This window comes from Mustela erminea, chromosome 1 (genome assembly GCF_009829155.1).
Source record: "Mustela erminea isolate mMusErm1 chromosome 1, mMusErm1.Pri, whole genome shotgun sequence".
NCBI lineage: Eukaryota > Metazoa > Chordata > Mammalia > Carnivora > Mustelidae > Mustela > Mustela erminea.
In genome coordinates, this window is record NC_045614.1 from 177,134,206 (window position 1) to 177,278,384 (window position 144,179).

At 34.3% G+C, this 144,179-nt stretch overlaps 1 non-coding gene across 1 annotated transcript; it reads right to left on the minus strand.

The window, feature by feature from the left end:
* Window positions 1-141,405: 141,405 nt before the first annotated feature.
* LOC116581299 lies at window positions 141,406-141,512 on the minus strand. Its single transcript, XR_004281993.1, has one exon. It is a non-coding gene; the product is annotated as a U6 spliceosomal RNA (small nuclear RNA).
* Between the last annotated feature and the right edge of the window lie 2,667 nt (window positions 141,513-144,179).

Consider the following 144,179-nt stretch of genomic DNA (forward strand, 5'->3'; position numbering starts at 1 on the left):
CTAAGTGTCCTTGCCATCCTAAACTGGGTCACCCTGTCATGTGAAAGACTTTCTCACTCCACTTAATCTCTAACCTCTATATACCAAGCTGCCCCCATCCCCCACATGGACCCACATGTTTCACTCTGCTTGGAGCTTGTTTCCTTGCATTGTACATTGTTGCCATTTGCAAATATCTTTCTCAGCTTTCTCTGGTTCTAACATAGGAATCTGGAACCTTGTATTTCCCTCTAACACAGCATGGTCAGTTACCTTGTATGGCTTCACCTAAGATCTTTAGGATTGAGTTATTCTTGATTGGATGATAGCAATATATCAATGTAAATTTTCAGATTTTGACAGTTATATTGTGGTTATATAAAATAATGTTCTTATTTATTGGAAATAAATACTAAACTGTTTGAGGATGATAGGAATCATCTTTGTGACTTGACCACAAATGATTTAAGGAAATTGAGAAAAAAAAGATGAGGCATTTACTATATTAGATAATAAGCAATATTTCATTGTTTCCAATATTTAAATATTATGATAGCTTTGCAGAAAGAAAATGAATAAAATTCTTTAATTTCCAGAGTCTTTTTGCCTAGCATTTAATTCTGTGCAACTTCAAGATTCATATCTGTAAAAAACTCAGTATTTTAGACCTCACAGACTGCCTGTTTTTTCTCTCCAACCTCATAAACCACTAAAATAGTTCTTTGTCTCCTCCTCAGCAGTAATCACCTAACTGGGTAAAATCTGAATTTCCAAACTCTAATGTTGTATACTCGAACAAATTCAAACTACAACTTTCTTGTATTTAATGCAATCATAGGTAACCAGCTACAAAGTTCTAGCTCATCTTTTTGCAGGGCTCTCCTTTCCAGAATTTTGGTCCCCTGGTCCATGCTGCTTTATCACTTTTAAATGTCTCTAAACAAATAACTTTTGTGGAGAAGTTTTGGCTTTTTAGTTTCTTTTAGTGGGAATGACATCTTACTTTAGTTAGTCCATTCAACCTAAAAGTAGAAGTCCCATTTTCCGTAAGTTTGAACTCATTTCACCCACTAAAACTTGACTTCTTAAAGTTTGCAACACAACACTGTTTTATACATCATGATATAAATTAACGGTCTACAACATCCTATATTTCAGATAGATGGAAAGTTTTATAAAAGTAAAAGATATCACACTTCAAACTTTATTTATGATGTGATACTGAGCTATCTTTTTTGGGGGGGAGGGGTCAATCTAGGTACGACTCACATTAAATACACATGTTAAGCATAAAATAGAAATGTTAGTGCACATATGTACATCTTACTGGCATAGGGTTTTGTTCATTTGTTTGTTTGTTTTTAAGATTTTATTTATTTGTCAGAGAAAGAGAGAACAATAGCAGGGACGGGGTCAGAGGGAGAGGGAGTAATAGGCTGTTCACTGAACGTGGAGCCTGATGCGGGACTGGATCCCAGGACCCTAGAATCATGACCTGAGCTGAAAGCAGACACTTAACTGATGAACCACCCAGGTATGCTTGACATAGTTTTAAAAGCAGTGCTTTTTATTTAATTTTTTTAAAAATTGATTTATATAATTACTATATCTCAGTTTGGTTTATCTTTTGCCTAGGCTTACCAGTTTTGGCAAAAATAAGTAAAAATAAATAAATGTAGTATATGCAGTCAAATTGAAATTTCAGATTGAAAAAAGAACCATTTCTTAAAGTATATGTATGTCTATGAAATAGTTGAGACATACTTAAATTTTAAAAGTTTATTTTGTTTAACTGAAACAAACTTAACTGAGTGTCCTACATTTCACTTGGCAAATCTACCCCCTCTTGAAGGCCAGAAATATATGTTGGTCAGTGGAAATAAGTTTTGTAAAGACAAAGTGTATCTCCTAGTCAACTTATATAGAAATAGAAAAAGTCAGAAAAAGTGGATAGTTAATAAGCCTGAATAATAGAGATGTATGAGGAGAACAAAAATGACACTGTGAAGAACATAGTAAGACAGGATCACTAACTTGTCAGGAAAACCCTAGGAGAAAAAAAAAAAAGCTTTGTGTATCTAATAAAACACACAAGTGTTATATTGGTATCTAATGCTGAGTCCTACCTCATTCTAGGGCTGTGTAAATATGCTTTAGTAAACAGGAACAAGGTTCCCAATCACAATCTAATTTGATGCTCATAGAGGCAAGTAAATGAGAACATAGACTAGGGTGAGGATGAATGGGCGGATATAAAAGCAATTTCTGGAAGGTTGTAGTATGTTAATTACCTGAAGTACGGTGAACTTAGTTGATGGACACTTTAACTGATTTGTTTTTATTAGCTATGCTAAATTATAAGGTTGTGGTTTCCTTTAGTCTGTTAAATAAAGGCATTTTGCATCAAACAATTTTGTACTGGAAGTAAATTTAAGCCGATCCATAATCAGTTTCTCTTTATGTTGCCAAAGTTTGCAAGAGAAGATATTAAAGCCAAAATTCATGAAACATTCTGATTTTGAACTCTTTTCTTGGGCATATTGTTAAGGATTTTTTTTCCCCCTATGTTCTTAAGAACTTATAATTTCTTAATCACTTTACCCCCTTTATAGCTGTTTTTTAAAATTCATTTATTTTATGCACTTTTGGATTCCCTATATTTTCTAATTGTTTTCCTCACTATTATAGTTCTAAATCCCAACATGCCCCAACACATCAAGAAGTGAATGTTTCTTCCTACTTCCTGAGAAAATACACAGGTATGAAATTTCCATCTTCTTCTCTACACTTGAAAATATGTATGCAATAAAATCCTTTTCACTCTCTCATACTTTCAAGCTCGGCATAATTTACACGAGGGGCAAATGAATGTAGGACAGCTATAAAGGCACAAAGTATAAGGTGTAATATTTAATAAACACATTTTTGGTAGTTTATATGGCATGCTTACCTATACATTATTATATTGTCACAAGAAAGTGTAATATTTGATATTATATTCAGATAAGAAATTATCACAATCACAGTGACTTGTCTAAACTCATACAGAAGAAATTAAAATTGAATTTAGGGAATTTCAAAAACCTAGGTCCACTCAGACATCCCTGAACACACTAAGTATAGATTCTATAGTCAGAATGCTAGATTTGGCCAGATTGAAATCTGAGTCTTTTACAACCTATTAGAGGAGAGTTGTTGTTTACATAAAGAGCATAAAGAATAAAGAATACTGTAGGAACAAACTCTTAGTCTACCTATATTAAGTTATATTAAGCAACTGTGCAAAGATAGGGCTAGTCATTCATTCAAAAATTATTTACTCATCAAACAACCATGATTAAGCATATAAAATATGTAATGTACCTGAAGAGAATACATACTTACCTCTTGAGAGAGTATTGGGATGAGAGAGTAAAGGAAATTACTCTGAAAGATACTTCTATAGCCTTGACAACCTTCTGTCACGTCAAGAACCTATCCACACCTGGGGGGGAAAAAAAAGCCCCCAATTAATAATATTAGGAAAAGATTACACCTATGCCTAAAGCTTTAACATACAAATATGGAGTCAAACTAATAATTTAATGTGCTTAAGATGAAGAGCTAGATTCTTTCACTTTCAGGACTTGGTACTTGCTATTCCTTCTGCCTGGAATTCTTCTTCCTTAGATACCTATGTAGTTCTTTCTTCCCTTCATCTTTTCCAGGGCAGAGCCCTAACATCACTCTGCTAAAATTATAGCTATTACCCCCATAGTTCTTTTATAATCTCCCTTTCCTATAACACTCATTGCTATCTTGGACACTGCATATTTACAATTTTTTTAATTGTTTATTTATTTTAGAGAGAGCACGTGCACATGAGTGTATGGGGGGAGAGGCTGAGGGGAGAATCTTCAAGCAGACGCCCTGCTGAGTTCTGAGCCTAACACAGAGCTCCATCCCAAGCCCCTGAGATCATAACCTGAGCAGAAACCAAGAGTCAACCCCCTAACCAACTGAGCCATCCAGGTAACCCTACATATTTACTATTTTTATTGTCATTTGTATTGTTATTTTTTACTATCTGTCTCTAGCATAAAAGTTCCATCTGTAATTGGCTCTTTTTTATCCACTGGCATTTTATCAGCACCTTGAAAAGTAGCTCCTCAATAAAGATTTAAGTGAATGAATGCTTTAGAATAGAGGTGAGATTTAGAAGACTTACAAAAATAATTCAAAAGAAATTTAAAGAAAATTATGATATTCTGTTTAAAATTCTCCCCCGAAAGAGATTTACAAGTAGTCAATCTCAAAAACTGTTTTGAATGATAACAGCAACCAAGTCTTACTTGCATCCTATTCACACCATTGATGAAGAAGGGCTTCCTGCCTTGGGGTTATAGGGTGACCAAACACACAATACCTAACACTGGAAAGGTGAGATTGATACGGGTTTATTAGTCATATATTCTCCCAACCCAGGGGAAGGTAACACTGGCTACCACTCAGGCAACCCAGAAGTTATACTTGGGAACCAATAAAACTAGGCACTATGGGAGGCAAGCTTTGTAGCACCAAGAGAGTGAGGTTTTCCCTGGTCCCAGGAAGATGAGATTGGTTTGTTTGAATAATTCCATGGGCTGTCAGAAAACTGAAACTCATTCCTCAGGGTTAAGTAGGAACTCTGCCTTGTCTCTTTGTTAACAAGGGCTCTTTGGCCATAGGAATTCATCCATGGGAGAAGAGTGGGAATGAGAACTTGTGGTTAGGACACTCAAGGTCCTGCCAATTTTACCAGATACCAAGACAGCATGTGTTACTGGCCTTACATTTAGGTTCTGCACCTCAAGCCAATAAAATAAGATTCTTATGTCTTTGCAATATTGTGTGTTTATCTCAAGGAAGGAGAAGTTCAGGGGTAGGATAGGAAAGTACAGTGTAGTACCCCCTGTTGGGCTGTTGTCAACAATGGGTACTTGATCACGTCAAGTTGACTGTCATTAACTCAGACTTCAAGATGAAGGTCAAAGGAAAGCAAAACTTGCCAACTAAAATTAAAAAAAAAAAAAACTGCATCTTTTCTTATAGAGAAAAAAATGTTATTTCATCTACAGAAAAAAAGGCAGGTTGTCCTCAGACTAATTTTTAAGACTAATAAAGAAATGCCTGCCTCTCTGCCTACTTGTGATCTCTCTCTGTCAAAAAAAAAAAATTTAGGGGCGCCTGGGTGGCTCAGTGGGTTAAGCCGCTGCCTTCGGCTCAGGTCATGATCTCAGGGTCCTGGGATCGAGTCCCATATCGGGCTCTCTGCTCAGCAGGGAGCCTGCTTCCTCCTCTCTCTCTCTCTCTGCCTGCCTCTCTGCCTACTTGTGATCTCTCTCTGTCAAATTAAAAAAAAAAAAAAAAGACTAATAAAGAAATGACTACTGAGTTTTCAGAGTTGAAAAAATAAGCCTCACCCACAAATTTTAAAAACCAAAGATTTTTCTTTGTTTTTGGTGAGAAAAATGGAAAATAATTATATTTATAATTCTAGAAAATATAGCATCTCTTTTATATTTCCAAAATAAGTGTTTAAGAATAGTATTCTGATGAAATAGATATTAATCAAAATAAGCAACTGAAGAATGTGGAAAATGATTTATTTGATGAAAGATGCTGAATGAAATGAGTTAGACATAGAATAATGTCCATGATTACAAAACAATGTAAAAAGTTATATAAAAGATTTTAATACTCACCGCTAAATTACTTGGCAAAGAAAAAAAGAAAACTAAATTTGCTAAATTAGGCATTTTACTTAGGACACAGTCAATATACATATGTAAAATCTTAATTATATTTGATTACTTTAAGCAGGTTTAAAAGGGTATATATTTTATATTTAAAAGGGTATAGGGACGCCTGGGTGGCTCAGTGGGTTAAGCTGCTGCCTTCGGCTCAGGTCATGATTCCAGGGTCCTGGGATCGAGTCCCACATCGGGCTCTCTGCTCAGCAGGGGGCCTGCTTCCCTTCCTCTCTCTCTGCCTGCCTCTCTGCCTACTTGTGATTTCTCTCTGTCAAATAAATAAATAAAATCTTTAAAAAAAAAAATAAATAAAAAAAAAAAATAAAAGGGTATATATGTATATATATTAAATATATATTTATATAGATATATATTTATATATTCAATAAGTAAATTAAAATGTAAAATATGTGTATTTATATTTATATATTTAATATTTTAAATTTATAGATATATTCTATTATTCACCATTATATAAGGTCATTTATATGTATGCAAAATATGAACTTACAGAGATAATACACAGTGATATTCCTGAAATAAGTACACCTCAATATTAATATCTACATCTGTTGACATAAAATTATGTGTCATTTTATGTTTATCATTATAATTTTCTGTACTACCTGCATACCTTTCAATAGGAAACTTATTTTTAATTTCACAAAAGCAGAACAATAACTTTATTTGCATTTTTTAAGAATTCCTCTAAATATTTTTTAAAAACATATCTTTTCCTTCATCTGCTCCTTTAATTTTTGTTCAAGTCCCTTCTGTTTGAATTCTTAAATCTGTTGGGGAGAGGGCTCACTTATCATGCCCTTGTAGAAATGGTCTTGGTATAAGATCAATATTATTCTCTTCATTATTCCTCTACTTTTTTGATTGTTGGGTCCCAGAGGAGAAGCACTCCCCATCTCTACTTGCCCCAGTCCACAAAATATATGTAACCCCAAATTTTAAAATCTGTTCTTAAGAGTTCAAGAGTTGTTGTTATTACCTAACGGCAGCTGAAGGGGACTTGGGATAATGGAACATTAAGAATAGAAAGTCTTTCCGGGTAAGAACAGCTGATTCAGGATCTCTAGGGAATAGCTACTTTTCCAAATGCTCTTTTCCGCTTCTCATGTTTGCTTGCATGACTTGGTGCTTAGCTCAGAGATGCCTATTTTAATGAAATGTGTTATTTTCACAGTTTGTACATGGTGAGAAGTGCTTCTCGCCATGTGAACTTCACCACATTGCTGTGCTTGGAAGGTTTAAAAATAAAATTTTTAAGATAAATAAGCATTCTCTCAAATATTCTTGAAATTCTTGCTCTTTTCAATCTTCATTTTTAATAAAAAAAGCACTATAGCCATAACAAGACTGACATATACTAAAGTCCATATTCTGTTTCAGCCAATAATTAATTTACTTACTGCCATATGATCCCTTTTATACACAGTATACATAAACTTCCTTTGGAATTCTTTCTTTTAAAAAAAAAAGATTTTATTTATTTATTTGACAGACAGAGATCACAAGTAGGCAGAGAGGCAGGCCGAGAGATAGGAGGAAGCGACTCCCTGCTGAGAAGAGAGCCCAATGAGGGGGGCTCCATCCCAGGACCCTGAGGTCATGCCCCAAGACGAAGGCAGAGGCTTTAACCCACTGAGCCACCCAGGTGCCCCTGGAATTATTTCTTTATAACGTATTAGTTGTCATCATAATAATTAGTAAAACACATCAATTCAGTTCAGGTTAGATGGCTGAAGTACCTGTGTAAAGCAGCCAAAAGCAGCCGGGCAGAAAAGAAAAGAAAGACAGTAGGCTTTCAAATGCAAAATGTAGGATTTTTTTGAAAAACTGGTTACTCTATTTCTAATCTTTATTGACGTCAGTTGTTAGTCACCACAGGACAATTCTGAAGGTGAATTATGAGACACTTCAGTCCTCTAATTCTCCTGGTAACTTCCAAAAACTCAGAGCTCGCATTTCCCCAAGAAATGCTGATATTGATCTACTTTCCACAATTTAATAAGAGTAAAAGTCAGAATTACTGGCAAGGAGAAGATAAGGTGGGCTATCTCATCAAAGCGACCTTTCACCACATTCAGATATTCTTCTCCATTTGAAAGGTCAAAAACAATTATACCCAGGTGCCTGGTGGCTCAGTTGCTTGAATGACTGCCTTCAGATCAAGTCATGATCCTGAAGTCCTGGAATCGAGTTCCCCATCAGGCTCGCTGCTCAGCGGGGAGCCTGCTTCTCCCTTTGGCCTTTCTCCTCTCATGCTCTCTCTCTTTCATTCTCTATCTCTTTCTCAAATAAATAAGTAAAAATAAAATCTTTTTAAAAATAATAATTATGCCCATAATCCCTTATTATCCAGCCAATACCCTTTTGTCCATAGGGCTTGAAATGCCCACCCACAAAGTCAATAAGCAAGATGAAATCTACCAAATGTCACATCCTCCTTACTTATCTCTGTAGATATGAAAATGAAAACCTCTCTGCCCATTCCTTGCTTCTGAACTCTCAGTCCCACGTGTCCAATTCATTAACTTAGCTCATTAGTCTTTGCCCAGTCATTAGTCTTCCCTCAGTTATTTCCTGGAATGTCAGTTCCTCAAGTGCTATATTTCTCAAAATCATTTCTGAATTTCCCCGTTGCATCTATTCTTTAAATAAAACATGTTTCCCCCTCTCTGAATATACTATTTCTTGTAGTCCTTTTAGTTAGAACATGTTTTTTTCTACCATGCCATATATCTTAAATTTGAGAACAAGAATGGCATTCTCCTTACTCTTCACTGTTGTGTCTAGATCATTATTTCTTGTGTCTTTGGAATTCACAACATTTAGCTGGGTACCTGCTCTATACTTCCTCTCAGTGCTCCTCAACGACAGTCTCAAGCATTATCCCCTTGGTTACAGACCATATGAAGCAGCCCAAGCACTTAAATTTCACTCCTTTACTCTCTAAGATACTTCAATACTCTGTATATCTCACTTTATTCCTTAAGATCCTAACATATTCAACTCCAAAGAATTTTCCTTTATTTTACAATACTGTAGTTACACTGTGTATGTTTTCATTATCATAAAGTGAACTATCTTTAAACCACTAACTCAAACTTCCTACTATAACATTTTCCCCAAATCAATAAGTCAAATCTATTGATTTTGCAAATATTGCTGTGTGACTTTCAGAAAATAATTTAAGTCCTGTATGTCTTCGTTCCCTCATCTGTTAGATGAATATAGTAATACTACTTTTCTGATAGAGTTGATATAAGGAATAAATTAATTCATGCACATATAATGCTTAAATTATTCCTGGAACATAGCAAATGTGCAATAAATATTAACAATCACTGTTATCAGTGTTATGATACCTTTCTAATATTCATTCTTATTCTTTCTGTTCTTCATTTATTTCATAATCATGATCATCAAATGGGCACTCTATACCACCCAGAACACCTTTCCCCCCAACTTGGTAACTATGCTTTTCCAATAGGACAAAGTCGATTTCATTCTATTACAATATTCCTCAAATCTCTGGCTCCCCTCTCACTTTCAAATGGTGTGTCTGAAGAAAAGAGAAGGTATCTTTCTGCTGTCAAATTTATAACTCAACCATAGTTGTGAGTATACAAATTGTTTTCCCACCATTTCTTCATTTGTTTACTAATTTCACCTTATTTTTCATTATTTCCATTATTCCATATTAGGGACTTCATCTCTTTGGCGACTATGTCTTCTCAATCTTTCCCCTTCTTACAGAATCATATCCATATTCATTCAGACAAACCCTAGTACAGAGACAGCCAAGGACCTTAAAGGACCAAGAGATTGTTTTCTAATTGTGATGAAGCCAGATGCAGGATAGGAAGAGATGGAACTCAACACAAACTCAAGAAAACATGCGAAGGTGTTACATTTAACTGTATGAACTCTCTGCTGCCTATAAAACATACTTGCGGGGCAAATCCAGCCTGTAAGAGGCCAACTTATTCTTATAACTCCCACAATAAAAACCAAACAGGAATACGATAGAGATGTCCATTTGTATATCTCACATTATCTCTATAAAAACAGAACACTTAAAATCTATGTCTCCAAAATGTTTTGGGGTTTTTTTTACTGACACTGCACTGCTGTTAATGTGTGTCTTATTTTGATATGCCCTAGATTTACTCATTTTAGTCATCAAAACCATTACTTGTTAATTTATTCAAGCCATAAGCATGGGAATCATACTTTACCCATTCTTTCCACTTAATTACCACATCTAACTCAAAAACATTCTAGTGGATTCTACCTTAAAAAATATATCTTACCCTTGTTTTCCCCAAAAGCTTTTGCACAGCAAAGGAAACAGTTAACAAAATCAAAAGACAACTGACAGAATGGGAGAAGATATTTGCAAACGACATATCAGATAAAGGACTAGTGTCCAGAATCTATAAAGAACTTAGCAAACTCAACACCCAAAGAACAAATAATCCAGTCAAGAAATGGGCAGAGGACATGAACAGACATTTCTGCAAAGAAGACATCCAGATGGCCAACAGACACATGAAGAAGTGCTCCATATCACTCGGCATCAGGGAAATACAAATCAAAACCACAATGAGATATCACCTCACACCAGTCAGAATGGCTAAAATCAACAAGTCAGGAAATGACAGATGCTGGCGAGGATGTGGAGAAAGGGGAACCTTCCTACACTGTTGGTGGGAATGCAAGCTGGTGCAGCCACTCTGGAAAACAGCATGGAGGTTCCTCAAAATGTTGAAAATAGAACTGCCCTATGACCCAGCAATTGCACTACTGGGTATTTACCCTAAAGATACAAACGTAGTGATCCAAAGGGGCACATGCACCCGAATGTTTACAGCAGCAATGTCCACAATAGCCAAACTATGGAAAGAACCTAGATGTCCATCAACAGATGAATGGATAAAGAAGAGGTGGTATATATACACAATGAAATACTATGCAGCCATCAAAAGAAATGAAATCTTGCCATTTGCGACAACATGGATGGAACTAGAGCGTATCATGCTTAGCGAAATAAGTCAAGCAGAGAAAGACAACTATCATATGATCTCCCTGATATGAGGAAGTGGTGATGCAACGTGGGGGCTTAAGTGGGTAGAAGAAGAATCAATGAAACAAGATGGGATTGGGAGGGAGACAAACCATAAGTGACTCTTAATCTCACAAAACAAACTGAGGGTTGCTGGGGGGAGGGGGGTTGGGAGAAGGGGGTGGTATTATGGACATTGGGGAGGGTATGTGCTTTGGTGAGTGCTGTGAAGTGTGTAAACCTGTTGATTCACAGACCTGTACCCCTGGGGATAAAAATATATGTTTATAAAAAATAAAAAATTTAAATATATATATATATATATCTTACTAGATCAATTTCTGGCATGACAAGTGTGAGGATCTCCACTGATCTGTTCCCATTGAAACTAGTGAAACTTTTAAAAAACCAATGGTTTGAGGCCCCTGAGAATGGTCCCAAGGATTAAAAGCCAATAAAGAAATATCTACTCAAGAACACCTTTAAACACTGCTACTAAAAGTGAGAGTCTATGATTTTGGACCAAGACCACTTCCTCCTTTCTTCTTCCTCCCTCTCATCTCAACAATGTGCAAACTCCACTCCAGACTTGCACAGCCAAGAACACAATGATCTATCTTTTCCCAGATATTAGAAGGATTTTTCCCCCCCTTGGGAGCAGTAAGATGTCAGTGTTTCTCATCCAGGCTCCAGCTGGATGCTGGCACTGAGTCTCAAATGTGGCCATAAAACAAACTTCAATAAGTTTAGAAAACTAGAATATAAAGTGTGATTTCACTTACACATGGAATCTAAGAAACAGAACAAATGAATGAACAACAACAACAAAAGCAGAAATAATAAAGATGGAGAACAAACTGGTGATTACCAGAGAGGAAGAGAGGGAATTCATGGGCAAAATACGTGAAAGAGGTACAAGCTTCTAAGTATTTTTAAAACAGGGGAGGGGTAAAGTAAAAAAGAAAGAAAAGATAACCTACCAATTTGAGAAAATACTTGAAAAAAATAGTGTCCAGTAATGGTTGCATATATCTATAAATATACTAAAAACAAATTGTACATTTTAGATTGCCAAAATATAAGGTATATAAATTGTATCTCAATAAATTTGCTAAAAATATATGTTAAATATGTCTACATTTCTACAATCCATGCCACTATCCTATCTATCTTAGTTAAAACTATAATATCCCCATAGTATCTTAATTTACTTATATTTTGGCTATCCCAATAATCTTTCTACACAGCAGAGTGCATTTTAAATAAATGTTAATTAAATCACATCAGATCAATGCTTAAAACATTTCAATGGCTCCCAGTTACAACTGGAAAGGAATAAAGTTTTCATAAAATAACTATTAGGGCCATTTGTGATCTGATCTACCTAACTTTCCAATATCATATCAAGCCATTCTTCCATTTTGCTCTTTATGTTGGAGATGGCCTTCTAAATATTTGATGATGGGACACTCTCTTCTCCTCCACCATTTCTCCTCTTCCTGGATGCCTGCTTGTCTATGTTAGCTTTATTCCAGTTTCCCAGATAGGGCTCATCTGATCAGGGACGCCTGGGTGGCTCAGTTGGTTAAGCAGCTGCCTTTGGCTCAGGTCATGGTCCCGGTGTCCTGGGATCGAGTCCCACATCGGGCTCCTTGCTTGGCGGGGAACCTGCTTCTCCCTCTGCCTCTGCCTGCCGTTCTGTCTGCCTGTGCTTGCTCTCTCTCCCTCTCTCTCTGACAAATAAATAAATTAAAAAAAAAAAAAAAGGGCTCACCTGATCACACAATTTTAATTAGTTTCTCATTTTATATCCTTTGTAATAAATAGAAAAGTAACCTACTTTGTAGGCTTTTTAAATATTTAATATTACTTACGTTTAATATTAAATGTCTATCCCATTAATTGATAGAAACAGCTTATTCAGAATGTATTCCCATAGTCTCAATGAAGCGGGGTGCAGAAGAGGGAGGAGAAAGAAAAGAAAGGGAAAAGAATAAAAAGAGAAGGAAAGGGGCGCCTGGGTGGCTCAGTGGGTTAAGTCACTGCCTTCAGCTCAAGTCCTGATCTCAGGGTCCTCGGATCGAGTCCCACATCAGGCTCTCTTCTCAGCAGGGAGCCTGCTTCCTCCTCTCTCTCTCTGCCTGCCTATCTGCCTACTTGTGATCTCTCTCTCTCTGTCAATAAATAAATAAAATCTTTTAAAAAAAAGAGAGAGAGAGAAGGAAAAAAAGAAATAACTGGATAAAATACTGATTCATAGACCTAGGTAAAGGAGGTAATATAAATACATTGTACTATAATTTTTTTCACAAGTCAGATGATTTTAAAATAAAGAGTGGGAGAACTGAATTCCTGCTCTCAAAACCCCAAGACTATAAACTCTGATAGAAAGGAACAAAGTTCATTTTAAACAAAGTTACTAGAATAACGTCTGACTTTTAATAGGCCTTTAAAATAGTTGCTTAATAAATGAATGTGCATTGCTCAAATTCTATTTTTTATGGATTGATGTAAGTCAATTTCCCTCAGAACGTAGAATGAGGTGATTTTGCTCCTCGTAATTGAAGGTATGTTTCCTCAAATCAACCAATATGCCAAATTTGACTTCTTGACCTCATTTTGCCTTATCAACCAAGGGGTTTAAAATGAAATGCAATCATGAAATCAGAGTCTGTATTAACTTAAGTTCATGAACAAATATTTTCTTATTACTTACCTTACTTTATATGTATATATCACTATTATTTTGATTTTATGCTCATATAAGGAGATGCGACTATGGAAGTGCTATTCCAGTGGTTCATGTTGTAAAACAAACTACCTAAAAACTCAATGCCTGATAACAACCACTCTATTTAGCTCAAAATTTTGTAGCTCAAGAGTGGGCAAAGAAGTTCTCACTTGTGTTCCCTCAGAGGGTGGTAGTCTGTTGTAAATGGCTTTGCAGTCTGAAGGTTTGCTTTGATTGGACTTTCAAGATGATTTATTCTCAAATGGCTTATTAATCAGAGTGTCTATATGTGGTCTCCAATATCTTAAAATATTCTTCTTCTTACACCATAGTTTAATATCTCCACATGCAGCTTTTTTTTTTTTTTTTTACTAAAGATTTTATTTATTTATTTGACAGGCAGAGATCACAAGTAGGCAGAGAGGCAGGCAGAGAGAGAGGAAGGGAAGCAGGCTTCCCGCTGAGCAGAGAGCCAGATGCAGGGCTCCATCCCAGGACCCTGGGATCATGACCTGAGCTGAAGGCAGAGGCTTTAACCCACTGAGCCACCCAGGTGCCCCCAGATGAAGCTTTTTAAGAGACTCCTAATAGTTACTTACCTTTTAGAACTGATTCTGGAGAAGAGTCATTTAAGACTGTATTCCTACAACTTGAGTATTAAACTTAGTAGTAAACTATCTACTTCCTTCCCTAAGTCAGTTGGAAGAGGACATGGTGGTCAATCCTCTCAGCCTCAGCACTACACTCTAGACTTCTTGTCAGAGACTGTTTGGCTCAGAGCTAGCCATGGCCTTCCCTTTCAAGTCCAAAGCCACGCTCCAGTCATCACATTGAGGGTATTCTTTAAGACACCTCTACCGGAATTCTCAGCCTCCTTCCAACTTCCCCAGTAATCTTTACTACAGAGTGTCTTGAATAGTTGCCATGGACTTAACATCAACAAGAATTTAAAAATGTATTTTCTCTGGTAGAAATACAGAAAAAGATTGCAGGGGTAAAGACACTGAGGAAATTTTAAAATCAGAGTTGCTCTCATTGTTATTAGTCATCTCAGCAGCTCCCCAGAATGCTCCATTTGTGTTTAGGAAAAAAGTGACTAGGAAGAGGAGGGAGGTGGGAGGTTTTTTGGAATTTCATCTCAACCAGGTATTGGGGTATTTCATAGGTTCTTTTCAAGGAACGTTTCTGCTTCTAATGTTTTAAAATTGCTAACATATATAATATTCCAATTAATTCATTTTTTCATGTAACATTGGTGTTACTTATCCAGAAGTAAATAACCCTGAGGAAGAAGTTCGCATTTCATTACTCTTTTGATCCTGTTTAGAGATTTTAATGCTTAGTTGTGCATCTTGTGTTGCAAAGAGAAATGCTGTAGAGATACATTGTTTGGCTAAGTCATTTAACCCAGTATTTCAGGTTGGCATTTTGCACAGATAATACTTTAAAGCTGATATTTCACAAAAATCTCTTTAAAAAAAAAAAAGATGTCCTCTCCATTATATACTTTTCATAAAGGTTAAGTGCACAGTGTTTCACTTTTAAGGTGATTCTTGAATTGATAACAAAGTCACTCCCTTGTTTTAGAGATGTCAGCCATAATACATGGTTCATTAAAAAATGACCCATGGTCTTCCTTGCTCTTAAAGCCTGCCTTTTGGCATTTGAAGTAGAAATCTATGCTTGACTCCCTCATCTGAAAAATTTATTGTAATTGACTTTTCCGTGTAAAAATTAAACAGTATAATTCATCTCTTTGCACCCAACCCAAATTGAATTTTGTGTTACAATTAAGTCAATCACTGGTCAAAATTTAGATATTCATTCTTCTAAATGTCTACCTTTGACCAGCCACAAAAGATAATTCAATGCAGAATGTAATAACCCATTCATCTCCCATAATGTGCATATATGTATGTTGGCTAATTGTTTATACTTCAGATGATATTAGAATATAAGTAATGGCTTATTACATAAGATATAATCAAATTAAATATTATGGAATTATGTAAGTAGTATGTAGATTTACTGTGAAGCTTCCTGTTCTTAAATAATTGAGTAGATGTCTCAAATTATACAGAAAATTCAAGCACACACACACACACACATACACACACACACCCCAGGGTTTAAATAAATGACTTTGAGAACTTTGGAGCTCAATCTTAATATGTAAACAACACATTAAGAGCTTTTCAATAACTCCAGCCCTGTGACAGATTAGGTCTCCTTTAAGTTCTGAAAATGAATGCAAATGAAATGCATTTACTAAAGCAAATTGATAGTAAAGCTTTCTTTTCTTTCTCTGTGCCTGACAATAATGATAAAAAAAAAATCTCTCTTTTGAACACTGCATCTATGTGCTTATGATGTGTGATTTTAATATCGCTGTTTTTCTCTTTTGATCACAGATTGATCCAATTGTGATCATTTGGATTTATGCAACTATGAAACAAGGGTAGATAACAGAAGTGATTCTTTACAACTTTCTCATTACTTAGTGAATGTAAACATTGGTTAGTTTAACATTCTTAAAGTATAGTTTTTAATTAGTGAAAATATCAATGCAAACTATATCTCCCTACCTGTGAGCATAAGAAACTAAGACGTCTAGCAAATAATTCCTTTACAATTGTTAATTCTTCCCAATCCTTGTGTAATCTTCCTCTGTCCAAAATAGTTGCCACTGAAAATGATCTCCCATTTCTCCACATCAGGAATTATAGGGCGTTTCTGAGCAAAACTGATAAAAACTCTTCCCTAAAATATTTTTTAAAATGTTGACTGACAACAAATAAATGTCTTTATTTTATCTTATTTATTTATTTATTTACTTATCGGTAACCAGAGCTCTTATTTAAAAACAAACAGACAGGGGTGCCTGGGTGGCTCAGTGGGTTAAAGCCTCTGCCTTCAGCTCAGGTCATGATTCCAGGGTCCTGGGATCGAGTCCCGCTTCAAGACCCACTTTGAGCCCCGCATTGGGCTCTCTACTCAGCAGGGACCCTGCTTCCCCTTCTCTCTCTGCCTGCCTCTCTGCCTACTTGTGATCTCTGTCTGTCAAAAAATAAATAAAATATTAAAAAAAAATAAAAATAAAAACCAAACAGACAAAGTATGTTTTGCACAATGTAGACAGCTCTATTCTCTTTTGGTTTTTGTCCTAGAGCCATATCCTCCCCTACTCAGGACTGCAACGCTTCTCTCCAAACTGGAGTAAGCACACGCTGCAGGATAATGGACTCGGGACTTTGTTCTTTCTCAAGCAGCATTTGCATGGTTAAATGTAATCCTGAAAAAGTGAAGGTAAAAAATATAGTATGCTTCATCTTTGAGAATATTGGAAGACTTTCCATTTAATAAACTATCACATGCAGGAAGGAGAATATTAGTGTTGGTTTCACGTATACGTTTCAAATGGGCAACATACAATGGGAATAATCTTTCAATTATCAACCACAGTGAGCTCCATGAAGAACCCTGACTGTTTGTTTGGCTGAGTTTGAAGCAGTTCGGAGAACCTTTCCTAACCAAACAGCTGGAATTTTATTGCTTTTTCACTTTTCTTAAATGAATTTCACACCAAGTCTCATCTCATCCTAGTAGCCACAGTGAGATTTTACATTTTTTTTCCCCTTCAGGCAAGCCTAGAAATATTAAAATTGTAAATTTTAATAAAGTTGAAATGTGACAGCTATGTAATTACTCAATTTTGTCCTATCTTTTCACAAACTCCTTGATGGCAATATGCAATAAAATATGATCAATATTTTATAAGAAATAAATTCCAGAACAATGACTCCAAAAGAACATTGAGCAGCCAACATTCTTCCTCAGCATAAAGGCTCATGTTTGAAATAAATATATTTATAAAAAAATTATAATTTTTTTTAATTTTTTTTGAAAGATTTTATTTATTTATTTGACAGAGAGAGATCACAAGTAGGCAGAGAGGCAGGCAGAGAGAGAGAGGAGGAAGCAGGCTCCCTGCTGAGCAGAGAGCCTGATGTGGGACTCGATCCCAGGACCCTGAGATCATGACCTGAGCCGAAGGCAGTGGCTTAACCCACTGAGCCACCCAGGCACCCAAAAATTATAATTTTTTTTAAAAACTATCTAGAAAATGTAGTAAATCACCACAGAAAAACCTGTTCAGAATCAAATAAGTCACGAAATCTTCTCTGCCTAGATGTTGTAGTTCTTGCAACAGAATGAAACTCAGAGACAATCTTCTGGATAAGACAAACTAGATTAATGTATCATTTTCATAAAAATAATACGTCCTTAAAAACTGAGGTGGGGGCACCTGGGTGGCTGAGTGGGTTAAAGCCTCTGCTTTCAGCTCAGGTCATGATCCCAGGATCCTGGAATTGAGCCCCACATCGGACTCTCTGCTCGACAGTGAGCCTGCTTCCCTTCCTCTCTCCCTCTGCCTGCCTCTCTGCCTACTTGTGATCTCTGTCTGTCAAATAAATTACAAATAAAACTGAAAAAAAAATTGAGGCAATTCCCTAGATATTTTGAATTATTAGATCTTGGTCAAACATCTGCACATGTAACCAAAATTTTGGTATCCTAATTGTGCTATAATGACAAAAATTCTAGACCAGGAGCTAGAAAAGCAGGATTCTGCCTCCAGCTGATGCAAACATGGAAAGTGGGGCTCGATTTCTTATGCTTATTAGAAATCATTTTTAACTTTCTGTTAAATTATGTATTTACATATCATTTACATAAGTATAGCCAGAGGAATGAAACAAGGCTTCTAAATGCACATTTATTTTGGTGAGCTATTGCTTTTGTGTGCAGATACTTATCGACACAGAACTAATTCCTATTACTTACTATTCTTTGTACACAAAATGAACAAGAACCAGTACACCAATTACAGGTTCTAAAAATCATATGCTAATATAATTTTCTAATTTTATTTACTTCTAGGACTGAATCTGGTAATATCAAATGTAATAAATGAAATATTTTTACCATAGCCAACTAAAAACATGATTCCCACCATATACTAGTTATCTAATATCTATCCCAAGTCAATTTTCTGAAATCATCAGAGTTGAAAAAATAAATGATTGAAGTATACAATGCACATTTCAATGTTATAGTAACAAAAAAGATTTACTCTTCTTCTTTTTTTTTTTTTTAAAGATTTTATTTATTTATTTGACAGACAGAGATCACAGGTAGGCAGAGAGGCAGGCAGAGAGAGAGGAGGAAGCAGGCTCCCTGCGGAGCAGAGAGCCCAATGTGGGGCTCGATTCCAGGACCCTGGGATCACGACCTGAGCCGAAGGCAGAGGCTTTAACCCACTGAGCCATCCAGGCGCCCCAGATTTACTCTTCTTATTCGGAATGGTTAAAATGATTATTTTTTCCATATCATGAAATAATGTATAGGCCTTAAATAATATTTTTGAAGGGTATTTACTGGTTAGGAAATGTTGACAGTACGTTATTAAGGAGATAAAGAATACACACTTTATAGATGCTTACACTAATCTGGTATTTGTGTGTAGTGAACACACTGGACTTAGTATGATAATTTTTTTGTGGTGTTCCTAAATGTTCGACTGTTTTTGTATGGTGCTTCACCTTAGAAGTTAGCTGGGCAATAAGGAATTAGGTTGGAACAAAGTAGAGCAAAGAATCTAGTTATTAGAAGGAAAGACGAGAAGGGAGAAATACGAAGCAGGGATCCTAGCAGGATGTAATAAAGGAGAAACCGATCTGTTTCTGCAACTTATGAACAATTCCTTAGGCAAATCAGCAAAGCTAAAGAAGAATAAAATAAAAACTATATATTCTAGATTTACTCAGTTTGGGGGCTCAGATAACATTGGTTACGTATTATTCAAAAGGTGACCCCTTTTGAAGGTGGGAAGCCTGGACTCATGCACGTTGCATGAAAATCATGGAGTAATTTTGACACCAGACTAGCTCAAAAGCAAAATGCTTGAAACACATTATTTTATCTAGCATCTCAGTCTAGTAATCTAATTTATGAAAGCTAGAATGTTACATTATTTTATTTCAGAGCCTCCATTTATTTTCTACTGGCTAAATGACAAGGCTTTTTGTCCCTAAATAATGACAAATAACTATAGAGCTTCAGTTTTTTCCTTGATTTTACTGGTTATTTCTGTGTTAAAAAGAAAAAAAAAAAGGTTAACAGTAACCATTCAAATAGACACGATCTAATCCTGACCTACATGTGAAGTATTTAAAGCAAGTTAATATGAAAATATTTGTGACGCCCAGTTTTACTTTGTTTATTTTTAAGATTTGTTTAATTTAGAGAAGTGAGAGAGAGCATGTGGGGTCAGGGGTGGTGACAGGGGGTGAGGGCGAATCTCAGGCAGACTCCCCACTGAGCATCGAGCCAGCAGTGGGGCTTGATCCTACCACCCTGAGATGATGACCTGTGCCAAAATCAAGAGTTGGAGGCTCAGCTGTGTGAGCCACCAAAGCATTCCCATGATGCCCAGTTTTAAAGGCTAACACATCTCAGTGAGTTTGCCATGGACTGGGGCATATGCTTCCAACCACTAAGTCTAGAACCTTACAATTTCTTTCATCTAGTGGTGATCAGATTCTAGAGAATGTGTTTCTGCTACTGAAAATCAAAATGAAATTGATAGCAAATTTATTCATAAACCTGGGTCAGAATCAGTTAGGAACTTACACCGTTCTTCCTGTGAGCTCCATTCAGGAAGTAAATTCATATGCCAGCGGATTGCTTGAAACATACAAAAATGAAGCAAACATATCTGCAGATTTCCAATCACGATTTTAAACACAAAACAAAAGAAAAACACTGTAATAGTCATTTGTCATTAGGAAAACTTAGCATTGAATTTTGCTGCATAAAGAATAAACCATTCTCATTCTTTTATTTTAATGGAATCTATGAGCTTCCAATCTTCATAATTCAATGATTAAAAATTATAACATCATTAAATTTATTTCCTAATTTCTTTTATCCCTATTTTTGCATGCATTACCTGTCCTATTTTTAATCAACATTCTTCAGAATTTCTTGAATAAACTTTAAGCACCTTGTGTTAATTTCAATTAGATTCAATTTTCTCCTGCCTGACCTACTGCATTCACCTTTAACTCTTTTCAGATCCCATTCAGGGGTCCTCTTGCCTTTCAATAGTTACAGCATTTTCCTCCCACTTCTTTGTTTCTTGACCTTATAATATTCTGAACTTAGAACGAAGTATATGGGTAATTTGTTAACAAGTTAGAGATCTTGAATACAGTTGTATTTATTTTGTAAAGCACATTTATTGATTTATAGGCAGGAAACAGGAAAGTTCAGGCAAAATAATTTTTGTTCCCCTCTTATGTCTTTGTGAGACATATTCATGCTAAAATATTAATATCAATGCCATCGTCTGACTCCATTTTTTTTTGGTATTTAACAGGTGATGGCTTTCAAGCCCCACCTTTCCTTTCTCTTTGCACTGATCTGAAAGTTTGTGTTCCCCAAAATTCACATTTTTCACATGCTGAAATTTTTAAACACAAAGGTGACAATATTAGGAAGTGGCACCATTAGGAGGTGCTTAAATCATGAGAGTGGAGCCCTCACGGCTGGGATTAGTGCTTTATAAAAGAAATCCACTGACTAACCTACCTCCTTCCACAAAACTGGCAGACCCAGGAGAAGACGCTGCCTGTGAACCAGGAAAGCAGGCACTCGCTGTGGGTATTCTTATCTCAAACTTCCAGACTTCAGAACTGTGAGAAATACATTTCTGTTGTTTTTAAGCCACCTAGTCTGTGATACTTTGTGATGGCAGCTCAAACAAACTAAGATATCCTTTGCCTTTTATCTGGGCAAGACTGTTAAGAAACCCCTTGAGCTCCTCTTTTGCCTCTGAAAGGAAATTTAAACCTCAGAAAACCTGGCTCCCTAGTGGGAACTTCTCCCAGATGTACCATGTAGCCAGACTTGCTCTCTGGCTCACTCAAACCAGCCTGGAACTACCTGCGTTGGGGCCATCTCTCCCCAGGTTTCCCTTGGAGGAGTAATTATCTTGCTGTTGAAGTATCTCCAGACTCAACATTCAACTTGTTTTTTGGAAGGGGCTCTATCTACCTCCATGGGTGCCTTGAAAATACTTAAATAGCTATGCCATTTCCTTGTGTTTAGGTGGCAGTGCTGTGCTAATTACAGAAGTAGAAAGTACTAAGTACCTGGAAAAATAGGAGTCTTTCTAGCAAGGTCACAGAGGAAGTACTATGAATTCACCTAAATAAATCAGAGCTCATTGTCCAGTTTTCCTGTCATTTTAGTACTTCAGATATAAACCTAAGAGAATGGCAACAAACATATATTTGGTGTGAACTTTTGAAGTGAACCAAGAGAGGCATATAGATACACTGTTCTTGGTGAACAAATCCACATTTAGATTTGTGATAGTTATCATATGGATGAGCTACATATTATTTCACCTACTACCTGTGTTCTAGAAAAAAAAAGCCCTGTAAGTGGATTCAAATAAATCTATAACTGAACTACCAAAGGAGTTCAAATAATTGATAAGGTAGATCACTATAAGAAATTATCAAAGTTTCCAAAAGTTATGGAAGAAGATAATTTATCAGATAGCTAAAAGCCTAAAATACTTCCCAATTTTGGACACAAAGTTACATATCTACATAGTTTTATATGAGAATTTATTAAAATCAGATCCATAGAGTAATATTCTTTCTATTTTTATTGCGATTAGATGTATAAATCTGTGTAAATCATAGAAATCTTTTATACGTTATTTTCTTCATTTAAAATGTATTAAAATTTAGGGGCACCTGAGTGGCTCAGTTGGTTAAGCATTTGCCCTCCACTCAAGCCATGATCCCAGGGTTCTGGGATCAAGCCCTGTATCAGGCTTCCTGCTCAGTTGCGAGTCTACTTCTCCCTCTTTCTCTGCTCTTCCCCTGTTTCTGCCTGTACTCTCTCAAATAAATAAATAAAAATCTTAAAAAAAAAACTATTTTAGAGTATACTGAAGTTTATAAGACAGTTTTATATAGAAAATAAAATAATATAGTAGTATTTCCTGACTTGTCATGTAAAGATCTAGATAATAATTCTTACCTATTTCCCTCTTCCATATTGACTAAAAAGATTCTTTTTGAATAAACTTGTAAATGGATTTTGATCTACTTTTTATTTCCCACTTAAAACTACATCTGGATTATTGACTTTTATATCAAAATTTATTTCAAAGATTTTACTTTATAATAATTAATATAGCTTTTAAAAGGTGATGCTTGAATTGATGGACAGTGTAATTCTGTGATGGATTTTGATAACTCATTGGCTGTATCTGGAACAGGTTTGTGTATTGATTCTAGATCCATATTTACACATGTAAAAAAAAATCACATTATACATTCATTAAGAGTCTTAAGACAAAATACACACCTATCAAAGAATACATATTTTTAACAAAGAGAGAAAAAAAATAGAGTCAATAGGATAAATGTTATAATTACCTATCTTTATTTTTTCAATCTAATTCTTTCTTGCCTTACCAAACATTTAGTTTATTTTCCAAAACCTTTGAGAACTTTGACTCTCTTATAGGACTTCAAACTAACAGTAAGAACAACAAAAAAGTTTACTCTATTAGCCTTTCAATATCTATATCAGATTAAAAACAAAAAAAAATTCAAGACCAAGCTGTAAGGGTTTCTGAATTTTAGACCTGCATCTGGTATTAACTAGTTTTATTACTACTAAGAAGCCTCAGATTGTCCTCACTTGCATAAAGGATGCTAGACTAGATTTTCATCTAGAAACTCACACATCTTTAAAATTCTATGCTTAGATTCTCCATTATTTCTCCTCTACTCATGCATGTCAGATTATAATCTTTCTCTAAGTGGTAGAAGGAATAGAAAATATATGCAGAATTTTTTTTTTCTGTTAAATTTTTCACTTTGTCTAAACAAAGACAAGTTTTAATCTTTGGAGAAAATGTCATCTTTCCTCTCATTCATGAATTGATCACTTTAGTTGAAACTTGATGTAGTCTAAATCCTCATATACAATATGTATTTGCTTTATTAATAATTAGCAACAGCTTTTAATGGAAATATTATTCAAGTTTAAACTTATAAATCATTTACATGTAATACAATATGTAGTGTGATATAAATTAAGGAGTATTGTGTTAAGAAATTTTCAAAGAGCATTTTTTACAGTTGGTGTCACCATATCTCACTGAGTTTCTTCTCATTAATTATATGTGAGACAAAAGAATGTAATTCATAAAAGTGATTAAGATAGTTCCATACTCTTAGGAAGAAGGTAAATATGTTTTGTCTGATCGCTTTTTTTTGTTTATTTTTCAACTCTACAGCAGATATTGGGTAAGTCAAAGTAATAGTTTTGTTGTTTAGAACACTGAGGCCCTTTAGAAGAGCCCACTGGTTTTCCAAAGCGGTGTTAAAAAACAAAGCTTTATGTTTAGAGAATTGAAAAAGACAAACTTAATATGCAAGTTCGAATCTTTGAAAATTAAGAAAGGCTGGAGATCCTGAAAGTGATGAGGACCTGAAAATGAGTGCTACTGGGAGATGACACCTTAAAGGGGAAGATGGATCATTTGATATGGCTATAGAGTTTCCATGAGATTCCATGTGGTTGAGCTTTGCAGTACTGGAGTAGAGATGATCACCTTAAAAATACAAAACAAATCAAAATATTTTGTTTTGTTTTGTTTTTTAAAAGTTTTGTTTTGTTTTGTTTTGTTTATTTTTTTAAAGATTTTATTTATTTATTTGAAAGAGAGAGAGAATCAGAGAAAGAGAGAGCATGAGAGGAGAGAAATCAGAGGGAGAAGCAGATTCCCCGCTGAGCAGGCAGCCTGATGCGGGACTGTATCCTGGGACTCCAGGATCATGACCTGATCTGAAGGCAGTTGCTTAATTAGCTGAGCCACCCAGATGGCTTAATTAGCTGGTGTCCCAGATGACTACGTTTAAATGGATCATGTAGAGGGGTGCCTGGGTGGCTCAGTGGGTTAACCCTCTGCCTTCAGCTCAGGTCATGATCTCAGGGTCCTGGGATCAAGCCCCGCATCGGGCTCTCTGCTCAGCAGGGAGTCTTCTTCCTCCTCTCTCTCTGCCTGCCTCTCTGCCTTCTTGTGATCTCTGTCTGTCAAATAAATAAATAAAATCTTTAAATGGATCATGTAGATCAGTACAAAGAGGAACCACAATTATAATACTACAAATTTAAGAGTAGATTTTCCACCATTTTCCTGGAGCTACATAAACCTCTGGTTCTGATATTTTAAAATGGATAGAGACAGAGATCCTGAAAACAAAAGAAATATTAGATTATTGCCAATATTGTTAAGAAGTTCAAGCTGAGTTTAAAATAATTTTTTAATAATTTAGAATAAGTTAAAATGATTTTTACAATGTGGCATTTATTGATATCAGTTACCATGTAGTAATTCATAGATTTTACACACACACACACACACATATGCGCAAAACATCACTTTCTCTGTGCCAGGCAATGTAATAAGCATGAAGGATCTACCATTCAAGAGGACAGAAAAGGCTCTGTATTCATGAAACTATTCCACTGAGATAGATGGAGAAAGTAAAATATAAACTAACCTCAGATAGTTACAAATGCTATGAGAAAAAAATTAAGTCCTTTGACAAGTCATTCTTCAGGCAAGATGAACAGGCCCACAGAAGAGATGCCGTGTAATCTGACCGGAGTGATGAAAAAGAGTCAGCTATTGGGATATCCAGTGACAATTAAGGAAGAGAAACAAGTGAATAAGATCTGAGTGGGATCATGTCCACATTTGAAAAATTCAACATATGCTAAAATGTCCCCAGGAATATTATCTTCTGTAAGATTTCTCCTTTATTATAACATGCCTTAGGTTTCCTGGATGGGTATAAATGATTATAGACTTTTCATATGCAATCATAGCACCTCCCACCCCATTTTTGGCTTGGTAGAGAGGGGCATATTTCCTTAGGATTCTCTAGTAGCTTAAATCTGCAGGAGTTCATAGGGAATGAGAAAGAAGGTTGCATTCTAGAAAATATCGATAAAAATTGTTGTCACTCATAAGAGTGATTAGGTTGTAATGATATATCTATATATATACATACACACATATATATAGTGCTAAAAATTGACATGACAAATCTTTTCAAAATATAGTTATGTTTAGCAATATACAAAATTTAATAGTACCATTAAACTTACTAAAATTCTTAACAATAACAAAACAAAAAACTTCGACCCATCAAACAAATTCCTTCCCATTACATAGAATGTAAGGCACAGGAAAAAAGAATAAAAATCACCATGAATCATAACTTGTTTGAATAGAGGCAATAGAGCAAGAGGTATCAACGTTTTATTAATTATCAAAGTATGTTGTTCTGTAATGCTGAAATCATTGTTCTACTCTTATTTTGGATATTTAACCACTTTTTTTCAGGAAACAAAGGACAAATGTTTACCAATGTCCCTTGGACATCCATCTTTATGCATTCTTCTCATTTAACTTCTCCAGATCTATTTATATTAACATAGCTGAAACATTACCTTTACATACAACTAAGAACACTAAAGAATATACTATGATCCCTGTTTGTGAACACCGTCCTCTGATTCACGTATCCCTGTCTCCTCCAGTGCTGGGTCTTGGAATTACTAGATAAATCAGGGTGATTCCTCTAACATTATTAAAACTGATGTTTTAAAATTCTAAAAGAATTTGTGAATTTGCCAGAGGTCCAATCTCAAGTATGCAACCCTGTGAATTACATGTTATTTTATTTTTAATTTACCACTTTAATCATTTTTAAGCACATTATTCAGTAATGTTAAATGCATTCGAATTGTTGCACAGCCAGTCTCCAGAACATTTTCAACTTGTGAAATTAAAAATCTATATTCATTAAGCAACTTCTTCCCCCAGCCCCTGGCAACTAAGATTCTCTATGAATCTTAGTCTCTCTGAATCTGACTATTCTACGAACTCTATATAAGTGGAATCATACAGTACATGTCTTTTTGTGACTGGTGTATTTCAGTTAGCATAATGTTCTGAAGGTTCATACATGCTGTAGCATGATTCAGATTTTTTTTTAAGGTTGAATAATATTTCATTGTACTATACACTGCATTTCACTTATCTATTCATTCATTGATGGACACTTGTGTGGCCCCACCCTTGGCTTATTGTGAGTAATGCTGCTAAAAAAATGGGCATACTCCTATCTCTTCAAGACCCTGCTTTCAATTCTTTTGGGTATAAACCCCAAAATAAAATTATTATGTCAGATGATAATTCTATTTTTATTTTATTTTATTTATTTTATTTTATTGAAAGAGAGAGAGAGAATGGAAGGGGGGAGGATTAGAGAGAGAAGGAGAGGGAAAATCTTAAGCAAGCTCCATGCCCAGCCCAGAGCCTGTTTCAGGGCTCGATCTCATGATGCTGAGATCATGACCTGATTTGAAATCAAGAGTGGAATGTTTAACCAACTGAGCTACACATATACCCCAAGAATTCTATTTTTAACTTTTTGAGGAACCATCACATTGTTTTGCATAGCAGTTTTCCCATGTTTTATCCCCACCAACCATGCCCAAGAGTGCCAATTTTTATACATTTTTGAAAAAAATTTTATTTCTGTTGTTATTTTATGCTAAAGGGTATGAGGTGATATCTCATTGTGGTTTTGATTTGGATTTCACTAATGTTTAGTGATGTTGAGTATCTCTTCCTGTACTTAGTCATCAAGTACTTAGTACTTGTATATCTTGTTTGGAGAAATGACTATTCAAGACCTATGCACTTTTTTTTTTTTTTTAAATGGGGAACTTTTGTGTTGCTGACTTCTAGAAATTATTTATATACTGTAGAAGTTAATCCTATACCAACTTATTAAAAAAAAAAAAAAAAAAAAAAAAAAAACTTCCAACAAACAGAAATCCAGGACCAGACAACGTCACTGGCAAATTCTACCAAACATTAATTAATACCTTTTCTTCTGAAACTATTCTAAAAATAAGAGAAGAAAAAAAACTGTGAAATTAATTCTATGAGGCCAATACCACACTGATACCTAAACCAGATAAAGATACCACACACACAAAAAAGATAAATATAGGCCAATATCTCTGATAAACATAGATTAAAAAAATCCCCAGAAAAAATACTTGCAAACCAAATCCAACATTTAGAGGAACTATTTAAAGGAACTATTTAAAGGAACTATTTACCATGATCAAGTGTGATTTATTTCTGGGTTGCAAGGGTGATCAATATGATACATCAAATCAATGAGAGGATAAAAACCATATGCTCATTTCAATAAATACAGAAAAAGCATTTCACAAAGTAAGATACCCATTCATGATAAAAGGCAGTCAGACAATGGAAAGAAGTAACATGCATCCAAACTGGTAAGGAAGAAATAAAAATTACACTATTTGCACATGACATGATGCTACTATATACATAAAACCTGAACTACTCCACCAAAAAAACCTATTAGAAACGTTTAGGCTTTTAATGCATTTTTTTCCTTTGTCATAGTTGGCAGGATTTTTGATGCATTTTTAATTAATTTTTGTATATAATGTAAGGTAAGGGTCCAACTTCATTTTTTTGAAGTAGATATCCAGTTTTCCCAGCACCATTTTTGAAAAGTTGTTTTTCTCCATTGAATGGTCTTGACACCCTTTTTAAAAATCACTTGACCATAAATGCAAGTGAAACTCTTTACATATATATTATATTTTGGTCTTAGGTATTTTGTATTAGCCTGCTTAATGTGTTCAAGTAATGCCAAAATATAAGTAATGAAAAGTGAGACCTTTAACTTTTAAAAATAATAGGCAAATCTGAACATCTTAAAGTAATACTTTTTTCCCACAACACATTGACCAGTGTTTTTGAAACTTAAAACCAATGCCCTGTTTTACAGACTAATTGAAAGACTGAATCCATTTGAAAATGAAATAAAAATATTAGCAGTATTTTGGAAGTTATTTACTTAAGTGCCCAAAGAAATATTGCCTTTATAAAATATGATTGGTTGGGGTAACTAAATAAAAAGAAAACAATTATATTATTTTCCATGTCTCAATCGCAGATGGTTGTGATACACTACTAGGGCGTCCTGGGAATCCAGACGATGGCCGTCTCAGCTATCTGCTGTGTATCAGCACCTGTCTTTACTACCACTAGCCAAGTACAAGTTTACTCACCCCATCTTTCAGAAAAGCATTATCCCTGCCCCACTCCAGCATATTTGTAAATTATCTGACACCCCTCATCTAATGCACAAATACACTAATGATAAAGTGAGAGTCCACATGTTGGAGTTGATAGACTCTGAGTCAGCTGCCCAGGTTCAAGAGGCAGTGCTTTGAGATGAAACCCCAGTTAACAGCAGAGAGGAAGGTCCCATATGGCATCCATCTAAAGGAAATGTTAAAACTACAAATTCAAGAAATAAATAAGCCCTGTGTTGGGGGATTACATGATCACTGGTTATCCCTCAAGCTGGACCCAGGCAATCTGAAGGTTCCTCATGCCTTCCCTTGTTCTTGCATTGTGCATTCTACTTGCCTTCTCTGCTCCCAGAAGCTCCCTAAAGATGCAGACTTGTGATAGTAATGTGGTGATGAGACTATCTGGACAATATATAGGACTGAACCCAGTTAAGGCCTCTATGTAAACTTTTGAAATTAGCAGGTGGATATGGAGATCTATTTGTCTTGTGTCCACTTAAGACTAGTCCTGTAAGTAATTTCCTTTCCTTATTAAAAACTGCCCCCTATCACTCTGGAGTGGTCTGCCTCTTCCTTCAGTCTCTCCCTGCTGGTGTCAGACTGCACCCAGGAAGCTCCCAAGGTTGTGAAGCAACACCCTGGTGCCCCATACCAAAAAGAAAAATGTAAGAAACAAACTTACCCAGGGCATCGGACAGGGTTTGGGTATGCCTAGGATCTTAGTTATACTTGTGAAGTAAACCGAGAATGATTAACAGACTGGAAAATAGTTTAGGAAAGTGAAAATTGAGGAGAGAGAGAGAGAGAGAATATGAGAATAAGAAATGGAAGATATACTTTCCTTCGCTTGTAGTAAGAATTATACCATACACACACACACACACGCACACACATGTACACACACACTTAAATAAGTGATAAGAAAAACTTAAAGCAGCAAAGAACTAAATAACATGGTGAGAAAAAAGTGATCATTTTAGGTAGGGTGATGCATAGGAAAAGCCTCACTGTGGCAATAATATTTGACCTAAGACCTGAAAGAGGTGATGTATCCAGCCATGTGCTTAGCTGTGTACTGGAGATGAGCATTCCAGGTAAAGAAAATGGCAAAGGGCAAAACCTCTGAGGCAGGAACAGGTCTTGTTTCACCTAGGAAGAGGTGTGAAGACCAGTGTGGCTGGAAGGAAGGAGCAAGGTGCAGAATAGATGAGTTTGGAGAGCTAATGGACTCCCAATCATAGAAAGTCTCTTGGAATATTTATCCTTGAGTAATGTAGGACACCATTGTTGTTTCTGAGTTGAAAAATAGGATAATAAAGGACCTGAAGTGTGTTACTCAAGCTGCACTGTTGAGAATAGGCTTAATGGCCCCATAGTCCACGTTAAGCATGGCTCACTGTGCAGTTACAATGTCATTGTCATTTTCAGAAACAGAGTCAAGTTTCACTAAAGTAATTTATTATACGAGACAGAGAGAATATGAAAGAGTGTGTCTGCAATCATCTTCACAGATTTGACAAAGGAAGTCAGTCCAATATGAAATTCATTTCAGTGGAGATATATGACTACCTCACATCATATTTTTACCTAAAGCTCAGCATAATCTATAAGTTAAAATGAGATTGAGAATGATTGAATTCTAATTCACTTTCGGGGGGATTTTCTAACATTAAGTACTTTGCTGGCAATAAGATTTTGAATAAAAAGAGAAAATCAATTCGTTTTTAAGGAAAAACATCAGAGGATATAAAAATTCATAAACATGTGCAAAAAGACTTCTCTATCCTACCATCTGGGAAATTATAAAGATCATTCTACACAAATTCTATTGCAGGTGGTTTAACTGAAAACTCTTGACATTCTGATAGTTATAAGAGCAATAAATGGTATATTCACAGGGCTTAGAAAATATGCAGAAATATAAGCATGCTGTTTATTTATAGTCATACTGTAATTTGCTTTAGTGTACAATTATATGAAAACAGATGTTAGAGATAAGTATGTACTGAAAGAACAAACTCCATCACTGACAATAATACATCCTTTCTTCATTAAAAGTAAGAGTCCTGAAATAATAATACATACAATTGTTATGAATTAATATGATCCTTTTAATATTAAGCTGTTAATATTCATTAGTTTTTAGTTGTTTTCACATTTCTTATGATTTCCTTTCTGCTTGTGCTAAGCCATCTGTTATAAATTTCGATTTATTTAGAAAAACACCTTCTGCTTGGTTAGAGACAATCAGAATTTAGGCTGTAATGGCATTTCATACCTCTTTTTGATCCCTGTAGAGAAGGAAGTCTCAAGTTGACCTTCATGTACCTATTTAAGGAAGGCTATTATTGAACTGCTATACTTAATAAGGTGATCTAATTCCACAGGAATAGTAAAACTGAAGAAAAGGGTAATCATATTTGAAAAAGGGTAGGCTTATTCACCCAACAGAAAATAGAGAGGAGCAAAGCAATATTAGGGATGATGTTCTCATTTAGCACAAGGTGAAAAGAGCTTGAAAACTTGACACTGGTTCAAATTCCTCCAGAATAAAATTTTTATATTAATTTTCTTGTAAACAAAGACTAAATTCCACAATATTTAGCCTACATTCTTTGTGATAACTGGTTACATATTGAGCAAGTGACTAATTTGTATCACATTTGAAATTCTATTACAATATTCAGGCATACATTGTTATTTATATTTAAACTACGGGTGTAAAATATATATCAATTGAGGTTAGTATGAGTTAAAAATGACAAATTTTGATTGAGAAATAAAGGGAAGATGGGGTGCCTGGCTGGCTCAGTCAGTGAAGCATGCAACTCTTGATTGTGAGTTCAAAACCTACGCTGGATGTGAAGATTACTTAAAAATAAAAAAAAATTAAAATAAAAAAAGAAAGGGAATATTAATGTTTTTCCTCCCCAAATATTCATTTAATTATATGCATTTGATTTACAAACAAGGTGCTAAGACTAGAGAAAAGCTTATAATTGAAATGATAGACTTAACAGAGAACACTAGAGAAATTCCAGAAGTTTAAAAACATCTTAAATTAGAATATTAAAACTAGTTAGTTCAATGCAATGTTACAATATTTTCAAGAAACTGATTCCCTCATAGTTATGGCCAATAACCACCCACAAGATGTGAGCTTTCATCCTTAACTAACCTATCTCTCTCTCTCTCTCTCTCTCTTTTTTTTTTTTTTGTAATGTTATATTAGTCACCATAAAATACATCATTAGTTTTTGATGTAGTGTTCCATGATTCATTGTTTGTGTATAACACCTATCTCTTGAATTAGCTGTATTTATTGAATAAATGCCAGCTAAAGTAACAGTTTTGTGTTAGATTGAGTGATGAGAAGTAATGAATATTTCCTTTCCTTCTAAAAAATATTCTCTAGGAAACAATGGTAAAAAAAAAAAAAACACAAGTATTTTTACATCCTCTTGGAGAAAAGTACAACATATGATAGCAAAAAGGAAAATAGGTTAAGAATTTTTTTTTTCCTTTTGGTGGGATTTAGCAGTTAATTGACAGTAACTTGCCCAGAGAATTGTCACTTAACTGGTGGACCTAAACTTAGATTATAGCATTATAACAAATGGATGAAGGTTGAGGTAACCAAGACATTGAAACAAATGAAATAAAAATGAGACTGTCCCGGAGGGAATAAAGAGTTTATCAGCAGAAATCTAAAATCTTAATGGGATCCAGAGCTCTCACTGCAATTCTAAGGCAATCATTTGAAAAACAACTTTTGTATGAATTCTCATTCAACTACCTGAGTTTAAAAAGGAATTGCTTATTGTTGTTATTTAATAATATATATTCATATAATATAGCTGTACTGATAAACTTCAGAAGAATTTTTTTTATTTTAGTGAAATTTGTATTTAATTATTATAAATAAATGTATTTAATGTAGTGTCTTTCATTGATAATTGCAGGTCTAAATACTCCTAGATTTCTTCCAGCCTGCAGTATTCTGAAGTCATTTTAATGGTTAGATCCTTAATGTGTTAATGAGTAGGCTCTCAGTCATCACCTTATCCCACAATCAATAGTACCCATTAATAAAAAGCTATTCAAAATGTGGAAATAAAAATGGACAATGAAAGCAAATTATTCAAAATGTGGAAATAAAGATGGACAATGACAGCATGTCCTTTCCATATCAGAGAGCCCTGCCTAACAAAATCTCCTAAGGGTTAATTAGCTAGAAGAATCTAATTTTGTTTGACTTGTATTTGCTATTGATTGGAAACCAAACTCTGGTGGTTGATTTGTAGAGTCAATAATATGAAAATGATTCATCTGGTGGAGAAGTTATTTCTAAAAGTTATGATTTCATTCTCTTTGAGGACACTAACCACTTTTGTGTTTTATTGAGCAATCTTTTTCTATCATCTTTTGTTTTTCATTTATTTCCTTTCTGAACCAGGGTTTTTGCCCTGCTGATTCCATCCTTAAGAAATTTAGTAAAATGTAGCCATATACTAAGTACTATAAAAATCATATTTTTAACATATTGAGGATTTAGTTTTGTTATATCTGGGACAGTCCAAGGAGACACTTCACATGTGATATTACCTTCAGATAGACCATGTGATCACCAGTTGTAACTATTTTAGTTTACCCATCACTCTTTTTTAATTAATATATATATTAGTTTTCTATTGCTATATAAAAAATTACCACAATCTTAGCAGCTTAAAATAATTAATATTTGATATCTCACAGTCTCCATGGCTCTGGAGTCTAGCATGTCACAGCTGGGTTCTGTGTTTAAGGTCTCACATGATTGAAATTGAGGTGTCATCAGGGCTTGTGTTTCATCTGAAGACAAAGTGTAATCTTTTACAAAATGGTACTAGAACAGGAATACCAATTCCCATGCAAAACAAACTTTAATCTATACCTACTGCCATACAACATTATTTAATTTAAAATGGATTATAGACCTAATTATAAAATGTAAAACTAGAAAACTTCCTGAAGAAAACATAAGAAAAATCTTTGTGACCTCAGTTAGGCAAAGATTTCTTCAATAAGGCACCAAAAAATTATCAATAATTAAATACATCAGAATATTCTATCAATGTAGCTCTTGCCTCTCTGATATTCTATGCTGCAAATTCTTGCCGTCTCTGTCTCCCTGAACCATCACTTCCTCAACTCAAGGAATCAATCCATCATGCTCCACCTGAGTTTCCCCTCACTAAACTTAACCTGAGAATTCTCTCAAGGTATAATCCAGGACAATCATAGGACTCATCACATTTGTTTCCATCCATCAGGGATCACAACCTTTCATTGTCTGATGTTCCTTGTCTTATAAACTGTTGTTAAATATATTTCCATTCACTGGTTATTTCAAGTGGAAAGATAAGTTCTATTACTCAATCTACTTTAGATTCTTGAGTCTCTCTGCCTCCCTTTTTCTTGTTCTTTCCATCTTCCTTTCACTACCAATCTCCTACAGTAGCCTTTGTTGTAATTTTGAATTCTGGTACCATTGATCTCTAGGTGCCTCAGTTTCATAATCTACAAAATAATAACAATCAGAGAATTTGCTAGGATTGAGTGTGGCAAGGGCTAAGTGTGATAATAAGTTTAAAGCTCTTACTGTTCTCACATTGGCTTTTTCTATCTTGGATTTTTACCCTCTTTATCGAAGATTCAATCCTTCACCTAAGATTAACAATGCCACTTCAATTAACTACTTCAGTTGCAGAGATGTGGAGGCTGCTATTTCAGGACAGCCAAAGTTACCCATCTTTTTCTTAACACCTTTTACGTTTTCCAATGATGTTTATTACCATGTGTGGATATTGTGACTGTGGGAACTCAGAAGGGTCAACTTGATGATCTGTGATGATCTAAGTGAGAGAAACCCGTATCTTGCACTTATGGTATATTTTTCTATTGAATATTTTTCTATTGAAAAATAGATATGTTAAAAATAGTTTAATAGAGAATCTGTGGGATTTTGTGTTCTCTGGGTAATGACAAAAGAAAAATAAATAAGAGGGTGCATTAGGGAGAAAGAGAAAAAATCAGATTTGACATGAATTGGAGAGACACAAGTCAAATGATACAATTTTGAGTTAAGTGAGAGGCTTAAGTGGATGTATCAAGTTAAAAAATTTATGAGTCTACAACTCAGAGTATAGGTCTCAGCTGGGGAAAAAAGTGAGATTATTCAGTATACAGATTATAATTAAGTTGATGATGTGATAACACAGAAAACCGATTATCAAAGATTCACAAAAATCATAATTCTTAGCCAATACCAAAAATAAATGATGATTCTATTGACACAGGTAAATGCATTCTATGTGAAATAACCCAAATCTTTCAGACATGGATTCAGGAAAAAAAAAAAAAAAACATCATTCCCACTTCATTGTGCATTGTGGTTTTGGATTAATGGACAAGGTATAAACAATGTGTGTGAAACATTCTCAAAAGAAGTCATTTCCTTTTGGGGCTCCTCAGTTTCACATATAAAAAACGTTTACATTCCTATCTCCTATTCTCCAGTCAGCTATTCTTTAAAAGAATCCATAAACTCTCAAGTGTACATACAAGTAGCAATTTAGGCATACTGGTGGATCTTAATAAAAAGGCATTTCTTTCCAAGTATAGAATACCATCCTTATCTTTCCACTAGCAAACATTGCAGAATTTTTATAAGAGTTAGAGTCCTAGATCAATCATTTACACCCTGAATCTCAGAGAAATGTTCTTGACCTTTTGAGGTTCTCAACTTCTTGAGGCCGATTTCACTTCTTATTTTTCTGGCCAGTAATTTTTATATCATTGGATTTCAAATCAATCTCCCTAAATATTTTCTCATGGGGGGGGCGGGTAGAGAGGGTACCAAATAGGTGTGATTCTATTTAATTCTATTAATGAATATACAAATTCTGCATTATATCATAATGCCATGACATAGAGATTAAAAGTTACACTATCATATTCTCTTCATTCCCAATAGAAATTAGCTTTTCCTGTTTCCAGTGACTAGAGTAGCTATAAGAAGCCATTATTCAGTAAATTGCACATTTTGTCTGGTTTATGGACATATGCATATCCTGGATGTCATAATATAAGCTTTTATAGCTATAAATTCCCTTATATCATAGGACATTATCCATTTTTCCCCACATAAGAATAACATGGTATTGACCGTTTGGATTCAATCCCAGCTGAGTCATAGGAGACGGAATTTCCTTTTTCATCTTTGGCACCTGAGACATTACAGAGCAACAATCATTCCTTTTCCCTCTGTGGCAGCTGCCATAGTGTCCTCTAAAATATACCACCTTAGCCCAGGTCACTAAGCTTACTGACTGGATCTTTAAATACACCAGAATCTATACTGTCCTTGAGTGAAGATTTAAGCCCTCTATCAGAACAATAATGAGTTTGGTATTTCATCAGCTTAATGATATGACTAGCCAACTCACAAATTATTCATCATTCCCAACTGACTGCTGATGCCGTTCCCCTGAACTAGTGGGAAAATTAAATTCCTAGAATCATAAATCAACTGAAATTCCTACATCACATCTTCCCTACCATGTCTAATTGTCATCAAGTCACCACATTGTTGCTGCTATGGGGTGCTTTGGCATAGGACAAAAGAACTGTGCCTATGTCCTTTGGCATAGGACAGAACTGTGCATGAAACTCTCCACTGGGCAGAGTCTAACTCTAAAAACAGCTCAGTATGGTTGCCATAAATAGCACATCTGCATCTCAAAAGGAGAGTCTTTGTGATGTATGACCGCCTCCTAATCCTGAATTCCCTTCTCTTGAGGCAGCCCTGCTTCTATGCCATTTTTCTTAAAGGTACTTAATCTACATTCACATTTTAGTATATTCAATGGAGCAGGTCAAGTGCTGATCTTCTGGAAAGGTGGTATCAACTGGCATCCTACTCCACCCACATAGCTGCCTTCATTTGGCATCTCCCTTTAAATCTACATGTACAGAAGCTAAGCAGCATAACTCAAATGTAATACTTACCTCCAGATACATTTTAAAAGAACCAAAAGAGTAAATACCGTCCACAAATCATGCATTGAATGTTACTTCTTATTGGTTGAATCCTAGGTGTGCACTGTGACATCTTTTTTCCCCTGATTATACAGATCGAGTTTTTAGGCAAACCATAAATCAGCACAAGTCAGTTTTCACTCTTTGCATAAAATAGGTATTATGGCTTTTCCTCTATTTGGCACTAAATGATACTGGCTCTTAGAGATAGCTAATAGTATTATGCTCTTGTTCTGAGACACTCTTATGGGAATAAAATTATTGTATCTTTCCCTGGAATTACAAAACACTTATAGGTGTCCTTCTAATTTACTATTAATTCCTTTTGTCTTTCTTTATCTATTTTTTAAAAAATATTTTATTTATCTATTTGACAGACATCACAAGTAGGCAGAGAGGCAGGCAGAGAGAGAGGAGGAAGCAGGCTCCCCGCCGAGCAAAGAGCCCGATGTGGGGCTATATCCCAGGGTCCTGGGATCATGACTGGAGCCGAAGGCAGAGGCTTTAACCACTTAGCTACCCAGGCGCCCCTTTCATTATCTATTTTAACCTATATCTTCCCTCCCTTGATGCGGGGCTCTGTTTGGTCGTAATTCTTACTTATAGGTAGACAGAAACATCAATAATAACTGCCTCACCAGGTCTTTATCCTGTTTCCAGGAAGAAGTCTAGGACTTGATAGGTAAAAAGTTGTAAGACTGCCCTTTCCCCTTGGTAATGAAGGCACAATCACAATTATATCTAATTGTGCAAGGGGAAAAATTTTATCCATTCTAATCATTTAGTAATGTCCACTGACAAATTTAGCTAATAGATATTATATCTTATGCATCAATATCATTCCCTATCTTGGCATATGTAAATTCAGCTTTTGCCTTAGGGTAACCAATTCAAGTAAATGAAAAGAAAAATTTTGAAAAGGTAGAGAGATAAAAAGTTATATAACAAATAGCATGGAGGACATGGGGACTTAGAGTGGAGAAGGGAGTTGAGGGAAATTGGAAGCGGAGGTGAACCATGAGAGCTATGGACTCTGAAAAACAATCTGAGGGTTTTGAAGGGACGGGGGGTGGGAGGTTGGGGTACCAGGTGGTGGGTATTATAGAGGGCACGGATTGCATGGAGCACGGGGTGTGGTGCAAAAATAATGAATACTGTTATGCTGGAAATAAAAAAAAATAAATAAATTAAAATAAATAAATAAATAAATAAATAATAAATTAAAAAAAAAAAAGAAACCAACATGAGCAAGAGAAATGAAAAAAAAAAAAGTTATATAAATGCATTATCACTCAACATCTCATTCTCTTTTTTTAAATTTTGCTTTTATATTATATTATTTATATTTTACAAGGTATTTTAGATCACATTAATTATTTTACATTACCTTTGGTCTATAACAAATTGTCAAAATCATATTATTTACATTTGTGAGTTCCAAAAGAATAATCTGCACTGAGCATAGAACACACATAGGACAACTTCAAACACTCTAACCCTAACTACACCAATCTGTCACTGAGGTTTCATTTAAATTCTGTATTCAGAATTTCATTGTTTACCCCTGAATACAATGGATAGTTCTAAATCAAGCTAAAAATTTTAAAATATCATGGCAAGGAATAAGCCATTTTGATGAGATTTCTCCTTGACACATGAGGTGACTGAGTGTTAAGATATTGGCTTTCTCAATAATTCAGAGATGAGAAAAATTAAGGCCCCAGGGAATCAAGGAAAATACATTCTGAGGTTCACCACAGACCTTGGTTGAGACTTTTGCCCACCAGACTGACTTTTTCATTAGTTTCATCTATATTGCTTTATAATCCTATGAGTTGCCAACATATTGACATAACTTTCTCTTGATGACAAAATTCCTCTTTCCTGAACACTTTTAGGAATGAATGATACTAAAAATTGAATTGGGGACAAGTGGCCCAATGATGAAGAAAGACTCTATAATAGTGCACCAGAGCATGGAGCAATAGTTTCACTGGCTTTGTTTATCCATGAAGCAATTACTCAAATATGATTTATTGATTACTTACTCTGGGTCACCCAGAGCTTTAACATCTCATTCCTATCTATCTGCTCCTGGAGAGTCCTTTTTTTTATGCCTTCTAAATTCAATGTCAGGACATACTCATTTAATTAACTCAGCCAGGCTCTCAAACCTTTCCCATCACCTCTTTTAAGGAACAGTGTTTGAAATTGTGCATTCAATAAAACCACTAGTCAGAGGGTATTAAGGAATATAACATATCTTGCTTAAAATATTTTCTTGCTTATAGCTATACATTTGTAAAATAAAATGTGTATGTAGGTTGGACGAAATACAGTCTGTCAGGGCAAACTGATAGCCTGTTTGCTATCCCAAACTTCAGTTGTATTTGCCACAGTTGCTTCTGAAATGAATAAACAAAGCACAGGAAAAACAAAAACAGAAACAACTCCAAATTCTAAACAACATCCATTTTTAGCCCCCTGGGGTATGGGTAGGAGTTCATACATTGTAGCAAAGTGATGGCGTCTAAGCAGTAGAATATCACCTAGAAACATCTTAAGGAGATTTCTTTCCTGTTGGTACCAGCATAGAGCAGTCTCTTAACACATTAGTGGTTGCACTTGATTGAGGCTTAACTTTGTACAACCTCATTATACCCATGCATACTCATTTCATGAACTCAGGTCACTGGTTCTAGGGATCTGACTATGGTATCTCCATAGATTTCCAATCTCTCCTTGGCTGACAATTCCGGTTTTTTGAGAGGACTTCTACATGAATTACCTTGAGTCTTTCTGTAAATTTACAAAGAGACATCCATAACTGAGTAAATCACACAGAAGTGGAGTTTCTCATCTAATTAGCTAGAATTTCCTTGTCTCATTATACTCTGAGGCCATTGGCTATAGCACAAGGGTGCTATAGTTCCAAGAGATATTCTCAGTGTGGGAGCCTAATTCCACCTGTGTCTGTTAAATGGCCTGACACCAGTTTCACCTAGTGTGTATCTTTGCCTTCCCCACTAGAGTTTTATACTGTCTATCAAGTAGATTGCAATCAATTTCCAAAACAGTGACTCAACCCTCAGTTCTAATTGGGGACAAAAATAGGCTTTGCTGAAAGAGAAACATAGGGTTTATGATGCACTAGGATGGGGATAGGGAAATCCCTGAAGGGTTCTATCATAGGACTCTGTAAGTAGTCAAGAAACCAGGTCTTATATGAATGAACTCATAATGAAATTTTCCTCATCATGGTTTTGGATCTATCGGCTCCATTTTGTCAGTGAACATTGTTTTGCTGCTCTCTGTCTATGGAATTTCTCCAACATTACCTGAGACATAATAGCTATTTCTGGTTTCAAAATTATCTGATATATTTCAGTGGCAGTAATGGTTTCTTTCAATACCTAGTAACATGTCGGAAATTGTCTCTCAAATAAGCTATAATATTGCCTGTGTATGGCAATTTTAGAGCTCAAAACGTAAGACATTTTAGATGAATAGTGGTATTCAATTTCTACCAAAGGGTTCAGTCTGCATGAGTTCTTGTTGCAAGCACATATAAAGCCTTACAAGCCACTTAGAATGTGCCAGATTCCTAAACAACCGCCTTTTGCTAATCTTTTAAAATGTCTACTCAGAACCCAATTCCAATTTAGATTTCATTTTGGTGACCTTATGTATAGAAGCCATCAAAGTCTGGGTTCATTAGAACTCAAATTATCCTGCCAGACACTTGGAATATTTTTCAATAGTATGGTTAGACATTGAGATACCACCTTACACCAGTTAGAATGGACAAAATTAACAAGACAGTAAACAACATGTGTTGGAGAGGATGTGGAGAAAGGGGAACCCTCTTACACTGTTGGTGGGAATGCAAGTTGGTGCAGCCACTTTGGAAAACAGTGTGGAGATTCCTTAAGAAATTAAAAATAGAGGGGCTCCTGGTTGGTCCAGTTGGTTAAGCCACTGCTTTCGGCTCAGGTCATGATCTCAGGGTCCTGGGATCGAGTCCCGCATTGGGCTTCTTGTTCTGCAGGGAGTCTGCTTCTCTCTCCGCCTCTGCCTGCCACTCTGCCCACTTGTGCGCATGTTCTCTCTCTCTCTGACTAATAAATAAATAAATAAATAAAATCTTTAAATAAAACAAAAGAAATTAAAAATAGAGCTTCCCTATGACCCTGCAATTACACTACTGGGTATTTACCCCAAAGATACAGATGTAGTGAAAAGAAGGGCCATCTGTACCTCAATGTTCATAGCAGCAGTGGCCACAGTCGCCAAACTATGGAAAGAACAAATATGCCCTTCAACGGATGACTGGATAAGGAAGATGGGGTTCATATATACAATGGAATATTACACCTCTGTCAAAAAGGGTGAATACCCAAATTTTGTATCAACATGGATGGGATTGGAAGAGATTATGCTGAGCGAAATAAATCAAGCAGAGAGAGTCAATTATCATATGGTTTCACTTATTTGTGGAGTGTAAAGAATAACACAGAGGACATGGGGAGATAGAAAGGAGAAGGGAGTTGTGGGAAATTGGAGGGGGAGATGAACCATGAGAGACTGTGGACTCTGAAAAACAACTGAGGGTTTTGGTGGGGCAGGGGGTGGGAGGCTGGGTGAGCCTGGTTGTGGGTATTATGAAGGGCACATAATGCATAGAGCACTGGGTGTGGTGCATAAACAATGAATTCTGGAACACTGAAAAGAAATTAAAAAAATAAATAAAAATTTTTAAAAAAATAGTATGGTTAGAAAACTATACATGTTTCTAATGTTTTCAGGGCTACCCAAGATTGCATTGGCCCACAGTCAAAAAATTTCGCAAATTGGGCTGAACTTTGATATTTAGCTGGATTCTTCAGCCAGGATTTTTGTTTGTTTGTTTGTTTGTTTGTTTGTTGCTAAATGGATAACCCCAATCTTTAACTTGTCTTACCCTCATTTCCAGGAGGAGTCAAAAATCATGACTTACCAATGTAGTACACTGACTTATATAATGATTTTCAAGTTCAGGTACCTACAACACCAGATTAAGATTCTACTGGTGAATTCAGATATCTTGAGTCAAGACCATGTGGGTATAATGCATATTATTCACATATTTATAGCCATGACAACTTTTGCTGGCTCTAGGCTCTATTGTAATCTTCCTCCATCCTTCCAACAAAATTTCATTCATATATTTTTGGATGGAAAAATGGTGTCAAGATATGAAATTAACAGATTAGTATCTGTCTCAACTTTTTTCAAAAGGTCAAAGAGTTGAAAAGTCACTGTCATCTTGTTTGGTCAAGAATTGAACTATGAAATATAATAATTGATGCAGTCTTGTATAAAGAAAAAAATAAGAGCTTTAGAATCTGATGAAAGTAGTTTTCTATCTTCTCTGTCACTTAGGAACTGTAATATGTCATACTGAGAAACATAATTCAACTACCTTTACCTGCAAACTGTATTCATCACTGTTTTCCAACTAAAAATGTGAATGATAAAACATCTTGTTTTAGAAAAGTGCCCTAAGAATTAGAGAACATTTCTGAAAAGCATATTCCCAATCGAATAGTACCTCCCAAAAAGATTGGTGTTATTAATGTCAGTAAACTGAGGACAGTACTTATATGGGTTATTTATTTATATGGGATAGATTATTAAAAAGGAATTATTTGGTAGATTAGGTTAAATAACCATCAGTTCTGTTGATACACAAATCACAAAAAGACTAGATCAATTGGATGTTTTAATAAAATAGATAGAGATTATGTTGGTATGACAGAGTTAAAACTCTCATCACTCATATTTTAAGCTGAATAGATGTATTTTCCTCCATAATTTTCTTTGGTACCTGGATTGATTATAAATTCATGGCATTTTAATATTTTATTATGACCTTATATAAATGAATTTTTTGAAACTAAGCACAAATATTTAATATATTTCTACAGACTGATAGTTTCTATTTTTCTTCCTAAAATGAGGTCTCATTGTACCTGTATAACAGTATTTTAGATAATTGATTTGAGAAAGAATCACGGGAATTCTGCAAGGGGGAATCTTTTTAGGAACAATAATTAGAGAGATTTCTACCTGCTTTTAATTTACATATAAAATGTAAGTTTCACAGTTAGTTCTAAGAGGGCAATTCATTCTGGAGAGTCTGTTTCTTGATCTCTGTCTCCTACACAAACCCATTTTCTTACCTCTATCCAGGCAAGCATAAGAGGCAATGATGATGCAGGCAAGAATGTTGATACCAAGGGATTCTCACTGGTTCTGTATGAAATATGCTACAACACAGACATCTAATTAGCAAGAATAATTAAAAATAATCTTTCCTCCTACCCCATTTCCTCTGATCATAGAATTAAGATTTATTTTCAATAATATATTTTTATGTCACAATTACTAGCAGGGGAATTTATACTCAAATTTATATTATAATTTTCTACTCTTAATGAATTCATTTTGTCATGTTTTAAAACTATAGCAATCTATTACGGACACAAAACCCTACTGAAATATCTCATGTCACTAAAAGTTACTTTAAATGAACATGTAACAGGATTATCTCTAAACATACAAATATTTTTTAAAGGGAGCTTTTGTGTTTGTATTACATTGTGATCCCATCTGCAATACAGAATTAAATATGAATGCATGAAAATATAAAAGTCCATGTATTTGAAAGTATAATTATCTTTTTTTCACAAAGCTAATAATTTTACAGGTGCAAGAAACTAAAAGCAAACTGGTAAAGGAGAAAAACAGACTTGGGAGACATACAATTTATCATTTAGAAAATCAAATTAAAAGAGAAAACTACTGAGTAACAGAACCAGAAAACATGAATTTATATCACTAGCACTGGTTTCTTCCAAATACCTTTACTATCTCTCTCACTCAGGAAATAAATAATCCACCATTCGATTTAGAATGTGGAAAGACTGATGTACAATTTTATATAAATAAGAAGTCATACTCCCACACATTTAGAGTAGAGTGGTTTAAATTCAAGTTGTGGAAAATTCCAGAGGCTGTGTAGCTCTCCAATTGGAGGACTCTGGAGAAGCAGCATTTCTGAGTCTGAGAGCCAAATGTAAGTACCAGTTCAGTGTCTGCCTCCCCAAGGACTACCATCAGGCAGAAGGAAACACAGCAGCTGTCACATGGTCACAAGGCATTCCCAGTTCCCTGGAGAAGGGGATCAGTGCTCCTTACCTTATCAGACCAGAATGAGGGCAGAAATCTCTTTACAGCCCTTTCTTGTGTAGAAAAAATGTTACAACAAAGGAGGATTTGGGGGATGGGGGCTGGGAAACAGATTCAAATTATTCGAAGAAGTAGTTATGAGCCTGGTCCATGATGTTAACTTCTTTTACAAACACATTAAAAACATAAAATTTAGTCTCTGCCTTTATGAGCCTTTCATTTCAGAGAAAAGGTAAATCCACATGAAACAAATTTTCTCTTCCTAAAATGGGTAATAGAAGAAAATTTTATATATATATATATAAAAATATTATATATAATATATATTATATATACACACACATTACATATATATGTAATACATGAAAAATAAATTTAATCTGCCCTTTGATTAAATGTTTCTTAGTCTTCAGATTTTACCTACTTGAAGCATTTTGACAACACTTTAGAAAAAGAAAACTTTATTTTCTGATTTTTTTGAGAAAATTACTAATCAGAAAGTGCAAAATGTGTAATGACATCTATTTTGCTTTTATTATTGAGCAATTAAGCCAGACATGTTCTCTGTTAATCAATCAGGTGAGCACAGAAAGAGTTGATCTCAGCAAGATCCTCTTTTCCGGCCCTTCATCAGTTACTGTAAATAGGAGTCCGCTAGGGTTGCAGCACAGTGTTCCGCAGAGAAGGCTCTCCCACAGTGCTTTTGTGTGGCTTCGCTTCCAGAGGATGAAAAAAAAAGAAAGATCCCCCTCTACGCTATAATATTGCTCTTGGTATTTGGCACCAGGTAGGCTTTCAGATTCCTGAACAAAAAAAAAAAAAAAAAAAAGGAGGGGGATGTTTTATTAAGAACAGAAAATAAAAACTGGCTTTCAATTTTGTCTAAAGTAGAAAGTGAGATTATTGACTTATGAAGTAGAAAAATAATGATTCAATGTTAATAGCCAAACTATGTCTCAGAAATTAGATCAAATACTACTTTCAGATACTAACTATATTCAAATGAAATTTTCACTGTGATAAACTAATACGAAATCTATTTAATAGAAACTGAATGTATGTACAATGACTATGGTTATGATAAATGGATAAAAACAATTTCTCCCAGTTAAGCTTTTGTTCTACATTAATATTTCCCAAAACAACATTTTTAAGGGTATTTATTTCAAAGCATTGTAGAAGTCTTCACAGAAACAAAGAGAAGGAGGTTGATGGAGAAAGAAAGAGAAAAAAGAGACAGACAAGCAAAGAAGTGATTGAGAAACAAAAGTTAATGTTTTAGAATCAAACAATGTGGTCTGTGAAGTTAGAGTTTTCCATGAAATAAGACAAAATTTACATTACCTGGGAACTAGATATACTACAACACCATAAATATTTTTCAGTTTCCTGAGAACATAGTAGTATGCCTCAATTTGTTTTTCCATGAGAAACCAGTCCTGGAGTTGTTCCATGGGATGTGTGCACTGCCGTCCAAAGAAAAGTGGTCTGTGTTCAACAGAAATGACCTCGTCTATTTGCTTTAATAAATTCTATATCTCATATCTCAGGAACTGGGCGTGGCACATAGTAATCTCCCTAAAAATAGTTAAATGAATGAATCTATCAAACTTAGAAAATTATGTGTGGTAAATATCTTCTCTAGAAACATTTTAGGCACTATCTATCTTTCTATCTACATATCTATCTCTAAAACATAAGTTAAATCCTTTGAACTCAGATACCCAAGAAACATATCTTTGCTTTCTATAATGTTTCAATGCTTTTTTTTTTTTTAGATTTTATTTATTTATTGGACAGAGAGAGAGCACAAGCAGTGGGAGCACCAGGCAGAGGAAGAGGGAGAAGCAGGCTCCCCACTGAGCAGGGTGCTAATGTGGTGCTCCATCCAGGACTCCATCCCAGGACCCTGGGATCGGGACCTGAGCCAAAGGTAGATGTTTAATCGACTGAGCCATCTAGGTGCCTCCATAATGTTTAAATTCTTAATCCCTATACAACCTGGGTGGCAAAACAGTTCATGAGCTCCCATTGCCTCTGAGGTGTCTCTTGTCCCTGTCCATCTACATGACCTTCAAGTCCAATGGTCTCTGCTGCACCTCTATAGTCTCTGCTCCTGATTTCTATACAGGAGGGATATCGAAGTTGCATGGAAGAGAAAAGCTAATGAACTTTTCTCGACTTGTGTGTGTATATGGCAAGGCTTTAAGAGATCTGATGGAAATTACTATGGAGTCATTAATGACCTGTTCAGGCACTTCCCCAGCTATTCCTTGATGCTGATATGAGTTCTCCACTGTTCTCGAAGTTCAAAATCTTTTTTTGTATTTCCTTGCTTTGGTTAGTGCCTGGTCTGTGATTTCATCTCTCCAGATGCATCATGTTCTGCTCTGGAATTTTGACACTTCGGTAAATATGAACAGAACATTCATTGCTGTTGTAGTCCCAAGAATCTCACTTCAGACTAAGCAAAATTACTCACCCTTCATGTTTTTTCTTGCAAACATACTGTCTATGCCCGAACCCCGTTCATGTTACAGCCCTTTGATTGTATAGAGGGCCTAAACTTTTGCGAAAAAAAATACCAAACGCTCATGTACTTTTTCTCACTCTATATCCTGTACCTTTACCTATACGTTGTTTGAACAGAAAAAGGAAAATATACGAATAAAATGTTTGCCACATGTCTTAGTCTGTCAGGGCTGCTATAACAAAATACCACAAATTGGGAAGCTTATAAAAGATAGAAATGTATTTCTCATAGTTCTGGAGGTTTAAGTCAGAGATCAGGGTGTCAGCATGATGGGGTGAGAGTCTTGGGTTGCAGACTTCTTATATCCTACATGGAGGAATGTTCATGCACCGCCCCAACTCCTTTCAAATGCTAAAATCCTAATTCTAAAACCCAGTGTAACCATATTAAGAGGTGGGGCTATTTGGGGTGGAATTAGTGGCCTTTTAAAAGAGGGCCCAGGGAACTCCTGTTCCCCTTCCTCCACGTAGGATACATGTAGCATGATAATTAAGTATTTACCGGCCATATGTACTAAAGGCTCAGAAAAAAGGAACTCAATAACATATTTTAATAAATATCATCCAAATCAAATTGAGTAAGCAATGCTCTACCTTTTCTCATCTTTCATATTAACGTCATATGGCTGAGGGTTCTGTAGAATACCTTTTGGGGAAAGCTGATTTAAGTGCTTACAAAGATTGAATTGTGAATATTTAAACTGAGGTATAAAGTACCACTAACTAGTAGTTATGAGATTACTCACAGGATATAAAAGAAATGTAAAAATGAGGATTTGTTTACTTTGCAGAAAGTGTCAAAATGATGACGGTCATCAAATATAAACTGAATAATTGTGGAGTGTGGAAAACAATTGCTTTTCCTCTTCACTGAGGAAAGTAAAAGCAAATTTTGAAGCAAGAATTTAATTGAAGAAAAGTGGATTGTTCATTATAGAATGTGTAAATAGTAAAGCAGTTCACCAAAAAAAAAAAAAAAAAATAGAATTTTAATTTCTGGGAGAACTTTCAAAGCAAGATAGAAAAGTCTCTTAACTAACAAATCTACATTTCAGGCTACATGCACAAAATAGGACAAAAAATATGCTTGACAGGTTTTTTTTTCCTCTTAATCCATTAAGTAGAACTAACCTACTATTCACCATTCACTTTCTTATGTTATGTTCATTTACCTTAGACTTAAGTTGTAATGTAATTTTAGAGAAAGCCTCTACCTTCTAAGAAGGGAGCAAGGCCATTTGGTCACAAAAGGATTTTTCCCCACCCAAATCTAACAGTCGTGTTGCAGCTATCTTGCAGCTCTTATTCATTCTTCATTTATATCATTCTTTCTGCCAAAATATTTTCCTTGAACTCCTGGTGCTAATTACTGATGCCTAACCTCCTGAATTCTATTTTCTGCCAATATTCTTCTGCAAAATGTGGTTTTTTGTTTGTTTGTTTGTTTGTTTTTAGATTTTATTTATTTATTTGACAGAGGTCACAAGCAGGCAGAGAGGCAGGCAGAGAAAGAGGGGGAAGCAGGCTCCCTGCTGAGCAGAGAATCCCATGTGAGGCTCAATCCCAGGACCCTGGGATCATGACCTTAGCTGAAGGTAGAGGCTTTAACCCACTGAGCCACCCAGGTGCCCTCAAAGTGTGGTTTTTAAAACTTAATTTTTTCACTTCTGTGTAACATTTAATGAATTTTCAAATAAAAATTTTGGAACTATTTTTATTTTACTATTTTATTTGGAAAGACAAAGAATAAACAGAAACAGCATCTGTTCTTCCACCAAGCAAAACTTTAAAAAAATAACAATCAATATTCTCACAGTTCCAAGCATTAATAAAAATACCTAAGAAAGGTTGTATTTGTGTGATTCAAATACTACAATTAAAATGGAAAATTTGCTTTATTGTAGAGAATATGTTTTTTTAATTAGAAAAAAAGTCACACTTTTAACATGAACCAAATTGAAGCTTCTAACTATCAGGTAAAATATTTCTCTGTTATTACTCAGTCAAATTTTAGAAATGTTGCCTTAGGACTAAAAAAAAGAAAAATAAAAAGCTGTTTTATCTGGGATAGCTACCCAAGGAACTAATGGGAAAAATAGGATAAAAAAAATTTAAATATTGTACAATACTGCTTTTGACTTAATCTTATAATCTCCCTATGGCCCTTGAATATACAAGATTGAAAGAAGTCTAAAATATGAATTTTTAAAATAGTCTTTGAGATAACCTGAAAGAGGAAACAAAGAGCTACAGCTGATTTTACCAATCCAGGGCTTCTTTTATACTGTCCATTGTCTGCAGAGTAAAGAACACATTTATTTTGTAAAAGTCTGGCTTCATAAATGGATGGGCTAGTGATATGATTTGAGGGATTCTGTGACAGGTCAATGTCTACCAAATATTCTTCCCAAATCCAGATGCTATACATTGAATCCTCTAAGTTCTCTTCCATGAGATTCTCCCATAAAATATAAATATTCATAGAAGTTTTTTTTTTTTTTTAAGATTATTTATTTATTTATTTATTTGAGACAACACAAGCAGAGGGAAGGAAAAGAAGGAGAGGGAGAAACAGATTCCCCACTGAGCATGGAGCCCAGTTGAGGGTCTCCATTCCAGGACCTCAAGATCATGACCTAAGCCAAAGGCAGACACTTAACCAACTGAGCCACCCAGGCACCCTATGAGTTTTCATAATAATAATAATAATAATAATAATATTTATTACTAGCAGTGCAAATAATGATGACTATGATGACATGGCTCACACATTTATAGGGTTTACTATGAGCTAAGTGCTGTTCTAAACACTTTACATGTATGAATTCATTTAATCTTGGCAATAAAGCTAGGAGGCGACACTATTAAATTCCCAACTTTACAATCACAAATGCTGGACTACAGAGATGCTAACTTGTCCAAGGTCACACACTTATTATTAACAAACCAGAATACATTATACAAAAGCCCTTTATGGTGTCAGGGACCACTCCAAATTACATTTCTCCCAAGGGAAGAAACATAATGGACCACACTATGAATATATTAGGTGTCTAGGTAAGAAAGTATATATACATGAGGGTGGGAGATACAAAATAAAAATAAAAATGGCACATCACTGATGAAGAAAACAAAGAATTCAAGAAAAGAAGAAAGTTTTAATGGTAAGTTTTAGCTACTCCAGGGTTTTTAAATTTTTTTTATCTTTATTTTTGAGAGATAGAGAGAGAGAGGAGCATTCATGAGAGCCAGAGGGGAAGTACAAAGGGACGGGGGAGAGAGAATCCTAAGCAAACTCCACACCTAGCATGGAGCCAGATGTGGGACTCTTTCTCATGACCCTGAGATCATGATGGGGTTTTTAATATGGCCTTGGTTTTAAAGATTTTTTAATTGAACTTATAGAAAATGCTGTTTGTTGAAAATCTCCTTTTACTTATGAACCAAAAACCAAATGTTTTTATAATGCCTTTATTCCTTCTTATTCATATTTAAAACTCAAATCTCCAATTTCCAATAAAGTGTTTACTATGTGTGTTGATTCAAACACCTTCTAATGAGTAAATGCACTTCTTATTTAACAAGTAAGCAAATATTTTTGCTGTAGCTTCTGAGAATCTTGGTTATTTGTGTCATGAATTCTCCTGACAAGCTTTAGTTCTTTGCCTGCTAATTAACTTCAAAATCTTTCCAAAATAACTGGTCAGTATTTCCTGCATAGCTCTTCCCAGCAGCACCTTTTGAGAATTGGTTCTAAAAGAAAATTCAGGCCAAGGTCAAACTGGTCAGTCTTCTAAAATCATCTTTTACCTTAGGGTATTCATTTAGAAGAGATTTACAGTGATTTGTCCTTCATAAATTCATTCATTTATTGTCCTTACATTTTTATGGTCAACATCAGATAGCAATATAAAAAGGGTCAAAGACATTTTAGAAACTGAATGATGATTTTCAAATAATAATAGCTAATACCCATGAGCAGTTACCACATTCCAGGTATTAACTTTATTATAAAAGGTAGGTACTGTGATCATCGTCATTTCATGAATGAAGAACCCAAGCTAAAATGTTAAGCTACTCAGCCAAGTTACACAGTTGGTCAGTAGCAGAGCTGGAGTTCTAAGCAGACCTGGATGAGGCAAAATCCACATCCCTAACTTCTGCTACATCATGAAGATGAATAATTATGAACAATTATTTAAATGGTATCAAAAGAACTATGACAAGGTCTTTGGAAATTAAAGAAATTTAGTAATGTTTTACAATAGCTCTCCAGTTCAACCCTCTTGGTTGTGGTAAATATGTCATAACAGGGTGAAATAATAATGTAAAGAGTGAAAAAAAATGGATAAAAAACTGAACCTACATGAAATTTTGTTGTATTGTTCCTAGTAAATACTAGTATTTATAACCACTACCACAACCAAATATAGAATATATCCATAATGCCACCGTTGCTTTATGACCCCTTCCAGTCCATATTCACCTCTCATAGGCAGCAGTTGCTTTGATTTCTAGTATTATCAGATTCGTCTTACCTGTTCTTAAGTTTCATATAAAAATATACCATATGGGATGCATTGTCTTGTGTCCAGCTTCTTTTCTCTAACATATTTTTTTTGAGTTTCATCTATGTTTCTTGTATATTAGTATTTCTAACTTTGTTTTCTTTTTTTTCCCTTCTCTTTTTTTTTCTTTTTCCTTTTCTTTTTATTGCTGAGTAGTATTCCATTACATGGATATACTACATTCTGTTGTCCTAGTTCTTGAGTGTGGGCACACAGGTGTGGGCAATCATATGTCCTCTCTCCAGAGATAAAGTTAACACAAAGACACTGTCAAAATAGAGAGGTTGTTCACAGTGACAACATTGAAACAGTCCAGGGACAGCAAGACTCCAGTGATAGTGAGAGTGGTTAGAATGGGATCCTACACACATGATTTCAGTTGTGTTATCTTATCTGTAGTTCTTACTAATAAGTTTTCAATAGTCTCGGTTCATTTTTCTAGACAACTGCAGGCTTCCATGAATTCTCAAAGTTCCTTGATATCCTTCTAGTTATGTTTCTGGTTAATTACCAGAACTGCTTTCTATTGCTTTCCACCAAGAATCTTTCTAGGCTAACTCATTTCCTTCAGTACTTTAAGATTAGATATCCAACACCTTCATTTTGCACACTGTCTAAGATAACAAGTTTAAAAGCTCTGATCATAACATTAGAAGTATTTGCTGACAGACTAGTTAAATTTTCTTGTCATTGGATCAATGATTGCTTTTAATTCAGAAAGATATTAAAGTTCAGGACCATGGATTTTCTCATGTACTTATTTACTTATTCATTCATTCATCAAAAAAATAAATAAGCACACAGTGATGATATATAAAAATGTTTATTGCATGTTTCAGGATAAATGTTAATATACATATAATCACATTATGTAAAAGACATGCATGCACATTTTTGTACATACACTGAGATACTGCTTTCCAAAATCAAAACAATATTTGTATAGACTAGAAATAATTTTTCAAAATCATATTATTGGGTTTTTTTCTGTTTATCATAATAAATATAAATTGATTTAAAATCAGAAAAATAAAAAAATAAAAAAAATAAAAAATAAATAAAATCAGAAAAATAGATTTTATAAAATTAAGTCAATGCCATGATCCTATTATAATTTTGTTCTCTTGATGTTTAAAAAAAGTAAGATATAGTTGTGTCATAGTATGATATAGACAAAAATTAATACAAAGTAATATCTTTTCAAATTCTATCTGGAGTAAAGAAGAAGCTAAGAGAGAAGGAAATATTGTCATTCTTCCTGGAAGAAGGTAGAGTGAAGATACATGTTTTCAGGAAATAGCATGTGTCTAGAGTATTAGATGTGTTAGAAAAAGTGGAAAAAGAAAATTGGGAAAGAAAATTAGCAAATTATCCCTTAGAAAGATCACTCAAATCTTTTATTCCAATCATCCAAAAAGAAATCTCAATTAGTGAGTTTGAATAAGGTCTATAGATTGGGTAGTAGTTCTGTATTAATGTTAATTTCCTAGTTGTAATTATTTTACTATAGTTATGTGAAGGAATGTCTCTGAAGAAATATACACAGAGGTGTTTAGGGGTAGAAGGCATCATGTCTGCAACTTACTCTCAAATATTCAGAAAAACAATTATATAAAAAACAATTATATATATCAAAAGTAATTGTATATAAACAACAACAAAAAAGAAATCTCAGTTTGGTTCAAAGTTGCATTAAAATATCTTAAACGATGAATCTGTTGATGAATCCCCTTTTGACAAAACAAGAACAGCTTTTGACATATAACAGTTTCTAAGGAGAATTTTCTTGATTTCAATGATTTTATTTTGACAGTTAACTTCTATTAATGACAATTGGTATTGAATACATGTTTCTTTTAAAATAAATTTCTTGAACTGTAGAAAGTTATTGATGGAAGATACTGACGGAAGAACAATGTTGAATAACAGCATAGGTGGGTCTGGTGCAGAGATTTGTTGGAGTAAGGAAGACACTGTTACTAGTTGAGGTTTAAAAAAAAGTAATTGAACAATTTGAGGTTTTGAATTGAAAAATTACTTTCCCAAATATTTTTATGCAATCCAATTCCTTTAAATTAGGTCATGTATTTTAAATAAGTTTTCAGGGACACGTAGGTGGCTCAGTGGTTTAAGTATCTGCCCTTGGATCATGATCCTGGGGTTCTGGGATCGAGTCCCACATTGTGCTCCCTTGCTCAGCAGGGATTCTGCTTCTCCCTCTGCCTGCGGCTCCCCCTGCTTGTGCTCTCTCTCTCACTCTCTCTGTCAAATAAAGAAAGAAAAAAATGTTTAAAAAATAAATAAATAAATAAGTTTTCAGTTTTTCCCCCACAATCATAATTATGATTGAAGATGTGTGGTATAGTGGAAAAAGAAGCAGTCAATAAGGAGGGCACATGATGTGATGAGCACGGGGTGTTATATACAAACAATGAATCATTGAACATTATATCAAAAACTAAAGATGTGTTATATGCTGGCTAATTGAATTTAAATTACAAAAAAAGCAATCACAGACTCAAGGTCTCTATTCTTTCTGAATATTTCTGAATATTTATCAAGCTTAGTTCTGTCATCTACCGTGAGACCACCAAAAAGTCCCTGGACAGCTGAGAATTTCTTCCTTCCTTCAGACTTTCCCTTTTCTTCAAAAGGATCCCTTTAAAAGCATATTGATAAATGAAGGCACTGGATCTGTCATTAATTTTCAGGCCGTGTTCTGATTTGAACGAAGATTCTGTGATGAAGGAGATGGAGCGGTTAGGAACAAGAATAAAGAACTTTTTTTCTTCATCTCCTCCACTCCTCTCAACCTGAACAGTTCACAATGTATACATTTTAAAGATTTTATTCAATGACAGTGTCCTGGAATTAAATTTGAAAACTTTGAATTAGAATTTTCCAAAAATCTTTGCCAATTTTTAAAAAGAAAAGGATATATTCTATTGATTCCATGTGTTCTTCATAGTATTCTCATCTATTAAAATAAAATACATGTTTTTGTTGGTATAATTAAGGTAATGCATTATAAAATTTGAATGATCAAAACTCATGTGCTATTAAAAATTTGTAGGTTTACTTCTTTAGAAAGGGAGGTGCTACGGGTCATCATACAACTATTATTCTTGTGGATATCACAATTTGTTCCTGAAAAAGTATTGAAGAGCTGCTTTGTTAAAGAATTTTCCAGTAAAATCAGAGACAAAAGTGTAGAGTTCATACCAAAATGTTATTTGTTTTCCTCATTTTTCACATAAGACACATCCACATAAAATCTCACTCAAAAGTCTCACCATCAGAGAAATGAAGCAATTGAAACAGATTCAGATTCATTTTACATTTTTTTTTCCAATAAAATGTAGTTTGGCATATCTGCAGAATAAATCTATTTAAACTCAATAGGGCACTTATCTCCTCCTTTCCCTGAGGTGATACTATTCGATACTGAGTAGAGTAGCATATAGCAATTACTGTCATATTAAAACAACAAAATTTAGCTTATGAAAGTGTTAGAGGACTAAGGAATGAAAGAAAAAAAAAAGATTTTAAAACATAGAGACACACAATGCAAAGCCATTAACTATTCATTCCTGCACACAGGAGAATTTAAAGATGCATTAAAGAATCTGGGTGTAGATTTTACCATCATTTATGACAGGTGTCTAGGGTAATAGTAAGATTTTGATTTTGACATAACCTTCACATGAAAAATAAGACTTTGCTGATAAACAATATTTATGAAGTGTAACTATTTAATAAAGGTTTCAAATGTTTTTTAACTGACTTTATTTTTAAATAGTTTTAAAATTACAAAGAAAATGAGAAACTGGTACAAAGAACTCACATATACCCCTTCACTGAGTTTCTGTATAATTGCTATTTTACATTAGTATGGCACACTTGTTGCACTTAATATACACTACTACTATATATTTTATTCAGATTCCTTTAGTTTTTATCTAAAATTGTTTTCTGATCCAGAATACCACATTACATTTACATGTTATGTTTCCTCAGACTTCTTAGGCTTCTAACAGTTTCTCAGACTTTCCTATTTCTACATGTGATTTTGTAGGATGTTGCAAGATGTCCTCTACTGGAATTTGTTTGCTGCTTTTCTCATAATCATAATCAAACTGAGGTTATGATTTATTGGGAAGAAGGCCATAGCTATAAAGTGCCATTTTTTTCCACATCATATCAAGGGTACATATTATAAACATGATTTATCACTGTTGACATTGACCTTTATTACATGGTTGGAATAGTGTTTGCCAGGTTTCTCTACTATAAAGTCACCCTTCCCCCCCACGTTTCCATACTGTACCCTTAGAAAGAAAGTCACCACACACAAATCACACATAAAAAGGGTGAAGTATTCACCTAAATTATGTGGAATTATTCTACAAGAGAGATTTGTCCCTTCTCTTCCAATTATTTATTTACAAAATAATTTATTTATATCATATGAACTCAATTGATTAAGCAACTGCCTTTGGCTCAGGTCAGGATACCAGGGTCCTGGGATCAAGCCCCGCATTGAATTCCTTCTGCTCAGCACAGAAGCAGCACTTCTCCCTCTGCTGCTCCCACTGCTTGTACTTTCGCTCCCTCTGACAAATAAATCAAATCTTTTTAAAAAATTTTTAAAATATATATTGCTAAGATCAGACAAGGGCTTCTCTAAGAAGCCCTTGTTCCTCTTATTGGATAACAGTATTAGAAAACCAATATATGTACATTGAGGTCCACACTCCTACTAGAGTGTTGATATTTCCAGGCTCTCCTAGCTGACACATCAAGAAAATATACATGTGTATACTAATATGTATATATACATATACCTATACATAATTTATATTCATATATATGTATCTCTATTTAGCTGGGAGTTTATACTGCCTCCAACTATAATCCATTACCTATGAGTCATTCTAGCCTCCTCCTCATACTTATCCATAAATTCAAACTGAGAAACCTGGCTTCCACAATCTACCATTCACTCACTCAGTTGCTCATTTCCAGTATTTATTACACACACACACACACACACACACACACCCCAGATATATATATATCAGATGCATATATCAGTATCAGAATCAACCTGTGGACCCCATAAACTGGTTTTCAACCATAGTACAATGTTTATTGCCACTGCTTTGCCTTAAATCTTACAGATTCCACTCATTTCCAAAGTTTCTCTAAGACTGTATCTATCCCTCCATTCCTTTTTGTGAAGTTGTTTCATGCAGTTTTAATATAGTTGACTTGTTTTGTCACATTCTGCATTCCATCATGTGATCTCCCACCTGTGAACCTCCACGCTGAAACAAGTAAAGGCAAATGAGAATAAATTACCAGTGATGACTCTTTTATGCTATGAGATTCTATAATGTGAACACAATTGAAACTTTTTTTTGTTTCTGATAGGCTTAGGGGCTATTATGTTGTTTTTGTTGTTGTTAAGGTAAATATTTGAATGGTCTTTTCTTTGGCCACAAACGAATCACTCCATATTTTCCCTTTCTGTACCTACTTGCTTTGAATATGCATAATATGTCATGTCCATCAATATTTATGCCAAGAATACATTACTTTCTCAGGTAATCAATCTTTAAAAAAGTAACACAGATGGTTTTGTAGAGCTAAACTTGGTGAAGTTCAGTGTAACATAAATGATTTGTAATCTGTGAACAAATAATTTTTTGACAATGTTAGGAATGTTCTTTATAAATTTAGGTAGATGTTGAGAAAGATGAAGTCAAGGTTTTCCACAAAATTTACTGTTATGTCTCCCTTACAGAAACAACTATTTGTAAAATATGTATTTTAAATCAAATCCATCTTCTCTATATCCAGGCCAATGATTTCCTATATAAAAATATTTGTATAGGAAAGAAACAATGATTAAAACTGTATTCTGTTCTATCCAAAGAACACCTGGAACAGAATTGATGATGATGTTTATTAAATATGTAGAATTCAGGATTAGACCAATGAAATAAAAATAAAACCCAAATACGGCCTCAGGAACATAGAGAAGCTCTGGATTCTGTTATCAAGTAAACTCACTTTAAAAATCTCTTCAAAATATTCAGAGAGAATTGAGAATTGTTATTGGTAGTTAATACTGATTGTTTACTGGACAGGCAACAAATTTCCATAATGGACCAATTTATTAAATTTCCATTATTACATATGAGATGTGTTGTTAGATTAACTGTAATGATGTCCAAATACAAAATTTAAATAGTATTATATAAAATTCTGAAAATGTTTATCTGCTACATGGTTAGCATAAAGCATTAAATAGAGTGTACTAGTAGTTACTTAATATTTTAAAATACTGGTTCACCTCTCCAAAGACTTGTAATAATATACTGGGGAATATTTCTGTTAAAATACGGTTTGAAATAAGTATAATTCCTTTATTTTAGACTATCAGAAAACAATAAACCTAAATTGGGAAGCAGTGACATATAAAAATAACCATGGTTTTTCAAGCTCTTTGTGTTCTAAGGGAAACAAAGTATATATAAGACTGACCTGTTTCATGACCTTTTAATCTTGTGCTATAGATGGGTTTCATGTAGCTATGGTAGCTAAATTGAGAGGCACTGTTTACTTTTAGGACCCCACTGATTTTTCCACACTTTTTTTATGTGTCCCAGTGACTAAAGCAATACTGTGTTAGGAAAAGAGAGAATTAAGATCCAGAGTAAAATGTACAGTAAGATAAGGTTGACCTGCAAAGAAAAGGCTGGTACTATTCATATTAATGCCTAACACAATTCCTAGACAATTCCTGGACTACATTAGGGGTTCAACAAGTACTCTTGATTGAAAAAAAAAGTATAATTAAATATATGACAAAGTACCTATTTAACAGATTATTTAAATTGGATCATATTATAAATGTAAATATACTAAGATCTAAAATGAGTGAAGGAACATATTGCTTACATTTATTTTCTAAAACAAAATTAGTAATTATATAGTTAAAATTTTTTCATAATTGGCTTTATCTAGTAACAAAGATTTTAAAATGGTTTGTGTTTGAACAAATTTATATAAAAATTTAAGTTAAAAAATCCAACTGTATCCACTCAAAATTCATTTTTACTTATATATTCGAAAATTATTTTTCTGCCTACATCTTTGAATTATACAAGCAAAGAATTTTAGTTGAGATATGTCAAAACGTTAAAATGAAAATTAAGTAAATAAAACTAACATTGACATAATTATGTAAATAAAACGAACTAACTAACATTTATGTAAATAAAACTAACATTAATTAAATCTTTTTAAATGGTTTCAGCATTCATAGTCCTTTTGGTTTTTAATATAAAGAATTACTTTCAGGAAATAACACTCAACCTCTCTCTATAGACAAATTCAAGAGTAATATGAAATAATATGGCAGTATATGCTGCAGTTGTCAGATTAAGTTCTGTTGTACTACGTTAGTGCATATTTTTCTAGAACCACTAACTGAAACATAAAGGAAGTAAGAAAACGGATACTTCACACAATGGAGAAATAATGCTGATTATATAGGGCTTTCAGCTACCTGAGAAGAACATTTTGACAAAATTAATATATTTGTAATTCTCTAACCTAAAATATTCTGCTAAATATATAATTTTTATTTGTCAAGAGCACAATTCAAATGTGACTTTCAAATGCAAGTATCTTAGGGTCTGTATACAATTCATCAACTCTCTTTTTCTTACTATGGGGACTGATGTTCCAGATGGTGGAAGCCGCATCCCCTAAATTATTGATTGAGATGGAATTAGAGCCAAGGCCTCAGAAAATTCACAATGGACATGCAGTGAAAATGATCAATAATTTTTGTTTTGTTTTGTTTCAGCCACTTCAGCTTAACCTAGCCTATTTTGTTTAAAATACAGGAAGTTTCCTAATGGACTAGTCATTTGAGTTTTGCTTCAATGTAATGTTTATATGAATATAAAAAATGTGATCATGTACTTACTGTCATTTTTGACTGATGGTCCTGCCAAATAAAACAGAGAGGATTAAAATTATGTCATATTTGTAAAGATATATATTAATTTTTTCCAACAAAGATTTAGTTTTATTGAATTTAGGAAAGTATACAACAAGGTCTCATTCCTACAGGGTTCCAGGTTACCTTCCTTAGTTTTTGTGTGTGTTAAGTGTGTGTATGTTTGTGTTTTACTAAATAGCCAAATTTTCTTTTTCTTTTCCAAGTTTTTATACATTCCAGTTAGTTAACATTCAGTGTAGTATTAGCTTCAGGTGTAGAGCTTCGTAATTTATCATGTACATATAACACCCAGTCTAAAGAGTGAAGTTAACAAAAAACAGAATTTATTTGTATTTCCATGGGACATATTAAGTTATGATCATTTTGTCACATGTCAAAAAACTTCTAGAAGCAATTTTTCCTCCTCAAATTATGAGTTCTTAAAATGCTAATAATAACTAGGCTAAAGAATGGAATAAAACACAGAAATAACTATATGCTGCAGTTTAAACTGATGATTTCAGGTTCCCATATGCATTCTAGACCTCAGATGATCAATGTAAAGAGAATACTCATGGGTTCCCGTGATTTAAGAAGTTTATGGATGGATATTCTATAATATTAATAAAAAATGTTTTCTTATAAACCCCATATACTAATTTTACTGATAAGATATACTAAAAATAGGGACACCTGCATGGGTCTGTTAGTTGAGTGACTGGCTCTTGATTTCAGCTCAGGTTATAATCTCAGGATCCTGGGATCAAGCCCTGCATTGGGTTCTGTGCTCAGTAAGGAGTCTACTTGAAATTCTCTCTTTCCCTCTCCCCTACCTCTTCTTACATGCACATGCTCTCGCTCTCTCTCTCTGAAATACATAAGTCTTTTAAAAACAAGATATACTAAAAAAAATAATAATAATTCTTAGCTGCCTTTGTTTTTAGAATATTCTGTTTCCATTGTTGGGGAACACAGCACAGTGTTGAAAAAGGCAGAATGTGAACTTTGTGTGGCACAGATACAGATTTGATTTCAAGCTCTTCCAATGTACTGATTGAGTAGTCTGAGACACATAAATAAATTTCTTTGAGTCTTAATCTCCTATCTGAAATGGAAATTTAAATGTAGTGTTTGTCCTATAATTGATTCATATACCTAGTATGAATATTAAAGAGACAATGCACATAAAATACTCAGTATTTAAACCAAGTATACAACACATACTGGCTAATATTAGTTTCAGCAATTGTAGTAATAAAAGTAGTAGTTGATGATGATGCAACCACAAAAATAAAATGTTTTCATTATTTAAAAAGGTAAAGAAAAGTAATATGCAATTGATGAAAAAAACCACTTAAAATGATTTAGCTCAAAATTAGTTGAAAATTATATGATAAATAATAATGTTATGAAATTGCTAACAAAAGATTGGAAATTATTCCAAAAATTCCATTATATTTTCAGTGATCAAAAGCTAATATGTATATTTTACTTCTAGATGTTTATTTTCTTCAGTATTGGCCAAAAAAAATACAGAAAACAAGTCTAATACTACAGTCAGTCTACTAATGTCTGAGTTGGTATTAAGACAGGAATTTTAGATCCTTATGATATTTGTCATGGTGGTACTATTCCATAAGCTCAAGTTTCTTGTTTGCAAGGAATGACAACTAAATCATAATCAAATATTTATTGAGAATCTACTCTTTTCCAAGAGTTCTTCAGCATGAATATTTCTCAGCAATCAAGTTGAATTTCTTTTTTAATTTTCCTTTTTCATTTAAAGAAGAATCACAATGTACAAAAGACTAGACAATAAATGCTCTTAAATAAGCACAGATTCCCCCAAACACACATACACACATACTTCTGTAGTTAACATTACAATTGTTTTAGTACCATAATAAGTACTTTCTCCAAATATCTTTCCTTGCATTGAGATATTAATTCTTCTATACCAAAAATTTTACATGAAATGCCACTTTATAAATTTGGAGATCTTCCAGAGTTGATACTTTGTAAAAAAACAAAATGTTTCCACAGCATCTTCCAAAGATTTGTAAATGCAAAATTAAATGGAATTGGCTCCTTAATATTTTATGATTTTTCAGAACTTTTCATTTGAACTTTATGTACTTACATGAATGTGTGTGTGTGTGTGTGTGTGTGTGTGTGTGTTTTAATTTATGGCACAGTGGACAAAAGAGAGGTGAAAAAGATTTAAAAAACACATAATCTGAAAAAATGACATGTCATTTGTCATTTTAAAATATGTGCCTTGGAGGGATGCCTGGGTACACAGTTGGTTAAGCATCTGACTCTTGAACTCAGCTTAGGTCTCAGTCTCAGTGTTGTGAGTTCAAACTCCATGTTAGGCTTCTTGCTGACTGTGAAGCCTCCTTAAAAAAAAAAAAAAAAAATAGAATGTGTGCTTTGGAGCAACTAAAATTTGGAGTTAGCATCTCAATCTATTTGATAATATCTGATACGACTTTTTGACAAATCCTTTTATAATATAATTTGTATTCTCTCAGATAATATAAAATATTTGACAATATAAAAATATTCAACAATAAAAACAGTATTTTTAATGAAAATTATTTTAGTATATATGCTGCTGAAGTGAGCACATGAAAATTATTTTAAAATTCAAGTTTAGGAGCAGAAATTATTGAAAGGAATTATTGTCCTTTATATGTTTTCAAAAGTCACTTTATTCAATTCACCAGGTTGTTAGTCTGATCTCACTTAATTAATCTAATTCTGAAAATTGTTTTCTTGAGTTTGAGATATTAAAAACAGTTTTATACAATTCTCTGATGATTTAAAAAATCCATGTTTTCAGGAAGAGTATCTTTCACATTTTCTAGTTGTTTGGTTATTGGAGAAATAGACATTAACAGGCATAAAGACACTATTAAATGCATTACTTCTGTTGGGCACCAAGTGCAGTACCAAACAGTACAAAGGTCAAACAGATTGTACTATATAATTGGAATCTACCTTAGAGATACATAGAAATGTGTACCATTTCTTCTTGCCTCCTTTGATCTCCTGGTCTCTGGATCCTTTACGTATAGCCTTACATTGAATGGTTCCTGATTTTTCTTTATAACTAACTCCTTCAGAATCAACTTCTACCTTATATGTACACAGATATGGTGAAAATTTAGCTTCCTCGTAGCCTTTGAGGTCGTTTTGTGCATGGGTTTGTTAGCAAACTGAATCTCAATTTCTTATACTGCCACTCCCCTTCCTTTAGAACTTATAATACCACTAAATGTATTTATTACAATTTCAGTGCTGCCCTTTCCAAAGACCTAATGTAGCAGAATCCATTAGAAAGAGTAAAACATATCCAAACTCTTGGATATTTAAGGACACAAATTAAGAATCACTAGCACAATTAGATTGTTTCCACTTTTGATAATTCCTAAGGTTAGTTCATAGCTTCATCATAACTGCGAACTAAAAATTTTAGAATCATATTGAACTATCCATTCTCTTTTCACTCATATCCAATCAGTTAACATTCATTCCATCTCAGCAGAATTTCTTGCAATTGTCCTGCCTTTGTTCAATCCCACCACTTCCTTAGTTCAGACCTTTTCTATTTCTCAACTATAGTTTTTAATTACTCTTGCTCCATTCTCTGCTACCCACAGGAAATCAACATTCCCATACATATTTTAGCCTGATGACATAGTTAAATCCTAGCCATTCTTGAAAAATGAACTTAAATGTGATTCTCCTAATCTTTGCCTCCTCCTTTGTAACTTCATAGTATTTTACATTTATCTCATCATATTTTAATATGTTATTTTCATAACTGCATCTTCCACTAGATTATGATCTTATCAAGATCAGAGACTGCATTATGTTATTCCATATCCTTGACCCCAAATAAATATTTGTTAAAAAAAATTGTATTATTTGTATAATTATGGGTCCAGTTCATACCAAAATCAGATGATAGTCTGCCCCCCTCTTCTCATGATATGCATTTACCATAAATTCATATATTCTAGTTTTGAATCCAAAAAATAATCAACATAATTAAATTGATAGAAGAGCAGATATTTAAATGTTGAGAGTTCTGATTCAGGACATAACTGTAAGCTCATGAATTCTGAGAGGGTTCAGTGCCTATTCTCCTGTGTTTTCCCATCACAACTAATTTAAATGCAATAAAAATGTCTGCTTGGTTGTTTACAAGCAATTGGGGCCTTGAATTCCTTCATCCAGGGCCACTAGGGACTCTAGATAAAGTTCTAGAATAAACAATTTAATGAATAAATAATTAACACACAATTAAAAAGTTATTAAAACAGACTGGCATTAGCTATCTGTGTATTGAAGTTCTCATAGGTCTCTTGTAGATTAGCATTTAATACTTCTACCTCTATTATTAATCTTGGTTAATGGCACTTTTAGTCTTAAGTAAGAGAATTTTTGTATTATTATTTCTCCTAAGGCCAAAAGGGATATAAAGCCATGCAAACTAAACTGCCCAATTTTTGTGTATAGATTTTTGAGAGCAATATAGTTGAATTATATTTGAGTTTATTTTTAAAACGATTTCTAGATGAAACACTACCAATCACTGTAAGTACAGTATTCTCATAAAATATTTTGCAGTTGGCCCTTGAGCTGTGATTAGCTTATTGTCCCAGAAAGTCTGGAATATAGTGAGCAAATTAGATGATCCTAATTCTAACCTCTTTAATTTCTTACAGAACTTCTTAATAAAATTTTAGAGGGGCTTTTCTCATAACTGTGCTATTTCTATGCTACTGTGATAAGCTTAGGAATATCCCAAGTACTTGTCCAGATTTCTTCACCTGTTCCTTTAATCATTATGATACTCTGCTTAAAGTTAGTTTTAGACATTCCAAGGCCCTAAAAGAAATAATTTAGGCATAACTATTTAGATGTTCTAGATCTTCCACTAATATGCCTGTGTGAATGGGGGTTTAGAAGAAAGGAGAAGGAGCAGGTAACATCTGCTGACACAGGTGACCTGTGCTCACACAGATGTTGGCTATATGATTACATGTGGTATACAGTTAGAAAATACTAATATATAATAATAAAGGCACCATACTTAGGGGAAAGAAAATGGATTCCTGACTAATATAATTAAGTTGAAATTCCAGCACTGAAACTGATAGCTGTTAGATCTTGGCAAATAAACTCCCATATTAAGTTTACTTATGTAGAAAAAGGGATAATACCATAACTCACAGCATTGCTGTGAAGACTAAATGAAAGTATATAAGCTCACCAGAACAATGCTTAGTGCATTATTTGTGTTCAACAAATATTCCGTTCTTAATTCTAAAAGAAGGAAGGAAGGAAAGCAAGAAAGAAAGAAAGAAAGAAAATCAAGTCAATATTTCTTAATTTTTTAAAAAAACTGCCAGATAACTCTTTTATAAAATTCTTCAAGTCATATTGGTTTATCAAAATATTCATGAAGGTGGATGCTTACAACTGTTAGGTACAAATGTGTAGATGCTCTGATGAATTCCCAATAGGAATTGTTATTCATAAAATGCAACAAATAACTTAGGAAAGGTATTACTTCTTTCATAAAAGTTCATTTTGGAAATTTTCATTTTTAAATTTTCATTTTGAAAATGTTTTTGTTTTGCTTTTCCCCTTCTGCACTTACATATGCTAATCATGGAGGGATCTGAGTAGTTTAATAGTAAGAGGAAGCAGATTTTCCATTCATATGCTAATAGGTTAGTTCTCTAGATATGCAAGGTATCAAAGTGAATGTGAACCAGTCGGTAATTTTATTCTGCTCCACTGAGTTACCTAACCAGATGAAGTAAAAATATGAACCTGTTTTTTTTAACTATTATAGTTGTTATTATTTTCTTAAATTAGGAATATTATTTGTTATTGTTTTAATTTAATTAAGGGAAATTAATCACATGAATCCTTTGCTTATCTAACTTTCTGCTCTGAAACATTTACCAAAGATTGGAGTAGTGAAGATTAAGCAGAATGGCTTTGCTGCAGTTGAAAGGGATTAAAATTCAGAAATTCTGATGCAGCAGGAATTTCCAAGATAGAATACCAGAAAGTAGAAAGCTATATAGAAGAAAGACATCTAGGAAACTGTTTAGGTGTACATGGATTGTAGCTGAGTAATAAGGTACATATAGTGTAAGACTCAATTAGACCAAAAAAAAACTTCTGGAACTTGTGTGGGTTTGAGAGATGTTCAAGTTAGAATCTGAGATCAAATTGTCCACATTGAGCACCCAGCTTTCAGGAGAGACTCCCATGTCATATTCTTAGGAGTATAATGAAGATGGCCCTTTAGTTTAGTCTAGATAATAAAATGTATTAGTAAGACATGAAAAAACTCAAGCTGAGCCACAAATACTTTTACTGCTGATCAAAACAAAACTAAACATTCCTAAAGATAAACAACAAATACAGATACTCAGCAATAAAATTCACAACAAATTTTTGTTTTGATCTAAAACAAAATCAGTATAAGAAGTAAGTATAAGACAATAGAAATCATGAAAATAAGGTAATTATCAAACATGGTTTTTAAAAATAGCTGTGATAAATACATATAGAAATTTTTTCAATGAACATAATAAGGAAAACAAATTATAAAGCAGGAAATAAATGGAATATCCAGATTATAAGATTCTGAAATGAAAGACAGTACTGAATGGGTAGAATAACAGATTAGACACTATAAACAAAACATATCAAAAACTAGAGCTTAAAGACAGAGCATTAGAATGCCTATCTAAAAAAAATAGCTAGTAGAAAGTCTAAAAATCAATATAAATTCAGCAATCTAAAGGAAAATATGTATCTTAATAGATGTACAATCAGATTCTGGAGCAATATAAGGGAAGATAAAATACTCAAAAAAATAATAAACAAATATTTTCTAACTTTAAGAGATATGTAAGTCCATAGATCCAAGAAACTCAGCAAAATCAGAGTGGGATAAAAATAAAGAAAATAACCTCAAGAAGTCGTGGTAAGATTTCTGGAAACCAATTATCAAAAGAGCACCTTGACAGCAGTCAACAAAGAGAAATACATTATGTACAGAGAAACAAATATAAAAACAAGGGCTGATTTTTTATTGGAAACAATGCAAGTCAGAAAACAAAAGGGTAAATTATTAATAGAGCTAAAAACAAACAAAACAAAACAAAAACCTCTTAAATTGGTAGAGAAGGTTATATTCAGAAAGTGTTTTTATTTCCCTTTGTTTTTATTTTTCTGAAAAAAAGTTGAGAAATTTCACAGTATAAGGAATAGTAAAAGATATTCTATAATCTAAAAGAAAATGATTCCAGTTAGAAACCCAAATCTTTAGGAAGAAATTAAGAATGTTGTTAATGATAAGAAAGTTAATAAATATAAAAAATTATTTTTCCTTTAAAACTTGCTTCAAAATATATTTAACCCTTTAAAGCAAAACATGTCACTGTACAGTAAGATTTGTAAAATAAGTAAAATAAATCACATGACCTTAATAGCATGTGGGGAGGGGCAGAAATATATTTTGTAATGTTTTTATTACTTATTATTGTTGTTGTTATTTGATCAATGGAAAAGAATAAAGGACCCAGATATAAACCTCCTAGTACATGATCAATTAATTTATAACAAAGAAGCCAAGAATATATAATGGGGAAAAATAGCCTCTTCAATAATTTGTGTTTGGAAAAATGGACAGCCACTTGCAAAAGAATGAAACTGGACCACTATCTAACATTACTTACAAATAATCAACTCAAAATGGATTAGAAATGTGAAAGAAACTCAGACCTGAAGTCATAAAATTCCTAGAATAAAACTTCAGCAGTAAGACACTTAACAATGGTTTTCACAATGATTTTTTTGAATTTCACACCAAAAGCAAGCATAACAGAAACAAAAATTACCAAGTGGGACTATATCAAACGGAAAAGATTCTGCACATAAAAGAAACCATCAATGAACTGAAAAGGTAGCCTATGGAATAGGAGAAAATATTTATAAATTATTTATCTCATAAGGAGTAACATCCAAGATATATAAAGGACTCATACAACTCAATAGCTAAAAAACCAAACAATCTAATGGTGATGTTTTAAAATTATAGGTAAAGTAGTACAATGGTACTGTTGTGCTATTTGAAAGTACATGTGATACGTTAAAAATATGTATTGTAGCCCTAGATAAAACCTCAACATAGGAGAGAAGAAGAGAAAGGAGGGGAGGGCAGGGGAGGGGAGGAGAGGGAAGGAGAAGAGAGGAGAGGAAGGAAAAGAAAAAGGACAAAAAAAAAAAAAAGGAACAGAAAGTAAAAAAGAAAAGAAGGAAGGGAAAACAAATAGGGGAGTAAAAATACATGCTAAAACATAATTCAAAAGAATTCAGGGGAAAAAAGAAGAGAAAGTAGAAACTTAAAATCACAATCCCTCCAGTTTTATTTTGTGTGTGTATGTTTAAGACATCAAGATGATTCCAAAGTATTTCAGGAAAAGAAAAAGAAAACAAATATAAGAAAAGAAGAAACAATTTTTAAAAAATGATAAATTAAAAAAAAGAAATGAAGTTGGAAGAATGATTGTGCAATTTTTCAAGATGTACCATACAGCTTTAGAGTTCAGTAGGCAAAAATGATAGCCCCTCAAAGATGTTCATAATCCGAACCTACAAATGTGTTACCTCACATGGCAGAGATCGGTTAAGGCTGCAGAAAGAATTAAGTTTACTAATCAGCTGACCTTGCAGTGGAGGTCTACACTGGATTATCTGTCTGGGCCAAGCAGTCACATGAATCCTTATAAGTTGAAAAGAAAGGCAGGAAAGAGAGGAGCAGAGAGATGGTAGCATAAAAAATCATTTGGCCTAGTATTGTTGGCTTTGAAAATGGAGGAAGGGAACCGCCAGCAAAGAAAGAGTGATCTCCAGAAGCTGGCAAAGGCCAAGAAAACAGATTATCCTCTGCAACTTCCAGGAGGAATGCAGTTCTGGTGACACCTTGATTTAAACCCAATGAGACCCATTTTATACTCTTAATATCTAGATCTATAAGGTAATAAATATATATAGAAAAAAATACATGAAACATTTCATCAAAATTAAATATTATGATCTTCAAAAGATAATAAATTATGTATATGGGTAAGCCACAGACTTGAAAAAATATTTTTATAATATATCTATTTAATAAAGGACTTATATCCAAAATATATACAGAATTTTGTAATTCAAAAGAAAAAAAAAAGGTCCACAAAGACACTATTACACAAATATTCATAAACATTTTATTCATAACAACCAAAAATGGAAATCAAACTAATACCAGTTAACTGGTGAGTGGATAAATACATTAAGGCACATGCATACTATAGGATAGTATTTGTAATAAAAATTATGAAATTCTGATTTATGTATAACAAAGATGAGTCTCAAAAAAAGAAAACATTAGGAGGAAAATAAACCAGGCACATCCAGGCACAAACCAGGTACTACTCTTTAGCCATTTCTGGGAAATCTAGACCAGGTCAAACTGGTCTTTGTCTTTGATAGATTGGATAAGGGTTGTATGAAGTTGAGAGATCAGGATGGATTGACTGTACCAAAGAATGAGAGAACTCTTTAAGTTTGTAAAAATACTCTAGATTTTGATTGGGATAGTACTTGCACAAGTACATATATTTATCAAAACTTACTGAACTGTAGATCATAAATTGTAAATCTTAAAATGTCTGTATTTTATTGTATGAAGATTATCTCTTATGATTCATTTATAAAAAATGAGGTCAAACTAAACCATTTGTCATATATCACCAATAGTATGTGATTTATCATAAAATATAAAGTCTCTTGGTTGCAAAATCTCATTCAAATGTTGACTATTGGGGCGCCTGGGTGGCTCAGTGGGTTAAGCCGCTGCCTTCGGCTCAGGTCATGATCTCAGGGTCCTGGGATCGAGTCCCGCATCGGGCTCTCTGCTCGGCAGGGAGCCTGCTTCCTCCTCTCTCTCTCTGCCTGCCTCTCTGCCTACTGTGATCTCTCTATGTCAAATAAATAAATAAAATCTTTAAAAAAAAAATGTTGAATATTTACATAATTTACAGATCGGCTTCTACAGAGCTCTTCTACTAAGAAATATATTATAAGGTAAAATCCATTATCTTTGGAAGAAACCAGTGTTCAAATTTTGCCACTCTTTTCTATTGAATAAACAAACACTAAAATTGCATGAGTCTCACTTATTTCATCTATAAAATTTGAATAATGATGCTTACTGTGTAAGGTTGTTTTGAGTAAGATGATTATCTCTTATCTGTTTCACTTCAAATTTCTGAGATAAGCAAATTCTGACTGAATTAACTCATACTGCAGGACATGAAGTACATCAAAATAGAACAAAACTCTCTACCCATTCTCTTTCAATAACCTGGGATGGGGAATAATGTCAACTTTTGTGTAATTTTTTTTTAATGGAATAGAGATTAAATAATCAGATATCTAGGAGAGCTAAAGAAGCCAAGCCTTCTTAATTTATGCCTTAGAAAGATACAGAAAAGTGAGGCTCAGAGTTCTTTTATAGATCTATTTGTTGTCCAGAACTAAAAACAAAACAAAACAAATACAACAACAACAACAAAGGTTTTGGTTGAGAGACACCTTCCACTTTGGAAGGAAAGTAGGGCCAGGATGTGACTCAGGAAAAGAGGCAGCAATTGGACATGATTTCTCACACTTGGCTGAAGTTTGGACTTTCAGGAAGATAAATAAAAAACAACAAAACAAAACTAGGTATACTGTCTTTGTTTGCCAGTATAAGAAAGCAAGTAGGGACTATAGGGAAAGACCAGCCAGGAAGCAAGACTCTGCATTTCACTGGAAGGTTTCAAGAAATTGACTGCATTGGTACAGAGATGTAAAGAGTCATTAAAGCAGAAAGGAAATTGAGTAATAACACATGTGAGCAATTAGCACAATGTCTAATTAGCTGTGTAATAAATATGACTCCCTTCTCTCTCCATCCTACTTATGCTTAATCATCACTCTGCAACTACCAAGAATCTAAATCAGTGGGGAAAGATGACTGGGACAGAAAGAAGCTACACTATTGCTTCTTTTTTTTAATTTTTTAATTTATTTCATTTTTATTTAAAATAAGTTAACATATAGTGTATCACTAGTTTCAGACATAGTGTTTAGTGATTCATCAATCGCATATAACACACAGTGCTCTTTACATAAGGTACCCTCCTTAATGCCCATCACCCAGTTACCCAATCCTTCCACCCACCTCCGCTCCAGCAACCCTCAATTTTTCTCTCTTTTAATACATAAGTGAGGATACTGCATAATCAACCTCATTTTTGCTGCTCATCTTCTTTGGAGCAGTGCTGTCAAGGAAGGAATTGGAAGCTAAAGCCCATGGTTTCTGAAGATGGGAAAAATAAAAACATTTCAATATACTGAGATTTAAGGAGAAGAGCTCCAAGAGGAAGCCTTTGTTTTAAGAAAGTTTATTAATAATAAATCACTGACAGAGCTCAGGAAGTCTTCTTGCTCAATTTCTATCACCACCATAATTCCAGTTCAATGAGTTCAGTTAGGGGTAGAAATGATATTGAGGTCACACTCATCTTCAAAACGTTTCAAAATACTTGTTAAATAGGCTGTACCTTGAACCCCTGCGGGAAAGTTTTTGGTTTTTTTCTTCTCCCCTTCACTTCACTGTGTTTATCTGAACTAAAATGCAAACCAATTGTGGAGATAAAGCTTCAAACATGTACATACATTTTTTCTTATTTTAGAAGAAATTGGATATTGTTGTTATCAGAGAAGTAGGAAGAATTCTGCATTTGTGTTGTTAAATTAAAAACTTTTTAAAAGACTGTGATATCACTTCCAAAATCATAGTGCAACATAAATAATCTTCTTCTGTTTTTACCTCCTTTGTCTAATGTAATTTACAAAGTGCATGGAAAAAATGATGCAATATTTCTGGAAATTTGCTAACATCACCTAAGTACATAGCTGTGCTGTTTCAAGGGAAAAAAAAATTATTCCTTATCCAAAATTTTATTAAAACCTAATTATACAAGAGATTATGAAGAAAATTATTTTGTTTTGCTACTTTATAGTTAAGTACAGGTACTAAAAATTTACTCAAACCACACTCTCCACAAAGATTATCTCTGAATTATGCACATATGTTAAGGGCTGCATATCACAAGGAAGCAATTATGTCATTTATCTTTGTAACTTTTTTTGCCATATGCTTTATTAAGAAGCTCTAATTACAGATTCAAATTAGTGAAAATGGCATAAAAGAATTGTTATGAATATAAGTAAAGGCAATATAATCATGAAATTTGATTATTTTTAAAATTCAATTATAGTTTAGCCATATTATTCATTTGATTTTATATGAATTTTCTTACATTTAACTCCATTTGACTGTATGCAATTCATATAATACTAATCAATGTTTTCCTTATGGTTGCACATAAATCGGTTGGTGATTTTGGTTTATTTTATTTTGAAACATTAATGTTAATCACACTATCCAGAATAATGATAAATAGGGTCTTGATATTTATTTGAGAGAAAGAGAGAGAGAGAAAGTGAGTACCAGCAGGGGGAGCAGCAGAAGAAGAGGGAGAAGCTGACTCCTCACTGAACAGGCTGCTGATGCAGAGCTGGATCCCAGCACCCTGAGATCATGACTTGAGCCAAAGGCAGGTGCTTAACCTACTGAGCCACCCAGGCGCCCCAGGGTCAGCTGCCTTAATAGCAAAATTGTATCCCAGTTGCACTGAAGTGCAAATCTTGGAGCAATTTGCAAAATCTGAATACCTGCAATAGATGTTAGTGGAATCGAATTCAAGAAAAAATAGATAAAAGTAGAAGAGAAAGAACAAAAATTAACATTCTCAAAGCATTGCTGCTTAGGAAAAGAAGGTATGGAGACTGCAATGTGCAGAAGGAAACATGGAAAAAAGTTCTATTTCTATAATTCAGACTGACTCCTATTTATTTTCCCTTCTGTGCCTGATGGAGTAAATATTCAATAAATAAATTAACTATGTCGACTTGAACTCAGGGAAGACTAGCTTAACAGGTATTTAGGCCATTGTCTAGTAGTTATGGCCAAGGAAAACTTGGGAGACAACATAAACTAGATGCAGGGGAATGAGTAATGTCAGTAATCTTCACAGTGAAGGATGGAGCACTGGATAATCCACTTGTGAAAAAAGTGCTCTTAAGCTGGATCATGGAGACACCTGTTTTATCTATATATAAAACATATATGTATATATATATATACACACACACACACAGTGATTATATATATATATATAGTGATTAAATTTAGTGGTCAATATTAATTAATGTTTGTGTTTTGTTGATGTATCTATTAACATATTCACTTTGTCTTTTCTCTTTCTCAGATATAGATGGAAAATAAGACAAAATAAAGAGCACTAAAAAACATTTCATTCGAGATTCAGATTTATTCACCCTAGGAGTCAGGATGGCAGAGGAGTAGCAGACTGAGATGACATCAGGTCACAGGAGTCAGCTAGATAGTTATCAAGCCATTCAAAATACTTATAAACCCAACAGGAGATCAAAAAGAAGAAGAGAAGCAATTCTAAAAATAAAAAAAAAAAACAACCATTTTCTGAAATGTAGGAAATGTGGAGAAGTGAATCCGAAGTGATGGGAAGATAGACTGCAGGGGGAGGGGCTGACTCCTGGCAAGTGATGGAGCAACAGAGCACAGAATCCAAACTTTTAGAAGTCTGCTCCACTGAGGGATATCACTCCAGAGACTAAGCGGGGGTGAAGCTCTTGCAGGGACAGTGTGGTCTCAGGTCCCGTGGGGTCACAGAAGGTTTGGGAGTGTCTGAGTGTAGTAAAGCTCACAGATATTAGAGTGGGGAAGCCAACTACAGAGATGGAGCCTCTGAACTTGGGGTTACCCTAAACTGTGACTAACAGCACAGTTGGACCACTGCTCTTTGAGCAGGGACCCCACAAGTGGCAGATTCGGGGAGACCACCTTCTGCTGGAAGAACAGTTCAGTAGGAATCTACTGGGTTTGGAGACTCCAAACAGGACTCTGTGCCAGAGACAGAAATGCTCGGTCACAGGCCAGGTGACCTTGGAGCAGGGCCAGAGACCAGTGAGATGGGAGTGATTGACTGCTTTTCTCCCAGTGTGGACTGAGGATTGGGCCCTGGTTCTCTGATCCTCCAGGCCAGAGATTGGGAAGCTGCCATTTTCATTCCCATCCTCCAGAGCTCTACAGAAAGCATTCAGGGAACAAAAGCTCCCAAGAGTGAACCCGAGCAGATTACTTAGCCCGGACCCTGGCAAGGGTAGTGCAATTCCACCTCAGGCAAAGACACTTGAGAATCACTAGAATAGGCCCCTCCCACCGAAGATCAGCAGGAACATCTAGCCAAGATGAAACAAACTGATCAAGGAGAACAGCAGAATTCCAGAGACAGGGGAAAGCAAAGCATGGAATTCATGGCTTTCTCCCCATGATTCTTTAGCCTTGCAAAGTTACTTATTTTTTTTTAATTTTATTTTTTTCTTATCCTAATTTTTAAAAATTTTCCTCTTTCCTCTTTTAACTTTTTTTAAACTAGTTCATCTTAATAATACCTTTCTAAAAAAAATCTTTTTAAACCTTCATTATTATAGTCATATTTTATCCTTCATAGTATCTAACTTTATTTTTTTGAATACATATAGAGTTTTATTTTTTCTTTTTCCTGAAAAATTTTGGGTTACAATTTTTTCTAATAGATTAAAATATACCCTAAATCTAACAAAGGGCTTTGTTCTAGTTTCCAACCTGAGCAAATTCTGTCCACTTTTTTCTCTCTTTTTCCAACCAACTTATCTTATCAATTCCTTTTTTAGATTTTTTTAAAATTTTCTTCTTTACAATCATATTCCATCCCCCTACTGTGTTTACCCTTATTATTGTGCATATATATATATATATATATATATGCATATATATATATATATATATATATATATATATATATATATATTTGGGGAGATAGTTTCTTCTAAGAGACCAAAATACACCTAAAATAAAATAAATATATATATATATATATATATATATATATATATATATATATATATATATATTTGGGGAGATAGTTTCTTCTAAGAGACCAAAATACACCTAAAATAAAATAAAGTGGATGGCTCTGTTTACACCCTTTCCTCTCCCCCATTTGGGGTCTCCTCTGATTTGGTTAGCATGCATTTTTCTGTTTTATTTTTGCTACCCTTTTAATATTTTGTTTTCTCGTTCATATATTCTTATCTGGATAAAATGACAAAACAGAATAACTCAACACACACACACACACAAAAAAAGAGGCTGTACCAAATCCTAGGGACCTAACCAATATGGACATTGGTAATATGTGAGATCTAAAGTTCAGAATGACTATTCACAGGGTGCTAGCTGGACTCAAAAAGGCATGGAGGATATTAGAGAAATATTGTCTGGAGAAATAAAAGCCCTTTCCGGAGAAATACAAGAACTCAAATCTAACCAAGCTGAAATTTAAAAAGCTATTAAAGTGGTGCAATAAAAAAAAAAAAAAATGAAGGCTCTTACTGCTAAGATAAATGAGGCAGAAGAGAAAATGAGTGATATAGAAGATCAAATGACATAGAATAAAGAAGCTGAGTAAAAGAGAGACAAATAGCTACTGGACCACGAGGGAAGAATTCGAGAGATAAGTGATACCATAAGATGAAACAATATTAGAATAATTGCGATTCCAGAAGAAGAGAGGGAGGCAGAAAGTATATTGGAGCGAATTATAGTATAGAGTTTCCCAAACATGGCAAAGGGAACAAGCATCAAAATCTAGGAGGCACAGAGAACCACCATCAAAATCAATAAGAATAGGTGGGTGTATGGAAGAATAGATGGGGTGCGGACCCCATCATCTAGGAGAAAAACTTACAAGATTTAGTGGCAAAGAGAAAATCCTGAAAGCAGCCTGGGACAAGAAGTCTGTAACATACAATGGTAAAAATATTAGATTGGCAGCAGACTTATCCACAGAGACCTGGCAGGCCAGAAAGAACTGGCATGATATATTCAGAGCACCAAATGAGAAAAACATGCAGCCAAGAATACTATATCCAGCTAGGCTATCATTGAAAAATGAAGGAGAGATTAAAAGCTTCCAGGACAAACAAAAACTAAAATAATTTGTAAACACCAAACCAGACCTACAGAAAATATTGAAAGGGGTCCTCTAAGTAAAGAAAGAGCCTAAAAGTAGTAGACCAGAAAGGGACAGTTACCTTACAGGCAATACAATGGCACTTAATTCATATCTTTCAATAGCTACCCTGAATGTAAATGGGCTAAATGCCTCAACCAAAAGGCACAGGATATCAGAATGGATAAAAAAAAAAACAAAACCCATCTGTATGCTGTCTACAAGAAACTCATTTTAGACCCCAAAACACATCCAGATTTAAAGTGAGGGGGTGGAAAACAATTTACCATGCTAATGGACATCAAAAGAAAGCTGGGGTGGCAATCCTTATATCAGATCAATTAGATTTTTAGCCAAAGACTATAATAAGAGATAAGGAAGGACACTATATCATACTCAAAGGGTCTGTTCAACAGGAAGCTCTAACAATTTTAAATATCTATGCCCCTAACATGGGAGCAGCCAACAATTAAAAACAAAATTAAACAATTAAAACAAAATCAAAGAAACACATCAACAATAATACAATAATAGTAGGGGACTTTAACACCTCCCTCACTAAAATGGACAGATTATCTAAGCAAAAGATCAACAAGGAAATAAAGGGCCTTAAATGACACACTGGACAAGATAGACATCACAGATATATTCAGAAGATTCCATCCCAAAGCAACAGAATACAGATTCTTCTCTAGTGTACATGCAACATTCTCCAGAATAGATCACATCCTGGGTCACAAATCAGTTCTCAACTCGCACCAAAAGATTGGGATCATTCCCTGCATATTTTCAGACCACAATGCTCTGAAGCTAGAACTCAGTAACAAGAGGAAAGTGGGAAATAACTGAGATACATGGAGGCTAAAGAGTGTCCTTCTAAAGAATGAATGGGTCAACCAGGGAATTAAAGAAGAATTGAGAAAATTCATGGAAACAAATGATAATGAAAACATAACTGTTCAAAATCTGTGAGACACAGCAAGGCAGTCCTGAGAGGAAAGTATATAGCTATACAAGCCTTTCTCAAGAAACAAGGAAGGTCTCAAGTACACAACCTAACCCTACACCTAAAGGAGCTGTAGAAAGAACAAAGAAAGCCTAAACCCAGCAGGAGAAGAGAAATAATAAAGATCAGAGCAGAAATCAATGAAATAGAAACCAAAGGAACAGTACAACAAATGAAAGAAACTAGGAACTAGTTCTTTGAAAGAATTAATAAGATTGATAAACCCCTGGCCAGACTTATCAAAAAGAAGAGAGAAAGGACCCAAATAAATAAAATTATGAATGAAAGAGGAGAGATCACAACCAACACCAAAGAAATTAAAAACAATTATCAGATCATATTATGAGCAACTATATGCCAGCAAATTTGACAATCTGGAAGAAATAGATGCATTCCTAGAGACATATAAACTACCACAACTGAACCAGGAAGAAATAAAAAACCTGAACAGACCCAGAACCAGTAAGGAGTTTGAAGCAATCATCAAAAAATCTCCCAACAAACAGGAGCCCAGGGCCAAAGGGCTTCCCAAGGGAATTCTACCAAACATTTAAATAAGAATTAATTTCTATTCTCCTGTATTTGTTCCAAAAACTAGAAATGGAAGGAAAACTTCCAAACCCATTTTATGAGGCCAGCATTACCTTGATCCCAAAACCAGAGAAAGACTGCATCAAACAGGACAATTACAGACCAATATCCTTGATGAACACAGATACAAAAATTCTCACCAAAATACTAGTCAATAGGATCCAACAGTACACTAAAAGGATTATTCACCATGATCAAGTGGGATTTATCCCTGGGCTGCAAGGTTGGTTCAACCTTCGCAAATCAATGTGATACAATACATTAATAAAAGAAAGAACAAGGACCATGTGGTACTCTAATAGATGCTGAAAAAGCATTTGACAAAATACTGCATCCTTTCTTGACCAAAACTCTTCAAAATGTAGGCATAGAGGATACATTGCTCAATATCATCAAAGCCATCCATGAAAAACCCACAGCAAATATTCTCAATGGAGAAAAACAGAGCTTTTCCATTAAGGTGAGGAACGTGGCAGGGATGTCCAATATTACCCCTGCTATTCAACATAGTACTAGAAGTCCTAGCCTGAGCAATCAGACAACAAAAAGAAATTAAAGGCATCCAAACTGGCAAAGAAGACATCAAACTACCACTCTTTGCAGATGATATGATACTTTATGTGGACAACCGAGGAGACTCCACTCCAAATCTGCTAGAACTTGTACAGGAATTCAGTAAAGTGTCAGGCTATAAAATCAATGCACAGAAATCAGTTGCATTTCTATACACCAACAACAAGAGAGAGGAAAGAGAAATTAAGGAGTTGATCCCATTTACAATTGCACCCAAAACCACAAGATACCTAGGAATAAACCTAACCAAAGATACAAAGAATCTGTACTCAGAAAACTATAAAATACTCAATGAAAGAAATTGAGGAAGACACAATGAAATGGAAAAATGTTCCATGCTCATGGATTGGAAGAACAAATATTGTGAAAATGTCTATGCTACCTAAAGCAATCTATATGTTTAATGCAATCCCTACCAAAATACATCATTTTTTTTCAAAGAAATGGAACAAATAATTCTAAAATTTAATGGAACCAGAAAAGACCTCGAATAGCCAGAGGAATGTTGAAAAAGAAAGCCAAAGTTGGTAGTATCACAATTCCAGACTTCAAGCTCTATTACAAAGCTGTCATCATCAAGACAGTATGGTACTGGAACAAAATAGAGAGCCCAGAAATGGACCCTTAACTCTATGGTCAACTAATCTTTGACAAAGCTGGAAAGAACGTCCAATGGAAAAAAGACAGTCTCTTCAACAAATGGTGTTGGGAAAATTGGACAGCCACATGCAAAAAAATAAGACTGGACCATTTCCTTACACCACATACAAAAATAGACTCAAAATGGATGAAAGACCTCAGTGTGAGAAAGGAATCCATCAAAAATCCCTGAGGAGAACACAGGGAGCAACCTCTTTGACCTCAGCCACAGCAACTTCTTCCTAGGAACATCACCAAAGGGGAGGGAAGCAAAAATGAACTATGCGACTTCACCAAGATCAAAAGCTTTTGCACCGTAAAGGAAACACTCAATAAAACCAAAAGACAACTTACAGAATCGGGGAAGATATTTACAAATGACATATCAGATAAGGGGCTAGTGTCCAAAATCTATAAAGAACTTACCAAACTCAACACCCAAAGAACAAATAATCTAATCAAGAAATGAGCAGAAGACATAGACATTTCTGCAAAGAAGGTATCCAGATGGCCAAAAGACACATTAAAAAGTGCTCCACATCACTCGGCATCAGGGAAATACAAATCAAAACCATGATGAGATACCACCTCACACCAGTCAAAATGGCTAACATTAACAAGTCAGGAAATGACAGATGCTGGTGAGGATATGGAGAAAGAGGAACCCTCCTACACTGTTGGTAGGAATGCAAGCTGGTACAACCACTCTGGAAAACAGCAATGATGTTTCTCAAAAAAGTTAAAAATAGAGCTACCCTGTGACCCAGCAATCACACTGCTGGGTATTTATCCTAAAGATACAAATGTAGTGATTTGAAGGGGCACATGCAACCTAATATTTATAGTAGCAATGTCCACAATAGTCAAACTATGGAAAGAACCTAGACGTCCACCAATGGATGAATGGATAAAAAAGAAGTGGTATATATACACAATGGAATACTAAGCAGCTATTAAAAGAAATGAAATCTTGCCATTTGCAACAACGTGGATGGAACTAGAGGGTATTATGCTGAGCAAAATAAGTCAATCAAAGAAAGACAGTTATCATATGATCTCCCTGATATGAGGAATTTGAGATGCAAATTGGTGGATTGGGGGGTAGGAAGGAAAAAATGAAAAAAGACGCGATCGGGAGGGAGACAAACCATAAGTAACTTAATCTCACAAAACAAACTGAGGATTGCCGAGGGGAGGTGGGGGATGGAGAGGGTGGTTAGATTATGGACACTGGGGAGGGTATATGTTATGGTGAGTGCTATGAAGTGTGTAAGCCTGACAGTTCACAGACCTGTACCCTTGGGGCAAATAATACATTATATGTTAATAAGAAAGAAAGAAAGAAAGAAAGAAAGAAAGAAAGAAGGAAGGAAGGAAGGAAGGAAGGAAGGAAGGAAGGAAGGAAGGAAAGAAAGAAAAAAAAAAAAAAAGACTGTCTTAGGACCTTAGAAATTTTTTCCAAACATGAAAACTTTGTGTTGGTTATAACTGTGTGAAATAAAGTAAAATGTTTTTTCAGGAAAAAAATAAAGAGATTCAGATTTAATGGCAACATCAAGCTTAAGTTGAGAATTTGAGATGGAGAAATCTGCATGTGCAATGTCATTTATATACAAATGAAAATTACAAAAATTATTCTTTTTCTGAAATTCATACATATAACCTTCTACCATGAACTGTGAAGCAGAATCGGGCTATTTAGTGTATAATTTTGAGAAGCTCTGATTTTGACACTTAGATTCTAGTGTGATTTTTATTTATTTTATTACATTATTTTTTTGTTCCTTTGTTAAATATTTACTAGATGATTGATTATGACATCAAGTGAACTCCTTATAGAATTTCTTGTTTTCTTTCCAGGTTAAAACTAAGTGATATAGCAAGATCTAGCCCCATATCTTACTAAATATACTGCAGAAATTATTTGCTTCTATAGAATATATACACTGCCTAGCTCATGACTGATTATCTTTCCAGAACCCCTATAAAATTATTTTTAAAGGTCCAAAAGAAAACCTCACCTTGTTATACTGTGTACCCTTTTTATTTTTTATTTTTTTTAAGATTTTATTTATTTTTTTGACAGAGAGAGACATAGCTAGAGAAGGAACACAAGCAAGGGAATGAGAAAGGGAGAAGCGGGCTTCCCACTAGGCAGAGAGCCCAATGCAGGGCTTAATCCCAGGACCCTGGAATTATGACCTGAGCCAAAGGCTGATGCTTAATGACTGAAGCACCCAGGTGCCCTCTGCACCCTTTTAAAACAAAGATTTTGCAGAGTATCTGGGAGAATGCAGAAGTTTGGACTATGAGCTGTTCTTTTCTGTTTTTTCCTCCCTCCAGGTTCTCATCACATACAAGTCTCTCTCTCTTTCTCTTTCTCTCTCTCTCTCTCCATATTTTTATCTAGTTTGATTTTTAACTTGAATTTTTATATAAAATTAGAATATAATAGCACTCACAGCTTCTGAAAACAGGGAACAGAATAAATTTGTTCTGTATGGCTATGATGGAATAGATACTACAACTAAGTTGTATGTGCTTTGCTAAAAATCTTGCAGCAGTGAATATCTAAGAGTTAACAAAAGAATATAAAGTTAAATTTATTGTTGGAGAGAATAGAACTAGGACCCAGATTTGGAAAATAGAGTTAATAAATTTCCACTCAACACAAGGAAGAACTTTTTAGCAATGAAAGCTATCCAAGCATAGAGAAGGCTGCATCTCAAGTAGTCAGTTCCCTGTCATTGGAATTATTCAAGCAGAAGCCAGATATATGACTATCATTTGGGGATGGTATGCATGTGGTGAGAAGTGAGATTATGTGACCTTTAAGGTTCCTTCAAACCCTGCTATGATTATAAGTAGATGTCTTATTGAAAATAGTTTAGCATACATATTGTGATGCTAAAATATCAACATCATCAAATTCAGCCAGAGAAATAATAAATTGAAGATATATTTGTGATGGGGAAAAACAAGTATATTTTCTAAAATCTAGTAGCAATGAGTTCCAGGGTAAGACACTGCAATGAATCAGTGCTTGGCATGAAGGAGACACAATGATTTAGTGTTTCAGCCTCAGTCCATATGGAGTTACTTATCAAATGGCAGCAATTTCTGTAAAGCATGCTAGGATGAATCTGCTGCCCACTACACAAACACCATGTAATGTCACTGTCAATTGCAGAGTACTTGCTTCTACATGTAACAAAAAGCCAGCGACCCTACCTGCTATCACTGTTTTGATTGTAGGGTCTAGCTAAACTCGGCTTCAGTTTTTCAGATTGACTTTAGGATTAAATCATATTAAAAATGAAAGTTTAAGTAGTAGTATACTGACACTTTATCAGACAGGGTAAACAGTTGTCTAGGATGGATCTAAAATGGAACTAACATGGACTTTCAAATCTGTACTACATTCTTGTCCATCCAGGTCTGTGCTCTGAGAAGCTAACCTTTATGTAGATAGACCAATGAGCTTTCTTGCTTCTGACTTCCCATTGAAATTTGACAAGGAGGGAACTGGTGGGCATAGAAAGGGAAGAAATAGAGAGAAGCCAAATTAATTATTACCCTAGCTTCTTCCCTGCATGGTTGGTTTCACTTGATTGAGTACATGACCTAGGGTCCCAGCTTCTGTAGTGACCCTCTCCTCAGCCTCTTTGTCTCTGGTTTCAGACAGACTTCTTTCTCCTCTCTCTTTCTGACCATAGAAAAGAAAGACGAACCTTATCATTACTGTTATTAGCTCTAGGACACAGCCCTATACTCAATGTTACCCTCGTACTCTGTGTACATCTTTGTAATTTCTTTATTAAACTCTCTGCAAATACCCACTTGCAGCTTGCTCCTTGTTTCCTTCCAGGCTGATACTCTTGGGGACTCGTTCCCTGTACTACAAATCCTGTTTGGTCACTTAGGTTTTCACATACATGTTAAGAAAATTCTTAACTTCGCATATAGCTTAATGAGAATCAACTGAAGATTTTCAAAAACTTGTGTTATATCATATTATTTTTAATCAGTATCTTTTAGCTGAACATATTTGAATTTTTGACAATTTTAAAAGCTCTAAATGTTAGATTGGCTCTTATAAGAAGTGATAACAGTTTGGGATACTTTCCTGTAACCCCAAAGCCCGAAGTTGATTGATCATTCTGTATTCCTTGTACGATCATATAACGGGTGTATGTGTGTATTATTTTCAGTTATAGTCAATATGATCAATTTTGTTATTTTTCTTTAGACTATCTAATAATATAATTTTCTCCAAAAGTATTTGATAAACTATCTAAACACTTTGTGCCTAGCATAAAAAATAAATAGATGTTAATGTTACTTGTTTATTACAATCTATATTGAGTTAGGTAGTGTCCCTCAAATTCGAGTTCTTCCTGGAACCTCAGAATTCAATTTTATTTGAAAATAGGGTCTTTGCAATTACTTATATTAAGATGAAATCAAAGTAAACTCTAAATCTAGTACCATTGTTATCCCTATAATAGAGGAGAGGAAATAAAGTGACACAGACATAGGGAAAAGTGATGTGCAAACAGAGGAGGAAGAAATTGTGTGAAGACAAAGCAGAGAGGGGAGTCATACAGATACAAGCTAATGAATGCCAAGGATGGATGGAATTCACCAGAAGCTAGAAACAGGCCAAAGAAGATCTTCTTCTAGAGCCTTCAGTGAGAGTATGGCCCTGCTGACAGTTTGATTCAAATTTCTATCCCCCAAAACTGTGAAAGAATACATTTCTATCATTTGAGCCACCTAGTGTGTGTGTGGTAGTTTGTTATGGCAGCCCTAGGAAACTAACACACTAACTATTTAATATAAATATTACCTTACTTTTTTCTCAAAAAAAATTTCATTTGAAAGAAATCTGTAATTTTGAATTTATTCAAGATTAAATTATGCTTTCAAAATTATGTATATTATCTACAAAAGGAAAATAATTATTTTACATAAACTACTTTTAATTTTTTAAATTCAGATTGATAATCATTTGGCACTGGTAAAATTTCATTCTGGTGAAATATCTCCTATTTACACATGTACAGAAATCTCACATTTAGGAAAAATGTATTTAAAATCCAAATTACATTCCTTACATACATAAGAAAAAAGCCTGAATATAGCTCAATTTATTAAGAACAATGTTTTATAAGACACTTTGTATAAAAAAATGTAATTGTTCTATCTATTAAAAATTAAGGATAATACTTAAATAACATTGAGTGGAAATAAATTAAATCTTTTTTATTTAGTCAAGTTTTTAATTTATATTAACATTTTAAGCTTATTCTATCATTTCAGTGAGCAATAACAGAATATTTAAAACTCATAGCCAGCACTCTTTATGTAGCCACTCTGGAAAACAGTATGGAGTTTGCCACAAAAAGTTGAAAATAGAGCTATCCTACAACCCAGCAATTGCATTACTGGGTATTTACCCTAAAGATACAAATGTAGTGATCCGAAGGGGCATGTGCACCCAAATGTTTATAGCAGCAATGTCCACAATAGCCAACCTATGTAAAGAACTAGATGTCCATCAACAGATGAATGGATAAAGAAGATGTGACATATATATATATATATCTCCACACAATGGAATACTATGCAGCCATCAAAAACCTGAAATCTTGCCATTTACAACAACATGAGTGGAACTAGAGGGTATTGTGCTAAGTGAAATAAGTCAATCAGAGAAAGACAATTTTATATAATATCTCTGACATGAGGTATTTGAGAGGCAGGGTGGGGGATCATTGAGGGAAAGGAGGGAAAAAATGAAACAAGATGGGACCAGGGAAGGAGACAAACCATAAGATACTCTTAATCTCAGGAAACAAACTGAGGGTTTCTGGGGGGGTAGGGAGAAGGGATAGGGTGACTGGGTTATGGAAATTGGGGAGGGTATGTGCTATGGTGAGTGCTGTGAATTGTGTAAGACTGATGATTCACAGAGCTGTACCCCTGAAGCAAATTATATATTATATGTTAATTTTAATTTAAAAAAATAGGTGTATTAAAAAAACCCTCATAGCCAACACTGTTTAAAGGAAAGGGCTTTACTTCAATTGAAAATATTCTTTGAAAATAAGATTTTTGGGGGGGTTGTTTAAATATTAATTCCTACTGAAACAATAGGTGTTTGACATTAATTTTATGGGAATAATGTTATTCTGTGGTTAATTTTTGTTCTGTATAAGGTGTATAGAAATGAAGGGGCACCTGGGTGGCTCAGTAGGTTGAAGCCTCTGCCTTCAGATCAGGTCATGGTCTCAGGGTTCTGGGATCGAGCCCCGCATCGGGCTCTCTGATCAGTGGGGAACCTGCTTCCTCCTCTCTCTCTGCTTGCCTCTCTGCCTACTTGTAATCTCTGTCTATCAAATAAATAAATAAAATCTTTTAAAAAAAAGATGTATAGAAATGAATAACAATAAAACAGTTGACATTATTTGACACGAAATAGCAGAGAGTAACCAGAAATTCTTTATTAAGTCTATGTGAGGAATAAAAAAGGAAGCAAATAGACCTGTGGCTATATTAAAATATATTTACTGAGTATTTGGATATAAATACCAATTACATAATTTATCTGGCAAGTAATCTCAATTGGGGAATATGTAATCCTAAGGAAATCAAGATCATCGTACAGTCAGTTAAATTCTTCTTACTATTCATATTTCAATATATGCATTTTTTTTAAAAAGCACAAGCGAAGAAAATCTATTTTTTTAAAAAGGGGAGAACCAAGGAAACCCACCAAAACTCCTAGAAAACTCCATTTATTAAGTAATTCAGTCAATTCTTTAAAACAGTTATTATAAATCAGTTTTATTCTAAGTAGCATTCCAAATACATCATGTGGCAGCCAAGGAACTATGCTGCATACATCTCGCTTGTGATAAAGAAAAAAGAAAAATATATGCGTGTATATGTATAGATGTATGTATGTATGTACACATGCATGTAGATTATATAACAGCATTCACGCCAAAGCCACTGGGAACTTTCTGAAAATTGCATTGAGGACAAAAGCTATTCTTTCTTAAACTTTTTTTTTTTCCCCACTAGGAACTTTCTGAAAATTGCACTGAGGGCTAAAGCTACTCTTTCTTAAACCTTTTTTTTCCCCACTCTCTTTTCATAGGTGTCAGACCTGTGTTATGGTCTTAAGCACTCCCATATTCTCTTGTCCCCACCTGCTTTAATCCTTCCCAGGTGTTTCCCCAATAAGTTCTTAAGTATCTAATCCTATTTTGACATCTTATTCTGTCCTCTCCTTGGACACAAGGACACCAAAGTCTTTCTAGTTTAAGAGAAGTAGAAGGTATGCAAATAGGTGAATAGAAAGCAATTCTTTTAATATCATTAAAAAGATTATGTGGACAGATGCCTCCAGCAACAAAAAGATGTCATCCTGAGGAGACAAGAAAGAGTTAATATTTGAACATGCTATTCACAAGTGCCAACAGATGGATAAGCATAAATAGGGAATGTAGATGGCTCTTTCTGCTCTGCCTCAGATACCTCCATTACTCTTACTTTCAGATGCCTTGTGCCTAACTTACATCTCAGTCCAACTGGATAAGGCTGGTCAGTATGCCAGAATGAGACAGAGAACAAGATATTCCAGGTAGAGCAATAACGTCCTCAAAAGTGAGGGGATATGGAAGAGTGAAAGTGTTAATGCAGATTAGAAAGAATTTCAGGATGTAAGGGGTGTAGGTTTTATCCTGATACATTTTTTTTTACATACATGATTTTTCATGTACAGTTTTGAGACTTGTCTTTAGGGTCAGCCTGGCACCCATGACTTGGATGACCAGGCATATGGTGATGATTTGCAAACCTACACTGTCAGTCCAAATCTCTCCCCTGAGCTCCAGCTGTCTCTGTATCTCTCCTCCTGTGCATATTATGAGCACATGCAATTCTTCATGTCCCAAACAATTCTCTATTTCAGTCTCTGCCTCCCTCATCTCACCAATAACAGTAAACATTTGTGTTCATAAATCTCAGTGAGCTTTTCTTCCTAGGAGCACAAGCCAGAAGCTGAAGCATCATCCTGACACTTTCTCTTTGCCCATCATTATGCTTCCCAGCCCAATTTAGTAATTTACCTAGTGGTAATTTACCAACGGGTATTCTCTCCTTAAATACTTTCCAATCCATCCCCTTCTCCTTGCCCCTCAAGTTACTCTCCCCAGTACAGAATCCACTTATCTCTCATCTCAACTATTGCAAAAATAGCATAAATGGTCCTCCTTCTGTCTCTGTTCTTTCCCAATCTAATACTTTCTCTACACAACTGTAAGGTCTAAAATAGATATCCGATAATATTAACATCCTGCTTAAAATTCTTTAGTGGATGTGGTAAAAAGTATAAACTCCTTTTACCTTATAGATGATATTTCATTATCTGTTTAATCTTTTTATATTTGTATGTGTTTATTATTTATATCCTGCTATCTCATTCCCAAAATAAGGATGTGAACTTACACATACCCACCCCCCACCCCACACACACATACCACACACATACACATGCACAATGTACAACTCCAAACTTGCCTAATGAACAACTCCTATGTCATATCCTCTTTGTTTTTTCCTCTATAATTTACTTCCCACTAGCTGGACTGCCCTTAATGCCCTCTTTCCAGGCCAATCCATTATCATCCTTGAAAGAGCATGTCTTTCTTATCTAAATTCAAAAGCATTCCTCAGAAATTATCTGCAAAAATTGTGCCTTCTTATTGCTTTTTGTGAATGTGTATGGCTCCCTGGCTCTGCCTACCAAAGCCCACACAAATACCAAATTCCCCTGAGTTCATTCTTAAAACAGCAATGCCAACAGTCATCATAAAATGTCATCAAGTTAAGCTGGGTGGTAACTGACATAAAGAAATAAATGAAAGGAAAGCAAAGTGTTACATCAACAAATCAACCGTGACTTCTAAAATAATTTCCAGTCACAGTCACAGTGAGATTCTTATGTATAGATCTGTGTTTAAATGAGTGCCACCATTAAAAAAAAAAAAAAATCTAGACAACTTTTAGACTCAAACTTAGAATAAAAAACTAAGGCCCCTCGATATCAGTAAATAGTTAAATGTGTGGTCAAAAATATACTGGATTATTTTATAGTGGGGCAACAGCTATAAAAAAAATAACAATTTGAGTCACTGTTGAGGTAGCAAATATAATGTAACAGCAGAGACAAGATGACAGTTTGATGTGAAAAATCTATCAACCCACATGGTTTGTATGACATTGATTCTATGGAGTGGCTCTAACCTATCTATCCAGTGGAAATTTTATGAACTCAGACAACCGATGCTTTGAATTTTATGGATAGAGTGTCAGAAAAGAAAAAAATATATAAATTATTTGGATTCATTCAATGATATGTCAATTTTCAGCTTCCACGATTTATTAATGTAACAAGAATGCACAAATACCAAATAATGTTGATACTATTCTGAGGTGAAAAATAAGCTTTTGTGAGTCTTCAAAGCAACAGAGAACCCAGAATATGAGAAAAATACAGCATTTCCTCTACCTTTTACTAAACGTACTGACTTTAAAAAGATGTCAGATACAGTTTGCCCTCTATATTTCAAATGGTCACACATATTTCCATTTGAAATATCATTCATTTATGAAAAATCAATGCGATGAATAATTATTATGTAACAGATATTGCTGCTCTCTATTAAGGCTAGAAAGATGAAAAGACATAATTCTGATAGAAAAAAACAAATTTCTTATTGTAAGCACCAGCAAGGAAAATATAATGTTCTGTGATTGAGAGGCAGTAAGTGCAAACTCTAAAAACATGACCTCTGAAGCCAAAATGCTGAACTATGAATCCTGATACTTTTACCTTCTATGTGGCTTTCTACAAATTACCCAAACTCTATATGATTCTTTCACATTTATAAGATTACATGAGGAAAATCATAGTATACTCATATACTCATATACTCATAGAGTATTAAGAGGATTAAAGAAGTTAATGCATGCAAATTACTGTAAACAAGGCCTAGTATATAATAATGAGGTGCTCAGTAATTTAAGCTATGATTAATGTTTGTGTAAAAAGATTGACAATAGTGATTTAGAGGGGAAGGTCTTTGAGCACAGATGGTAGGTGGGCTGCCTGATTCTCTTTAGTGAGAAATAATTTGAAAATAGTTTCCAGGGAAATTGCTACTTCTCCTGGAGTCTTCAAAAAGGAGCAGTAATTTCCCAGGATGATTGGTGAGCAGGCACTTGAGCAGAGGGGGCAACATGTGCAAAGGTAAATAAATGACAGATCGGAAAATAGCGATAATTATAGTAGAAACTCCTAGAAGGAAATTCATCTAATCCGTTTATCCAAATTAACTGATAACTTTCTCTGAGAAAGTGCTGAATAGGACTTTCAGCATATGCTAAATGCTCTGGAGCAGGTAAACCACATTCTAGTAGATACACTTTGCCAGCATTTTGAGTCATCAAAAGCAATTGGTTTTCTTTCTGTTTCTGTCACTTGCAATGGTTATGGTGAAAATGCAATGTTTACAATGCCTAAAAGTAATTTTAAAATTGTTTCTAGCTGCCAGATTAAAAAAAAAAATTAAAGGCTTTAGTTATTTGAGAGAGAAAGAGAATTCACAAGAGAGAGCATGAGCAGGAGAGAGGGGCAAGAGATGGAGTGCAAGAAGCAGACTCCCTGCTGAACAGGGAGCCGAACACAGGGCTCGATTCTAGGACCCCAGGATCATGACCCAAGCTGAAGGCTAACACTTAATGGACTGAGACACCCAGGTACCCCAGCTACCAGATATTTTTAATAAAATACTATTCTTCCACATTGTTTAAGATGGTATAGTTTTGGTTGTTTTTTTCCTGTAATTTGGCTTGGTTAAATGATATGTTAACTACTGAAAACTGGTGGAAAATAAAGCTGGAGATATAAGCAAGGTCACGTTATGAAGTATCATTTATACTTTTCTGAAAATACTGCCCAAAACCTTATAAATACAAAGATTCATTGTTAATAATAAGACATTTTTTTGTGTGTGTGGATTTACAAATACTCAGATTGGTTGTCAAGGTATCCCTTCAATTTATATAGTTTTTCAGGACAAAGGTAATTACTCCCATTTTCTAAAGGATAAAATAATGTATAGAGAACGTCTGAAGTAAAATAGTGGCTTTTGGTTTGTAGGATCTTTCCATAATTACACACCCCTCTTCCTGTGGTCCTACACATTTTTAAAATTCAGCTAATGGAATACCCACTGCATAAGATCTTCCACCTTGTCTCTTGAGTTAGTCAATTATATCCCTATATTCCCAGAGTATTGTTAAAGGATCTCTGTTAAGTCACACTGTAGGATAATCTCTTAGTCTTTGTTGAAATACATACCACCCTCCTAGATCATTAACTATTCAAAGACACTTTAGTTATTTTGCATAATATATTCCAAGAGTATGCCAACAATAGATGTTTGGCTAGGCTGGACAAAAAGCTGGATAAAACACTTCTAAAACCACTTCTAAAACACAAGTTTTATTTTGTTATTGTACTGCTCTAACACATCATGACTTTCCCATTGTCTGTACAAGATAAAAACAAAGAACATTTTCTTAAATTCTAGTTTAAATATAAAATGCCCCCACCTAGATCATCAGACTAAATTTCTTACTATAACCCCTACTCAAAGCCCTCTTTGGAACCAGATTCGTATCATCACTGTCCTCCTAATGTCTCAGGATCTCTGTGGTTTAGTGTACAATATTTGTTCATGACCTACATGTAATTGTCCTTATTGCCCACTTTCCTTCCCACATACTGCATTTTCTCTTATGCTTTCAGTTTATAATGAAGTATTTTTTATACATAAAAATGTATTTTCCTGTGTCAGAAACTCAGCTGAACTCAACAGACCTAAGCTGCTAGGTGTCAGAGTAGTTGATTAAGGCAAGTCAAGATAAAAGTAATAGCAAGCCTTTCAACTCATACTGATTGGCTAAACCAGAGAAGGTACTGACTCCCCTGACCCATTTTTTCCTATGAAATGGTACCAGTGAAGGTGGTCTCATAGCAAAGGGATCCCAAAACCATAGGATCTTGCAGTTTTATGGACCTGCCAGTCTTAGGAGGGGGAGAGGGGAAAAGGCTAGGAGTTGAAAAACACTGAATACTGAGTTCAGAATAGAGAAAAAGTGTCCTTGAGTGTCCTTGCCTTCACCCCCAACTGTGAGGAGGTTTTGACATAAGTGCCTTTGAAAGACCTCAAGAAATATACCTCCAAATGAAGGTACCTGGGGTAGGAATACAGCTTGTATGAGAGCATGACCAGTCAGCGATCCTGAGTTCTAGACTGCAAATCTCTTCAATGACTGCAGTGCACGGGCTGTGCCCCAAGTCTGGTTTAAGGAGGGTAGCCCTCCTCCATGAGGTCCTCCAGGTAAAGGCTTTGTAACTGCTTATGTATATTACAGCCTGAAATATCACACATAGCAGTTGGGATTGAAGCTGGACTCCTTATCCTACAGCATGCAGTCCAACATTGCCTAACGTCATTATTGAATTCCTAAGCTTCTTAAGAGCAGAGACATCTATTCCTTCACTTCCCACTGTACTAATCTGAATAATATTTCTTAATTGAGTTTAGGGAGTTCATACTTCCTATTTCCTATCATTAAATTATAGAGTCAGGTGGACGAGAAACTCTCTTTTCTGATAGTGGCAAGTGTTACATGAACAAAATTTATAAATATCTTGAGTGGAATAAGTTTCTAATAAATGTTGCTAATCATAACACTCACCCAGGAAATGCATTTGTTTTAAATATTGGAAGAGAATATAATTAGTAGGTTTTGTAAGATAACAGGAGAATAGAAATCACGGTAATCTATTTCAGTTAAGTGACTGGAATTCTTAGTGATTACTGAAATTTGCATGCTCAATATCTTGAGCCTAGGAATAACTAGAAATTGTTCCTTTTTCACTGCATAATTATTAAATCTGAAAAAAAAATGCCATACATCAAATACCATTTGACCAAAATTTTGGGAAAAAGTAATATTTTTTCATGCATAAAGAATTCAAGATGCATGCAAGAAAAAGTGAGTCTTATTCTGGCAAAGTGGAGTATATTTAATGTTCTCAAATAGACTGTCATTGATGAAATGCCTGTCCCGAAACAATGGAAGTTACCGTATTAGAATCTGTGCTGGCTTACAATTTCCAGATGTAAGTTCCAAACTGTTACTGAAGAGAAAAAAGGTCTTCTGCTATAATCAGTAAAAATAATGGTGCCTTTCCTTATAGCCAGCCGCTTTATTGTTTTGCTCTAATTCCATCAGGAATCAACCCGTATGTCTACTGTCTGCTTTTGTCCTATTGGGCCAACTGTGAAGAGGCATTCAGAGGAAGGGAAAAACAATTTATTTGTATTTAATCAGATAAAAAATTAATCATATTTTAAAAAGGACAAACTGAATGGCCAAATTGATTTTATTTTTGAAGCAGGAGCTACCAGGCATAGATCACATGACAAGTTACCAGATAGATTCCAAAGTTCATTGAACTGTAAAAGTATTACACTAAAATGACTGAGTTGACATATTTGGGGGGTTAATTACACAACAAATGTTAATTATTTAATTCCTTTGTAGATATTTTTGTTGGCTATATAGACTTTACAAATAAGAAAAATTTGTTTTGCTAACTCAGTGGCATAAATAATGTTTGCCAGCTTTATTTTGAAGTCTTAAAAGGTAAATAGAAAGTTGTATAAATAACTAAACTTGTATAAATATATAAACTAAAAAACTCCACTATAAAAAGGCAACCTCTAGCCATTTTCTGTTCAACTTGTATCTCTAGAAAAGTTTTTCTTTTTCCTTACAGACATTTTTCAAGTGTCTGAAATATTTAAATAAAGACTTTCATGTCATTCCCTCATCCTTAGTTAAATAACTAAAGAAAATGGCATAGCCACTCAGACTAACAGAGGTGTAATGCTTTTATTTTTTTCTTTCCTTTCTTTGTTTTTTGGTTTAGTTCTTCATAACTTAGTCTTGTTTGTAACCAAATGGGACAAAAACTTCACAAATTACTTTCCATGTTAAGAAATGTTATTTATTGCAAGAAAAAATTTCATATCTCTATGGAATTGTTCATGATTGTGAGATTTCTGTGGGCATTCTTTTGTTTTGTTATAATCTCCATAACATCTATCCTGTGCATCACAATAATTTGCATGTCACAAATGCTTAATAAATTCTGATTTGTTTATTTAATGGAGTTATTTTTCTGATCTGATTAAAAATATCTCCTTAATGATGCCATACTGTTCCTGAAATACAGTATCAGAAGTTGAGATTTATAGTTGGTATCAGCTAAAATTTTAACAACTCAAAGTCTGGTTTTATCTACTGGAGATTGCGGTATTATTCATCCCCATACAAGTTGAATTTATTATTATGTATTTTGCTCTTTTCAAGTTGCCTGTGCATTTTTGAGAAGAACTAACAAATCAGCATAATTCTTAAAGAAACAAAACTGTAAAAATAATCTTGTCAACTTACCAAGTTTCTTTTAAAAGACCATTTTAAGAGCTGAATTACTGCAAGCTAATTTTATGATGGATGAAACAGTCACATCAAATGAAGTAAATCATCTTTTCTTCTTTTGACAGAAATTCCTTTTAAGTTCTTAGCTAGTGAAAAGGAACTCAGTGAGCACAAAATACATCCATCAGTGCTGCCTTCTGAAAAACTAAACCTAAGGTACTTAGAAAAATCATTTTAAAGATCAGGGATATGTAATATCAGATTTCAAGAGAATCTCAATTGGTTTGGTACTGAAGGACAATTAAGTTACTGGTAGCATCACTTTGACTAGTTGGGAGGAAATGAGAATTTTACACTGTCGTGATTTGACAAAAGAGAAAGTTAAGCCTGATGTATAGCAAGTCTGAATCAATAGAGGAAGTGTAGGTATTTAGATGTGCTTTGGTTTGATCAGTATCTATGCTGAGCCACTTTTTGTGTTTTATGTTTTTCTTTAAAATTTTATTTTTGAGTAATCTCTACACCCAGTGTGGCGCTTGAACTCACAATTCCCTGAGATCAAGAGTTGCATGTTCCACTGACTGCACCAGCCAGGTGAGCCCTGGGTTTGTTATTAAAAATACTTTTGATATTATGCCTCCCCAGGGAAAACTCAAATAAGGTATATTTACTTTTAGATTTATTTTTGTACCTGTGTGAGGAATAGTCTCTTTTTATTATATGAGAATATATGGGATTTTTTCCCCCTATAAAATTTACTTTTCTGGTTTCATGAGTTCCTTTTTCTTTTGTTTACTCTCACTTCTTACACAATGTCCAAAGCAATTTCCCAAAACCACAGTTAAACAACAGAAGTACCAGGGTATTCTTCTCTTAACTGCAATAGCATCATGTGGATAAAACTATATCCAAATATTTAAATTCTAGGTACACCTTCTGTACCTACCCAGTTACCATGATGTGACCTAAGTACTCTCAGAATCCTGTTTGAAAGTGTAAAGCAGATGTAGATTATTCTTTAGGTCACTTTACATTCTTTGCTAATTTACATAATGCCCCCCATGATCACTCTCAGCCCATCATGCAAGATTTTACTCTATAAAACCTAGAAAACACATCACATTCTGCATAATATTTTTTTTAAAGATTTTATTTATTTATTTGACAGGCAGAGATCACAAGCAGGCAGAGAGGCAGGCAGAGAGAGAGGAGGAAGCAGGCTCCCTGCTGAGCAGAGAGCCCGATGTGGGGCTCGATCCCAGGACCCTGGGATCATGACCTGAGCTGAAGGCAGAGGCTTTAACCTACTGAACCACCCAGGCGCCCCACATTCTGCATAATATTGAAGAAGAAGAGTTTGAGCACTCAGTAATACATTTCAAGATGTAGTGGAAAGCTGAAGCCATCAAGACAGTCTACTATCTGTGAAAGAATCAACACATATACCAAAGGAGCAGAATATAGAGCTCAGAAATAGAACTACATAAACACAGTCAATTGATCTTTTCTGGAGGCTCAAAGGTAATTCAATGGAGAAAGGATAATCTTTTCAACAAATGGTTTTAGAACAATTGGCCATTCATATTAAAAAAAAAAAATCCTGGACACATAAAATACACTTTTCACGAAAATCAAAATGGATTATGCACTCAAATATAAAACACAAAACTGAAAATTTCCAGAAGGAAATGTAGTGAAAATTCTAGATGGACTTAGATTTAGCAATGAATTTTTGAATATAAATAAGTTTTTAAATAAGTTGGACATTATTAAAATTAAAAACTTCTGCTGTGCAAAATACACTGTTAACAAATGTAACAAGTTACTGTCTGGTAGAGAGTTTTCGCAACAAAATACATTTCTCATGAAATAGTTTTATCTAAAATATACAAAGAACTCTTGAAACTTAACTTTATAAAACTCAACAATAAGAAAACAATTCAATTAGAAAATAGACAAGAAAACCTGAACAGATACTTTACTGAATAAGAAACATAAATGGCAGATAAACATAAACAGAGATGCTCAATGTCATTTATCATTAGGGAACTGAAAATAAAGGAATAAAATATCACAACACACCTATTAGAATGGTTAAATTATGAAAATAAAAATAAAACATGAAGATATCAATACCCAGGGATGATGTAGTACAAGAAATCACTCTAACTGCTGGCAGAAATGCAAAGTGATAAACCACTTTTTTTGATGACAGTTTGACAGTTTCTGTTACAAAGCTAAACAGTCTTATCGTACAATCCCCCTAAATACTTATCAAACTAATCTGAAAACATGTCCACACAAAAACCAGCTCACAAATGTTTGTAACATCTTTATTTTTAATAGCATTTGATGGAAACAAAAATGAAGAATGAAGCCATGAAAATACATAGATGATTCTTTAATGGCTATTTTAAGTAAAGAAGCCAATCTGGAAAAGTTACATACTGTATAATCCCAACTACATGATTCTAGAAAGGGCAAATTTACAGACAACACACACACACACACACACACACACACACACACACACACACATCAGTGGTACCCAGGGTTTAGGTATAGGAGAGTGACAGTAGTATAGATGAAGTATGGAAGAATTTTTAAAGAACTGAGATTATCCTCTGACACTAATGGTGGATACATGACACTATGTCTATCAAAACTCATTAACATGATAGCACAAAAAGTAGACTGTGTTATATGAGAATTTCAGTATAAATAATTTAAGAGTAAGGGAAATCCCCAGATGGAATGCAGAATGTGATGATAAAATCTACCTTCATTCCAAATGTGTGAAACAACCTCAAGGTGGTGGTTGTGGAGAGAGGTACTTACCTAAGTAACTCTGAAAATAAACAAGGTCTACAAAAATAAAAGTAAAAGAAGCTGTACATAAGCACAATGGTCTAACTGTCGGAGTGATTTCCTTTGTGGGTACATATTTCTTAGTCATGTCATTTTTCTGAGAAGGCCTAGAAACAATGACACCCATACCAATGTACATACCTAGTACCCAAAGCCTAACAAATTGTAGACTCCTTGAGGAAATGATTGAGTTTAGAATGGGAGCAGGAAAAATGTAATATGAACCTGAACATCTGATAATGTCAGAAGGAAAAGAAGTGAAAATATTTCCCTTCACACACACAATGGAGCTATATCAAAGGGACCCAGGAACCAAATGAAAGAGCCCTTCAAGATCAAATCTGCAATAATTTGAATACATAAATAAATAAAGAAGTATTATAAATACTTCTCTTACCTTTAGAGTCAGAGCCACAAACAAATCACAAAGACTAATGTCAAAGAGGTTATTGCCTATGTTCTTTTTTGGGAATTTTATGGTCTTGGGTCTTACACTCAACTTATTATTCCATTTTGAGATACTTTTTGTATATGGCAAAAGACTGTGATCTAGTTTTATTTATTTATTTATTTATTTGCATATGTCCGTCCAGTTTTACCAGCACTATTTATTAAAGAGATTATCCATTCTCCATTGTATGTTCTCGGCTTCTTTGTTTGATATTAATATCCATATTATATATAGGTTTATTTCTGGGTTATCAAATTCTGTTTCATTAATCTCTGTGTATGTTTATACCAATACCATACATATTAATTACTATAGCTTTGTAATGTAGTTTGAAATCAGGGAGCATTAGATTTGTTCTTTAAAAAAAAAAGATATTTAATTTATTTATTTGAGAGAGTGATAGAGAGAGAGAGAATGAGATGGGGGTGCAGAGGGAGAAGAGTACTCTCTGTTGAGTAGAGAGCCTGATGTTGGACTCAGTCCTGGGACTCTGGGGTCATGACCTGAGCTGAAGGCAGATGCTTAACCAACTGAGCCACTCAGGCAACCAGATTTGTTCTTTCTTTAGATTGCTTTGACTTTCAAGATCTTTTATGGTTTCATGCAAATTTTAGAATCATTTGTTCTAGTCCTGTGAGAAATGCCATTGGAGTTTTGATAAAGGATTGCATTGAATTTGTACATTGCTTTCGGTAGTATTGACATTTTAACAATATTAATTCTTCCAATCCATAATCACAAAATATCTTTATTTTTGTGTCTTCTTCAATTTCTTTAATCAGTGTCTTATAATTTTCAGTGTTCAGAAATTTCTTTTTATATAATCATCCCAGTTTTTCAATTCAGTAGGAGATATAAAATTAGAGGGTCATCATTTTGTAACACTTAGTAAAAGTAATAGATTAATGATTATCAGTATGTGATAATATCTCAAAAAGAGACCCAAACAATTACTATGTACCTCCTGATGGAATTGTTATCTAGAGCTATTTTTGATCATAAATTGAAAAATAATCCAATATCTAAGTAGCAATTTATAGGCAATATAGATCTACGTACCAATTACGTATGTGAAATATTTACGAAACCATAGAAAAATATATGTAAAATATAGGGACATAAAGATGAGTTCAATTATAGTATGAGGATGAAATAAAACAATTCAGATTGTGAAAACTATGTGGAAAATAAGACCCAACTCCTTCAACAAAATTTTCAAGAGGAACAAATGTTATCAAGGAGGAATCCTTGGAATAAAAACAATTTCAGAGATATAATAACCAATTTCCATGTTTAAAGTTTATAGGATCTTGTTTCACGCAAACAATTCTCAACCATAAGTAAACAAACAAGTAAACATAATAGCAAATAAAAAGCCCATATGTACAGACTTATTAGATAACTGAGTAAATTTGAGCACTGACAAGATATTTGATGATATTAAGCCAAACTATTGGTCAAAAATGTTGGGGTATTTGAGATTTTGTGTCAAATATTCAATTTGTGGGGCACCTGGGTGGCTCAGTGGGTTAAAGCCTCTGCCTTCGGCTCAGGTCATGATCTCAGGGTCCTGGGATCGAGCCCCACATTGGGCTCTCTGCTCGGCAGGGAGCCTGCTTCCCCCTCTCTCTTTGCCTGCCTCTCTGCAAATAAATATATAAATATATAAATAAATAAATAAATAAACGAACAAATCTTTAAAAAAACATATTCAATTTGTGTTGTACTGCCTTAAGAAACTCAATTTTTTTAGCAGCAATAATAGGATGGCAGTTCATTAAAAAAAATATAGAATCCTTATATGTTAAATCTATGTTCTAAAATATTGCAGATAAGGTACACCTGGGTGGATTAGTCAGTTAAGCATCTGCCTTTGGATCAGGTCATGATACCAAGATCCTGGGATCGAATCCTGCATCAGGCTTCTTCTCACTGGGGAGCCTGCTTTTCCCTCTTCCTGCTGCTCCCCCTGCTTGTGCTCTCATTCTCTCTCTGACAAATAAAGAAAATCTTTAAAAAAGTAAAATATTGCAGATAAAATGAGATGACTTAATAATTGTTGAAATTTTATGAGCCCTCATGTAGATTCATATTATTCTCTGTATTTTACAAATGTATAAACTTCCTCAAAATTGTAAGTTTAAAAAATTAATGAATAAAGTATCAGTCCCTGGGAGCCCTTCTAATATTTTATAAATACATTCTTCGCTACAGCTAACTACCACAGCATAATAATTGATTCTGATTATAGTAGAATCTGACTTCTGTATAAATTGATTGGTAAAAATAATTCAATGTATTCACAGCATATTTTATATACACAGACACACACAAATACACAAAATTGGTATGGAGAAGAAAAGATGTGCTGTGTAACTTTGATTTTCTCTGATAAATTAAGGAAGATTTTAGAAAAGTTATAAATGTAAGTGTGCAACAATTCTTATAATTCACAAACTTCCTCTGTGTCAGCATAAACCAAGCTGCTGCCTAGAATACAGTATGATTATTACTAGAAATTATCTTTTCCTAACATTTATTCTCTTCCTCTATCAGACTTTGCTCACGCATTTTCATTTTCCTTTTGACATCCCTTTTCAAGTGGTCTTTAAACATTGATGTTCTCCAGCATTATAGTTTCAGGTCTGTCTTTTTTTTTTTTTTTTTTTTTAATAGTCTTGTCTAATACACCCAATATCTAATGATTTCTGTATATTTAATAATAACTAATAAGCTGATGGATCCCAAATTCATATCACCAGCACAAATGTTGTTCTTTATTTTTAAAATCCCCTAAACGCATTTTTCCTTAATGTCCTTGGAAGTTACTAATCTTTTCAAACTATCTTGTCACCCTACCGATGGAGAAACCAAGATAAATAAGTTCCTAAAAAATAGCGTCTTTACTAGTCTTGAAATAAAACCTGTTGTTTAAATAATAATTTTCTTAAATGTGTGGAGACCAGGGAGAGACTAATTAGCAATATTCATTAAAAATCACACAGTGTTCAACTTATTTTAGTAGGCATTATGTAATAAATTCTCTCTTTGCTCTTTATAATGACCATCAATATAGCAAAGACCTAGAAAAATCTTGGAGTAAAGATAATAGCTCAGGATGACTTAACTCAGTATTTTCCAATTTTAACTTCATAATATTTTCCAATAATGCAACACATTTTAAAATCTAAAACAAATTAGGAATTTATGGAATATACTCTAGGAAACCTTTGTCTAGACTTAAATTCTTCTTTAGAAGGACGTCCATAGAAAAAATGATTAACTTCTGCTGTCTGTTGTGTTTCAATTGGTGGTGGCAGACACAGGTAAAATCTCCTTTAATAGTTCAGCTGGAAAATGTCTGGGGCTGAATTGGAAAGCCATTGAGTTCTGTCGTTTAACTAAAGATTAAAACAAGCTCTGCTTCAGTCAATTCTTATAAGATACATGCTTATTTTATGAAACAAAATAAGGAACAACAAATAATTAAATGTATTATCAAGTGTCAAAAAATGAAATGAAACTACATACAAGTAAAAACGTAGAAAAACAGATGATGACCTTATCAATATAAATAAATATTTTAAAATTTCTTTATTATTTAATTAAGGATATTTAAAATCTGTCTCTGTCTTTTTGCTTTATTGTTCATTTTATTTATTGATTTTGCTTTATCATGGGAAATTAGATTTGTGAAATATGATTATTTATATTCATATTTTATTAGCATATAATGTATATTTAGCTCTAGGGGTACAGGTCTGTGAATTGCCAGGTTTACATTTCACAGCACTCGTCATAGCACATATCTTCCCCAATGTCCATACCCAACCACCCTCTCCCGACCCCCCTCCCCCCAGCAACCCTCAGTTTGTTTTGTGAGATTAAGAGTCTCTTACGGTTTGTCTCCCTCCTGAACCCATCTTGTTTCAATGAAATATGATTTTACATGATTTTATCTTAAGGATAAAAGCCAGTTTTTCCCCTTGGAAAGTAAGAGGGGGAGAAAATGGAAGCTATATATAGAGACAGCCAGGAGAGCACTGTGCAGCTCCTAGAGGGGAGGAAGGCAAACAACCTGAGGGCAGACATCATGGACCTAGCAATCTAAAAAATGTTTGGGACACAATGGGGTTTCTGAGATCACAACCTTGAGAGGCAGTGTTCATGGAGATGCTTCTCCTGGAACACAGGAACTGTCCAGCACCATGTCCTTCCACACCACCTCAGAATTAATACAGAGCCACCTATGGAAAGCAACATAGCACTGCCACTGGCTGCCTAACTTACTTACACCAATTCCACCCCCTTGCATTCCCATGGAACTATCCAGCTCAGTCAAGCGTGCCTTAGTCCCAAGGCCGCAGGCTCCTTCCCCCATAAGGCCATCACAAACCCCTGTCCACACCACATCTCCAACCAGAGAGTTCTGCAGGACCTCAGCTCTGTGGAATTGGCATCAGGTCTCATTTCACAAGCAGATAAGAGAACACCTTGTTAAAACTCACAACATTCAGACCAGGAACCAAACACTGTCCACAGTAGCCAAGAAGAACCTCTGCAGATGATTGGCCTGAAGGATACAGCAGCCACAATGCAACATCAGAGTGCATGCAGCATACACCAGATGCACTAGTGAAGTATCAGGCCCATGGCACTATAGACCCCTTTTTCATAAGCTCAGCACCTTGAGAAGCAGGAGACATAACTGGAACATGAGGTTAAATATAGGGAACTCAGTGACTCCATCAAACATAACATTCATACTATAGGAATATCAGAAGAGAGAGAAAAGATGACAGAAAATTTATTTCAAGAAATAAGAGCAAAAAACGCCCCTAATCTGGGTCCAGGAAACACAGAAATCCAATCACAATCAACAAAAGCAAGCCAACACCAAGACGTATAGTAATTAAATTTGCAAAATACAGTGATAAGGAAAAAACTGTAAAGGCAGCAAGACAAAAGAAGTCCTTAACTTACAAAGGAAGACCCATAAGGCTAGCTGCAAATCTCTCTACAGAAATTTGGCTAGCCGGAAGAGAGTGGCATGATATATTCAATGCACTGAATGGGAAAAATCTGCAGCCAAGAATGCTTTTTCCAGCAAGGCTGTCATTTAGAATAGAAGGAGAGATAAAGCATTTCCCAGACAAATAAAAACTAAGGGAGTTCATGACCACTAAATCAGTCCTGCAAGAAATATTAAAGGGGACTCTTTGAGTGGGAAAGAAAGAGCAAAGCTGATAAAGACTAGAAAGGAACAGAGGAAATCTCCAGAAACAATGACAAAAGAAGTAATGAAATGGCAGTAAATACATATCTATCAATAATTACTCTGGATATAAGTGGACTAATTGCTCTAATCAAAAGACAAAGGGTGTTGAACTAGATTAAAAAAACAAAAAAAGCCCCATCTATATGCTGCCTATGAGAGGCTCATTTAAGACCTAAAGTCCCCTTCAGATTGAAAGTGAGGAAATGAGAAAAATGTATCACACAAATGGATGTCAAAAGATAGCCAGATAGCAATACTTATATTAGACAAACTAGACTTTAAGATAAAGACTGTAAAAAGTGACAAAGAAGGACATTATATAAGGTTCAATTCAACAAGAAGATATAACAATTATAAATATTTATGCACCCAACACAGAGCACCCAAATATATAAAACAATTAATAACAAATATAAAGGAACTCATTAAAAATAATACTATAATAGTAGGGGACTTTAACACCCCACTTGCATCAATGAACAGATTATCTAAACCGAAAATTAACAAGGGAGCAATGGCTCTGAATGACACACTGAACCAGATGGATTTAACAGATATATTCAGATCATTCCATCCTAAAAACAGCATAATACGCATTCTTTTCAAGTACATATGGAACATTCTCCAGAACAGAATGCATGTTAGGTCACAAAGCAGGCTCAAAAAATATGAAAAGACTGAAACCATACCATGCACCTTTTCAGACCACAACACTATGAAACTTGAAGTGAACCCCACACACACACACACAAAATGGAAAAATCACAAATACATGGAGGTTAAATAAATGCTACTAAATAAATGGATGAGTCAACCAGGAATATATATATATATATATATATATATATATATATATATATATATATGGAGGGGCGCCTGGGTGGCTCAGTGGGTTAAGCCACTGCCTTCGGCTCAGGTCATGATCTCAGGATCCTGGGATCAAGTCCCACATCGGGCTCTCTGCTCGGCAGGGAGCCTGCTTCTCTCTCTCTCTCTCTCTGCCAGCCTCTCTACCTACCTGTGATCTCTGTCAAATAAATAAATAAAATATTTTAAAAAATATATATATACATATATATATGGAAACAAACAAAAATGAGAACACCATACTCTAAAACTTTGGGGATACAACAAAATGGTCCTAAGAGGAAAGGATACAGCAATAAAGGCCTACCTCAAGATGGAAGAAAAATCTCAAATTCACAACCTAAGCTTATACCTGAAGGAGTTAGAAAAGAACAATAAACAAAGCCTAAGTCCCAGAGCGGGAGGTGTGTGGGATGGGTCAGGTAAGTGATGGGGATTAAGGATGAACACTGGATGTTGTATGGAAATTTTGAAACACTATATTGTACACCTGAAGCTAATATTACCGTGAATATCAATGAACTGGAAATTAAGTAAAAACTTTTAAAAAGGTATAAATGGTCACATTCAAATAGTTTCGGATAGTAGCTAGATCAAATAATTCTGTTGTATTAAAATGGGAAAAAAAATTTTAAATCTCATGAAATGTTATCACTTTCCTGTTAAAAGCAATACATTCAAGTCTGTGATGAGGTTAAAAAACAAGAAACAAACAAACAAACAAAAAGCAAACCACCTCTCCCACCATTGAACTCCACAGTAAAAATATTTTTAAAACTGGTTCACCTAGGATAGTTAACATTTTTAATTTTTTTTCCTTTAGAATTTTCATGGAAACTTGAAGATGATAAAAAGGAACAAGAATAAAAATGGAAAAGTTTTATATTATATGGTATGTGCTTTAGGCAACTGTGATTGCAATATCTAAATATGTTACGATGATACCATTTTGGGTGACACCTTAAAACTGAGGAAAATCAGAACCACCAGATGGATGTTATTTAACAAGTAACACCTTATGTTTTCTAGTCTGAATATTTTTTCTAAAATGTGAAGATAGGTGGTTAAGTAAAAATGGAGCAATGGAATTGAATTTCCTGTCACTGAAAAGGCATATTTTTGAGTAAGAATATTTACTTAATGTAGTGAAATATTTCAACTTGTTAATGATAAAAAATGGTTTATCTGCCTCCTTCAGATTTGGGCTACAGTATATTATACATAATCAGAAAAAAAGTGAAATAAGTATCATACCAATGGCTTTTGAAATTTTTCAAAGCTCCTTTATTCTTATTAGACTTCTCATTATCTAACACTTAAATCTTTTCTTTTATTACCTTCAAGTTCCGATTCCTTTGTGCTAGAGCGGAAAAGCAACCGTTCCTGTCTGCAACTGTTTTATCTCAACCCAAGCCTTGTCCTCAGGAAGATCAGAAACTTTATGTGGAGCACAGAACATAACTGTTTAAATATGTTAATGTGAGAGGAGAAAGGCAGCTCTCTTGACCACCAAAGCCCTTAAATTTACAGATGACCTTGAGATTCTATGTTATATTAATTTTGGGTGAATTCAGAAAAATGTTTGTGGCATACCAATCATACTACAGTCACTGAGTAATTAATCAGTAAGAGATAGGAAAGAAAAGTTCAAGTTACAACGAAAGCTTTTATTGGGGCAATTTTACTTTTCTGAACAGTAAAGAAGACTTGCTTGTAGAAGAAATGTTTGAGCTCTTTCTGGAAGGGTGAAAGGGAGTTAGCTAGGAAAAGATGGGGAGTGAAATTTTTTTGCCTGCCTTTGTGAAGCATGGCATTCTTTTAATGCAGACCAACTCTACTCTCAATTAAAAATAAGGTATACACTTCAAATATTCTTGAGAGAGATAATAATGATGACTTTAAATGAAATTCAAGAATAAATATGTGATTTATATTTGATCTTTTAGGAAGAGAAAAAAATAGATTTTGATAGCCAAGTTTGTAGTGAAAGACAGAACCTAAGAACAACAGTTGAAATAAATAAAAATAAGGACCATATAGAAAGATGCAGAAATTCATTGAGTTCATTTCAAAAAACACTAAGCTAGGTATTGTGTTGAGGATACCAAGGCATTGAATATGGGTTTTCAACTCTTAAGTATCTTATAATCTTTTAAGGAGGTTTTTCAATAAATAGAGCCTGCTCATGCAATATAGTAAGTGCTAACGAAGAGGACTGAGCAGGATAATAAAAGAACCTAGAAAGAGGCATTCAGAGCTCTGTCCTGGGTTTAAAGAGATGATTTCTAGACCAAGATCTTCTCAGCACCACTCTCCCAGCCCCCAAACCTCATGAAGTCAGAAGCTCCTTTGCTCAGGACCTCACAGTATGTTTCTCATCTGGCTCTTGATTTGTACCCTTTAATATCCTTTGTTAAAAAAACAAAACAAAACAAAAACAAAAACTTGTAATCTAGTGAGTCGTTTTCCTGAGTTCTGTGAGCCCTCCCAGTAAATTAATCGAACCAGAGGAGGGAGTTGTGGGAACCTCCAAAACTATATCCAGTAGGTCAGAAGCACAGATTGACAATTTGGGCTTGCAAATGGCCCCTGGGGTAGAGGGTGGTCTTACAGAACCGAGGCATCAAGCTGTGGAATCAGATTCCAGGTCTGGGTAGACAGTGTCCAAATTAAGTTGAACTGTAGGACCCCCGACTGGCATCAGAGCCTTGTTTAACAGGATGAGGAACTGCACCATTCCCCACCCCCACAATGAAAATGGTGAAGAAATAGCAAAGCACAATCAGTATATGCTATCTGGGCTTAAAGAACCAATACTATATGGGGGACACATACAAACAAATATTAGTGTGATATAGAGAGTGTGATATTTATGAGAGTGGAAGTACAGTGTTATTGTAGTACTTAGAAAGGCTTATAGCCGAAGGGACGGATTAATAAATGAAGTGATAGTTAAGCTAGGATTTGAGACAAAATTTTAAAAAATGATAAATTAAACAAAGATTGCTGTGGGAGCCAAAAAAAAAATGATGCTCTGAATTAAGGAAATAATGTGCCAAGGCCAGCAGTGAAGGAGCATAAAATGTTAGAGCTAATGTCTGGTGAAAACGGAGCTATAGATTTCAAGAGGTAGGTATGAAGGAGAGAGTTTAATAGAATAAAACATCCTCAAAGCCCTGTAAACCACATAAATAGATTGGACTCCATACTGTGGTAATGTGGAATCACTCAAGTGTTTAAAACTATGAAATGCTACAATCATACTTAAGTTTTACAATCATAACTCTGGCTACACTGTGGATGTTTAATGGGAAGGACTGGCCAGGAGTCTCCATAACAATTGCTGATGGCCTGAACTACAGTAAAATTGTTGCAATGAAAAGAAAAAAAATGATTTATATTCCTTACATGCTTTAGGTTTAATTTACACTCACATGAATTCATGTATTGGGCGGGGAAACAATTACTATGTTTCAGAAATACTAAAACTTTTTAATAACCTTATAAGAGCAAACTGTTTGGGGCACCTGGGTGGCTCAGTGGGTTAAGCCACTGCCTTTGGCTCAGGTCATGATCTCAGGGTCCTGGGATCGAGTCCCGCATCAGGCTCTCTGCTCAGCAGGGAGCCTGCTTCCCTCTCTCTCTCTGCCTGCCTCTCTGTCTACTGTGATCTCTCTCTGTCAAATAAATAAATAAAATCTTTAAAAAAAAAAAAGAGCAAACTGTTCAAAGCTCTTTTCTCAACTATAAATTGGGATACTATTACCAATAATAATGTAGACAGTACTTGTTTTATTCTTAACACATCATAGAAGAGTTTATATTTAAATACTTTCTGAGTATGGTTAGGTCATGGACCTAAGGGTAAGAGCTTTCCTGTTTAAAAAAAAAAAAAAAAGTCAGCTCAAATAATATGCAAGTGTTAAGTGTGAAAGAGACACTACAAATCAGGGAATATAAATTAAATTAGTGAGACACAGATTAGAAAAATTAATTGAGGCCAGTTTGTAGACATCTTAATATCAATCAGAAAATTTTCACATAATCTTATAGACAGTAACTAGTAGATTTTTGGAGAAAAGTACACAGTGTTCTGACTGCAGAAGAAAGGGCTTTCCTAACTTTATAAGGAGAAAGACAGATTCCTATTATTTTAGACATTAGAAGTAGATTAATTCTATCTCAAATATTTTGTGTTTCCTCTGTCTGAAGATTTCTGAAAAGAAGTGGAAAAAATTTCATTAAGTGGTAAGGAATGTCGATGTTTGTCGAAAATATTTGAAAAGTCATCTGTGCCTCTTATACTGTGAACAAAAGGAAGGCAGAGAGAAGAGAGCAGATTGGAATCTTGTGCTGAAGTTTTTATAGGAAGTTGGACTACTGCCTGGGTAAGGATAGATACTGTAGAGGGTCTGGGTTAAGTAACAGGGTGTATGAGTATTGAAAAAGGACAGGTTGTTGAGACATGGTGACTTAATGGTTTGTGAAATCCTTAGGAAGCAAGGATTTTGCAGAATCTTCCTCATTGTTCCTTGAGAAAGGGGGAGTGGGATAACTATGTTCTTTAGGGGTACCAAAGTCACGAATCATATTCTTCACTAGGACATTTCTATAAGTCTGTGTCGAAGTCTTAGTACTCTCCAAGTGGAAAATATTTGAAAAAAACCTAGTCTGAGAGCTGTCAATGTTATATGGAAGGTCAGGCTAAAACACACACACACACACACACACACACACACAGTGTTAAATGAAGTTCTAGGTATGCTGGAAAATAGGAATAAACTCCAAGTACCCCCATTATTCCCAGCCTATTTCAAGTGAAGAGAAAGGAAATAATACAAATTATAATCACTAAAGCAAACCCTGGAAATTAAGTTCAACTTGATTCCTTTTAGAGTCTCACAACATGCACATTGCATAGAATATTTTAAATTTGACTGTGATTTGGAGTCATTTCAATGCCGGAATTCTTAAAGCTAACTTTGGTTGTGACAAATTTTATTTAAATTGATGAAACATGAAATTCAATCAGTTCATTAGTTTTCTACTTTTAGCTGAATTGATATGTCTGATACCTTATGGGTAAATCATGCCACTAATATGTTCAATTTTTCCCATAATGAAATAATCTTCATTCATGACCCTTGAAAGCAGTAATATCAATAACACCATATATGACTTAGCAGAAAATATCAGCAACTTCACACTATAATATGATTTTATACTCAAAATGTACTATTCTTTGGTATATTTTTTCTCTTTTATAGTAAACAGCAAAAACAATATGATTTTTAAGTGAGGTTTAATTAAGAGAAAATCCATGACTTCTAAATCAAAAAGCTTGAAATATAAAATAGAAACTACAACACAACAAAAGAAAAAGCTGCCTACCTACAAATAAGAAAAACAAATAGCACCAATTCAGCAGGCAGATGTGTTAGAGTCTGAGTATTCCTGACAAGATTTTGCTGAATCCATAATATTTGAGTTTTTGTGTAAAATATGTTATATGCTTTTTCTCTTAAAAAGAGTGTTCTGTTAAAAACAACAGCAACAAAACCTATCAAGATATTGTGGGGTCAGCTTGGCCAACTTTATCTGTCTCTTGGACATTAATAAAAGCACAAATATAGTATTCCTGTTTTTATTGTTTTCAGTAAGGGTGGAAATAGCCAAGGGGGAGAAAAAAAATTTACAAGAGGCACCAAAGTTAAAACATAAACCTGTTCCAAATTTGAGACAACTCAGTAGTGAGCTCTGTTACCTGGATCCCAGTAGAAATGCCCATGTAATCACTTACAGTCTGAATACCTACAGTTCATTCAGTAGTTGGAAGATAAGAAATTTTCTGTTAAATGTAACTTTTGTTCTCATCCCCATATCCGGTGGTGTGCTTGCCCTGGTGCTGTCCGAGGTAAACATTTTAACAAGCTCCCCAGTTGATCCTGATGTGATACCAGGCCAGAGCTAAGAGGCACTACTAAAAACCATATGAATAACCAGGACTTCAACTTTCCTGGAATCCAAACTTTCCTCCCTATGAACTGGGTCTACTGTCAGACTTCTTCTAATGTCTACAGGGTAATGATCATAATAATGATAGCTAAAATGTATCAAGGTATCTTTGTGCCCAGCACTCTTCCAGATTTTATGTGTGTTGGCTTCTAAAATGCAGGTCATATTATAATCATACTCATTTAGAAGATAATAAAATGGGAGTTGAGAGATTTGAACACCTTGCCAGAAGTCACACCCCTAGTAAGTAGCAGAGCAATAATTTCAGCCTAGCTGCACTGGAGTCTAAGTTCTTAAGTGTGATGCTGTTCTGAGACTGTAAGTAAAGTGAAAAAAGAAAAGGAGAGAAGGTGGTTACTAATGGGCTTTTCCTGTCCCATCTCAATTCTCTACCTCTGCATTTCCCAGATTCCCTTGCCCTTTGACTTCCTGTTACTTTCAGCCAAGGGAAGCACCTTTGGGAGATGGTAAGGCAATACGAAGGAAAAGCCAAGTATTCTCCTCCCACTTAGGTAGCATCTCTAAGATGACTGGGTCACTAATGTTCCTGCCCCGATCTGGCACCCCTGACAAGAATCAAGCTTATACCAGCTGGTATCCCTGCTGGCCGATGATGAGACTGCCTAGTCCTTTTATTCTCCTTGGCCCAGACTGCAGTGTCTTTAGAGTTACTAGATACTGTGTTGCTTCAACATTCCCTTCTGATCTTTCTGTTTTTCTACCTGTACTCAGTTCCCTGTAATGGTTTCTTAAACTACTTGGCGTGACCTTTGTTTTCCTGAGAGGGAACAGTTGACAATAGAAGGTAATATGATGTAGTAAAAATAAAAATAAAGATAAAATTGATGAAATAAAACTTAAAGTAAAATATACTGATCTAGAAATGATAGCAAATCTTCCTATATATTTTGTATTTAAGATATAAAATGTTAGCCTCCTATAATGCCTGTCTGCTAGCAGGCATTATAGGAGGCTATGTTTTCTGCCATATTGTTTTCTGGCAGAAAACAATAGTTGATGTGAAAATATAAATTATTTTATCCAGTAAAATAAACTGTCACTAAAATAAGAATTAATAGATGCATAAATTCAGAACCATCAGTAGTTTAGAAAAATAAGAAATGAAAATTTCCTGCCTCCTCAGACTCTACTAAGCTCTTCTCCTTGGATGTCAGTTAATGAACACTAATATTTTCTTGTTTATTTGTTTGTTTATTTAATGAATTGGCAGGGTTTTGGTAAACCATAGCAAACAGACCATAAGCATTTATAAATCCCCTTCTTTCCCAGAACTGCACTAACATTATGTAAAGAATATAATGGGATATGTCCATAACAGGAGAGAAGACATTCTGAACAAGAAATTTATAATTTTGAAGGTTGGAGAGTGATTGGAAAACTTTTTTCTTTAACCAATTAAGACCTAATAATAATAATAATAATAATAATAATAATAACTATAGTGACAACAGACAGGGAACCCAAGAGGAAGCTACATTATCTGCCTCTCAGAAGCCCTGAGAGCCTCTGAGTCTGGTGACAGCAGGAGATGAGGGACTAAAATGTAATAGGGACTCTATCTACACCATTTGGAACCCCGGTTTACCATCCTATAAAGACAATGAACTCTAATTATTCTGGCAGAAAACAATAGTTGAAGTGATGGATAATTGCACTGGAATGACATGGAAAAAGATTTGAGCAGACAGAGCCAGGTGCAAGGCTGGTATTCAAAATAGTCTAAGTGAAAAATTTGGAAGCTGAATTATGAAATTATCAGCCATATTCTTTCCCTGCTCTCACAAAATCAGCAGCAAGAACTCTCAATCCTGAACAGGAGACTAGAGGAGTTTTGGTTACTGATGTCTGTGGAATCCTTTTGTGAATAAGCTGGCTTATTAACTTTTATTTAAGCCCATAAAGATAGCAGGAGATAAGATCAGGGTGTATACTAGGATAAGATTGAGTAGAAACTTCTTTTTAAGATTTTATCTATTTATTTGACAGACAGAGATCACAAGCAGGAAGAGAGGCAGGCAGAGAGAGAGGGGAAGCAGGGTCCCTGCTGAGCAGAGAACCTGAAGTAGGGCTCGATCCCAGGACCCTAGGATCATGACCTGAGTTGAAGGCAGAGGCTGAGCCACCCAGGCGCCCTCAAGATTGAGTAGAAACATTTTGCAGCATATCTTCATTTTGACCCTCATAACCCTTCTCTACCCTGCCTTATAACATAGGGGTCAAACCTACATGTACTACATTAACAGGTTTCCTTGTATGTAGTTTGATAAATGGGGGATGGGCACCTCTTGGAAGTCAGAAGACAGAAGGAAAGAGAGGCAGTCATGTTTATTTTCCTGACTCAATCTCATCAGTTGGTTTAGGATGACAGCATCTCTTTACCAGAGACTCAGCTATTATAAAGTAGCTTTCTAAACAGCTACCCATTCTGGGCATAAGTAACTCTTTCCTCTCTTGCTCTGGCAGTCCTGATGTTGCTAAGTATCTATATTATTTGGTAGACACTACTATGCTTCACCTGAATTCCCCTTCAGCAAAGAACATGTTGCCCCCACTGCTGGGGCACTGTCACTCAGAACAAACAACTCTGAAGGTCCATCCAAGCTCCTGAGTTGTTCATGTGGTCAGCTGAGGTAGCTCTGAACCCACACTGCAATTAGACATTTGCTTCTACTGTACACTGCTTTCTTCCTCTTCTTTTCACAAATGTTAATCCTGGTTCTGAGGGCATTGCTTAATAAAACCATTCTGAGGCTCAACTCAGCCTCAGAATCTGCTTCCTGGAAAAGCCTACCTACAAAACCAGGACAGGGCACAATCTATTGTTGGTTTCCATAAACCTTAACCCTACCTCTGGAAATAGTCAATGGTCAAGTTTGAAGGGGCCATCTGTTGTCACTAGTGAAATGGCTGGTACAGCCTTGTAAGACGTTTTATTCTCTCTGAGTGAGATGGAGAGCTACTGGAAGGTTTTTGGACAGAAGGTTGATAAGATGAGATTTAAATCAGATTGATTGCCTGTTAATATGAGGAACTTACAACAGGAAGGTAAGGGCAAAAGGAGTGAAATAAATTAGGAAGTTATTATAGCTAAATATCAGATTAGAAGATATATGATGATGGTACCTTTGGCCAGGGTTGAAATGGTGGTAAGATTAGTTCTGATTTGGAATACAGTTTGGAAGTAGAGCTAATTATCTAAGAGATAATGTGAGAGGCAGAGACAGGCAAGCCTAATTCCAAATCTGTGTATGTGGGGTGGGGTGGTGTCAGGGAATTAGAATATTAGAGTTCCATTTACTGACATGAAGGTCAAATTAGATCTGGAAAGTAGACTTTCACTTTTGAACATGTTCAGTGTTCGATGCCTTTGGATATCAAACTGGAAAGCCAACTAGACAGTTTTATGCACAAGTTTGTAGGTGAGGGGGAATATCTAGGTTAGGTATATAAATTTGGAAGCCATAAGTGTATAGATAATATTTAAAGCTATGTAAATCAGTAAGAGTGAGCATAAGTAGAAAAGGAAAGTGGTTTGAGGGGTGAACCCTAGAGGACTACAACATAGTGAGTGAGATGAGGAAGGGCCATCATAGAAGATGGGAAATAGAAGCCAACGGTGTGGGAGGTAAGCCAAGAAAAGGTGCTAAAGTGTTTGAAGGAGGAGGAAGCGAGCAACTGTGTCAAATTCTGCTGCTAGATTAAGTAGTAAAAGACTGAATATTAAACATTTGATATAGCAAAGTGAAGATCATTGGTAAGTTGGCAAATACCATGTTGGCATCTTGGTTGAGAAGAAAGCTTGTCTGAAGTGGATTAAAGAATGAATGGATGAAGAAAGTAGAGATAAATATATAGGCAAATATTATAACACATTTTATAAAAAGTCAAAGAAATGTATAAATATATGATTTAGATATATAGAGAGAAACACCAGAAGGGACAGCTCACAAATTTTAAAGTGTTTGCATCTTAAGGTATTTATAAACAAGTCTTACTTGGTTCTGTATAGATAACATTAAAAATTTTAAAGATGTTCATGTATTACATTGATAATTCATTTTAAAGTATGCTTATATATATATATATATCTGTCATATAATATTTCAGTTTATAATCTTAATTCTTGCAAATAATCTAGACTGTAAACTTCATGACAGCAAGATTTTTTCTATTATAGTCACCATTATATCCCTAGTGCCTAGAATACTGACCTACCACATTATAAATATTTTATAAGTATTTGTTAGTATGAATGATATTATACCAACCTTTTTTTTTTAAGGTTTTATTTATTTATTTGACAGATAGAGATCACAAGTAGGCAGAGAGGCAGGCAGAGAGAGAGAGGAAGGGAAGCATGCTCCCTGCGGAGCAGAGAGCCCAATGCAGGGCTCGATCCCAGGACCCTGAGACTATGACCTGAGCCGAAGGCAGAGGCTTAACTCACTGAGCCACTCAGGCACCCCATACCAACCTTTCTATATCCTGCTTTTAAAAATTATTAACAGTCTTACATAATTTTTCATATCAAAACACACAGAGGTAACCCTACTTCACTTTAATGTCTAATAAAGTTCTAGTGCCTAATTAATACTATTTATAAATATTATGTCACTTTCTAGTTTCATTTTTTTTAAGATTTATGTATTTATTTGAGAAAAAGAGATGGAGAGAGGATGCACACACCAGTAGGGGGAGGAGCAGAGGGAGAGGGAGAGGGAGAGGGAAAGAATCCTCAAGGAAACTCCCCACTGAGCCCATCACCATCAGGCTCAATCCCAGAACCCTGAGATCATGACCTAAGCCAGAATTCAGGGTCCAATGGTCAACTAACTGAGCCACCCAGGTATCTGTCTCATTCTCTTTTAGACATCTTTTTAAATTGGAATTCATTAATTTGTACTATATTAATGACATTGCTTAGAACTTTATTATGTAGTCTTTCTTTTTTAAAATAATTTAGGAATGAACAGTAAATATTCTTCAGTAACAAATAACTATGAACCTGAGTATTTATGTATAGAATATTTGCCCTTTGATTAATCTATGAAAATGATCTGTGTAATACATATCCTCATTACATTACTGCATGGCAATAACAAAGTTATTGAATAACATTAATAACTAAATACTAATAACTAATAATAAAGTTATTGAATAACAAAGTTATGGAATAACAAAGTTTTATATAAACAAGAGTTTTTTTTATAAGTCATTACATACATGTAAAACCTAGGAGTAATATATTGTCCTGCATATGTGAATGCAGCTAAGCTGCTAAATTCAACTGCAATGGTTGCCACCAATAAAACTATTTCAAAATTTGGAGAGAGTTGATTTTTGTTTGTTTTAGTTAGATGAACCTTATAGAATAAGGTATGTACATAGCTTTTATGCAAGGGAACTTCATAGATGGTAGCACCTGGTAATACTTTATTTCCCTTTGTTAGGATAACTAACAAATAAGTAGTAGTCTAATATATTATTTAAATATTATATCTTGCAAGGTAATTATTTTCTATAACATATTAGTTTTTTCTCTTTGCCATCCCCCATGCTCTTTAACCTCCCGCAGTCTGCCCAGGCATAGAAAAATTTTTTCCCAGTGATCCGTAAAGTAAAATGCAGCAAACATACTAACAATAATATGTCTTGTTATTATCATTTAGTGACAAGTCTAATGACTCTTAAAAATACCTACATAGGGGCGCCTGGGTGGCTCAGTGGGTTAAGCCTCTGCCTTCGGCTCAGGTCATGATCTCAGGGTCCTGGGATTGAGCCCCGCATCGGGCTCTCTGTTCAGTGCGGAGCCTGCTTCCCTCCTTTCTCTGTCTCTGCCTCTCTGCCTGTTTGTGATCTCTGTCTGTCAAATAAATAAATAAAATCTTTAAAAAGAAAATACTTACATAAAGAAAAAGCAGGATTGCATCATGAAATTGTTATCTCTGTCCTAATTCAAGCTCTCTTTCTCTAGGGATCTATATTTAGAGTTTATTAACTATAGTAAGAGATTACAGGAGGTAAAACTAGTATATAAATGATTAATGCAAAAACTTCAAAACAATTCTATCATGTTTCTATTCTATGCATGAGCTTCCTATGTATAGATAACAATTATTTTAAAATTATGTCCCTTCCACTTATTTTCCCCTGTCCAAATTGTTATTCAAAATGTGAAAAAAAATCTTAAAACTGCCTATTTACTAGATATCTAAATAACTCCACAAACAAGTTCTATGTATTTTTCTAGCCATGAAATTCAAAGTAGTTGTGTTATAATTAGTACTTTTTTTATGGTTCTGAAGAGACTGATATTAAAATTTTTTCAGTATTGTAGAGAGTTATGTGGTATAATGATGTTAAAAATATTTTGAAAGACTTGTTCAAGGGCAAAACCTTAAGAAAATTCTACATTAAAAAAAGATACTAAATCAGCCTAACATTATACCAATTTCTTAAAAGCTAACTGCTTGTCATTTATTATATACATTATTACTTAGTATTCTGTTAGCAAGTATCAAAATAAATGGCACATAAAACTAAGTGTATTTTTCTAATATTATTTGATTGCTTTGTAATCAGGAAATTCTTTGTCATGGCTTCCTTTAACAATCAAAATACTTTGTTCTCCCAATGACCACATAACACTTAAGTTCCTTTTTCAGAAAGCACTTATACAATATCTGAAGATCATAAATGAATGTGGTCAAATAATAAAAGATACATTCTAATGCATATATGAAAAACTTGCCAACATTTTTCTAAATTTCTACTTATAAATGGAAAGGAAATAGGTTCACTTAAAGGAATTTATCTGACTTTAAATCTTTGTCTCAAAACATGTGCTCAATCTTGTTTTGATTTTGTACTATAATTTGTCATTGTTTCAAAAGTAATACTATGAATTTTCTAATGCTGTCCACTGATTTGTAAGGTGACAATTACTGAAAGATGTCTCAATCCTTGTCATAGCTTACTTCAAAGATGGCTGCAGTTATTCCCCTCCTTTTATTACCCTTTGCAATTAGACTTTGCAGTTCCTCTCAAGTGGGTACTTATATTATTCCATGCATTGCATGAAAACTAGGCTTGTAACTTGCCTTGGGCAATGGAATGCAGCACAAGTGATGATGTATCAGCTCTGAGTTTAGGCCTCAAGAAGTAGTGCACAGTTTTGTTTTTTTCTTCAGAATCCTATTGCAACTATGTGAAAAACTTGAGAGATACCTCTGGATGAAGATACAGGGCTCCATCATCCTTATCATGCCAGCTGATTGCCAGCCAATCATTAACATGAGGGAGGCCATATTAGATCAGTATTCTGCCAACTGGCCACAAATGCCATAAAAGAGTCCAGCAGATATTAGCTGAGGCTCATTTACATCCAAAGAACTGCCTAACTGACTAATGGACTCATGAGTAATCTAAGGGGTTGTTGTTTAAAATCATTACATGTTGGGTGTTCCTTGAAATAGTGAGAAAAACAGATACAGCCCCTTATGAAGTCCATGAAATATTTTTATGAGTACTTCTGCAGTCTAAAAAAAATGGATTACTGTGAATTCTACACTCAGATGAATTTACTGCAGAGCTGAGAAAGCATATATAAGCCAACTGGAGAAATGTAGAAGCTTTCATTTATTTGGGAGCTCCTGCCAAATTTTGGTACCTTGAACTGTGAAACTGAAAACTGAAAGATATGTGATAATTATGCTACTGTCCAAGGGATATGGATAAAATAGTGATATGCATGTTCAGTCAATCATAGAAAACTAGGTACAAGGGCACTTAAAGTAATTTGAAGGAGTTAATTTGAAGATAGAGTCAAAATAAATAAAAAATAAATTTGCACTAAAAATGTGGCTCATTATCTTAAAAAGAGATTCGAATAGAAAAGTAGACTTACCATTTTGTTTCATTTATTTTACATCATATGACACTCAAGTAAAAATTTTCATCTGTTCCTTTAATAGTTTACTCTCTTCGAAGGTGATTCTCAAACTATCAAATATGGTGTTCTTAAGAAAAAAGGAAAAGATGTGTTCTCTCGTTTTAACTCAGTAATATATATTAAGTCAGATTTACCATACTAAAGAATTTTTACAATCCTCTTCTATCCTTATGCTGCTGCCTTGGAATTACTGGTGATATTCATACTTACTGGAAATCCTAGTATTAACATCTTGTAAATGTCTATCAGTTGTTACAATGTGTTTTCTGCAGAAGACAACCTAGTTTCATATAGATGTCTCAGGACAGTGGAAGTTTGAATGAGTGTGGGGAAACTGTGTGAAGTTCAACCTATTTCCTTATCTATTTATTTATTTATTTATTTTAAAGATGTATTAATTATTTATTTGAGAGAGATAAGAGCATGAGCAGGAGACGCAGAGAGAAAGAGGGAAAAGGAATCTCAGGCAGACTCCCCATTGAGCACAGAGCCTGACATGGGGCTTGGTCTCACAATCCTGAGATCATGACCTGAGCTGAAACCAAGAGTCAGACACAACCAGCTGAGCCACCCAAGTGCCCCTTCCTTATGCTTTTAATCAAAACACTTATCTCTTTAATTTGTTTGATAATGGGGAAACCACATGACATATCTTGGAAACATGTTATGTCACTACAAAAATATATAAAATTACATGAACGTTTTTGCAGGGAATGCTCTTGTATACCCCTGTCTGGTGTTTGCCACCATTGTGACTGACTTCCAATTAGTAAACAGAATTCAAGGACAGAAACTGTATGAGAGAAAATATTCTGGATTTTCTAGACCTTGCTGGGACCATAGAGAATTACTCCCCAGAAACAGGCTTAAACTGATGAGTTAAGAATAAATAAATATATACATACATAAATATAAGTGTCCTTAGTAATTAAAATTTTTTGAGCAAAATTATATGAAATATGAAAGATCAAGAGGAAAGTTTTTCTGGTGAAATGGGGAAAAATGCAATTAAAAAGAGATAGAGGCTACACCAAAATAAGTCTTTTGCACAGCAAAGAAAACAATAAAATGAAAAGGCACACTACAGAATGGGAGAAGATATTCACAAATGAGAGAAGATATTTACAAATACCAAAATATATAAAGAACTTACATAACTCAACACACACACGTGTACACACACACACACACACATATGTACACAAACCCATATAATCCAATTTAAAAATTGGGCAAAGGACCTGAATAGACATTTTTCCAAAGAAGACAAACACATAGCCAACAGGTTCATGAAGAGATGCTCAAGTTCACTAATCATCAGGGAAATCCAAGTCAAAACCATAATAAGATATCACCTCATACCTGTCAGAATGGCTAGTATTAAAAAAAAAAATACATACATACGTACATACATACATATATACCAAGTGTTGACAAGGATTTGGAGAAAAAGGAACCTTGTGCACTATTGGTGGGAATGCAAACTGGCACTGTGAAAAAAAACTGAGGTCCTCAAAATATTAAAAATAGAAATTTTGTATGATCCAGTAATTCCACTGTTGGACATTTACCACCCTCTCAAAACAAAAACATGAAACTGTTGATTTAAAACCATACATGCACCCCTGTTTTTATTGCAATATTATTTACAATAGCTAAGATATGGAAGTTGTCCAAGTGTCCACTAATAGATTCATGGATAAAAAAGTGTGATGAAGGGGCACTGGGTGGCCTAGTCTGTTAAGTGCCTGCCTTTGGCTCAGGTCATGATCCCAGGGTCCTGGGATCAAGCCCCACATTGGGCTCTCTGCTCAGTGGGAGTTGCTTCTCCCACTCACTCTCTCTCTGTGCTCTCTCTCTCTCTAATAAATAAATAAAATCTTTAAAAAAAAAAGTTGTGGTGTATATACACAATAGGATATAATTCGGCCATTAAAAAATGAAATCTTGCCATTTGCAACAGCATGGATAGACCTAGAGTATAATACATTAAGTGAAATAAGTCAGACAGAGAAAGACAAATACCACATGATTTCACTTATATGTGGAATCCAAAAAAACAAAACAAAGGAATAAACACAAGGCAGAAACAGACATTAAATACAGAGAATGGATGGTTATCAAAGATGTGGGGGTTAGGGGGGATTTGCAAAATGGGTGAAGGGGAGGGGCGGTATAGTCTTCTACTTATGGAATGAATGTCATGGAGATAAAAAGTACAGCATAGGGAAAGTAATCAATGGCATCGTAATAATGTTATGGGGACTGATGGTGAGCATAGCTATTGTGTAGAGCTGTGGAATCACTATGTAGTACACCTGAAACTAGCCTATCATTGTGTATCAACAATATTTCAACTAAACAAAAGAGGGGCCCAAGAGTCATACGTTTATTATTTTGACTACAAGTGGAGGCCAGTGTGTTTTCAATATAGTTGTTAATGAAATTAATATGGATTCATTAGTGATTGCCATTGAGAAGGTAGACTTATCAACTGACAAAGCAAAAAAAGTGCAATTTTTTAAAAAAAACTGGACTAAATTATCAAAACATATTTCTATTTATATTGTTATATTATTATTTTATTTTCCAACTAATCTAAAGTAAAGCAAGACATAGACTGTTTAAAACATGGCATTGTGTACAATTCTTAACAGATACATTGCTATTTTGAGTATTTCTATTTCACTGAGAAATAACATCACATTCTGCTATTGAGTTTCATTTCTATTTTAGTCTTGTGGCACAACAGTTTGCATTCATGTCAATGATACAACATATTCATATTTCTTGTAATCCAGAAGGCTACTGTATTATGTTTCCTACAGCTCTTAATTCAGATTTCTGTCCCATATATAAATATTGCAAGCATCAGTAACTCCAATCACAGGAGAGAATGAGTTCTGAATAGAAGGTAATTACCAAGTCACACAACTTTTGGGTCAAAGATAATTTCAAGATACCTGTGTATTCAATGAGAATATTTTGAAAAAGTATCCAAAAGTGTTTAACTGAACCTTGTTTACTAAAATGGGTCCAATGAAATCAATGGACCTAGGAATGCGATAGACCGCTCATCTAAAAAAGACTTCCATTTTAATAATTGATAACCCTGAAGGATAGTCATTATTCAGAAAGTTACTCTACAGCATCTAGGGGTTTGACATAAACTGTGATTAATGTGACTCTGATGAAATACTGTGTAATACTGAGATTTTTATTTGAATTTTTATATTCGCTTACTTTCCTACATGCCTAAAATCAAACATAACTGATGAAAATTGAAATAAAATATAAGGCAACGGGTAAATTTTGAACCAGAAATTATATTTTATTAATTACTTTTAACTTATTCTTTTTCTTGTCTTGTTGCAAAATAAGTAAGAGAGAAGTATTTAAAAAAATAACCAGTATGATCATTTAGGAGAAACATTTTACATTTTGAAGGAAATAATGGCAAATCATCATATGAAAATATTCTTAAAATTAAAACACATCATGTTCCTATGTTTCTATTTTAAGAAAAAAGATAAACTAAAAATAAGAGGCTTCTGGTGCTTGGGTGGCTCAGATGGTTAAGCATCTACTTTGGGCTCAGGCCATGATCTCTAAGTCCTGGGATCAAACCCCACATGGAGCCCCGTGTCAGGACTCCAGCTCAGTGGGGAGTCTGCTTCTCCCTCTGCCCTTCCCCCTGCTCATGCTTTCTCTGTGTCTCTCTCTCAAATGAATAAATAAAATGTTAACAAAAAAACCCCAAGAGGCTTAGTTCTTTCTGTTGAAAATAAGGGAAGAGATTTCCCTGCATTCCCTCCTTTTCCTTTGAGCATTTACTTTGGAAAACTTGTACTTTCTCCTCTGTTTGAAATATATATAAATCCTTTTGAAGACTAGATTGGCCTTTCTCAATGATTTTGGAACATCTCTCGGAAATACAAATTTTAAGAGAGATATTCCCCTGTCCCCCAGTTTCTGAGGGAGAGTAAGAATCCAACTTCAGTGGGCATCTCTCTCCAAGTTGCAAAAATACCTCCTTTCACAAAGACAGGAGCAGTTTGTTTTTTACTCTAGATAAAGTCAATTAATTAACACAAATGGTCACATCAATTGACAGGTGAAGTTAGGACACACTATGTGAAAAAATGATTATGTCAAGTCCTCTTACTTGAGGGCTAGTTATTGTTTATCTTGAAAACACACATGAAATGGTCTATATGTGCTTGGCCATAAAAAGTGGGTGAACTTCTTTCTTGTCTTTGCAGTTTCTTAGGAGATTGCCGGTTGTGGGCATTACATTTTGGTTTAATGCTTATTCAACAATAAAGGTGTTGTCTCTACTACCATTGTGGAGAAGATTTCCAGGATGAGAGAGAAGATTTTGTTTTTAATTTTAACTCCCCATTATCTTATACTAAGTTCCATTCTTGAGCAGCTCAAAATGAGAAGGGGTAAACATGGAGGAGGAGATATAGAGAGGTAGAGAAATGATAGATTCACAGAAACTGTTTGGGATACTTGGGAGGAAATTCTCTGTCAAGGAAACACCAGAAAATAACAACAGAAATGCTTAGCACATAGGGTACTTTAAGAATTTTAAATTATAGGGGTGCCTGGGTGGCTCAGTGGGTTAAGGCCTCTGCCTTCAGCTTGGGTCATGATCCCAAGGTCCTGGAATGGAGCCTCACGTCAGGCTCTCCGCTCTGCAGGGAGCCTGCTTCTTCCCCCTCTCTCTCTCTGCCTCTCTCTTTCTGCTTCCTCCCCCTTTCTCTCTCTACTTGTGATTTCTCTCTCTCTGTCAAATAAATTTAAAAAATCTTTTTAAAAAAGAATTTTGAATTATAATACAAATATTAAAATATTTTATGTTCAATACAGTATTGTGTTATTATATATAGTCTTATATTTGTAGGAGATAAAATTCCAAAATGTGCATTTAACAATGGCATTTACCAAAATACTAGAATTTGACAAGTTAAAAATGTTTTGTTTTCATTTCTTTTCTCCCCCCTAATTTCAGTTCCTACTCCCTAAAAATAAATCTCAATTTATGAATATATGATAAGCATAAGCTTTTATTCTATGCTTAAACTCATTTAAAAATATTTTTTCATGCATTAGTGTTTCAAAATATAATGCATGTGTCTTAGTGCATGTATTTGAATGTTAATTATAGACAGTTGATTACAGAGTGAAACAGTAAATATAAAGTGTAAGTATGTTCAGCCTAAGAAAATAAATCTTAGTTCTTACTAATTGGGTTTGCCTTCTTATAGTAGGTCCTTCTAGAACTGGAGGGTTAAGATATTTGCATTTTCTTCTTGAATTTATCATTTCTTTATCAATACATTTCTTAGATATTTCTAAATTATCATTGCAATGAAGAAGATGGTCTCATCCATAAATCATAGGGACGTGGATGATTTTCTTAAAATTTTTAGAATTTCCAGATTCCTATTTTAAATTGTTCTGTCTTAATTGATGGCTCCCTCCATTCTCTGCAGCACATGAGAAAGATATTCTCAAACTGGAGGCTTTTTACTATCCATGGCTCTTTGAAAGTACTAAGAGTTCACTAGGCTAACTACCTTCTAAGATAAAACAATTTTTTAAGGGATTAAAAATTGTTGTTATTGTAATTAGATTTCAGATAAACTCAGTAACGTTTGTTTTAGAGTTCTGCTTTTGGCTATTGCAAATGGAGGAGATATAAGGATTATTTTCTCACGTTGGTCAGAAAGATAAAAAGGCCATAGTAAACAAATCAATAAAAAGTCATTTTTTACTGAAAAAATTCAACCGTCATGATGGTCATTGTGACCCCACACAAACCAGCTACAGATAACACAGAAAGAATTGAGGTGCTGTGGGAACAAAATGTAGAGGGAAGAAAATAGTTGAATTCTGTATTTTTATTATATCTAGTGAAGTTTCTTACTTCTTTCCCAACTTTGTACCATCAGTCAAGAGTATAATATTTGCATAGAAAATCCCAGTCATTGCATTTGTCTTCACTTCAAGATCACATTTGAATTTTCAAAAATTTTATTTTAACATGGAATTAGAATGGAACTACTTAAGTGATTTCTTCTGTGAATAGTTACTCAGATAAAACAGCTGAACTATTCAATCTTAAGCCATAAACTCTTGAACATGGGTAGGGAATATTTTGAATGTATTGTGTCCATTAAATTATATGGCTTAGTTTTTAAAAAGGACATTATTCTGAGTAATTTATTATATAATAAAAGTTATAAAAACAAGGTAATGCCAAATATTTGTGGCAATATAAATTAACATCTAGGCATGCTGGAATGCTCTTCTCTCAAAAGCTTGGGCTAAGCATTTTCTACAGGCCCTAACCTTCTCCCCATTTTGTCAGATATATACTGTAATGCAGGAGTTCCAACTGGGGAAGATGAGTCAGGAATGGAACAGCGGGTTTTGTCCAAGCCCACAACTGCAAAACCAGTCTCCCTGGATTTGAATTCTGTAAAACTAATACCTAAATCTCAAACCAATCAACTGTTTGTGTGCACACGTGTGTGCGCACGCACATACACACACACACACACATACACAGACACTTATATATTTTCTTAAAAAGAGAATGAATCAAATGATTTTATAGTAAGGATATATAAAATAATGGGATTCACTTCTGGCTTTTGTTAGTAGGAAATTGTAGCTGAAACAGTTAAAAACAAGCCCATTTATCTTATGCATTCATCTCTAGAATCCCAATTTCATGGAGGAAATTGTTTCTTGATTTTCTATATTGTAGAGACTCTAACAGAGCAAGATTATTTGTTGGTTTTCATGAATTAAGATATATAGGATTGGAATTTAAGTGCTCAGTAAACGTTTTTAGAAGGTTGAAATGGAAATGAAGAATTAAAGCTTGCATTCATCCAAATAAAATAATGATGAAATTACTTAACTTTGTGAAGCAAACAGTGTTAAAAGTCATAGGCTATTGATATCATGAACTAGTGAGAGCACTATTTCTTTCTGCTCTCACTAAAATTTAGTTTGTATGATCCAAGGAAGGCCATTGATCAAGCTGCAGAAAACTATACCTTACACTATTTGTTAGAGAAACATGTTACAACAAATCTCCACTAATAAAAGTCTTCATTTGGTCAGCTAAAGAACCCATATGTAGTGAACCCATATGTAGTGAACTCATATGTAAAGAACCCAATGGTAGTGTTCTATGGAAGCTCTTATTTTGGAATTGACTACACATGTAGTAACTTTTATATATAACCTTTACATAACTTTTATAATTATATATGTAGTAACTTTTTGTATGTAGTAACATATATACACACACATACACATATTTATACATACATGTATGTATATACACACATATATGTGCATATATACACATGTGTATGTGTATATGCACATGTGTGTACATATATACATATATGTATATACACACGCATACACATGTGTGTATGTTACTACATACAAAAGTTACTACATATATAATTATGAAAGTTATGTAAAGGTTATATATAAAAGTTACTACATGTGTAGTAACATATATACATATGTGTGTATACACATATATATGTGTGTGTATATATATGTGTGTGTGTATATACATATATATGTGTGTATATACATATATACATATATGTATGTATACACACATACACACACATACACATGTGTGTGTGTTACTACATACAAAAGTTACTACATATATAATTATGAAAGTTATGTAAAAGTTATATATAAAAGTTACTACATGTGTAGTAACATATATACATATGTGTGTGTGTGTGTGTGTGTGTGTATCTTCAATATATTTAAATTTTTTTCTTTATTTAGTAATTACATCAAGGTATCGCCCAAAATAAATTCCTTGAATCAACTTGAGTAATCAATATTATATTAATACTTTCAATTGAAACACATAAGAAAAGGGGTGGAGAGCAATAATCAACAGGGTAACACCATGAGTAATATTATATTTGGGTTAAAATGAGATGAGACTATGAAGCAAGAGGCTCATTTTTTCCCATATTGATCATTATGTGGTTCTAAAAACTATATGAAAAAGGAATTCCTGTCCCTCGGAATAAATAATTAATAACCCTTCCATTACTCTAAAATAATCAGTTACTCTTGTCTCTGTCAGTTCTTCACTGTGCTACTATGAAAAATGTTACTTTATATGCTGGAATCTAATTTTCTTGGTGGCATAGTAAATATTATTGGATTAAATATGGATGTTTCATTATAATAATAACAGATGTTAGTGTTGTTTTAAGAGAGAAAAGGAAGAAGGGGAGGAAGGAAGCAAGAGAGGGAGAGAGGGAAGGAAGGGGGAAAAGGAAAGAAGGAGGGGAGGAGGGGTCATGTTAGCTAAGGTGCAAAAACAAAAAAAAATATCTAGAAAACAAACATTTTTTTAATAATTACCTTCCAAAAATAAGTCAATTATTTCTAAAATGTAATTTTTACAATGTTTGTCCATTTATCTATATTAAAACCAATGATTAAGACTCAGTTTTTTTCTAGTCTCAATTGATAGTTGATATTACAGCAAAAGAAATTTTGTCTCCTTAGAGCCATAAATTCTTTTGGCAAATAGCTAAAATGAGAATGGTTTTTAAATCGAATTGTTTCCCAGGCTGCATGTAATATCTGAAAGCTCTCTGCTTGATTCATTTTTTGCACAAGTAGATGTCTCAGTGTAGAAATAAGCATAACAAAAAATGTCAGTGTAGACATTGATATATTTTGTACAAATGGAGTTTCATTACCTGCCTCTTCCAGCACAAAGTATCAGTGGTTAACTTTAAAAGGTCTTGCCTTTTATTTAATTGCACTGCACCTTTAGGCTCTATGTTATACTTTGCTATCATGTGTTTGTAGGAAGAGCCTGAAATGATTGGGAAATCAGTTTTCTTCCCTATTTTTTTTCTTTAACTTTATTTACTGATTCGTAGCTTTCCTTTCTCTATGATCTATTTGTATTCAGAGGAGAATCGAATGCCTCTCATCCTGCGAAGAATGGGGACTATCACATTACCTCTGTATTTACAGAATTCCACGAGGTCTCAATGCAGCAGAGAACTGATTTTTAAGATCTTGATTTAACTCTCCAGATTTATGTGTCATTCCATTAGTTCTTTTTCACTTTATTTCTTTTTTTTTCCCTTTTCTTCTTCCTTGACAGAACATCCTCATGGCTTACCTCTGAAAAACTTTGTCTATATTATGCTTGTATCTTGAGGTGTTATAAGACCTCCAGCCATGAAGATTCATAGCATTACTTCTTCTCTAATTGTATTTTTTTAAAGATTTTATTTATTTATTAGAGAGAGAGAGAGTATGAGAGGGGAGAGGGTCAGAGGGAGAAGCAGACTCCCCAGTGAGCAGGGAGCCTGATGTAGAACTTCATCCTGGGACTCCAGGATCACAACTTGAGCTGAAAGCAGTTGCTTAACTAACTGAGCCACCCAGGCACCATTTAATTGTATTTATTAAATGATTCCACATAATCTGTATTCTATTTACCCAGTTTGGACATAACCTTATCTCCTTTGGACACAGGAAGTGTCAAGGAAAGTAAGCAGTGAAGTAGGCTGCCGTAACTACCTCGTGTACAAGCTAGTTTACAGAAGACACTTTACCAGCAGAATGAGCTCCATTTTATCCCAATTTACTGATCCTGCCTATAAAGCAATGGACATCCCATAGAATAATTGAAGTGACATGGGTCATAAACCACGTAGTTTATTTGTAATAGCTGACCAGTTGTGTAGAAATATACCACAAGTGTGCAGGAATTAAAACTTGGTATCCTAAATTTTATTTGCAATTCTGAGAAAACGGCTTCCTAGGGCAAAAAGGATTTCATCTTTGTTATTCCACCCTTTATTTCAACTCTCAAGTTCTTTCCTGAGATCTCCTTGCAGGTAAAGTTGCCTATAAATTCTATTTAATGTATACTTTTTTATGTGGCTTTTCTAGTTATTATTTAATTAGAGAACGAAATTTGTGATCAGTAATCAGGAACAGAAGATAGTTTTGTCTTTGCTTCTTTGTCCCATCCCCCAAAAGTGTTCCTAGTTTATCATGGTTTTAGATGGCAAAAAAAATGAATATTACCTAGCCCCTCTTCCTTTCTTGATTACCAGGGAAATTTCAGCATGGCACATACAATATTTATTTTTCTCAATATGTGTCCCTATTTTTCTTTCCAAGAACAATTTATTATATCGTTCCACATTAATTTTGCTACCTAGCTCTTGAGACATGCAAATAATTGAATTGTCAAACCAGACTAATACAACCAAACATTTTGCCTAGTATCAAGCTTTACTAATAATTTCCTGCGTTTAGGCAATCAATAGATTCCGATGAAGTAGAGGCAAGTCTGGACATCGAGAGTAGCTACCCAGGTCCTGTTGTCTCACTACAGAAATGTGTCCTCTATCCCAGAATAAGAGATTAGGTCTCCAAGGAAGGCTATGGCAGGAGGAGAGTCTGAGTTTGCAAATGTCTCCAGTTTGTATCCTACGGAGTTATATAGTTCCAGGAGCTTCTCCAGGGAGATGCGCCTCATGAATCCACAGATACCGAGTTCTTTTTATTACAGGCAATTGTTAATAGAGACATTCTGCTAATGGCATTTCAGAGATAAAGTTTTCCTCCTAGCAAGATCACTTGTTTTTAACCTTGACGTCAGGTGTTGGAGATCTAGTCACCTGCCATCTTTTCTTCCTTCCCAAGGTGCCCCAGGTAAAGAAAATAAATGCTGGTCAAGCCAGCTACTACATGTAGTTTCACCAGAACTATACTTTTGTTTCAAATACAATCGATTTCCAGGGCAATTTGTGTGTCCTTATGAGATACATAGAAATCTTCTAGCTCAAGTTTATCATTTGTCCCACCATGTGGTGATCAAGCCTGGCCTCTCTCTGGTTGTATTCCCCACCACATTGCTCCTCATTCCGTAGTCTCCTTTTTACAAAACCAACTAGCTTCTGCCTCCTTGTGGTTCTGCCACAGCAACAATGCTGTCTCCTCACTTTTGTCCTTGCTCCTTTTTCTGATATGAACACCTTCAACCAGTTTTCCTTGCTGCACTGAGTCTAGTTTCTCCTTCATGTTTCACCATAGGTGTCCATTACTCCAGAAGGTCACCTATCTGACCCCAGTATGAAAAATTATGACCTTTCCCGTGTCCCCTCCATCCTATGCCTCTATACATTTACCACACTCTACTAACATTTTCTCATGACATGCTTTCTTCTCTTATGTATTTCTAGGATTCAATCCATATTGCCACAACAAACATTAGAATGTCATACATAAACAATGGGAAGTTCACGATTACTAAATGAACACCTGGTTAATGAATGAAGCTGCTGTCTAATGTAATCACATTCTTTTTCTTATTAGAAAAAGGATTGTGCAAGGTTCTGGAGATGCAGTCACAGAAAAAAAATAAATAAATAAAAGCAAAAACAAAACAAAACCAAAAAAACACCAGCACTATGCTTTTACCTGATGGCATCTTGTAGTGTTTTCAATAACTTCTTTACTGGTCAGCTCTATCAGAGTCCCTCGTGGGGGCGATGGACCAGGAAACTAATTAAAATACAGACCCAAAGCCCCAAAATTAGAATCTTTGAGAATAAATCCTAAGAATCTATACTTTTTAATGAATTTTCCTGGCTGGTTATCATATACACGAGAAGTTTGAGAAAGTCTGGTTTACTAGACATTATATTCCAAGTATAATTCAGTGAACTAGAGAGAAACTTCAGGTTAAATTTCACTGTATCAAAGCCATAATAGAGGTGATTCATCATTTTAGCAATTACAGATTTCATCAGAGTCACAATAAAAATAATTTGTACTATAAAAGAAAACACACACACACACACACACACACACACACACACACACTTTCCTGCAAGCAGAACAAATGTTCAAAATTAACATATTTCTCAGGACTTGGTAAACCCTGACTACTTACAAAACACAAAGTCCCTGAATATATACACTAACTTGCATTGCTATTAATCATTGCACATATTTTCTCCTGAAAATTGGCTACTTCTTAAAATCAGGGATTGAGCATCTTTGACAATTCCCACTGCCCATAGCAAAATGAGTGAAACAGAGAACATCACAGCCAGTACAAAAATAATTCAAGAGTAAAATTATTTCTACTTAAGTGGCAAAATACAATACACAGATGATGAAATATCCAGTCAGGCTTTATTCATTTAATTAGTTTAGAACAGTGTGTTTAGAAATAAGCCAATTTATATGGGACATTGTTTCTATGTTCTTATCATATTTTCTTACACCATTATTTGAAAATTGGAAAAGTACATTTGCTGTGGCTTGAGGACATTGTAGTTATATTTAGACAGAACTGAGCATGAACCCTAGGATTATAGTAAAGACAAACCCTCGCTAGCAAAAAGAGTAAGAGAGTGTTAATTTGAGTTTTTCCCTAAGGTGAAGTTTTATTTTTCAATAGGACAGAAGAAATATGCATCACCCAACTCAGTACTGTTTGTTTCTCAAAAAGCCCTTAAAATTTTTATTCTTCAAACAGTTTTTACGGGAACTACAATATCATACTCAAAGGATTACACCGTAAGCTTTTCTCAAGTTTCTTCAAAGAGCAGAGCTTTAACTGACCTTCCAGCTGGATGCATAAGCCCTTGATGCTTTGAGGATTTTACTCAGTCTGAAGTAATAATGAGAGTTTGTTTTCTTTTCTTTTTTTTTTTTAGCTGATTCTAAAATTCAGAAAACTAAATTTACACATTACTAATCAAGGACAATATTTATATTAATAAAATAATACATATACATAAAATAATACATATTAACATAATGTGTATGAAATAGTTTAACATGTCTTTGCAGTGACAAAGTCACTTAGACTTTAAAAAAAACTCAGATTTTTAATAATATTTTGTTATTCTATTTATATTCATCATATGGTTAATTTTTTTAAAAGATTTTATTTATTTATTTGACAGAGATCACAAGTAGGCAGAGAGGCAGGCAGAGAAAGAGGGGGAAGCAGGCTCCCACATGAGCAGAGAACCCGATGTGGGGCTCGATCCCAGGACCCTGGGATCATGACCTAAGCTGAAGGCAGAGGCTTTAACTGAGCCACCCAGGTGCCCCAATATTCATCATATGTGTTAAACATTTACTGAATTTCAGGTTCTAAATAAGGCATGACAGTGGTAGAAATATGAATAAGGCACATTTTTTATATTCAAGGGAGCTCAGAGCTTATAAAGTGGATTAGATCATGTAAGCAAATAGTGTTCTAGAAGCTAGAAGAGGTTAACACCAGAATAGAAATTAACATAAATTATGGTATATGAATTTTGGAAAGATAGTTCATTGTTCCAGGCCTTAGTTTTCTAACTGGAAAAATGGAAGTAATAATGCCAAAATGGAAGAATTATTTGTAAGTTTATAAACAATGTAATACAGTGCTGTTTGCACTCTATAAATAGGTCCTCAAGATGTAAGAACTACCCTTACTATTACTTGAGAAGTCTTTATCAAAGCAGAGGAATTTTACCTGTAATTAGAGGAAAGGGTGTGCGGGGAGACGCTGATATGACGTTCCCAGTGGGAGCTGAGAGGCAGAAAAAGCATCACAGATAATCATATGTACAATATAGAAGAAAAGATATAAGAAAATCTTTTTCTATTTCAACAAAAGACTGAGGAACACTTCTTAGTAGACAATATCTCTACTGTATTTCATAAATGAATATTCAGATTTTTTGGTACAGTTTGCAATTTTCTTAGAAAAGGTAGTCACCTGGACCATTTCATTTTCTTTCTATATATTATTTTTCTTCAGAAAAGAATGAACGATAGGTTAAATGACTTAATATAATTTGGTCAGAAATGCAGGTCAGAAATACTTACTACATAAGTAAATTGAATAAAACCATCAAAATCCTTAGTAACAACCCACACATGGAAACCATTGTCCATGACTGATGACATGATGATAAGATGTGTGGTTTAACCAAAAGGTGATTGTCTTTGGAACATAACTGCATCTTTTCAAATAAAATATTTTTTTAGTTTATTTGACAGAGATAACAAGTAGGCAGAGAGGCAGGCAGAGGGTGGGGGGAAGAAGGCTCCCTGCTGAGCAGAGAGCCTGATATGGGGCTCGATCCCAGGACCCCGAGACCACGACCTGAGCCAAAGGCAGAGGCTTTAACCCACTGGGCCACCCAGGCCCCCCCCGGAACATAACTGCATCTTTATAATGGATGGTATATGTGTTGGTTTTGAAAGTAGGTGTGAGCATCAGAATAAAAGAGCAATGCTCTTCTGGGAAAGAAGGGAATAGCATACATTCATGTTTGCTCCAAACTGTGCATGCAGATCAAATAAATTTTTATCAGTCACACTGGGAATATTGAGACACACTGGACAGCTCTTATACTAAAACTCCTCTTCCAAAAAAAGAAAAACAGTTCTTTGATTTTTATCATCATAAAATAATAATATTTGTTACCGATTCACTTAAATGAAACAAAACAAAAAGTATATAAAAACGAATTTCAGGGGGCGCCTGGGTGGCTCAGTGGGTTAAGCCGCTGCCTTCGGCTCAGGTCATGATCTCAGGGTCCTGGGATCGAGTCTCGCATCGGGATCTCTGCTCGGCGGGGAGCCTGCTTCCCTCTCTCTCTCTTTCTGCCTGCCTCTCCATCTACTTGTGATTTCTCTCTGTCAAATAAATAAATAAAATCTTAAAAAAAAAAAAAACGAATTTCAGTAGAATTCTACTGTTTAAAGATTCTGCCAAGATTTTATTGGCAGATACTTTACCACTTACTGTGCCAAGAGAAACAGTAGGTATTTCTCTTGCTGATCTTTTGGGATAAAACTAAGTTCTGTAGTCATTTTGTATTTTATCAAAACTGATGATATTACCATAAAGAATCTAAACAAATAATATTTTACATTACTGCTTTACACAAACTTAAGCAGTAATATTTAAGTTTTCAAGGACAGAACGCACACATATTTCTGGCTTTCAAGCTACAGATTTTTTTCCCTAGGAATTAACTTTCGTGACAGATTTTTTTTTAAGGGAATATTAATACTTTTTTGCTGCCAGTTCTTGACGGAGTTTAGAAATCTTGCCATCCAGCTTAATCAGGTAAGATGTGCAATGTTGCTGAAGAATGCCAAGTTTTATTTTATGATAGTGACTTAAGATAGTGACTGATTTCACACTAAAACAATATGAAAACAAAGAGATGTAAATTTTCAATAGCACTGAAAAATAGTTGTGATGATCGAAGATATGACAGGCTCCAGAAAAAAAAAAAATTATTATTATTTTTTTTTTTTTTGGAGTACCTACAGCAGGGAAGAGGTCGTGAGGACTATTAGTGGACACTGAGAACAATCTAGGAGTGACTATAACTCTTTGTCACTGTATCTACAAATTTATAAGGGCACAGTTCCTAAATGATTAAAGAGAAAGAAACCATCTCTTTCTTACTAAAGGAACATTATTTTCTGAGGCATATTTCTACTACTAGCATTCCTCTTAGGGCTTCTCTTTCCATATCTATTTTAAGATTACATTTCACAATAATGTTATACAAGTAGTACTATACAATATGATTAGTGTTACATCTTGAGATAGTACAGAGAGAAAATTAGGAAGAGCCACAGAAACAATAAACTAGCAATGCAGTATTGTTTTACAGATTTATGCTGACTACAGAGAATGTCTGGTTCTCCCAAAATAATCTTCCACACAGCCTAAGCTAAGCATGCAATGAAAGAACTTTTTTTAGTACAATAGAGCCAGTTTAAATAGATGACAAACAAGAGAAATTAGCTATAGACTGTGAATGACACTCATGTAAGAAACCAAAATCTGACATTTACCTTCTGGATTGTGAGAAGTACAAGGATGATTCCAGCATGTGCAACTGAGTAAAATATAAAATAATAATAATAATAACAATAACAATAATAATAATTTTAATTAAACATGGAAATATGAAAGATTCAAAAGGATAAGTTAACCATTGCTTTTGAAAAGCAAAAGGAAGTCCTATTTTCAAATAAGTTTTAAAAACTTAGACCGAATACTTTTAAATATCTTGTGTCTGTTAATAACTAATAAAAGCAGTACCTTTAAATTTTTAAGAGAAAAAAACTGGAAAATAATAAACTCACAGGTCCAAGATCAAATTTGAACACAGAAACATGAAAAAACTCATAATAAAATTGCTTAAAACCAATGATAACAAGTCTTGTAAGTAATCAAGAAAAAAGACATTGTCTGTAGATAAAGATGACAGCAGATTGCTCATTAGAAACAATTCAAGTGGGAAGACAGTTAAGCAAATTCCATAAAGTACTGAAAGAAAACAAAAGAAATCTCTTTCAAATACAAAGACAAAATTAAGATATTTTTAGACATGCAAAAGACAGAACAATTCATATGCATTCAGACATAGAGAAGCTGAAGCAATTTTTATGCCAGATAGAAAAATGGACCCCACAAAGGAATGAAGAGTAGTATACATAGAACATGTAATTGTTTTTCTTACTACTTAAGTCTTTAAAAGAGATGACTGGCCTTTTAAATGATAATTATAATGTAATATGGTATTTATAACATTGTATAAGCAAAATGTATAATATCAGTAGAACAAAGGTCAGAGGAGAAAAATAGAAATATCCCACTATCTCATATTAAATATTCCATTTAAAAATAAAATCTCCTGTTGTTCTTGACCAGTAACTTTCTCTAAACACTCAGTCTAATGAATTTCAAACTGACCGATGTGATAGCATTTATCACCTATCAATTCTATATGATAATACGATGATCTTTCAAGTTCTCCAAATTTAAAAACGTTGTTTAGATACTGGTGGCTGCAGAGAAGGGCTAAAGTATGCTACAGAATTAGAAATAAACCATGCGGCAATTCCAGTTTGATTTTTGTTTAGTTCATTTATTTCTGCTTTTTAGTCATTTGGTTTTTCTGAATTCTGGCCTATATCTAAGTATGGTTTATATTTTAACTTTTTTTTTTTTTCACAATTACACACACTGAATGCGTAAAAAATGCATAAACAGTTTTCACCTTCACTAAGAGCTATGATTGAACTGAAATGCATGGACCCCTGGTCTTTTGATTTTTTTCATTTTTAATAGAAACAGGAGTTAAAAACTTCCTCTTCAATGTGTAAGTAAGTAATGGAAACTCTATCACAAATGCTAGCTGACCTCCTGCATTTGGGAGACATTAAAGGAAGAGAGAACCACGGCAGAGGAGAATGCACACTTGGTCTAAAGAGAGCTGAGTTTCAGCAAATGATTTTCCTATTAGATAGCTAGCCTGGATATGGATTTCTAAATGTGAATTTTCGTGAATTTTATGCATTGATAATTAATGTTAAAACTGATATGACATGGGCCAAGACACTATAGGCCGAACATATATGTGTATATATATACTATAATAAATAAATAATGTTTCTGATATGTAAAAACATAATAAAACACACAAAAATCATGCACGTGTATCCACAAACACACATATATGCATGCACAAACACACAGACACATGCACGCATGCACACAAATTCACAAAATTGCAGGGTATATTAGGATCCTGGGTCTTTAGGTTGTTTTTTGGTGGGGGGAGTTGCTTGTTTTTCTTTATTTTTTTTCTTTTTTTAAGATGATTTTGTCTAAGTTGAGCATTAGGCTTTTTTTACTTTGGCATATAGATATTTGGAAATACACACATTTGGAAAAAATAGTTTGGGGGATAATATCATGACAAAAGGAAGTCTATTTAATAAAACTAATTTAGCACAGGAGTTTTTTGGTTTTTTTTTCACATCTCCATATTCGTTATTTTTCACGGGTATAAACCTTGATTTGACCTGGTCCTTCAGTGTTACTGGTTTTGTTTTGTTTTGTTCTTTAATCTACTTTTTTGAAAAGACCTTTGAAATTCACTTTCTCTTTGTTGCCTGTTATAGGACTTGTACCACAGACTTGCAATGAAGCTTTCTGCCTCATTGAATCACTTTCACAGACTCTGTATTAAAAGGAATGGGTTCTTTCTTCCCTTCTTCCTTTCTCTAACCCTTTCCATATGAGGACAAAGAATTCCTTTGAAGAAAGCTTATAGATCTCAACATATTATGGAAGAGGTTAGAGTGTGCTTTACTTTTTTTCCACAGGCGCCATAAAGCATGAAGTTGTTGCTACCAATATCATTATTTTGTATGAATTTGAAACAGATTGGACAGTGTAGCTCTAAATATAGAAACACCCCCTATAGATTGCCTATGCTTTAAAAAAAGGTGAGATCTTAAATTTGAAATTCTCAGTGACACTTTCATTGCTTTTTTTCTTCTCTTAGTTTCAAATTATCTTTGGGTAGCAAAAATATATATATAGTAAGCTCAACAAAATATCCATAAATGGTGTGGTTTGAAATAATATTTATCATATTTACAGTTGTGGATAATGGGAAGGAATGATACAAACATACACAAGTCTATCATGTATAACTGAACTTTACAATTGTCCAGTAAAACCTAACAAACCCTAAATCAACAAGAGGATAAAAGCTAGCTATAGTTTAGTATTTATCATGAAGTAGTGGACTTCTAGAAGATACCACAAAAGATTACCCTTCTTAATTTCTTATTTTATTAAAGTAACTATTTACGTCACCAAATCAGAAACTGGTGTACTCCTCTCATTAAAGATACACAGAAAGAAATTGATCTATTGATCTATTGATCTATTTATATCTTATGATAGAGACAGAAACAAATCTTCAGCACTCTTGTGATCAGTCTGAGTTTAACTTATGTATGGAAGGAAAACTTCTGAAGGCAGATGAAATTTGAAAAAAAAATATATTCACCTGAGAAGTTCAGTGGTCAGTTAGAAATAGGTATGTACACATTCACTGAAAAAGGGGGAAATGGGTACTTTTGCAGGAGGAAAAAAATTGAGCACCAAAATAGTCTATTATGCCTTGACTTTTAAAGCCATCAATAGAAAATTAAATCCTAAAACAACTAAAAGGACATTTTAGCATCATGTTAAAGTGACTTACACAAGACTAACCTTCCCACCAAGATCAATTACAAAACCTAGAAAAATGCACAAGGCATTTAAAGGATGAAAATGCTTGAGAGGAGGAGGTCATACCAAGCTGATCTCCAGAGTCCCTTCAGCTTTTTCTTTGAATGATTTTCCAAATCATAACAGGGAAAGTAGAGGATTAAAAAAAAGGGATATCTGGGTCTTGTTGCAATTTTACCAAGTCAATGATAGTGAAGACATACTTTGAGACTACGAACAGACTGAGATATAAGAGGCAAGAGGAAAGAGAGAACTCCATAAATATAAGACTAAAATTCTGTTTCAGATTTGCTCATAAAGCATGAATTCGTTTGCTAAATCTGCCATAACAAAATACCACACCAGGTGGTTTGAACAACAGAAATTTATTTTCTCACAGTTCTGTTCTGGAAGATCAAAGTGCCAGTATAGTTGGATTCCTGTAGGGCCTCTCTCTTTAGCTTGGTTGTTTTTTAAGTTTGTTTGTTTGGTTTTGGTTTTTTCCCCCTTAGAAGTAGAAGAGAGACGAAGAGGGAAGAGGGGATCAAGGGGAATGGGAGAGAGAGAGAATCTTAAGCAGGTTTCATGCTCAATGCAGAGCCCCTGAGGGCTCAATCTCACAACCCTGAGATCATGACCTGAGACAAAATCAAAAGTCAGCCACTGGACCTACTGAGTCATTGAGGTGCCCCCTCTCTCTTTAGCTTTTGAAAGGCTGTCTTTTTGCTGTCTCTTCACAGTCACCCCTCTGGTATGCACATCCCTGGTGCCAATCTCTCTCTCTTTTTTTTTTTTTTTTTTAAAGATTTTATTTATTTATTTGACAGAGAGAAATCACAAGTAGATGGAGAGGCAGGCAGAGAGAGAGAGAGAGGGAAGCAGGCTCCCTGCCAAGCAGAGAGCCCGATGCGGGACTTGATCCCAGGACCCTGAGATCATGACCTGAGCCGAAGGCAGCGGCTTAACCCACTGAGCCACCCAGGCGCCCCTAATCTCTCTTAAAAGTATACCAGTCATATTGGGTTAGAGCCCCACCCTAAGGGTCTCACTTTAAGTTAATCACCTCTTTAAGGAATTCATCTACAAATAAGGTTACATTCTGAGGTACTGGGGTTTGGGACTTCAACATATAAATCTGGGGAACATAATTCAGCTTATAATAAAGGTATTTGCAGACAATGCATATCCAAGGAGTGATCCACACAAAACAAAAAGCAGTAATTATGTAATTATTATACAATTATTTAAAAACATAAATTCTCTTAAGAGGAAGATAACATAACATAGAGCCTTGTCAGTTGTTGTTTTTTGTTTTTTTTGTTTTTAAATATCTGGCACTCAATAGATCATAGACATTCCAAGGAAGAAGAACAAATGAAGCAAATCAAATAAATCAAAAGCAACAAAACAACGTAAAAAGACCTACAAGTCAACACACCATTCCTACTAAAAGAGATGGGAATTCTAGCTTTGGCACCAAAATAAAAACAGTTTAAAAGTCATTACTCCCATACTCACATGAGCCAAAGCTGAAGCAAAACTGAAAATATTTATGTTCTTGACCTATTAGAGAGCTTGAGGGGGTGGAGCACACACAACCATTTTCAAATCGGAAAGGACAGGTGAATCCAGAGTCACCAGTGATTAGAGCATAATCATAGTGTAACACAAAAGGGACATTTGGTAAAAACTAAGGAAATCCAAATAAAACATAGGCTTTAGTCAGTAATAATGTGTTAATGTTGGTTCATTAAGTTTAATAAATGAATGATATTTATATAAAATAATAATAGAAATTGGCTATAGGGTATATGAGAATTATCTATACGATGTAATTTTTCTGTAAATCTGAAAGTGTTCTAAAACACAAAGTTTCTATTTAAAATTTTAAAATACGGAAATTTTATTAAAAATTATGTTTATTTGACAGAGAGAGCATAATCGGGGGAGTGGCAGAGGAAGAGAGAGAAGCAGGTTCCCACTGAGCAGGAAACCTGATGTGGGGCTCAATCCCAGGACTCTGAGATCAGGACCTGAGCCAAAGACAGATGCTTAACCCACTGAGTCATCCAGGCATCCCAGAATATAGAAATTTCTAAGAAGACAGGTGATCTAGAAATTAGAGATCTTAGACAGGGAATGTATATAATCATAATTAGTTCAAGAATAATATTCTGGCAACTTCAGGTTATAAAAGAGTTAAATAGAAATTCTACAATAGAATAAAATACCATAAATATAATTAAGATACATCAATAATACATTAAACATTACCCAAAAAAGTAGGATTAAATAAATGGAAGATCAACTTAACAAAAAATTCCAGTTGAAGCACAGAGAAAAAGAAGACTGGGAATTCAGAAAGAGTGTAAAAGACACATGGAAAATAGTGCAATGATCTAATATAAAAATTGGAATTCCATAAACAGAGAGTAGAGGTAATAGATAAAATTTACCAAGTCAAATATACAAAATGCTCTGTGAAATTCAGGAAATACAGTTTCAAACCATTTCTAATCCATGCATAGATATATTATAAGAAGACTATAGAAAATCATAGAGTATTAACTCCAGGTTGACTGAAAATTTAAGGATGCATACTGTAACACCAATAAGCACAGCTAAAATGCCACTAAATACATTAAAAACGGAATTTTGATAAGTCATACAAGAGGACTTGAAAGAGAGAAGAAAAAAATCAAACACAGGAAAGAAAAATGGGAAAGAATGACAAAATGGACCAATAAACTGGTAAAAGAAAAGGGATAAAAAACATAATACAGAGGAATTAAGGGTAAAAGAAAGAAAAGGAGAGAGGGAGGAAATTGAGGGACTGAGCTTGGAACCTCTTGGATATTCACTGGATGTGCTCCAGATGCCTTGGTGCCAGAAATAACTCATTTTTATAAAACAATTAAAAGACAAAACAAACAAAACAAAGAAGTATGGATAGCCACTTTAACAAACCGTGTTGGGCCAACCTGGTAGCCCTGTGTGTATATATATGTGTATATATATATATATATAGTTACATATTTACCTCACACCATATACCAAGAAGAACTATAAATTAATGAGAAATTCCAAAGTTTAAAACCTATGAAACCATAGACAAAATCTCATAACTTTGAAATAGAAAAGGCATTTTCAAATCAAAGGCATGTGGTATGTTTGCATTTTTTATATTTATGAATAATAATCTGAATGCATACAGGAGGTTTCTGGAGAAGAGATAGCTTAATTATTATTATTTACTTAATAGTGGCTGCCCTGACTCCCTTTTGCCCTAATTTTTGCCCCATGGCAATGTAATAAAAACCAGATGTCACCTGTACATAATGGGGATTGTGCTGTAGGCAAAAACACGAGCAAAATCAACCTGGGTACTTAGTACACACTGTCCTTCTCCCCTCCTTGAAGGAGGGAGAAAACCATATGTTTCTTGGAAAGGTTCTGATTTATATAATCTTTTGTAATGTAAATAAATCTCTCCTCGTGAAAGATAAGAACATTGTCTCCTGCTTTGCAACCCTGGGATATCTCCCAGTCCCAGTTCTCAGCACTTTGAAAAGTAAACGTACACTTTCAGAGTTGAGTCAATCTCTCCCAGGTTCTCACTGTTGTAAATTAACTTCTAAGACTTGCTCTTTTAGACTAGGTCCCAAGCTTCAGCAAGAGTTTTCTCAGAAAGCCCAAACTGTTCAGAAACAAAATATATTCCCTATAAGTCCATGTCATGAAATTTAATAGCATTGAGTAGCTAAAAATTAAAATTCTTCCTTCACAAGAATAAGCAAGTAACATAAAATTATATATAAAATTAAAATTCTTCCTTCACAAGAATAAGCAAGTAACATAAAATTATAAAATTTAATAGCATTGAGTACCTAAAAATTAAAATTCTTCCTTCACAAGAATAAGCAAGTAACATAAAATTATATAATTTTATTATTGTTTTAAAGTATACTAAACATGCTAAATTTTAAGAGGAATTTATCATACAATTTCTTATTTAGGAGGCACTGAATGATACAATGGTCAAAGCTTTGATTTCATTCGAAATTAGCAAACTCAAGATAGGGAGGATATTTTATATCTTTGAATACATTTGTTCCTGAATCACATGATATTTATGGATTTTTTTTAATTTATAGATTCTTATATGTACACATACTATTTTCAATCAGAATGGAGATGCTTTGGTTTCTCATTCCTGAATTAGTGGGGAGGTATTAAAAGATAATTTTTAAAAACTATTCATTATTTTGACTTTTGAAATTATAATCATGTTTAACTATGGAAAACTATTTTTAAAAATCTACTATGATAGCCCAGTTATTTTAAAAACTTGAGTTATAGAAAAAATTAAAATATTTTCAAAGTTAATATCTGATTCAGAGCTATTTTAGTCCAACATACTGTCCGTATAGTGGATAGACCAATGGGAACACTTGAAGGAATGGCTTCTAAACCTAAATAGTGCAAATGTCAAAAACAAAAGTACCAGCCAACAAATATTCTTCTGAAACTTTCTGGAAGGATTGCTTTACATTTTACTGGCGAGTATTATGCCCAGGACAACCTTTTCCTTCAGCTGGTACCATGGAATAGTTTTAGCAGGATACAATACTACTCCTGACACATTTTAGATTCTATTAATGAAGATGAAAGTTGGTAGCTTATCAGTTTATTGCTTCTGTAGTGATGGTCTATGAGGTCCATCACTGCACTGTTCTAAAGTTATACTTAAAATATAACCCAACCAATGAACTAATAAAGGAAAGAAGAAACAGAAAACTGTACTCCTATGTATTCCTATTCAAAGAAAAAAGAAAGAAAAGAATTGGAAATATTTATAAAAAAGAGAACCCATGTTGCAAATGAAATTTTGTACAACTTCTTCATTTGACACGACAATGAAAATGGCAACACATTTGAAACTGTAAACAAATAACGGAGAACAATATTTCAGTAGAAGACCATTACAAAAATTACTGTTAGTAAAAGAACAACAAGATTCAGAGTTGGAACTACAGGGTCAAACCTCCTTTTTAATGGATGCATTTGCTCTACCAAGATAAACTTTTTTTTTCCCAATATACATGTGCTTTTAAAAAAAATTTTTAATTTTTATTTTTTTATTTTTTTAATTTTTTATTTTTATTTTTTATTCATTATTTTTGCACCACATCCAATGCTCCATGCAATCCATGCCCTCTCCAATATCCACCACCTGGATCCCCCAACCTCCCTCCCCCTACCCCTTCAAAACCCTCAGACTGTTTTTCAGAGTCCATAGTCTCTCATGATTCACTTCCCCTTCCAATTTCCCTCAACTCCCTTCTCCTCTCCATCTCCCCTTGTCCTCCATGCTATTTGTTATGCTTCACAAATAAGTGAAACCATATGATAATTGACTCTCTCTGCTTCACTTATTTCACTCAGCATAATCTCTTCCAGTCCTGTCCATGTTGCTACAAAAGTTGGGTATTCATCCTTTCTGATGGAGGCATAATACTCCATAGTGTATATGGACCACATCTTCCTTATCCATTTGTCCATTGAAGGGCATCTTTGTTCTTTCCACAGTTTGGCAACCATGGCCATTGCTGCTATAAACATTGGGGTACAGATGGCCCTTCTTTTCACTACATCTATATCTTTGGGGTAAATACCCAGTAGTGCAATGGCAGGGTCATAAGGAAGTTCTATTTTTAATTTCTTGAGGAATCTCCACACTGTTCTCCACAGTAGCTGCACCAACTTGCATTTCCACCAACAGTGTAAGAGGATTCCCCAAAATATGGAATGTTTCACGAATTTGCATGTAATCCTTGCGCAGGGGCCATGCTAATCTTCTCTGTATCATTCCAATTTTAGTATATGTACTGCTTAAGCGAGCACCCAAGATAAACTTTTGAGGTGAAACAACAGATTCCCAGTGCACAGGGCTGATATTTGATATCAAAGTTTAAACCAACTGTTTCTAATTCAAGACAATAGTGACCTGATATTTGAAAGAAAGTGTAGCCTCTGCATTCAATTAGTTTATGCTGATCATAGTACAATTTAAAGTAGTATGCCTTATAACACTTTCTGTCTCAGCATACATTACAAGTTAGAAACTTCTGTGATTATTTCCCAACAGAGTAGAATTAATTCAGAGCAAACTACTCAAAGCTGCTAATGACTGCATGATCAGGTAATTTTATGGTTTTAACAAACAATGATAGCATACATTTAAATTTCAGTTAACTTTGTTTTGAGAATGTATATCTGATAAAAGAAATCTCAACTCTTTTGGAAGATTATTAGTTTTTAGTTCCTTTGGTGAAATTTTAGTTAACTGCTGCTACACTCCATAAGTAAGGAATGCTTTACTTTGCATAATCCAAATAAATTGATATTTGTCTCTATACAAATATGATATGTTTGAATTTTCTGGGCACAAACCTTTTGCTATTTTAAAAGAATTAAAATTGAACAGATTTCAGATTTCATTTTTAAGTTGCCCCACTAAATTATAAAAAATAGGAATTTTATTATTCCTTGTAACTAATCTTTTTGTTATTGTTATAAAGTCCTCTAATTTAAATCTAATTGTTTAATGACACAGTTAATGAATAATTTCATAAAATATTAAAGTAAAACTAATAGATGAATGGATATGGTACCCACTAGGAATACATAAAGAGGGGCTTGGTGTAGTTTGTGTCATGTATAATATTTATAATGCTACTGCTGATAGAACAGAAAACATAGTTATTATTCAAAAATGTCTTCAAATTTATAATTTGGTTAATATTTCAAAGACATAATAAAAAAATAACATTACTTTGAAAAGTTGAATATACCATAAACAACTGGAAAAGTAAATAGAAAATAATAGGCAATGAATTATTATACTTCAATCTGATTTTCTGACCCTGATGACCAGAACAATTGAAATTTATGCCTTATTTATTCTTATTAATTTGAGTAAACTAAAGAAAACTCATTTTTTAAAGACATGATAATAAAGTAGAGACAGGCATGAGGGTTGAACACATTCACTTATCTCCACTTATATTATAATAGAATTATAGTAGAGGCTAATAAAAAATGTCAATTTACAGCAATAAAAGAAAAAAAATTTCTAGGTGATATAAATCCAAGTGGAGCAGTGGTACCTAATGAATCAGAGGAGATAAAGTGATGAAATTAGCAATTAAAGTCACTGTGACTTGTTGAACCCTGAATACATTCTTCAGTTGCACTAGGTATGTCTGACTTGCACAACAAATGTCTAGTGTCTATCATGTGTGTTAGCACTGTTCCATAGCACCATGAATAAAATTAGATATCAAAGCTTTTTAGTGTGAGTTTAAGAGGGAGCAGAGGTGAGTATGCAAATTTCTTACAAAAGTAACAATCTGTCTAGCATCTTAATTCTCATTAACAAAATTCTATGATAGAATAAAAACTAGATCTTCCAATTTCTGAGGACAAAAATTTTATATCCAGCTAAAATAGTACTCAAATGGAAGTGAAGAATAAAAACATTTCAGGAATGAAGAGATTTCAAATATTCAGAAACACTATTTCTGCTGCACACTTTGTTACAAATTATTTAAAGATTTATTTTGTCCAAATAATTGAAGAACAGGTATAGTATCAAGAAAAGCGTAGATATAACCAATGACCACAATGTTGGAAAATTCCAGGATCTAAGATCAGCAAACCTATAAAATAATTATACCAAATTACAGCAAGATGACAGATGTTTCAGGAGGAAGTTGGAGGAAACTAATTGGGGCAAAAATATATTCACACATTCACAAGTATGGTAGTGTCTATGAAGAAAATGAAAATACTGCAACAGCAATTGGTTGAAAGTCAAGAAGAGAACCCATAAGAACTGGACTCTGGATTATCATTCAATGTATGGGAAAAAAATATATATGGTTATATAACAAAATGTAAACTATCCACTTTGAGAATATGAAACTAACCCTGCAAACAAAAGATGTGAGATATTAAAAGTAGAGAGGAAAGAGAGGGAAGGATAGAAATATTTCATAATCATTTTTTACAAATAGGAAATAAAGTGATATTATGACTGATTAAAAAATGAATATATAATACCATTTTGTTTGAAGGCTGAGGTGACCAATAGAAGCTCTGAGGATAGGGACATAAATATATCAAAGGTCAGTATGCTTTACACAATCTACCTATTCAAATGTTAATCTCATCTAAAACCACTCACAGAATCATTGAGAATGTTTGAGAATTGTTCTCAAACATTGAGAATGTTTGGACACTCCATAAGCCAGCTAAGTTGACCCATAAAATTAATTATCACAGTCCTATCTGATGAAATAGAAACTAAATATTTGTTGACACCTTTGCAAGCCTCGAATAAGAAAAATATAATCAATACCCTCAAAAGAGATAGAAACATTAAAAAAAAAAATCAATCTCTCTACCTACCTATAATTATGTTAAGTACTACACTAGAAGAATGTGAAATGGAAACACAGAAAAGGGGAATTTTTGCTGTGAGACATTGAGAAAGTCTTCATTAAATGT